Source organism: Manis pentadactyla, unplaced genomic scaffold (assembly GCF_030020395.1).
Source record: "Manis pentadactyla isolate mManPen7 unplaced genomic scaffold, mManPen7.hap1 scaffold_382, whole genome shotgun sequence".
NCBI classification, from domain to species: Eukaryota; Metazoa; Chordata; class Mammalia; order Pholidota; family Manidae; genus Manis; species Manis pentadactyla.
Window position 1 is genome coordinate 1 of NW_026644765.1, and position 116596 is coordinate 116596.

Genomic DNA, 116596 nt, shown 5'->3' on the forward strand with positions numbered 1-116596 from the left:
CTCATTACAAAAAAGGATTGTTACCCCAGGAAGCGATAAAACACTCATTCCAAAAAGTGACCCTGGGAAGATCCAGGAGCTGTGACCAGAGACATTTACACCTGAGGACACATGGGGACAGTGAGGAGGAGCATGAAGGGCAGGGCGGCTGTCATGGAAGAGTGCAGGGTCACGGCAGGGACTCCGTGACGGACCCCTCCGTGAGGGTGGTCATCAGGATGTGTCGGGGAGCAAAGCCCAACTTAAGTCAGTTACTCTTGCTGAACATTGTGTTATTGTGCATAAATGTCATCGACGAGTTTTGAAACATAACTTTTCTCAGAAAGAAAATTTGGAAAATCTTAAAGTTGAGCAAGGCCATGTTTCAAATAATAACTTCAATCATTTTAAATACAGCCATGCACTAGATATTCAGTCACATAATTTTGAACCCCAAAGATATAATGATGAGAAAATGTGTCAGTATATTAAAATGGAAAATTCTTTGATGAAGGATTCATTATTCTTCGATGAACAGGTAATTCCCATTCAATCTAAAGCGTACAGTTTTGATAACTATCAGAGAGACTCTACCCACCCACCATTGCTTAATGAATGTCAGTATATAGAGAATGAGGAAGAACCTTGCATGTATAGTAAAAGTAAGCAGGCCGTCAGGAAGGGCTCTCTATTAAACAATTGCCAAGGTATGTACATTCTAGAGCCAGGATACCAATGTATGGAACCCGGAATGACCTGTAACAGAGGATCAAGCCATAGAGAACATCAGAGAAACGAGATTCCAGAAAACCATTCCCCATGTGACAAATGGGGACAAGCCTTCAAGGACTGTGTCCAAACTTGTGAACATTTCACAAAAGTGATTAAACATCACAGAATTCACACTGATGAGAAAGCTTGCAAATGTAAAGTATATGGGAATGCCTTTAGTGAATCTTCCCTTCTAAATAGTCATGAGAGTATCCCTTCTGGAAAGCAACCAATCCAATGTGAATTATGCAGTAAATCACTCAATAATTCCTCAATTCTTACTGGTATTGACAGAATCCATACAGTAGAGAAGCCTTACAAATGTAAAAGATGTTACAAAGCCTTTAACTGGCACTCAAGTGTTATTAAACATCAGAGGATTCATTCTGGACAGAAACCTTACAGATGTAAAGAATGCAGCAAGTCCTTTACTTATTCCTCAAGTCTCACTGTGCACCAAAAAGTTCATACCGGAGAGAAACCTTACAAGTGTAAAGAATGTGGCAAAGCCTATAAGCAGGGTTCGCACCTTAATCAACATAAGAGAATTCATTCTGGACAGAAACTTTTCAAATGTGAAGAATGCAGCAAGTCTTTTTATTATTCCTCAAGTCTTAATGTGCACCAAAAAGTTCATACAGGAGAGAAACCTTACAAGTGTAAGGAATGTGGCAAATCCTTTAGTTATTCTGCAAGTTACAATGTGCATGAGAGAATCCATACTGGAGAGCATCCCTACAAGTGTAAAGAATGTGGCAGATTCTTTAAGTGGAGGTCACAGTTTACTAGACATCAGAGAATTCATTCTGTGCGTGTACCTTACAAGTGTAAATAATGCAGCAAATCCTTTACTTGTTCCTCATACCTTACTGTGCACCAAAAATCTCATATCTGAAAAAACGTTAGAAGTGTAAAGAATACAGCAAATCATTTTCTTATTCCTCCAGTTCATTTGCATGTGAAGATTCATAGTGGAAAGAAGCCTTACATTAGAAGGGGACCTCTCATTGGTCCCCACATGTTAAATGAAATCAGAGAATTCATTCCGTAGAGAAACCTTACAGATGTAAATTATGAAGCAAGTCTTTTAATTTCTTCCACAAGACTTACAATTTCTTCCCAAAGTCTTACTGTGCACCAGAGAATTAATACAGGAGAGAAACCTTAGAGATGTAAAGAATGGCAAAAGGTGTAGTTATTCCTCAAGGCTAAATGTGCATGAGAGAATGCATACTGGAAAGAATCCTTACAAGTGCAGTGAATGTGGCGAATTCTTTACTTGTTCCTCAAGTCAGAGCGCATGAGAGAGTTCATAGTGAAGAGAAGCCTTACAAGTGTAAGGAATGTGGCAAAGCCTTTAAATGGGGCTTTCAACTTGCTGAACATAAGATAATTCTTTCTGGACAGAAACCTTATAAATGCACAGAATACAGCAAGTTCTTTAATTGTTCTCAGGTCTTTCTGTGCATCACAAAATTTATACAGGAGAGGAGACTTAAAGGTGTGAGAAATATCACACATGCTTTAAGTGGGGCTCACAACTTACTAAACATCAGATAATTCATTCTGGACAGAGACCTTACAAGTGTGAAGAGTGCAGTAAGTCCTTCTTCCTCAAGTCTTACTGTGCACGAGAGAATTCATACTGGAGAGAAACCTTACAAGTGTGAGGAATGTGGAAAAGGCTTTAAGCACGACTCACACCGTAATCACCATCAGAGAAATCATTCTGGACAGAAACCTTTCAGATGTGAACAATGCAACCATTCCTTTACATCTTCCTCAAGTCTTACTGTGCACCAGAGACTACATACAGGAGAGAAGCCTTACAAGTGTAAAGAATGTGGGAAATCCTTCACTTATTCTTCCAGTCTTACTGTGCATGAGAGAATTCATACTGGAGAGAAGCCTTACAAGTGTAAGGAATGTGGAAAACCCTCTTGGTGGTCCTCATGCCTTAATAAGCATTGGATAATTCATTCAAGACAGAAGCCTTACAAGTGTAAAGAATGCAGCAAGTCTTTATGTCTTCCTCAGGTCTTAATGTTCATGAGAGAATTCATACTGGAGAGAAACTTTACGGTTGTAAAGAATGTGGCAAAGCCTTTAAGCAGGGCTCTCCCCTTAACATCAGAGAATTCATTGTGGAGAGAAACCATACAAATATAATGAATGTGGCAAATCCTTTACTTGTTCCTCAACTCTTAGAGTGCATGAGAAAGTTCGTAGTAGAGAGAACCTTACAAGTATAAAGAATGTGGAAAAGTCTTCAGTAATTCATCAATTATAAATAAACAGAAGAACATTCATACTGGAGTGAAATATTACAAGTATAAGGAAAGTAACAAAGCATTTATCCAGGCCTCAGTCCTTAATAAATGTCAGAAAATTCATTCAAGACAGAAACCTCACAAACGTGAAGAATGCAGCAATTGTTTTCATGTCCCCGAGAAGTTAGTCTTCATCAGAGAATTCATACGGAGAGACACCTTACAAATATAAAGAATGTGGCAAAGCCTTTAAGGTGTGCTCAAGCCTTACTGCACACCAGAAAACATACTAGAGAGAAACTTGATTTTTACACAGATGTAGGGTGGAATTGCGTGTAAACTATACATGTAGGGAGCATGAAAGCTTTCAGACAAAGGGAGAAGAATCTAAAAACTGTGGCGAAGCTGTCAACTGTTTCTCACATACTGTACAAATGCAAATTCACAGTAGAGAGAAAACATACCAACATGGTTAATATGGATATAACATTGCCCAAGAAATTCACCTTAAAAACATGACAGTATTCATAATGGAGAGACACTTTACAGGTGTAAAATACTGTCGGAAAGTATTTAAATCAAAATGTAAAGTAGCCAGGAATGAATTACATAAGGAAGCTCTAAGGCACCAAATTTTGTAGAGGTTACTCTTACAGTATTATAAAAATGATTTCAAATAAACAGGGATAAGATAATTGACTTGGTAATTCGTGTCGGTCTAAAAGGGATGTATTTCCGGTGATATAGTGTCCTCCAGCCCCCCAGTCCGGATGCCATTCTCAAGTCCCTGGCAGTTAGCTGTGCTTCTGACCTACCAGCTACCGATTAGACATTCCCATGACCCCCTTGGTTTTGCTTAACTTTCTAGAATAACTCACAAAGCTTTGGAAAACACAGTTACCAGTTTAAAGGATACAACCCAGATGAGGTGATACACAGGCAATTTCTCCAAGAGCTTCCTTCCTTGTGGAGGTTGGCACCTGGCTCAGTGGCTCATCAAGGCATTCTGGTTCCACACACAGATCTGTTCAGGGGCTTTTGTTAGGGCTTCATTCCATAGCATGGCTGAGCAAACTGTGTATTGGCTGGTTCATCTTTCAGCCCCCACCATTGGGTGGTGGTCCAAAGGACTCATTAAGGTGACAAGCCACCCATTTCACCTTTAAGACTGCAGTGTTTTCAGGAAATGTGGATGAAGACCAAATATATCTGGGGAATATATATGCATTTGAATGACCACATAATTCCTGTGATATCACTCACACTGCCCCTTGATGTTCAAAAACAAATTCCTCATAGCAAAGTGATCACACCTGTCGGAGCACTTCCTTCTGGCACAGCATTTACACAACAGAAAATTTTAAAATGCAAATTGAGCTAACATTTCATGAAGCCATTGTGTAGTGCAGACGTTTAAAGACACATGTCATTTGTCCTGTAAATCCTTACAACCGGAGTTTGTACCACATCAATGTAACTGGCTTGCAGGCTGTCACTCAACTTGTCATGTTCGCAAAAGCAGAGGTGGTCTCTGCAAACAAAGCCTCACCCTTCTGGGCATCTGGTTTGCTTTTGCTAAGACATATTCTCTTGCTCTGATCCTCTCTTAAGGCATTAATAAAATATTGGATTTCAAAAAAAAAAAAAAAAGAAAAGAAGAGAGCACATGGCTGAACAGCTGATAGTTATCGTTTGTTTACAGGCAGCAAAAGTAGGCCTGCAGAGCAGGTAGAGGGGAAACAGCCAATGTGAACCTTCCCACAATTTGAATTTATGTTAATTCTAACAGGTTCCTTTACAGATTCCACATATATACATACATGCGGATGGATGATGGATGGATGATGGACAGGAATAGACACAGAGACACAGAGAAACAGAAAGAGACAGGGATTCTCAGACTGAATGACCCAAACCCCTTTGTTCTTTCCGGCGATGTTTACCTTGCCTGAAATGTCCTCCTTTACTCCCCGACACACACCCTCATCACGCCAGTCCAGGATTGGGAAGCAGCGAGATGAACACTATGCCAACCTAGAAATAAGATGAAGTTCCAGCACCTTTTTCTAAATTACATGATTTCACTAACTAAAGTCCTGCCCCTCCTCTGTTGCTGTTACATTAAATGTCACTGTGAGCTCTGTTGCTGTTACATTAAATGTCACTGTGAGCTCTGGCCACCACATCACAGCCTCCCTTCCTACCAGGCGAAGTGGCCACTTTTTTCCAAATGTGCCCCATGTGTGCCACCCTCACCTGCACAGTGGTAGGGCCCACAAATGCATGACTGGGGAGCTGCTCACGTGGGGCAAGGAGCACGTTCTGAAGCCACAGCACCCAGAGTTCTGGACACTGGCTTCTTGGTCCACCACCAGAGGACCTCAGGCACATTACTTAATCTCTGTGCATCTCAGGTTCCTTGGCGTTTATAGAAAAGGGGGTGGCAAAAGAATGAACTAGTGGTTACCAAAGGGGAGGGGTGAAGGAGGGCGGGTGGGGAGGGAGGGAGAAGGGGACTGAGGGGTGTTATGTTTAGTACACATGGTGTGGGGGATCACAGGGAGAACAGTGTATCACAAAGAAGGGACATAGTGGATCTCTGGCAACTTGCTGCACTGATGGACAGTGACTGCACTGGGCTATGGGTGGGGAGACCTGATAATATGGGTAAATGCCGTAACCATTGTTTTTTCATGTGAAACTTTTATAAGAGTGTATTTCAATCATACCTTAATAAAAAATTAAAAAAAAAAAAAGAAAAGGGGGTGGCAAGCTATGGTTTGTGGGGCAAATACAGCCACCCATTCATTTTGTGTGGTTTGTGAGCTAAAGAAGAATTTCACACTTTTTTTTTGAGGGCATATCTTATATTTATTGATCAAATGGTTGTTAACAACAATAAAATTCTGTATAGGGGACTCAATGCAAAATCATTAATCAACCCCATGCCTACTTCTCAACAGTCTCCAATCTTCTAAAGTATAACGAACAAGTTCTTACATGGTGTAACAAATTCTTACATAGTGAATAAGTTCTTACATGGTGAACAGTGCAACGGCAGTCATCACAGAAACTTTCGGTTTTGATCACACACTATGAACTATAAACAATCAGGTCAAATATGAATATTCGTTTGATATTTATACTTGATTTATATGTGGATCCCACATTTCTCCCTTTATTATTATTATTATTTTTAATAAAATGCTGAAGTGGTAGGTAGATGTAACATAAAGGTAGAAAACTTAGTTTAGTGTTGTAAGAGAGCAAACGTAGATGATCAGGTGTGTGCCTGTAGACTATGTGTTAATCCAAGCTAGACAAGGGCAATAAAACATCCACAGATGCAGAAGATTTCTCTCAAAACAGGGGGGGAGAGGTTCTAAGCCTCACCTCTGTTGATCCCCAATTTCTCACCTGATGGCCCCCCTGCGACTGTGCCTGTCTTAGGTTGTTCCTCCCTTGAGGAATCTTACCCGTCTCTGGCTAACCAGTCATCTTCCAGGGCCATACAGGGAGATGTAAAGTTGGTGAGAGAGAAGCCATATTGTTTGAAAAGGTTAGCTTTTTACTTCTTTGCAGATTTATGCCCTGTGGCTTCTATGCCCAGCATTTGTCTTGAGGTATCTTTAGCACTTGGAGGAATTATGACACTTGGTAAATTTGATATGAGGCACGAATTCTATTTAAGGGTTGTAATTAGGAAGGAAGAAGAAAAGCTATAGAGGTAGCAGACGGAAGAAAACATGGGAAGATTGATTATTTGATATATCTTCTTGTAGAGTAATTTAACCATGTATAGTTTTTAAACTACTAATTAAATTGCACACACACATTAACATAATAGGAATACAGTTACAGAACCAAAGCAGATCTATAATTACCAGCCATCTCCAGTGAGGCCAAGAAAACCAGTTAGGCACCCTAGGCATTTGTGAAAATTTGTCTATGATATGATGGATATTGTCCAACCGTACTTGAACAATCTGAGAGAAATCAGACAAATTAAAACAGCCCATTCCTGGGAACTGTTCACATCCCATATGTTCTTTTAACAGTAGATAGTCTGTGGTTGTAAGATTTTGGAGCGCTAGAACTTGCACTTCTCCTAATTCTTGGTTGAGTTCCAACAGTGTAGATCCAGTCAAATTTGTTGTTTGACTGTATGCACAGGCCAGCTTAGATATCTAAATTTCACATTTTTAAATGGTTAACAAAATCAAAAGAACACAGGACAATTATATGAAATTCCAAAATTCAATATCAATAAATACGGTCTTCTTACTGGAACACTGTTGTTCTCATTCATTTACGTGTTATCTATGGCTGCTTTCACATTAAAGTCAGAGGTGAATAGCTGAACCAGAGACTGAATAGATTGGAGAGTCCAAAATATTTACTCTCTGTTCGCTACAGAACAAGTTTACCTACCCCTGCTTCAAAACATTTATCGCATTCATGCTCCAAAATGTGCCCGTAGAACATCCAAAGAGGATTTAAATTCTTTCACTATTTATATACTATATTTTGTTAAGTTTGATTTTCCCACAATCCAAAAAACCAAATGATATATTAAAATGGACCCTTAACATATAAATCAAGTATAAAAATCAAATGAGTATTCATATTTGATCTGTTTATAGTTCATAATGCATGAGCAAAACCGAAAGTTTCTGTGATGACTGCCCTTGTACTGTTCACCATGTAACTTATTCACTATGTAAGAATTTGTTCTCCATGTGAGAACTTGTTTGTTATGCTTCAGAAGATTGGAGACTGACGAAAATTAGGCTTGGGGTGGATTAATGATTGTGCATTGAGCATTGACTCCCCTATACAGAATTTTATTGTTGTTAACAACCATTTGATCAATAAATATGAGAGATGCCCTCACAAACAAAAAAAAAAAAGTACACACTTCCAATGGTAAAATAAATAAGTAACCGGGATGTAATGTATAGCATAAGGAATATAGTCAAAATATTGTAACAACTTGGTATGGTGATAGCTGGTACCTAGAATTATCATGTATATAAATGTTGAATCACTGTGTTCTACACTGTGAAACTAATGTAATACTGTGTGTCAACTACCCTTCAATAAAAAATAATTATCTACAAAAAAAAAAAAATGGATCCTTAAATTTCTCACATTCCATCCAGGACTTAGACTACTAAAACATGTTATCTGTTAAACATTACTACTCCAGATACCTTCCTCTGCAAATGCTGGAAGGATGTTTGTTTCGCTACATCATGGCGATAATGTGGAAATCTCAAAAGAGAAATCAAATAAGGAATTGGTAAAATAACAATGACTTATACTTATTATAAAATAATTAACTGAGTGACTAAACAATGGCTAGATAATTGGGAGGCACTTTTTATTTCCCAGAAGAAACTAATGTATGCTTAATCTGCATTTCCACATAAGATGAGGTATGATGAAAATTGTTCAAAAAATGTAAAATGATAATGTTGACATTTATTGAACATTTATATGTGAGGTACTATTCCTATGACTTTATATTTATTGCCTCAATCTACCCATATGAAATAAGTGGACATACTTTTCCCATTTTAAAAATGAGAGAAACTGAAGTCCCAAGGAGGTTAAAAAACTCCACTAAGCTTATAGCACAAATAACTGGCAGAACTGGCCTTTGAATTCTGATTCTGTGACTACACAGTAGACCCTAAGGTGCCTTTTTTTTGTGGGTGCGGTAGGAACATGCCCAGGATATGAACACACTTTACTTGGGTTGGGTGTGGGGCTATAAATAGCTTTTTTACAGAAAACAGTGGGCATTTGAGGCTGCTTACCATGCCTTGAAGATAAATTTCTTTTCTCATTTCAATTAATTATTCTCGTCAGCATATTAGCCATTTCATCAGTGTGTTTTTTCATTCCTATTAGTTTCTTTATAAAACAAATGATGCCTGATATTTTGAGCAAATGAAATACTGACTAAGGTAACCACAATATTTTGGTCTACAATAAATACACAAATAAATAAATTTAAAAGAGACAGAGAAATCTAATTACAACACTAAAGAAAACTATTAATGACAAGACAAGAATATAACACACGAAGAAAGGAACAGAGAGAAGATATGAAAAACAGCAGAAAACAATAAAATGGCAATAAGTACATATCTATCAATAATCATCTTAAATGAAAATGAACTGAATGAATCAATAACAAGACATTGAGTGGAGAATAGATAAAGAAACAAGACCGATCTATATGTTGCCTACAGGAGATTCATTTCAGATCCAAAACACAGACTAAAAGTGAAGGGATGGAAAAAGATATTCCATGTAAATAATAGGGAGAAAAAAGCAGGCATAGCAGTACTTATATCAGACTTTCCAGGAGAAAAAAGAATATACACAACATAAGCAGAATCAGAAGCGAAGAAGGAATAATCACAATGTATGCATTGAAATACAAAAATTTATTAGAAAATACTATGAAAAATTATATGGCAATAAATTGGACAACCTAGAAGAAATGGACAAATTCCTAGAAAACTATGACTTTCCAAGACTGACCCAGGAAGAAACAAAAATCTGAACAGGAAAATTACCAGCAATGAAATCAAACTGGTAATCAAAAAGGTCCCCAAAACCCAAAACAGCAGGTCCAGATGGCTTCACATCCAATTTCTACCAAACATTTAACAAAGAGTTGATACCTGTCCTCTTAAACTGCTCCAAGAAATGGAAGAGGGAATACTCACAAACTCACTCTATGCAGCCAGCATCACTCTAATATCAAAACCAGACAAAGCCACCACAAAGAAAATTATAGCCCAACATTCCTGATGAACATATATGCAAAAATCTACAAAAGCAGAGTATTAGCAAACTGAATCCAAAAATATATCAAAAAAGTCATCCATCATGACTAAGGGGGATTTATTCCAGGGATGCAAGGATGGTACACTATTCATAAGTCACTCAACATCACACACCACATAAAGAAAAAAAGGATAAAAGCCACATGATTGTCTAAATAGAAGCTGAAACAGCATTTGACAAAATTTTAACATACATTCATGAAAAAAACTCTCAATAAAATGAGTAAGTACTTCAACATAATAAAGGCCATATATGACAAACCCACAGCCAACATCATACTTAGTAGCAAAAAGCTGAAAGCTTTTCCTCTAAGATCAAGAACAAGACAAGTATGCCTATTTTCACCAACGTTATATAGCAATAGTACTGGAGATCCTAGCCACGGCAATCAGACAACACAAAGAAATAAAAGGCATCCAAATGGTAGGGAAGATGTTAAACTTTCACCATTTACAGATGGCATGACATTCATTGTACATAGAAAACCCTAAAGAATCCATCAAAAAAGTACTAAAACTGATAATTGAATTCAGAGAAGTGGCAGGATATAGAATTAATATATAGAAAATACATTGCATTCCTATATACTAACAACAAAACAGCAGAAAGACAAATCAGGAAAACAACTCCATTTAAAATTGCATCAAAAATAATAAAATACTGAATGGACTAAAGATGGCGGTGTGAGAGATGAGACAGTGGCTTCCTCCTAAAACTGCATATAATACAAAAATATAATTAATACAACCAATCCTGAAAGAGCAGCAGGAAAGAGGACTGCACCAGAGTGCATACACCTGGGGAAAAGAGAAGACCTCACAGAACAGGGTAACGTACCAAAGCTGTGGCCTGGCGGGACCCAAGCCTTTCCCCCACCCCAGCTAAGCAGAGGGAGGAAGAGAAACTGACTGGGGAGGGAGTGGAGGTCTGGAACTGCTAAATGCCTAACTCCAGAGACCTGCTCTTGGAGCACAAACCTACATTTTATGGTGCTTGCAGGGTACTCCCACAATAAGGAGGTTGGAAAGCTAAGACCTGCAGAATTCCTGGAGAGACTGAGATTCCAGCCGCTTGTGGAAAGCAGGGATCCACATCCGGCTGCTCTGGGACAAAAGAAAGGTCGGCAGTCTGACAGACTTCCTAACAAGGAAACCCATGGCAAGAGGGTTGCTAAAGGGGCAAGGATTGCACAGAGCTTACTACTCAGAAAAAAGGACAGGTAGACAAAATTGTCTGGGGGCACTCTGCCCAGCAGGTTAGGACCTTTCACGACCTTCAGGTGCTCCAACTCCCAGGCTGGCTACACAGCTCTAAGGACCCCCTCTGTGATATGCAGCCTACTGCGCCTTTCTCCCAGCCAGTCGCCACCTGGCTTGCAAACCAGCAAACCCTACCACGGCGTTAGGCCAGCCAGAGGGAAGATCTGTGTACAGCAACTACAGATGCAAAGCATAGAGGCTTGTACCTGTGTGCTTGGCCCACCGGTTTAGGCAGTGGAGACAGGCATAGCAGCCAGGAAGCAGGAAACAGCTCTTTCTCCCCCCAGGCACCAATACCACTACCCTGCATCTCCTGACATTACTGCAGGGGCTGAGGAGCTCCACAGAGTAAAGCTTCTAGGTACTAGAGGGCGCCATATACAAATATGAAAGTTGTTAGATGTTAGGAAAAGTAAGAAATTAGTAAATTTGGAGCCTAGAGGTACAGGGAGAGAAGACTTTGGATAAGAAGTTTGGATTTTGCAAGGTATTTATATGCAGTAAGGAACAGTGTAGGGATAAATGAAAAAAGTCTAAGTGCATGTTTGCAGTTATTACCTATATACTGGAAGTAAAATAATGGAAAAAGACATATCAATCATTAGCCAAAGTAAAGACCTAGTGTTTATCAATTAATATAAAAAGAATAGACTTAGAGACAAACAGCATTACTGTTATCTCCAAAGAGTTATTAAATAGTGGGAAAAGATTCATCAACCATGTAGACACCTAAGGAAAAAAAATGATAAATCCACTATCATAGAGAAAAATTTCAACATATCTTTATTGATAATTGATACATTATACAGACAAAAGAAATGATGATCTGGGAAACAGAAGCAATGAATTTATGGACAAGCATATAGTTATGCGACTAACAGTTTATGGATAAACTTTTCAAGCATCCATGGAATATTTACAAAAATTGATTATGCTCCAGGCCATGAAGAAAGCCTCAATGAACGTCGGAGAATAGGTATTATGCATATTACATCTCTTACAACAATACCCATTGACGAGTGACAAAAATTTACAATGCTCCCACCACCATCTGGTAATTTAAAAGAATATATGCTCTAAACAACTCATGAGGTAAAGAAAATATCATGACGAAAACTTCTAAAAACTTTGTGAAATAAGTGATAATGAAAACAAAATGTACAAAAACTTGTGAGGTACAACAAAATCAGAGTTTTCAGATAAACTTATTGCCTAAAATATATTAGAAAAAATTTAAAGTGCTTTAATGTGCTTAATGCTCATCATATGAAGTTAGAAAAAGAGCAGTATAATAAACCCAAGTTACATGAACAGAAAGAGATAATGAAAATAGGAGCACATATGCAATAGAGATCCACTACAACTTTGTCATTTAAGACTTGAGGTAGGGACCATGGGCTTAGACAGAGTAGGGTGAGGGCCTCTGGAAAAAGAAAGGCAAGATATTTACAGTCAAAGCAAAGTAACAACATAAAGTCTGTATCAAAACTCAGTTCAGCATTATGCAAAGTCAAGGTCACACTAATTCTCTAGGGTAAAGATACCAGACCAGGAATATAGACATCTTCAACGAGATCAGTTAAAGGTCAAAAGGTCAGGAGCAACTTGGCTTGGAACGTTTGAATGTTCCGCAAGCGTATCTCAGCATAACCCCGTGACTTCACCATAAACAGCCCTAGCAAACAGACAATAACCCAGCCCACCTTGAGGGCAGGGCAGGTGGTACAAGTGCACACCCTAAGCCCTCAGTTCTCAAAAGTCCTCAACTGCCTATAAATCCCCTAGACAATGCACTACCCTGGGTTCTCTTGTCCCCTCCTGGCGTAAAACCAGGAGCTCTGTCTTCTCAGTGTATCTCTCAGTAAAAGTCTCCCTGGCTCTCCTACCTTGTCTGTTTGCTGAGTTCATTCTTAGACTCCGCAAATAAGCACCCTGGCATCAGGCTGACATGATAAAAAAAACTTGAAAAAGTAAGAGGGATGTAAATCAAGAAAGTCAACTAGAAGGCCATTGCAAAAATTCAGACATTAAATACTCAACGCCCAAACTTCTCTCTTATCCTCCAGCTCTCACTATGGTCCACCTGGATATTATTTATTTTCCAAAATTTAGCCCAACTTCACTGATCTATGAAGTCATCCTTGACTTCTTCTCCACCATTAATAGTGGCCTGCCTTTGAACTCACATTATTTCTCATACATACTGTACTTTAACTATTGTCTTTCTCTTCCACAGAACCTCCCTCAAGACAGGGACAGGGATTTGATATCTCTGGAATCTGGCACAGTTCCTGCTAGACCTGCACTCGGTAATGTGTCTTGAATTAAGAAATAAAGGAGTGAATGATGTGGTAAGATCCCTGGATGATTATAATAATATATACTGATTACTTAAAATGTGTGATGTATTGAGCAAAGTGCCTCTCTTGCATTATCTAATTTTATCTTCATAGAAATTCTGAAGTAGATACTATTGTTATCTCTACTATACAGAGAGGAAACTGAACAATGGAAGGATTAAGAAACTTTTCCAAGGTCACATAAACAAGTAAGTAAGAGATCTGGTACTCAGATCAAACTTGTCTGATGTTGAAATACATGTTCTAAACCCCCATGAAATCCTTTCATTTGGGATTCTAAAATGTATTTGATCTTAGATTTCTAGCTTCCAGAATTATTAGAAAATAAATTTATGTTTTTTAAGTTACCAAGTCTGTGGTGTTTCATTGTGGCAGTCCTAGCAAACTAATGCAAACTATATATAAAACCAAATATGTTAAGGTCTCATAACTTTTTGCATGACCTATGAAAATCTGCTGAAAGAAACTATGTATTGAATAATAATAAATGAAAATAATTATAGGAGATGTTAAAAAACTATCATTACATATCGCATTAACTGTATCGTAAAAATAAAATTTGAGGGGAGTCAGCATGGTGGAGTCATTAAGAACTTAGGCTTTTTGCTCACATCAATGCTTAATTTCATTCACAACACACAGGCTTCTTAAAAGTCACTTAATAAACTTCATACTGCTTAACTCCTTCCATCTGTAAAATAGTGCCAACTCCAAACAGATTTTTTTAGATTCAATAGGAAATACACACTGAAGATTATATGTCATAATCACCACTAGCAGAAGCAGCCCCACAATCACTGTCAACATCACTGTCATAGTCACAGTGACAGCAACAGGGGCAACAAATAAAAACCAAGGTAGCCTTAGTAGGACACAGAATGAATATAGGCAAGCTTATTAACCCTGAAGTATAGACATGAGCTGGATGAGTGGAAAAGAGTGAGAAACACATTTAAGGAATGGAGAACAAGGTGAACAAAAGCTTATAAATGTTTTAGCTGCTGTTACCTACCCCAGCTAGATTTCCCTAAAATGTTAGAAGGAACACAGGAATAGCCACGTCAAAAGCAGACTATGAAAAGAGGTAAAACACCAGGGAAAACATAGGCCATTTCCCAAACCTGGTATTTACAATCAAAATCAAGAAAAGGTAACTATCTTGAGATCAAATGAGCACTCTATTGCTTTCACCAAACATTGCTACAAAGCCATTTTATGTGAAACTGCAATAGCAAACAGACTTGTGGTTCACCATACGGTGACTTCCTTGTCACTAGGCAACACATCAGGATGGCTCCATCTGCAGCCAATTACATGGTCTCCAGAAAAAGACATTTCTTTAGGAAGCAAATCTAAAAGTCCTGTACATCCATGTTTATTTATAAACTCTCCTGTTGATTCTAATGTGCAACTAGAGTGGAAAACCACTGACCTAATTAATATATGCCAAGCTCTCAACTGGAATTACAAAAATGAGTAAGACACAGGACCTGCCCCTGAAGAACACAGGAAATAAGAACAGGTAAACCTATTAAAATTGGTAAATGTTATAACAAAGGTCATGTACAAACTGCTAAGTGTGCAGATATAAGACAGCATACAAAAGAAGAAGAAAGCCTTTGGATCTGGCTACTGAAAGAGAAGTTTATAATGCATACAAGACTGAGGGAAAACATACACACACTTTTTAGTCCCTAGTAATCTGGCTTCTCTCTCTACTCCCTGCTCCAAACTCTACTAAAACTGCTCTCTTAAAGGCCACCAGTAATATTTAGTCCCCCATTTTAATAGTTAGCCTCATCCGCACCAGTTTTCCCATCTGTAAAATGGGGATAATCAAAAGGTTACTCTGATACTGGCGATGAATATGGTAGGTAGTGGCATATAGTGGATACAATTTGTTTCTCATCCCTTTCTCTTTAAACCAAAGGTTTTCTCAATCCTATACTCCTTAATCTCTGTGCAGTACCAGTAGTGCTCCTTTTTTGTTATTTTTTGGTAACATTAATCTACAATTACATAAGGAACTTTATGTTTACTAGACTCCTCCCATCACCAAGCCCCCCCCAACAAACCCCCTTACAGTTATTGTGCATCATACTAAGATGCTGTAGAATCACTACTTGTCTTCTCTGTGATGCACAGGCCTCCCTGTGCCCACACACACACATTATACACGCTAATAGTAATGCCTCCTTTCTTCCCCCGCTCCCCCTTTATCCCTCCCTTCCCACCCATCCTCCCCAGTCCCTTTCCCTTTGGTAACTGTTAGTCCATTCTTGGGTTCTGTGGTTCTGCTGCTGTTTTGTTCCTTCAGTTTTTTCTTTGTTCTTATACTCCACATATGAGTGAAATCATTTGGTACTTGTCTTTCTCTGCTTGGCTTATTTCACTGAGCATAATACCCTCTAGCTCCATCCATGTTGTTGCAAATGGTAGAATTTGTTTTCTTCTTATGGCTGAATAATATTCCATTGTGTATATGTACCACATCTTCTTTATCCATTCATCTACTGATGGACACTTAGGTTGCTTCCATTTCTTGGCTATTGTAAATAGCGCTGTGATAAACATAGGGGTGCATATGTCTTTTTCAAACTGGGCTGCTGAATTCTTAGGGTAAATTCCTAGAAGTGGAGTTCCTGGGTCAAATGGTATTTCTATCTCGAGCATTTTGAGGAATCTCCATACTGCTTTCCACAATGGTTGAACTAGTTTACATTCCCACCAGCAGTGTGGGAGGGTTGCCCTTTCACCACAACCTCGCCAACATTTGTTGTTGTTTGTCTTTTGGATGGTGGCGATCCTTACTGGTGTGAGGTGATATCTCATTGTGCTTTTAATTTGCATTTCTCTGATGACTAGCGATGTGGAGCATCTTTTCATGTGTCTGTTGGAGTACTGCTCCTTTTGGTAATTCTCTTCAAGTTCTGTGACTTGAGCATCTACTTGTACTAGGTATATGCTTCTACTTCAAGAGTCTTTCCTCACCTTTGTATCTCTTCCCTTCAGCCTTAAATGAAAGTATATTCAAAAGTTATGCTCTCTGTCCTCTCTTTTTTGCTATGTCCAAACTTGTTCTCCTAAAAGGCTTATCTTATCTCCAGGCTCCAACCGACAATCAGAGAGTTTTCAAAACTATATAAAATCTCTGTGATTTAGGGTGTACAGGATATTACTTTGATACACTTATATTAATATGATTGCCACTGAAGCAATACATATCACATTATATCATTAAAGTACATTCTGTCTATATTCATCATACTGTGCGTTAGATCTCAACAGCTTATTAGTACTTGTTCAAGTTTGTACCCATAAACACCATCAATCTTATCCCCCCAGCTCCCATCCCCTGGTAACCACTACTTCACTGTTTTTGTTTTTTTCCAAACAAATTTGATTTTTTTAGATTCTATACATAAATGATATCTAACAGTACTATCATTCTCTAATTGACTTAATCTTGCTTAGTATAATGTGCTAAAGTTCCATCCATGTTGTCACAAATGGCACGATATCCTTCTTTCTCATGGCTGAATAATGTTCCCTTATGCACAGAGCACATCAAAAAGCCCAAGTTTAACTGAAGTCCTCCAACAGCCCTCAACACAATGAGTGAGGAGATGCCATACTAACCACCTCCCACCAATCCCCTGATGCTAAGAGTTTAGGCTGTTACTGCATTATATCCTTGCTGATTTTAATCTACCATCAATGTATGATGCATAATATTATTTACCACTAAAAAAGGAGAAATGCTACCAATTAAACATCATAAGCCTTGTCACAATGAAGCCTGATTTCAGAGATCTTAAACTATGGAAAATTATGAGTTTTTTTATTGATTTAAATAAAATACGTTATTTGGGCAAATGAATGAATGGGAAGGTAGTTCTAAGACTGTTTACATTCATGTCAATCAACAGAAACACTATGAACTAAAATGTGCAGGAAAAGTTCTCAGCATTAGATTCACAATGGAGTATGTAAATAAATGTCAGAGAAAGAATGTAGACTGTACATCTAACCTTAAAATAAAATTTTTGAAATTCACCTTTTCTGACAAATACAAGTGGTTCTATGGAACATCTATTTTTTCTTTAATATGCATGAATATCTTGCAATAAATTATTACTTCACACAATTAGGCTTCTGAGTCAAAGCAACGAACCACAGGTCAAGTTTCCCTGTCATTCTTTTCAACTTTAAAAATTACTTTGTGCACTCATCTCTAAGTGTTTTTATATTCCAAGTTCTTACACTAAAATGCAAAATTCTACACATCTAACTATCCTTATTTTATATACATGACTCCCAAATGTACTGAAAAAATACTACAAATTTGCTTTAATGTGCAAAGTCTGAAAAATTCCACTAATGGTACAGCATCTATCAAATTTTTGCTTCATGTATTAATTTTTACATTTTATTGCTGCAATGACAGAAGTCATTCATCTACAGAATGAAATTAGAAATGACTATTTTCTACATTAATAGCTTACTGGTTGAATTTACTTTATGGTTAATAAGAATAATACGGATTTTACACATGGCAGCTTACCTTGTTTTTACTTGCAAACAAAATTTCTGAAGCCAAATTATGACTGGGTAGTGATGGAGAAATACGTAAACTACTTATAAAGAATATTTAGCATGTGTAGGTCGTTTGAACCACAGCTAATTTTACCACCTGTACCGCAAAGAACACCAGGGGTTTCATCTGACTGTATCTTTAAAATCTATAGCACTATTTAGAAATGAAAAGTTTAGGCATACTAGATTTTCCTTCAAAAATCTGCCTTTATATGCTACTTCTACTTTTCATAAAACTGTTACTTTTTCTCTTAATTTTGTGAATTATTGATTCCCTTATTCATTTACTCACCGAAACAATGTACTCATCAGATGCAGTCTAGGACAGATGCTAAAGATGACATTACTTCTGCACTTAGGAATTTCAATAAAATGGGGAATAAAGGACAAGTAAGCAAGTAACTATTATGGCAAACTGTACTGAATACTAATGATGTGTTACAATGCTCAGAAGAGAGATTAAACTAGCTTCTGAGCTAAATCTTGAGGGATGAGTTACAATTTTCCCTTTTAAAAATTGGGACCTACCAAGGAGCAGTACCAACACTCAAAGTGGTTAAGACATGAGCAGAGTTAAGACAGCTATGCTTTATAGTGTGTCTACTACATGTCAGGCAACATTTATGCTTACAGCAATTTAAGTAGAGATACTTCCTTTATATCCCCACATTTCAAAAGATACTGAGGCTGAGAGAGTAAATAATTTATTTACCTGAAGTACTAGATTTGGACTAGCATGCAGGTCTACTTGAATTCACAGCATCTTAAACAACAGATATATATATATATATATAGGGAAAGTCAGAACTATTTTAGTTAGAATGGAATACCATTTTCAAGAGCTGTCACTGATGGAGGAGCAAGCAACTGTAAGTTTGGGAATAGAAAAATGACATATTAAAACATGGCTTAGATACAGGAAATTGGACGTATTAGTCTAGGAATTTTGTAATAAAAGCCTAGCAGTGGCAGATATAACAGAAGGGAAGGACCCGGTGTGATACATTCTTCTAATCCTACTCTTCCTCCTTTGGCTTTATTTCTTCCTTATCTGTGTAGTCACAGAACAGGTACAGTCAATTTGTATTCTGTATAGACAGTAAAATTTTGTTACTAAACAACAGTAGTTAATAACACAAATAACAACAGTCTGGACAACTAAGAGGTTATAAACTAAATAATATAAATGAATTAACTTCTCAAATAAATTACTTGTGTATGACACATTTTGATGACGGAAGTGACGAGACGCAGAAACTGATTTTAAGGTACAAAGCACAAGGAGAAAAAAAATAAAGCTGAGGTTTAAAACCTCATAGTGGATGACTGGAATCATGGGAATAGAGAAATAAAGAGAAAAATGTGCAGGATGAGACAGATTTCTGCCCCTTTTTGTGTAGGTGTAAGGGGAGGGGGTCTATGAACTGACTTTCATCAGGTTTCATTTGAACACATCTCTTTGTCTCCTGGGAAAAGGACCATCAGATAAAAATGTATGACCAGTGCTCAAAAAAGAAGTTAGAGCACAACTATGTACTCGAGACATATCTACAAAGATACTAGAATTAAAGCTACAGGAGTGGATCACTCTAATCGTTAGGGGAAGTTGGAAGGAGTGACCGGGAAAAACACTCCTTTCCAACCAATAATGAAGAGTCTTTTTGCTGGAGCTTGGGGTGACTTCCTGGATTTTTCACCTAGACAGGGGTCTGGGAATGATTTTTCTCATTTGAGCCTTTTACCACAAGTTTATATACCTTCAAATTCACAAAAAGGCTTTACTGTATAATGCAGCTGACCCAGGATAGAAAACTTGAACTCTGTTTGGCCTAGAGTTTCTGTAACTATGTAAAAAACTCCGTTCAGTACAGTTTGGCATAATAGTTACTTGCTTACTATTTTAACTATGTAAAAAACTATGTAAAAAACTCAGGAAATGAGTAACTTTAAAGAACTTCATTGTGCTTCTTCAGATAATTTTGTTTCCTATTAAACCAGTGGCCAAAGGTGAAAAGCTTATTAAATTTCATAGTGGTGTCCTCAAAAAGCAGTTGTACATACATGATTTTAAAAATCAAAGATATCTACATTAATTTCTAAAATGCTTTCTACTTTAGGGCATATATGAAACTATACGAGTTGCATAAAACTTAAATGTGTTAACAGAGAAGGCAAATAGTGAATCTGTGGCATCTTACAACACTGATGGACAGTGACTGCATTGGGGTATGGGTGGGCACTCAATAATATGGGTAAATGTAGTAACCACATTGTTTTTTCATGTGAAGCCTTCATAAGAGTGCATATCAATAATATCTTAATAAAAAAAACTTAATGTGTTAAACAATAATAAACTTTGGTCTAAAACAAAACACTGACTGAATTTAGAACCCAACACTATTTAATGTTTGGTATTTAAAATTTTTATTAAAAACAAAGGAACTACTGTTTCTTTTTCAAAATAAGCTATCAACAATTTAAAAACAAGGAGATAAACTCGGAGAGTTCCTATCTTCAACTGTTAAGTTGGTTTATTGTCACAAGAGCATCACATAGGAGCCAAACTCGGGTTTAAATACCACCTTTGCCACTTTCTACTTATATGTCTTTGGGTGAATTAAAGCTTTTGAAACCTTATTTTACTTATCCCTCAAATGGTAATAAAACCTACCCCAACTTACAACAAATTAACTTATGTATTGTCTAACTGAGCCAGGCATATGTGAAGCATATAGTACTACATAATTCTCAAGAGCTTCCCCTTCCTTAGATCTGCAATCAATAGTGAAATTCCAAAAACTTACAGGTATTAAAAGCTTATTTTTGAAAATTACAAACAAGGTGGGAGAAAGAGTAATATGATTTAAATACTAAATTAATAATGTCACCTTTAAATCCTTTCTAATCCCATATCTAACGTCCTCCTCCCAAAAGATGAGAAGAACATTAAGATAACTAAGATGACAATTTAACCCAAAAGTTTGGTCAGTATTTTTCTTAAATTACTAGACATAGCAATGAAATCTCTATGTAAATGTCTACAGAAAAGTCTTACAAAAACTCGGCCTAAAAACAAAAACATAAAATTCCTTCAAAGTAGAATTTTCATTCATCTACCCTTAAAATGTGTTGGGCAAGCTTAGAGAGTAAGACACTCTCCTCCCCACTTAGTACCCTGGGAGTGCCAGATAATAAGGAATCTTGTCATCTAATTTTGAAAAAACTTTGCTACTTTAGGCCTTTACAAGACATTACAGGTCTATACTAAGGCGAACACTGAGTACTCGTTCAACTTGATTTCTAGCCACTTGAGCTACTTAATCACCACTTCAAAACGGTAAAATAAAAACATAACATTCTTTTAAAAACTTTTTGGCACTACTTAATTTTGAATGTGCGTGTGAGCCTGTGTACATTTTCAGTTACTAACTCATGGTTATTTACCAATATTACACGTGTGAATACTGCACACCAACTTTTGTGTATACGGGATCTGCCTCCCAGGTCCGCGAATTAGGGATCGTGGAGCGACCCTATTGCTCTCCCAATTGTGTCGTTTTATTATCACCTTCACCCAACAGCAGAGAAAAGCATTTCCAAAATTGAAGATGAGACCCACACATTCACATGAGGAAGGTGACAGAATATTTCGGTGCAAAAAGACAGAATATAAAGACACTTGGAGCAGAATTCCAGCTGAAAATATCCTCAGGCTTCCATTAGGATTTCTTAAACACCACGGTGTGTTTCTGTTTCACAGTACTGTTTTAGAACTCTTAAAACATGAACGTTGTTAAATTAAGTGTGGACACATCAAAAGCTGTAACTATCTCATTCAGAATATGTCAGTTACTTCTGAGTCTGAGAAACGTCAAGGTTCACTCCAGGAAATACTCAAAATAAGTAGGGTCCCCTCCCCTGTACTGGGGAATGGGGCCTCACACCCAAACGAAAACTGCGATTAAGAGACAAGTAGTTCAATGATGAGGTTTCTTATTTTAAATGCCTGAGAATTTAAGTCGTTCACTTGGTTCCAATGCTGTCACATCATCTAAGATACAGTGAAAGCAGCCACACAATCTCCCTCCTCCGGAAGAAGTCCAAGCAGGACAGCGGGGCGCCACCAAATCGGCCCTCAGGGGGGCTGCTGACAACCTGGGCTGGAAACAACTATGGGGTGGGGGGAGCTTTCTGTGAGCAACTCTGCTACCTCGCACGGAACACGGGACATGCAAAGCGTACGGCTTAAGCCAAAAAAAAAAGGAGAAGAGAGACTTTCACGGGCAAGGAAAAAAGTACAGAGAAACAGGAAAAGAAGAATTCTGCTTCTGGGAGAAGTGAAGACCTGCTTTCCAAGCGACTTTCGCCTTCTTAACCCCCACCCGGCTACACTCCCCAGCCAGGCCTTGGGGCTGAGCCCTGCCCTTGGGCCGCTCGCAGGCCGACCAGAGCGCTTCGCAGTCCCCACACTCGGCGCAGGGCCCCGCTGCCAGGCGGAGGGACCGGGTCCCCGGCGGCCGCCGCGCTCGCCGCCCCCTGCCCCGCCCGCTGCGCCAGGCGCCGCCGCCCGGCTTCCACCTCCTATTTTTGGGGCACACACGCTACAAGGAGCGGAGCGAGCAGGCGGCAGAGCTGCCCCCGCGCGGGGCCTCGGGTGGCTGACAGGGGCAGGCACTAGGGCGCAGCAGAGAGAGGAAGGGCGGCTGAGCGCGCAGACCAGTGCCCTTCCCCGGCCCCGCTCCGGGCAGATGCGCCGGGGCTCTGCCGGCTCCGGGCAGACAGGCTCCGCCGCCCCCGCGGCTCTTACCTTCTCCTCATCAGAAAACCGCTCCTCCAGATCCGCCATTTTCCTCCTGGCGACAAACGGCGGCGGCGGCCTCCTGACTTCCCCCTTTCCGGACGGTACTCGGCGCCACGCGCCCCCGCCGGGGGAGGGGCCCGCAGCCGAGGCCGCCGCGCACGCGCCCCGGGAGCCCCGCCTCCCTCCGCCGGACTCTGGGGGCGGGAGCGCTGCTGTGCGCGTGCGCGGGCGCCTCGTTGCCCCGGGAAGGGGGAGGTGTCGCCTGCTGTCCGCTGCGGGCACGCCAGAATCCTGAGTGTGGGAATCTGCTCTCCGACGACCGTATTGACTCGGTCTGCGACGGAGTACATTCTGAGCCCTCGATTATGTTCCCATCAAGCCCTGAACACTACCAGCTAAAATGTGAAAAAGTGTACGAATAGAGGCTCTTTAAACTTTTTTTTTTTAATTACTAGAAAAATATTCAGGCTTTCATTAAAATGTTACACAACCAAGTCCCTTAACTGAAAATTGCTCTTGACATACTCATTCTTTCATTAAAGAGACGTTAATTGGCCCTTTATTGTGTGCAGGGTACTGTGTTGGTCTTTGAGGATGTACAATGTTAAGCCAAAACCAGAGAAACCTCTGTTCTCAAAGAGGCCAACTGACTATTCCTTAAACAAACACAATACTGAGCAGTTGAGGAAGGCACTCTACTATTGCAGGGGAATTCAAATTTATGTGCGACATAGATCTTACTCTGCGGAGGACTGCCAGATTAAATCACAGAGTCCAGTAAAATTTGAACTTCAGGTAAACAATATATATTTTAAGTTGAAATACGTCCCCTGAAGCATTTGAGATATACTAAAAAATTATTCATTGTTTTCAAGTTTTATTGGACATCCATTACTTTTATTTGCAAAATCTTGGAATCTTACCTTTAAAACTTCAAGTTTAGCTAGAAACTAAAGATGTGTATATGAATGGGCTAGAAATCTTGTTACGATGCAGTTGCTCATTTAGTAGGTCTGGGATGGCGCTGGAGAATCTGCTTTTCTAAAAGCTCCTAGGTGGCACCAGTTCTACGGGTCTGGAGCCCACACTTTGAGTAGCAAGGCCTTAGGGTTTAGATAGGAGTGAAAACTTTAATCACCTAAACGAATACAATGTTATATATCAATTACATATAGCTCATTTAAAAAAAGTTTTTTAAGTTTTTATTTAGTAGAAAGTGAGAAGCTCTTGACAACTTTGAAACAATGACATATCAGAAATTAGCGAGATGAATTTGACACCTGAATGTGTCACGTGAGAGTCCCTTAAAAAGTTCAAATAACTTTTCATATGCAAAACGCTATTACTAACCAATTTACTGGGTGCTCACAGTGTGTGAATCATTGTTTCTTCTGGATGAAAAGCACACAGAATCCGTGCTATTGAACAGCTCATAGTCAAGGAAGGGAAAACTTGCTGACACATGCGGTGAAAAAGTCGGTGTCTGTGGAGGATAAATGCTGCAGAGACGGCATAATAGAGAATAAACCACACAGTTTGTCCAAGGACCTCACTGGATGCCAATAAATAACATGTTTTCTGTTTTTCAGTTTATAAGTCCTTGCTACACTGATTTCTCACTGCAACTTCAAGAAGTAAGGTATTTATAAAACTTATACACATTTTACAGAAGAAAACTGAGGCTAAATATTTGTCCAAGACTGCACTTAAGTGACTAAGTTGGGTTCAGACCCCAGGCCATCTTATTCTGTATTCCATATTCTTTCCTCCTCAAATCTCTCTCTAAAGCCTAGGCACTCTCCCTCAAATAAAACCAGTACTTTCTCATCCCATCAGTTTTATTCGCCACCACCTGCTGTGCATCAACATTATTTCTGGGGGGTTTTTTTCTTCTGCTTTTCGGTTTCTGTTTACTTAGCAACACCTAATATCAATAACTCATACACGTTGGGTACTCAGTAAATGTTATTGCTTGACTGATTGGCTGCTCTTTTCCTCTAGAAACCTCACCCAAATCTGGTAATGTTTTGCAATAATTTGAATCAGACTGTTTATAATAGTAACCTTGGTGATATTTACATGTGGCTCCCCATAGTGACACAGCCAGCAATTATGCATAATTTCTGATAATCCTTTCAAAAACTTCCCTATACCACCTTCTAGATACAGCTAAAAGGAGTTAGAGAATTCATGAAACCTAGGAACTCTGGGAAGATTTCAAGCCAGTGCACAAAATAGGTGGTATAAAAATTGAATGACCATTATATAACTTCAAGTAGAAATGTACTGGTATTCTTGATAATCACTTATTTTATGATGTAGAGAAATAAATAAAATATTCCTCCCCCAAAACAATTCCACCTACTAAGTTAGAATTTCTACCCTTTTCTCATTTGACTTCTAAACTCACCTTTTCTCTATTTCTTAGTGGTATAATATTGACCTTCCCAATTAACTACCCAAACTCTGATTTTTTAAAAAATTCTTCCTTCTGTAGGGTTTGTTTTTAAATTACTTGTGGGCTTAGTCTGTTTTCCTGTGGATGTGCTCCATGTCCTCAACTAATTTTAAGCTTGTCAAAGTCACAGGTTCCCTCATTTCATAGATCAAAATCTTAGAATCCATCTAGTGTAAGCCTCTCATTTCACAGGTAAGTAGAACCTTAGATAAATTAAATGACTTGACAAAAATTACACATCTAGTCGATATTACACATTAAGGGTCCTGATCAGACTCATGTTCTTTCCTTATATGATTATATGTATGTATATATGCATATACACATATGCATGTATTATATATATACATCCACACATACTCATATGTAAGATATGTAATATATATCTCGATCATATACTGTATAATAAAATTATAAATATTCACTAGATATTAATGACTGACCACTAAGTAGTTACAGCAGATGCAGACTTCTATAACACCATATTATTTAATCTATGCACTGGAAAACAAATAACTATAGCTTAAAAATATGGATTACCTCACTCCTAAGAAAAACTACCAGTATTAGACAACTAATATTTGGTTGGTTGTTACTCTCTCATGATCAATGAACACAACTGGTTTTGAAAAATGTCCTTTAAGGCAACAGCAAAGTGTCAAGCTTCATGTATGTTTTAAAAGTCATTGTCTTTCTAAATCAAATTATTGCCTTAACTTTTGGCTCCTTGTAGTTGAGTGTGTCCTATTAACTCAGCTGTATTTGTAAAGATCCACACAAGTAAACCCCCTTGTAGAAGCCTGACATTCTAGAGGTGCCAAGGAATTCTGGAAGAAACTCATTTGTTAATTCCTCCTCCCTCCTGAATGTGCTGTCTTTCATAATTTGGCTCATACACACCTCACCAAACCCACCTCTGCCATTGCCCTAAATGCACAGGTCACTGAAACACACAAAGCTATTTACTTACACATCATGCTCTCTCATGCCTCTGTTGGAGCCCTTTCTGGCATTTCTTTGCTACCTGTCTTTTAAAATTTGGTCCAATTATCCCTTTTTTTCCATGAAGCCCACATTGAATTCTGTAGCTAAAGCTAGTAATTTCTTCTTCTAGATTCCCATAGAAAGTTTTCCATTTATTTTTGCCATGTACTTTAATGGTAAGGTATAGATTTTATACTCAGCAAATCCTGGGTTCTGATCTTAGTTAACTGGGCGACTTAGTCTGGAGGCTTTGGTTTCTTCACCTATACTTTGACGATAGTAATGGTACCTCCCTCACTGTGATGCTGGGGTTCTTGTTTGCAGAGCCGAAGAATGAGCTTCACAAACAGCCAAGGTAGGAGAGCAAGGTACAGGCTTTTATTTAGAGATAAAATGAACAGACAGAGCTCCCGGCTCACGCCAGGAGGGGACAAGAGAGTCCATAGTGGTGCGTTGTCTAGGGGGTTTTATAGGCAGTTGAGGATTTTTCAAGAACATGAAGAAACTTAAGGGTGGGGACTTGTTAAGTGGTTCCTGAATATTAAAAATTAACTTAACTGTAAGGAATTTCCTGCCTTGATTTCTCTCTGGGACACCGGAGCCTTGGTCTGGGAGTATATCAAAAGGCTGCCTGCCCAGCCCCCAAGGTGGGCTGAGGTATTGTCTGCTTGCTAAAGAATCTTGCCTCTTGAACTTCCTGGGTGTTAAAATGCAATCTTATCTTCAAGATGGAATTCTTCCTGCCTTTTACCATGCCATTTACAGCTGGGTCTGCATGCTAAGTTAGTTGCTCAGTTTGCAAAATCACCTTGTCAGATCTGAAGGAGGAAAGACAGTACATAGGCCTGGGCCTTTCAGCATGCTAAAGTGAATCTTACACATGGTTACAAATGATTAGCATAATAAAACATGTGCTACTCTTCTTTATCTGGGGAACATTAACTGATGTCACTGAAGAATGAATCTAGAGCTTAATGTTTAACATAGAGTTTTAGTAGGGGGGTTTCCTTGTATGTAGTTACATTGCTCTGACTGCAGATATCCCACCCTGCCCCCTCTGGAGGCCCTCACCCTACTCTCACTACATCCACGTCCCTGTCTCAATTGGACTTAATGAGATAGTACAGACAGAGTGCTTAGCACCCAGTGCAGGCATTAGCAAAAGTCTCAATACGTGTCAGCCATTATCATCATATTATAATACCAATCCACTCCTTGAGGACATAGCCTATGTTTTACTGAGTTGTCTGACAAATACAGAGTTTGATACATGGGTGCTTAAAAGTCTTTGTTGGAATATATATTAACTGAATGTCTCTTTCATCTCATGTCCCTAAACGGGAGCTGAAAAATCGGGCTAGCCCTCCATATGTGTGTGGTTGACAGCATCCCCTAAAGTGTGGCTCTGGAACTCCAGAACAGGAGAGCATGTTCCCCCAAAACTCCCAAAGCATACAAATACTCCTATCCTTTACTATGCCATATTCAGTCATCACTTAACTGAGTTGATTCCTGCTTTGAATTTGTCTGTCACAGTAAGTTGAAGCCTGTAGCATCTTCACACAATGTCCCAAATGAAGTACAGGACATGGGCAGTGTCCGAGGTGATCGTTTAGGTTGAGGCAAGGAAATACTAAAGCTTCCGTTTATTTCTATTTTCTTATTATTACAAAAAAGATATATAAAAAAATATAGTTTACTCCTTCCAAATCCCATTCCCTTTCATTTTTCGCACAGGTATCCACTAACCTGAATCTGATGTTTATCATTCCTACACATGTTGGTTCTTTTTCAACAAAGGACTATTTCCTTTTCATCTTTTTTTTTTACCCACTTAATGTGGTATCCAATTCAAAAAGCGTTTATGGAATGAATTCATGAAAATGATTTCTTTGCATAGTCTTGGAAACAATGTGGATAGAGAACATTAGACTAATTTCTCACTTAAAAAAAAATCTCCCTAAATGGCAAACATAAGTTTGAGGAATGAGTGAAAAATTAAGCTGGACTCTTGATCTGGAAAGGTGAAGCAACAAAATGAACAGATTTACTGATAATAAATGAAAAGGTAGATTTTTTTTACCCTTAATGTCTGATAATACCTTTAGCTCTTTTTGGACTAAGTAACAGCAGAAGAGCAGCAGAACAGATCAAGAAATTTGTCATTTGTGTTTCCCCAAGCCGCACCCACCTCGTCAACTGTGTTTTTCTAACTCAAGTCTAATCCAAAGAATTGCAGGAGTACCTGCCCATATCCCTCCCTCCCAGCTCTGGGGAGGCCCCACAGTAATTCATGCACATTCAGAAAGGCTCACCCCCCACTCTTCCTCTGTCTTTTGGCCCTTGGGAACTATCACCTGTGCTGCTCCCTATCTCATCAGACCTCTCCCAGGGCTGTAGTTCTGATATCTTTCCTCCCTTCGTCATGCTCCCCTCAAGGACATCCAGCTCAGGGCTCATGTCACCACCTCTTATTCTTATGACCTTAGCTGCATCCATTGCGGGGAGTTGCTGGATGATCTCCAGTCACTGTCCCGGGCTGTTGGTGGAGGGAACCTCTGTTTTCTCCTGTGAGTTGCCTCTGGTATTATGGAAAGCCCTGACAGACACTGTTAAGTGCTCTGACCAGATGTCCTCACATCACTTTGACTATTTCTATGCTGCAGAGCTTCTTGCATCTGCTTCACAGAGTCAGAAATTCTCCTTTGGAGACTCTCTCAGGCCACTGGGGCTGCTTTGCCAGCAAGCAGAGAGCTGGAAGTTTAGGTCTGGTGGAGAAGCTCCTTAGCTAACATCTGGCAGATGATGGAGCATGAAAACCTAGCTCTGTAGACTCAGGTCAGAACAACTCTGAGGTGTAATTTACATTTCCCATTTTCCCCGAGAAAACCAAGCTCAGTTTGCCTCTTTCCTCTCTCCTGGGAGTTGACTGAGGGATTCTGAAAAAATTGTCAGATTGGGAACACAACAACAGCAATAGAAAAGAAGGTAAGGTTTGGCACATGAGGGTGCTCTGGTGCTCCAGATTGGGGGTGGGAGGCCAGCACCTCATCATGGTTGGTGTAGCCTTGAGGATGAGCTCTAAAATACTGATTTGGAAAGACTTTACTCTTGCCTTGGTAAGATTCTCCCTGAGAACAGAGTAGGGCTAATTTTGCAAATGTGGAGAGAAATAGAGCACCAGGAACTCACCTGAATTGGATCTGATACTGCACAGCAGAGAGGTGAAGTAGAGAGAATTTTAAACTACAGGACATAATCCATATCTTAATGTAACATATCCTGGTTGTGAAAGGCTAGAATTTAATATATAAAAAGATCAGCCTACAAAGCAGTAAATAACAGCTACAAAATAAATGGTACAAATGAGAAATGTTTTCTTTATATATATGAGATTGGATGCAACACATACTGAAAAAAATGGATGAAAGGATGAAATATAGATTTATAAATTCTGCTCCTCTAATGTAGTTCTTTATCTGCTACACTGCCTGTCTCATGACAACAGTGTGAATTTAAGCACATTACAAAGCTAAATTATTAATATTTACTTTTACTCTAAATCTCAATACTCCCAGAGAAAATCAAGATTCTGAAGATAATGTGATTGCTTCTATGAGTTTATATACCAACTGCTTCTTAGATGAACTGGCTTAGTTTGGGAAATAGTTTCCTGATTTCACAATATTTGACATAATGAGCCAAAGTAAGAGATTAATGTAGAGCAGAACATATTAGAATAGACCGTTGTGAGTGGTATTGAAGAAAAGGATTCTGCATCTTGGGAAAGTAATTTCCTTTATGAGAAAGCCTCATATTTTCACTCTAACATTTCTATATTTTAATTTATGGGAAAAATAGGTGTATGATTCCACTGATTTCACTAGGCTCAATTTTCTTATCTGTTAAAAAGGAAACACAAATAATATCTACTCCACTGTGTTCTGTAAGGATAAAATGATGTTTAAATGTTGCATAGTTTATAAATATATAAAGCATTGCTGTTTGTAATTCATAGTCTGATGGAAATTGAATTCTAATCATTCATCTTCACTGTGATACCTTTAATGGGTATATTAAATACCTGCCCAAATGTTTCACTTTTCATTTACATGAAACATTGAAAAGATATTTCTCCTAGTTTGCTTTGACATTGTCATACCTTGTAACTGTTATGGATAAAAAATGGTCTTATCCAAGATAGGAAAGAGTATTGGCTTAGAATAAGGTTTCAGACTTGTGTTGTTGTTTTTTTTCCACTTAAAATGTCCATTGATCTCAGACAGGTTTCTCAACATCTTCATCCAACTCAAGATTTATTATGAAGCTTGGATGAAATAATGTACAAAAGGTGATTCATAAAATAAAAAGTGCTGGATGAATGTAAAGAATTATCATTAAAGTAATTTTTGCCTTGTGACATCAGCAACCAGCCATTCACCTTTCTTCTGGTTATGCCTCTAGTGTACTCAAGTCTAATAATGCATGAGCAGTTCTTCAAAAACCCTTTCCTGTGCTTCTATTACACATCAGCACACTTCTAGTCACTGGGGACGTAGCCATGAACAAAACAGAAAAGGTCCCTGCCCTCATGGGGCTGATTATTTAGAGAAGAAATGGATGGTAAACAAATAATCCCTCAAGTCACTATGCTATTATAATTGTGATAAGTGTAGTGAAGGGAATACACAGGGTGATTTGAGTGTATAAACCTGGAGATAATACTCAATGGGCCTCTCACGCTGCTGCACATCTCAGAAGCAGACGATTATTCTGGACTATCGTTTTAAAAGAAACTTGCATAGCCATCAACCTTGAAGATACTGACTACCTCTAGAGCAAAACAGAAGCATGCTTACTTCCCATTGGAAAAAGACTCAGGTTCTCTAAGCTCAGGGTTCCTCTTCTGCAATGTACCCCATGACACATGCGGCCTTCCATCTGAATTTGTATGTGCTGCCAAATGAGACTTAGGGACAAGAGAAATTAATGCAAATAATGATGATGCATTTGTGACTTGATGTGCCATGAGCGATAAAGCCCTTTGTCTTCTGCAAGGGGTCTCATGTTTTCTGCCATCATCCATATATCTGTAGTAGGCTAAATTGTTTGCTTGGAAGCAGGGCAGAATCACAGACCCATTTAAAAAGGGATCGATTGTAGACAGTCATATAAGCCTCTAAATCTAACCTCTCTCTAACTCATTTTTAAAATACATTCTATTTCACAATGCAGTGTTTCAAATATGCAGGCAAGAATAGAGATTAATATCATAAACATCTGCATGTTCACAGTCCAGCTTTATCAGATGTTAACTAACTAGCCTCATGTCATATGTCTTTTACTAGATGTTTATGAATAAAGCATTGTTCACAAAGTTGAGGTCCCCGGATCTTCCTCTCTCATCTCATTCTCCTGTCTATCCCTACCTCACTGAGGTAAACACTATCTGGATTCAATGTGTATCACTCTGTGCTGCTTATTTTCTCCACATAATATTTTATTATTTTATCGACAACAGTTTACGTGTAAATGGAAAGACAAGGTGATTAAGAACCTCACTGCTCAAGCACATATTTCATTGTGTAAGGACAGGACAATATTGCTAAGCATAAATGAAGGCTTCTGGGAGAAGATCAACAAAATGGTCTTTGTGCTATACAACCTGGCTTCAGCACTTCTGTGAATTTACAAATGCTTTGCAGAAAAAAAATCAGGGGGCACGGCTGTGAGTTCCAGGCAGCACTGTAGCACCAGTCGGTAGTAGAACGTGGTTTGAGACATCTGCCAGGAATGAGGGTGGCGTGGGGGTCTCTATCCTGATCCCAGGCTCGCCAGGGCCATCCTCCCACTCTCAGGTTTAGGTTGGAGCAGTGTACTTCTGGGGTGAGACCAAGGTCCGAAGATGGTCTAAGCAGGTGATTCTTGCCCTGGGCGTGGAGGAGGGAGCAGGCACTTCAGCACATGGTCAAAGTAAGCCCACTACAGACACAGACCTGAGCCAGGCTCACCTCAGCCCTCGGCCTTCAGATCACAGCAGGCATTGTTGTCCTGACGGCCCATGAGAAGTCCTTATTCCTGAGGCACACTGTGCTCCAAGCTGGAACATGTCCCCTGCAGTGTCTCCCTGTCTCGTTCTCTTGGAGATTCCTTTAGTCCTCTGCGTCGAGTCTATCTGGGATCCCCTATTGTCATGTCAGATCTCCTCTTCTCTGTTTCTAATGACTTTCTCTTTATTTACTCTTGTATTTGCAGGACATATTGGCCAGAAGCTTCCTGACAGAAGGTAAGTAAGGAGTAGATTTTTGCAATAGTACATATCTGAAAACATCATGCCGTTGTAGTTGACTGATAGTTTGGATGTATATGGAATTCTACAGTGGAATCATTTCATTCAGAATTGCGATGGCACTGTTCCATTACTCCAGAATTTTTTTTTTAATCAGTGTCATTTGACCTAAGGGTTCAGAAATGTCACAATGGAATGACTTTTCATCCATTTTAGTGGGTCCTTTGGATCTTTCCAACCCAGAAAAGCACATCCTTCAGTTCTGAGAAACTTTTAAAATTACTTCATTGATGATTTCCATTCTTCTACTATCTAAATCTTTCTGCATTTCTAGTTATTGATATATTCTGTCTCGTGGGTTAGTGCTTGAGTTTATTTTAAATCTATTCGTTCCTATATTTGCACGCCTTTTCTTTATGTTCAACATTTTTTTGGTATCGTTAATCTACAATTACGTGCAGAACATTAAGTTTACTAGGCTCCCCACTCCAAGTCCACCCCACATACCCCTACAAAGTCACTGTCCATCAGCGTAGTAAGATGCTGTAAAATCACTACTTATCTTCTTTGTGTTGTAGAGCACACCCCATACCCCGCACCACATTATACATGCTAATTGTAATGCCCCCTTTCTTTTTCCCACCCTTATCCCTCCCTTCCCACCCATCCTCCCCAGTCCCTTTCCCTTTGGTAACTGTTAGTCCATTCTTGGGTTCTGTGATTCTGCTGCTGCTTTGTTACTTCAGTTTTTCCTTGCTCTTATACTCCACATATGAGTGAAATCATTTGGCACTTGTCTTTCTCTACCTGGCTTATTTCACTGAGCATAAAACCCTCTAGCTCCATCCATGTTGTTGCAAATGGTAGGGTTTGTTTTCTTCAAATGGCTGAATATATTCCATTCTGTATGTATACCACATCTTCTTTATCCATTCATCTACTGATGGATATTTAGGTTGCTTCCATTTCTTGGCTATTGTAAATAGTGCTGCAATAAACATAGGGGTGCATCTGTCTTTTTCAAACTGGGCTGCTGCATTCTTAGGGTAAATTCCTAGAAGTGGAATTCCTGGGTCAAACGGAATTTCTATTTTAAGCAATTTGAGGAACCTCCATACTGCTTTCCACAGTGGTTTAACTCATTAACATTCCCAACAACAGTGTAGGATGATTCCCCTTTCTCCACAACCTCACCAACATTTGTGGTTGTTTGTCTTTTGGATGGTGGCAATCCTTACTGGTGTGAGGTGATATCTCATTGTGGTTTTAATTTGCATTTCTCTGATGACAAGCAATGTGGAATAAATTTTCATGTGTCTGTTGGCCATCTAGGTTTCTTCTTTAGAGAACTGTGTATTCAGCTCCTCTGCCCATTTTTTATTGGATTATTTGCTTTCTGTTTGTTGAGGTGTGTGAGCTCTTTATATATTTGGATGTCAACCCTCTATCGGATCTGTCATTTATAAATATATTCTCCCATACAGTAGGATAACTTTTTGTTCTATTGATGGTGTTCTTTGCTGTACAGAAGCTTTTTAGCGTGATATAGTCCCTTCTGTTCATTTTTGCTTTTGTTTCCCTTCCCCAGGGAGGTATGTTCATGCAGAAGTCATTCATGTTTATGTCTAAGAGATTTTTACCTATGTTTTTTTCTAAGAGTTTTATGGTTTCATGACTTACATTCAGGTCTTTGATCCATTTCGAATATACTTTTGTGTACAGGGTTAGACAGTAATCCAGTTTCATTCTCCTACATGTAGCTGTCCGGTTTTGCCAGAACCATCTGTTGAAGAGACTGTCATTTCCCCATTGTATGTCCATGCCTCCTTTATCATATATTAATTGACCATATATGTTTGGGTTAATGTTTGGAGTCTCTGTTCTGTTCCACTGGTCTGTGGCTCTGTTCTTGTGCCAGTACCAAATTGTCTTGATTACTGTGGCTTTGTAGTAGAGCTTGAAGTTGGGGAGTGAGAACCCCCCCACTTTATTCTTCCTTCTCAGGATTGCTTAGGCTATTCGGGGTCTCTGGTGGTTCCATATGAATTTTTGAACTATGTGTTCCAGTTCGTTGAAGAATGCTATTGGTAATTTGACAGGGATTGCATTGAATCTGTATGTTGTTTTGAGCAGGATGACATTTTGACGATACTAATTCTTTCTAGCCACGAGCATGGGATGAGTATCCATTTGTTAGTGTCCCCTTTAATTTCTCTTAAGAGTGTCCTGTAGTTTTCAGGGTATAGGTCTTTCACTTCCTTGGTTAGGTTTATTCCTAGGTGTTTTATTCTTTTTGATGCTATTGTGAATGGAATTGTTTTCCTGATTTCTCTTTCTATTTGTTCATTGTTGGTGTATAGGAAAGCCACAAATTTCTGTGTGTGAATTTTGTATCCTGCAACTTTGCTGAATTCTGATATTAGTTCTAGTAGTTTTGGAGTGGAATCTTTAGGGTTTTTATGTACAATATCATGTCATCTGCAAATAGTGACAGTTTGACTTCTTCTTTACCAATTTGGATTCCTTGTATTTCTTTGTTTTATCTAATTGCTGTGGGTAGGACCTCCAGTACTATGTTGAATAACAGTGGGGAGAGTGGGCATCCCTGTCTTGTTCCCGAACTCAGAGGAAAAGTTTTCAGCTTCTAGCTATTCAGTATGATGTTAGCCGTGTGTTTATCATATATGGCCTTTATTATGTTGAGGTACTTGCCCTCTATGCACGTTTTGTTGAGAGTTTTTATCATGAATGGATGTTCAATTTTGTCGAATGCTTTTTCAGCATCTATGGAGATGATCATGTGGTTTTTGTCCTTCTTTTTGTTGATGTGGTGGATGATGTTGATGGATTTTTGAATGTTGTACCATTGTTCCATCCCTGAGATGAATCCCACTTGGTCATGCTGTATGATCCTTTTGATGTCTTTTTAAATTCGGTTTGCTAATATTTTGTTGAGTATTTTTGCATCTATGTTCATCAGGAGTATTTTTTTGTAATTTTCTTTTTTGGTGGGGTCTTTGCCTGGTTTTGGTATTAGGGTGATGTTGGCTTCATAGAATGAGTTGAGGAGTATTCCACCCTCTTCTATTTTTTGGAAAACTTTAAGGAGAATGGGTATTATGTCTTCTCTGTATGTCTGATAAAATTCCGAGGTAAATCCATCTGACCTGGGGGTTTTGTTCTTGGGTAGTTTTTTGATTACCACTTCAATTTTGTTGCTGGTAATTGGTCTGTTTACATTTTCTGTCTTCTTACTGGGTCAATCTTGGAAGGCTGTATTTTTCTAATAAGTTGTCCATTTCTCCTAGGTTTCCCAGCTTGTTAGCATATAGGTTTTCATAGTATTCTCTAATAAATCTTTGTATTTCTGTGGGGTCCATCATGATTTTTCCTTTCTTGTTTCTGATTCTGTTGATGGGTGTTGATTCTCTTTTTCTCTTAATAAGTCTGGCTAGAGGCTTATCTATTTTATTTATTTTCTTGAAGTACCATGTCTTGATTTCTTTGATTTTTTCTATTGTTTTATTCTTCTCTATTTTATTAATTTCTTCTCTGATCTTTATTATGTCCCTCCTTCTGCTGACCTTTAGCCTCATTTGTTCTTCTTTTTCCAATTTTGATAATTGTGACATTAGACTATTCATTTGGGATTGTTCTTCCTTCTTTAAATATGCCTGGATTTCTATATACTTTCCTCTTAAGACTGCTTTCACTGCGTCCCACAGTAGTTGGGGCTTTGTGTTGTTGTTGTCATTTGTTTCCATATATTGCTGGATGTCCATTTTAATTTGGTCTTTGATCCATTGATTATTTAGGAGCATGTTGTTAAACCTCCATGTGTTTGTGGGCCGTTTTGCTTTCTTTGTACAATTCAGTTCTACTTTTATTCCTTTGTGGTCTAAAAAGTTGATTGGTAGGATTTCAATCTTTTTGAATTTACTGAGGCTCTTTTTGTGGTCTAGTATGTGGTTTATTCTGGAGAATGTTCCATGTGCACTTGAGAAGAATGTGTGTACTGTTGCTTTTGAATGTAGAGTTCTATAGATGTCTATTAGGTCCATCTGTTTCTAGTGTGTTGTTCAGTGCCTCCATGTCCTTACTTATTTTCTGTCTGCTGGATCTGTCCTTTGGAGTGAATGGTGTGTTGAAGTCTCCCGAAATGAATGCACTGCATTCTATTTCCTCCTTTAATTCTGTTAGTATTTGTTTCACATATGTTGGTGCTCCTGTATTGGTTGCATATATGTTTATAATGGTTATATCCCCTTGTTGGACTGAGCCCTTTATCATTATGTAATGTCCTTCTTTATCTCTTGTTACTTTCTTTGTTTTGAGTTCTATTTTGTCTGATACTAGTACTGCAACTCCTGCTTTTTTCTCCCAGCTGTTTGCATGAAATATCTTTTTCCATCCCTTGACTTTTAATCTATGCATGTCTTTGAGTTTGAGGTGAGTCTCTTGTAAGCAGCATATAGATGGGTCTTGCTTTATTATCCATTCTATTACTCTGTGTCTTTTGATTGGTGCATTCAGTCCACTTACATTTAGGGTGATTATTGATATATATGTACTTACTGCAATTGCAGGCTTTAGATTTGTGGTTACCAAAGGTTCAAGGTTAGCTTCTTTAGTATCTTACTGTCTAACTTAACTCGCTTATTGAGCTGTTATAAACACTGTCTGTTGATTCTTTATTTCTCTCCCTTCTTATTCGTCCTCCTCCATTCTTTATATGTTGGTTGTTTTATTCTGTACTCTTTTGTGTTTCCTCTAACTGCTTTTGTGAGTAGTTGGTTTTATTTTTTGCCTTTAGTTAGCATTTGGTTGGTCTGCTTTCTTTGCTGGGATTTTACTTTCTTTGGTGTCATCTGTTTAGTCTTAGGAGTGCTCCCATCTAAAATACCCGGTAGAGGTGGTTTGTGGGAGGCAAATTCCCTCAACTTTTGCTTGTCTGGAAATTGTTTAATCCCTCCATCATATTTAAATGATAATTATGCTGGATACAGTATTCTTGGTTCAAGGTCCTTCTGTTTCATTGCAGTAAATATATCATGCCATTCTCTTCTGGCCTGTAAGGTTTCTGTCGAGAAGTCTGATGATAGCCTGATGGGTTTTCCTTTGTAGGTGACCTTTTTCCTCTCTCTAGCTGCCTTTAAAACTCTGTCTTTGTCCTGTGAACCCTTGCCAGTATTTATTATTGTCTTATGGATGTTGGCCATCCTAACTGGTGTGAGGTGATATCTCATTGTGGTTTTAATTTGCATTTCCCTGATGATTAGCCATCTGGAGTTTCTTTTCAAGTACCTGTTAGCCATTTGAATTTTTCTTTGGAGATGTGTCTGTTCAGATCCTTTGCCCATATTTTAATCAGGTTATTTGTTTTTTGGGGGGTTGAGGCATGTGAGTTCTTTATATATTTTTTATGTTAACCCCTTGTTGGATAAGTCGTTTATGAATATATTCTCCCGTATTGTAGGATGTCTTGTTGTTCTGCTGCTGGTGTCCTTTGCTGTACTGAAGCTTTTGTTTTGATGAACTTCCACTTTTTCACTTTTGCTTTTGTTTCCCTTGCCCAAGGAGATGTGTTCAGGAAAAAGTTGCTCATGTTTATGTTCAAGAGATTTTTGTCTATGTTTACTACTGAGTTTTATGGTTTCATGACTTACATTCAGGTCTTTGATCCATTTTGAGTTATCTCTGTGTATGGAGTTAGACAGTAATCCAGTTTCATTCTCTTAAATGTAGCTGTCTAGTTTTGCCAACACCAGTTGTTGAAGAGGCTGTCATTTCCCTATTGTATATAGGCGGCTCCTTTATTGTATATTAATTAGCAATATATGTGTGGCTTTATATGTGGGCTCTCTGTTTTGTTCTGTTAATCTATGGGTTTGTTCTTGTGCGAGTAACAAATTGTCCTGATTATTGTGGCTCTGTAGTAGAGCTTGGAGTTAGGGAGCATAATCCCCCCTACTTTGGTCTTCCTTCTCAGTATTGCTTTGTCTTTTCGGGGTCTTTTGTGCTTCCATATGAATTTTAGAACTATTTGTTCTTCTTCTTTGAAGAATACTATTGGTATTTTGGTAGGGATTGAGTTGAATCTGTAGATTCCTTTAGGTAGGATGGCCATTTTGACAACATTAATTCTTCCTATCCATGCAAATGGGATATATTTCCATTTATTGGTGTCTTTAATTTCTCTCAATGAGTGTCTTGTAGTTTTCAGGATATAGGTCTTTGATCTCCTTGGTTAGGTTTATTCCTAGGTATTTTATTCCTTTTGATACAATTGTAAGTAGAGTTGTTTTCTTGATTTCTCTTTCTGCTAGTTCATCATTAGTAGATAGGAATGCCACAGATTTCTGTGTATTAATTTTGTTTCCTGCAACTTTGCTGCATTCAGTTATTGGTCATAGTAGTTTTTTGGTGGAGTCTTTAGGATTTTATGTGCAGTATCATATCATCTACATACAGTGACAGTTTAACTTCCTCTTTACCAATCTGGATGCCTTTTATTTCTTTGTTGTCTGATTGCTGTGGCTAGGACTTCCAGTGCTATGTTGAATAAAAGTGGGAAGAGTGGGCATCCTTGTCTTGTTCTCGATCTTAGAGGAGAGGCTTTCAGCTCTTCACTGTTAAGTATGATGTTGGCTGTGGACATGTCATATATGGACTTCATTATGTTGAGGTACTTGCTTTCTATTCCCTTTTTCTGAGAGTTTTTATCATGAATGGATGTTGAATTTTGTTGAATGCTTTTTTAGCATCTATTGAAATGATCATGTGAATTTTGCCCTTCTTTTGTTGGTGTGTATGATGTTAATGAATTTTTGAATATCGTGCCATCTGTGCATCCCTGGAAGAAATCCCACTTGCTCATGATGGACGAAGTTTTTGATGTATTTTTGAATTTGGTTTGCTAATATTTTGTGGAGTATTTTTGCATTTATGTTCATCAGGGATATTGGTCTATAACTTTCTTTTTTTGTGGTGTCTTTGTCTGTTATTGGTATTAGAGTGATGCTGGCCTTACAGAATGAGTTTGGAAGTATTCCCTCCTCTTCTACTTTTTGGAGAAACTTAAGGAGGATGGATATTAAGTCTTCTCTAAACATTTGATAAAATTCAGTGGTGTAGGGGTTTTGTTCTTAGGTAGGTTTTTGATTACCAGTTTAATTTTGTTGCTGGTAATTGGTCTGTTCAGATTTTCTGTTTCTTTCTGGGTCAGCTTTGGAAGGTTGTATTTTTCTAGAAAGTTGTCCATTTCTTTTAGGTTACCCAGTTTGTTAGCATATAATTTTTCATAGTATTCTCTAATAATTCATTGTATTTCTGAGGTGTCCATAGTGAATTTTCATATCTCATTTCTGATTTGCTTTATGTCTGTTTAGACTCTCTTTTTTTCTTGATAAGTGTGGCTAAGGTTTTATCTGTTTGGTAATATTCTCGAAGAACCAGTTCCTGGTTTCATTGATTCTTTCTATTGTTTTATTCTTCTCAATTCTATTTATTTCTGCTTTGATTATTATTATGTCCCACCGTCTACTGACTTTGGGCCTCATTTGTTCTTTTTCTAGTTTCATTAATTGTGAGTTTAGACTATTCATTTGGGATTGCCTTGTTTCTTGCAGTAAGCCTGTATTGCTATGTACTTTCCTCTTAGAACTGTCTTTGCTGCATCCCACAGGTTTTGAGCTGTTGAGTTGTTGTTTTCATTTGTCTTCATGTAGAGTGAAAAGGTCTTTTGGTAGAACATGGTACAATTGTAGAGGGGATAAGTCAGGGCAAGGCATATAGATTTGGGTTTAATCTCGAAAAAAGGTGATTTTTGAGAAAGGAAATGGAGAGTATAGAGGAATAAAAGAGTGTTCAAGACCAAGTTTTGAGTGATGCCTGTGGCTAAAGGACAGTGAAAAGCACAACCAACTGGAGAAGGTGGACAAGAAATGTGTCAGACTTGGGAGGTGAGAAGAGAGAAAGTCCAGTCTCAAGGAAAGTGACAGAAGAATGTTAAATTCAATTATGAGATTAAGCAGGGCAAAATAACAAATAAAGCAAGATTTGATCAGGACAAGGATCAAAGGTTTTTAAACAGTTCTTGGGAACTCCCTACGTTCCTGTATGATGTATACATAACGGAACAGCATTTGTCGATGTCATTTCCTTCTGAAGGCAGAAGGTGCATCTTCCCTGTGTGTTCTTAGGAATCTGCATAGAGCTTCATTTGGTGCTTTAAATTCTTGAGTGAGGAGGGAGCACAAGACTGTTGTGTGACATTCTGAATACTGTGCTTACCTTCTTGGTATTATTAGATTATGATGAAGATGACTATGATGCTGATTGTGAAGACATAGATTGCAAGTTGATGCCTCCTCCACCTCCACCCGCAGGACCTATGAAGAAGGATAAAGACCAAGATGCTATTACCTGTGGTAGGTAGTTTGTTTTTATTGACGGAGCAAGTTCAATTCAAAAGTCCAGACTTTTGGTGTGCACATAGGGGGCTATTAAGCGGCTAGGACAGGATACAACTTCCCAAAGTGATTCATACAAATTTCTGTATTAAAGGGAAGCTTTACTTTTAAAACATGTGGCAGCAGTATCTTAACATGCACTCAAGAAGAGGTAGTTTAAACTGGTCAGTGGTACTCAAATCTGGCTGCCCATCAGAATCACTCTAGGTCTTTAAAAAACTATGGATTTCTGACTCTTCATCCCTGGAGGGTCTTAATTCAGAAGATGTGGGATAGAGCTCAGGAATTTCCAAAACTACAGTATCCCAAAGTAATTTCTGATGCAACTCATTTGTGTACTGGTATTTGGAAACTACCCGTTTAGATGATTCTCTTTAAAATAAATTAAATGGGGAAGGCACTCTAGAATGTGTATAAATCATATAGAGCCAATAGCCAGATTCAGAGATTACAAAGGCAGAGTCCTCATTGATCATCTCAGCTCTTCCTCAGTCTGCAATAGTAGTAACCCTGTCCTATGCTAGAATTTGGGGAAGAGCAGTGTCTTTGATCTCCTGTATTTTGATGCTTATGTTAACCTAAGCTACTTCTATTAGAATTTTAAGCCATTTCCTTTTTAGTCTGTGGGCTAAACAGCAGCTATAATTTTATGTCATAGATCTTATTTTATGCTAAATAACTTCATTGTTATCCTATGGCCTTAAAAAAATTCTTCACCTTATGGGTCTCTGAACCAGACATGATAAGGGCTGACTGATGTAAAAATGTATAATTTTGGGCACATTCATTTAACCTAATATATTTACAGGAAGTAGTAAATGTAGTAATAGTGTTTGTTCTCTTTCATCACAACCCTAGGGTACCAGGTACCAGGTGAGTTGGGGATAGTGGGAGATAATGAATTGGAATGAGTGTTTTGGGTTGCATTCTAGTAATCTGGGTTCTTGGAACTATATCCCCTGCCACTGAGCCATGCCTATAAGCCTAGATTGGGGGTTGTTGGCTGAATTTGAGGAAATAATGCTCACACCTACATGCCAAAGGGGTTTCTCTTCCTTGTTGCAGTGTCTGAGGATGGAGAAGGCATCATCTTGCCCTCCATCATTGCCCCTTCCTCTTTGGCCTCAGAGAAAGTGGACCTCAGTAGTTCCTCTGACTCAGAATTTGAGATGGGACCTCATGAAGTAACACAGACAGAATCTGAGAACAGAAAACTGACCCTATCATTGGCTGGGTTTATGCAGTATGATGCCACCAAGCTGTTGCCAAGTGTCACAGAAATTTTCCCAGAATTTCGACCTGGAAAGGTACTTTCTGTGGAGAATGCCCACATTGCAAACCACTGACTTCTTCTAAATACTGAGATCTGTTGTTAAGGTACTGAATATAGAATGGCTTCCTTATTCTTAAAATCTAAAGGTGTCCTTATCCAAGGACATTATAGTAAGTGTTTTTTTTAAGTTGCATGCATTGATAGCACATGTGATTTATATAGTTCTCATTAGAAATCGTTCTTGTTGTCTTAGAAGAATTAGTCAAATTACTAAGGAATACTTCTTTCTTTGCTTTTTTGGAAGAGGTTTTAAATCTGAGTTTAGCGCTCCTTGATCTCTTCTCCACAGTTGAGTAGACCCCTCAAAGTTTCCAGCCCCAGATGTTGCTGTTTTTTTATCTGGCATTTGAGTTTCTGATACGGTAATGTGTTCTGTGTACCAGGAGTTACGCTTCCTACGTCTTTTTGGGCCAGGGAAGATTGTCCCATCTGTTTGGTGGAGTGCTCAGAGAAAGAGGAAAAAGAAGCACCATGATCTGATACAAGAAGAGCAGATCCAGGAGGTGGAGTGCTCAGTAGAATCAGAAACCAACCAGAAGTCTTTGTGGAACTATGACCATGCTCCACCACCACCTCCAAAGCAGTGTCTCTCTGATGATGAAGTAGACAAAATAGGGACCTGCGATTAAGACCTAGGAGGGGAACAAATGAGTTCCCCCTAGCATATGTTTAAATTGGAAATAACACCTTAGTAGGCAGAGTCCTGTGGTGATTACAAGTAATCATGTGTTCAGTCCCAGTGGCTATCCCTTCCTTTTTGTAATAAAAAAGTACTGGGGGCTGGAGGATGGTGATATGTAAACTGGGGAATAGGAGAGTTTGAATGATAAGCACAGTGTGCCATGATATACCTCTGTTGTTTATATTCTAACTCCAGTTCTATTCAAGAATCATCCTTATGGCTCTTTTAACTTGCTCTCCTGCCTATATTCTTAGGACATCTGGGATCAGGAAATCCTCTTCCCCTTCCACTACTTTGTTTTGTTACAGATCACGATGATGGCTCCTGTGGAGTCCGAATTTTCCCAGTCAACTGGAGATATAGATAAAGTGACAGATATCAAACCAAGAGTGCCTGAGTGGCGTTACAGGCCTGCCCGACTGTGGCATGATATGCTGGGTGTCCCTCAAGATGGCAGTGGGTTTGACTATGGCATCAAACTGAGAAAAATGGAACATGAACCTGTGATAAAAAATAGAATGATGGAGGTAAGCAACACTAGTATGTAAGAACAGAATCAGTGTGCCCAGGGCCCTATCAGTTTTATTTTACTTTCCAACTAGGAAGATACTGGGCAGTGTTTCTTTGGTGAAAGATGTGGGTGTCTAAGCCTTTTGTCTCGTAAGGTGTATCACCCTGGCATTTGGTCCCATTGTAAGGATTTTAATTGTGAAATGAGTGCTGTGCCAGACTAGAAGTGGTCCTCCATTATTGGGTGGTTCTCTCAAGTCAAGAACCACATGTGATATATGTAATATGGGATTTGGTGTGAAAACTTTGACCAGTGACCATTCAGGGATTTGTTGTTCCTTCTGTACCTATGCAGGACTTCAGGAAGCTTGAGGAAAGCAATGGCACTGATCTTCTGGCTGATGAAAACTTCCTGATGGTGACACAGCTGCATTGGGAGGAGGATATCATCTGGGATGGAGAGGATGTCAAACCCAAAGGGACAAAACCTCAGCGTGCAAGCCTGAAAGGCTGGCTTCCTTCCAGCATGACGCCGAATGCCATGGCTTATAACGGTCAGCAAGGTTTGTTTCTATGCTGGCTGTGTCCAGCACACTGCCCTTCATCTCAGTCATCCTAATTGGGCTTAGCTGTAATCTTTGCTGCTGCTGAGTCAGGGCAGTGAAATGATTTGGATCTGAGCACTGATTCTAGTCTGTAATAAATTTTTTTTGCACTGTTATTAATGAGCTGGGATTCTCATTAGAAGAATGTGAAAACCATTTTGAAATTAAAGATCTTTCTGAGCTATAATAATTCTTTATATGGTTCACTTTGTTTCCAAAACTCCTTTATCTTTATCATTCAGAATTTGCCTTCTTTCTCTTTAAACATGCCAAAAAAGGTATATTAATACTTAGTGTAGAAACCTTGGAAAATATGTTGTCAAAAGTCCCTGGTAATCCTACCATCCAAAGAGTATTGACTATTAACTTTTTTATATACTTTGTTTTCAGTTTTCTGTCTTGTGTGTGTGTATGTAGTAGCTGGGCTCATCTCTATAGATACAGTTTTTAACTAAGTATTCTATGTTCTAAGTTCTTCATAAATGTTTAATGATATGGGAAACTCATTTTAAACAAAAAACATATGAAGTGGCATACTTGATACCCTGCTTGTGTAAGTGGGGAAGAAAAGCACTGTATATAAACACAGAAAGCTGACTAAAAGCAAATACGGTATGGTTGTCAAAGTGGTTATTCTGGTTTATAAGATCACAGATAGCTGCAGTTTTCTTTATACCTTTCTGTATTTACCAGATTTTCAGTTAACATGGATTACATATATAATTTGGAAGAAAAACAAAAATGTCTTAATTTTTAAATCTAAGAAATTATTTTTTTCCTTCCTCACACACTTTATTGGTTGCACAGTATTCTTACATGGGTGATTTTATAAACTACAAGAATAATTGTATTTTTAATATATTTTACTACCATTTATTGTTACCATATTTTGCCATATCATTTATTACCAAAATTTAACTGATTCCTTATTAAACATATGGCTGTTTAAATTTTGACTCATTAAAGTTATTGCAAGGAGCATTTTTTTCTGCAACATTTTTTAAAGTGAGAAATACACTGTGTCCCGTAGGTTTCTTTTCAGTAGCCACATAAGTAATTCTTCTAACATTTGTTCCTTTTCCCTCTGCTAGAATCATGATTGAAAGGGGCATAAGTGTTTTGTCTATTGCTGAGTTTTTCTTCCTGTTTTGACTAGGTTTTACAGCCACCCTGGATGATGACAAGCCTTGGTATTCCATTTTCCCCATTGACAATGAGGAGCTGGTATATGGACGCTGGGAGGACAATATCATTTGGTCTGCCCAGGCCATGCCCCGACTGTTGGAGCCTCCTGTTTTGACACTTGATCCCAATGATGAGAATCTCATTTTGGGTATGGTACTGTAAGGCCAGTTTTATAATTGACAGCTTGCTGTTAATGTCAAGAGGCAGGAGGAAATGGGTAGGTCATGACTAGAATCTTCTCTGTAGCGGTTTGAGAGAGCAAATGGTGGCTGCTAATTTCTAATATTTGTGTATCATTTAGGGAAAACTTGTAATGTAGGAAAGTTGGAAAGTAGTACCTTTGAGATGTCCTGAGTGTGTTTGGTGAGAGTGAATCATGGACTAGAAGTGGTTTGGAGTGGGATGAGAGATCTGGTTAGGAAGTACAGAGGTACTGGGAGGAAAGGTGAATCTTAGGGATAGCACCTCCAGAGTGATTTTTATTTCATCCTTAGAAATTCCTGATGAGAAGGAAGAAGCCACCTCTAACTCCTCCTGTAAGGAGAGTAAGAAGGAATCATCTCTGAAGAAGAGTCGAATTCTCTTAGGGAAAACAGGTGTCATCAAGGAGGAACCACAGCAGGTCTGTGAAGAGAAAAGGGTCTTAGTGTTTAGAACAAAGAAAGGTAATGGAGAAGGGTAGTCTGACTAAGGCTTGTTTGACGACCTGTCATTTAGAACATGTGTCGTCCAGAAGTGAAAGATCCATGGAATCTCTCCAATGATGAGTATTACTACCCCAAGCAACAGGGTCTAAGAGGCACTTTTGGAGGAAATATTATCCAGGTAAAAGCATTTTTTCTGTGGTGGATGGGAATCACTGCTTTGTTCTGCTGGAGAATAGGGGTTAATCTTGCCTAAGCTAGAGTTAGTATTTAATTAGAACTTTTGTATCTCTTACCTTAGCACTCAATCCTGCTGTGGAGTTATAGCAGCCCTTCTTTCCCACCCACATGGGGCCCATCAAACTCCGGCTGTTCCATCGCCCACCTCTGAAGAAGTATTCCTTTGGGGCACTATCTGAGCCAGCTCCTCATTCAGTCCAGCCCTTGCTAAAGCACATCAAAAAGAAGGCTAAGGTATGATTGAATCCTGGTTAGAAAGAAACAGCCATAAATAACATTGGAGTACAAATTGGGGAAATGCACTGGATATTAGGTGATATTAGGGAATTATTTACTTTCTTAGATGTCATAGAATGTTACTGTGGTTATTTAGGAGACTGTCCTTATTTTTAGGAGATGCGAGCAAGAATACTTCATGGCTGAAGTGCTCTGATGACTGCAATTTTCAGAAATGGTTCTGCAGAATCCATAGGAGATTGTTATAGATAAAACAAATACAGCAAAATATAAACAGTTACATCTAGGTGGTGAGATGATAAGTGTTCATAGTTTTAGCTTTATTATAATGTTTCAAAATTTTTGTGATGAAATGAAAGAAAAGGCAAGTTGAGGTAGTGTTTGGTGTCAGTGTCTCAGAATGAACAGCATCAGTCTGTAGTTTCAGTTACCCTATCAGGAGCTGGACTATATTCTCCTTGTTCTGGGCAGATGAGAGAACAGGAGAGGCAAGCTTCAGGTGGTGGAGAGATGTTTTTTATGCGCACACCTCAGGACTCCACAGGCAAAGATGGAGATCTTATTCTTGCAGAATACAGTGAGGAAAATGGACCAATAATGATGCAGGTTGGAATGGCAACCAAGATAAAAAATTACTATAAGTGGGTGAGTCTACTCAGAAGATCTTTGTTGTTAATATAGCCAGTCAGATGTCCAGTGATAATCTGTAAATGTGTATTTGTCTTTGTTATACTAAAGATTTCTTGGAAGAAAGGAATGGTATCTTAGAGGTAGTAATACTAGTAAAGTGTCAGTCATGCTCATGGAATATTTTGTGTAGGTTTATTGATTATATTCCATGATAATAAGTGAGTCTGCTGTGTTCCTTATAGAAACCTGAAGACCCTGGAGCCCCTGATTGTAAATATGGAGAAACTGTTTACTGCCATACATCTCCTTTTCTGGGATCTCTCCATCCTGGCCAATTACTGCAGGTGAGGAATTCTTTCCTGTTGTAACGTTTTGCTAAAGAAATTGACAGATGAGCTAGTCAGCCCAGAGAGAACCAGCTTTAGTTCATTGAGGTACTACTCTTACATCAAATGTGGGGAAGATCAGTATAATCCAAGAGTGGTTGTAATCCAAAATTTTTTGATCTTTTTATTAAAATTGGCTTCTAATTATGTTATTCATAAGCAAAATTTAAAGTAGTTTTTTGAAAATGCACACTGGTAAATCCAGAAACATCTGGGTGGCAAAGGGAAGTCAACCTGGGATTAATAATTATAGTTAATTTATAAATGTTTAATTTGGATGTGTCCAAGTGGTATGTTTTGACTATATTAGTCGTGGTCATTTTGAGTATTGAACCACACCATAAACTGTGCTATTTAAAGTCCACAACCATAGTAAAATGTTTTATCTTCCTTCTTTGATGGCCGAAGAAAGGCCCTCTGGTAACCTAGCTTTCACACATTTTGTTACAGGGAAATAGAGAGGTCCACAAATGATGTGAGGAAATCTCTAGCACTTGCCTGCCTTGTTTTTCCTCCGCTTAATTTCTCTTGGCAATCTTAACCATTTTCCCTGCTCTTGTACCCTGTGAGTTCCATTATTACTGTTGCTTATTCTCTTAAAGCATCTGAAAAGCCTATTTTTCTTTATCCTTTACATCTATAGTCCATTTTCCAACAGATTTTGAGTATTATCTTCATTCTATTACTGGCATTTTTCTTCCTGTAACTTTCTGTTGAGATGTTCTATCAATCCATCCCCTTCTTTTGTGGCTACCTTTGTAGTTTCTGAAAAATCCTGTTTTATCTTCTCCTGTAATTCTTTTTCTTTCTGTATTTCACAATTAGAATTTTGTTTGCACAGTCGTATATTGAAAATCCTCTTTCTTCTTGTCCACAACTCTGATTTTCTCAGAAGTCTTTCCTTAGATGCACAGGTTTCTTGTGACAGTTGATTCCCATGTGGCTGCTACTTGGGTACAAAATGTTTCTCTCTTCCATGTTTAATATGTCTTCTCTAGCACATATTCTACCTCATTAGCTTTTGTTGTTTTATTTTTAAATTTCTTTAACAAATGTTCTGATCTCATCTGTATTATGTCAGGGGCTAGGGTAGTAGTATAGTACTTGTTTATCAGATGACTTCCATATATAATCTTTATGGCAATCCTGTGAGGTATAAGCATTTTAAGTATCTGTTTTAAAGATGGCGGAAAGTTAAAACTCAGGGACATTAAGTAACTTACCTGACATCATAATAGTGAGTAGCAAAGCCAGTTTCATGACTCCAAATCCTGTAGTTTTCCCTCTGCTGACTCTTAAAGATTGCCAGTGGATAAAAACTTAACCTGTCCAATCCCACTTGATATTCCATATTACAATTTGTTTGTATTACTGGATGGATTTTAGGTGGCATAATGGGGACAAGAGCAGACATGCTTGATTATCCTTTCTCATTAGCTGACCAAATTTCTTAGGGCTTCTCTGTATATAATTTGGTGTTTTTCCTTCTGTTTTAGGCATTTGAGAATAACCTTTTTCGTGCCCCTATTTACCTTCATAAGATGCCAGAAACTGACTTTCTTATCATTTGGACAAGACAAGGTTACTATATTCGGGAATTAGCGGATATTTTTGTGGTTGGCCAGCAGTGCCCCTTGTTTGAAGTTCCTGGGCCTAACTCCAAAAGGACGAATACACATTCGAGACTTTCTGCAGGTAAGAATGAGAGGATAAGGAGGAGGTCAGGATGCACATAAAAGGGTATATGAATGTGGGGGCACATCAAGAAGGATCAAAACACACAGGGGCTTAGCAGGGGAAGGGGCCCTGGTGAGGGCTTTTATTATTTGTTAGATAAAAAACATTTGGCTTATTGGGCAGGTTTTTATTTACGCCTCTTCTGGAAGAGTAAAGATCGGCCACAGCGGATCCGAATGGAAGATATAAAAAAAAAGCCTATTCTTCCCATTCAGAAAGCAGCATCCGGAAGAGGCTAAAGCTCTGCGCTGACTTCAAACGCACAGGTCATCAGTTGTGACTGATTATTTGTCCTCTCTGCCTCTTTCCAAGAAAGGAATTAGGGATTTCCGTTAAAGGATAAGTGTACAGCTAACAAAATGGAAAAAGAAACTGTTAGTCATCTAAAGGAGAAGATAGAAAATCTTTGAATTGTGGAGGCTCTGATTACTTTTTGATTTTGCCTGCCAGGAAATTCAGTGTGATTGTTGGATGTCTTATTTGAGATGTAGGAAAACCTAGCAGGGGTTTTCTTGACCAGTCAGGCTATCTTTGGCTAGGCCACATACCTTTTAGGACATTGCCTGGTTCGGTCTTCGTTTGCTATCCCTGTTGCTGTCAATGAAAGGGCCTTGGGAATTCAGAATGTTCTCATTCTCTCTTATCTTTTTTAGGGATGGACTCAAACTGGTGGTTGCTGAAATCTGATTTTCGTTTACCAACTGAAGAGGAGATCAGAGCTATGGTGTCTCCAGAGCAGTGCTGTGCTTATTATAGCATGATAGCTGCTGAGCAGCGACTAAAGGTGGACACCTTCCTCTTAGGCACTGCTTATGCCTATGGGTTTTTTCAGAGAGACAAAGATGAAGACCATTTTCACTGGCTTAGAAATGATGGTGATTTAGATTATTGCCAGTGATTTAAAAATTCATGTTTTATGAGGTACTCTGCGTGTAGCAGTTCTGGGGAAAACTACAGTTTAGCTGCATATCAGTGGGAAGGGTTGGTGAGGGACCTAGGGCATATTCTTTGCTGTGCAAATCCATTTGGGTGGTGACTTTAATCTTGTTCTTTACAAGATAAGCATGTAAGCAGGGAAGTATTTCTCAGTTGTTTTCCACAGCCTTACGGGTGGGCAGAGATGATGATGTTGGTGCTGGACATGTACTTGAGAGAAGCACAGAAGTATTCTTTTTTTTTTAATTTTGGTATCATTAATCTACAGTTACATGAAGGACATCATGTTTACTAGGCTCCCCCCTTCACCAAGTCCCCCCCACACCCCCGTTCAGTCACTGTCCATCAACATAGTAAGATGATGTAAAATCACTACTTGTCACCAAGTTCACAGTCACTGTCCTTCAACATAGTAAGATGCTGTAGAATCACTACTTGCCTTCTCTGTGTTGCACAGCCCTCCCCGTGCCCCCCCCAACACCATACATGCTAATCGCAACGCCCCCCTTCCTTTCTTCCCGCCCTTATCCCTCCCCTCCCACCCGTCCTCCCCAGTCTCTTTCCCTTTGGTAACTATTAGTCAGCACAGAAGTATTCTTATCAGGCCAAAGTAGAAAAGATCTAGCTGATGTGTGATGGCACAACTCTGTCCCACTGAATTAATGAGTCTGAGTTAATGAGCATCTGTATTTAGCTCCCTCGTGGGCCTTAACTATCCATATATCAGCTGATAAGTTCCTTGAAATGTAATATATCCTCTGATAGCCGATGGTGATAGTTAACAGAATCCATTTTCTGTGCAAAATGTGCTTTGATATTCTGTACTTGGTGTTCAGTGAAATTGTGCTTTGTGCTTTCCAGTTGATTGATAATTGATTGCATGAATTGGTCCTCTTCCAGGATGCTGGCTATGGTGGGAAGTCCTTTATTGCTTCAGAAGAAGAAGATGAGGAAGATTTTCAGATGAAGATTGATGATGAGGCAAGGAAGTACACTAATTTTTATTAGTACATACCATTTATCCTTTTTTTTAAAAAAACAGCTTTATTGTTTATTGAGGATTTTTAGAAAACCCATTTAAAGTGTACAATTTTTATATGTATATATGTTGTATATGTTTTGATGTATGTTGATACCTGTGAAATCATCACGACGAGTGTTTCTGTCACCCCCAAAAGTTTCTTCGTGCCTCTTTGAAGTCCTGTTATCATGCCTCTTCCCTTCTCTCCACCCTCCATGTCCCCTGACAACCACTGATCTGCTTTCTGTAACTATAGATTAGTTTACATTTTCTGGAATTTTAGATAATGGATTCATATAGTATGTATTCTTCTTTAAAATTGTGGTAAAATATACATAATATAAAACATACCATTTTAACCTTTAAGTGCACAGTTCAGTAGTCTTAAGTATATTCACATTGTTGTACAACCAATCTCCAGAACTCTCTTCATCATGTGAAACTGAAACTGTTACCCATTAAACAGTAACTCTCCACTCCTTCCTCCCCCAGCCTCTGACAACCGCCATTCTACTTTGTCTTTCTTTTACTACTTTTAAGTACTTCACCCAAGTGGAATCTTTAAGTATTTGTTGTTAGGTTACTGATTAATTTAATCTAGTGTAATATTCTCAAGGTTCAGCCATGTTGTAGCATGTGCCAGGATTTCCCTTTTTAAGGGTAAAAAGAATTCTGTTGTATGTGTATACCACATTTTGTTTACTCAGCCATTGATGGACATTTGTGTTGCTTTCACCTCTTGACTATTGGGAATACTGCTGCTAGGAACACAGGTGTGAAAACAACTACCCAAACCTTCCATTCTTTTGCATATATACCTAGAAATGGGATAACTCGATCATACTGTAGTTCTATTTTTAGGGTTTTTTTTTTTGAGGAACCTCCATACTGTTTTCCAAAGAAGCCGCACCATTTTATATTGCTCTCAATTGTGTAAGAGTTCCAGTTTATCCACATTTCTCAACACTTGTTATTATTGTTTCTTTGATAGTAGCCAGCCATCCTAATGGGTGTGAGGTAGTACCTCATTGTCGTTTTAATTTGCATTTCCTTAATGGTCAGTGATGTTCAGCATCTTTTCATGTGCTCGTGGGCCATCTGTATGTCATCTTTTGAGAAACAGCTATTCAAGTCCTTTGCTGATTTTTGACTCAGATTCTTTATTTTTTGTTGAGTTGTAGGAGTTCTTTATATATTCTGGATATTAACCTTTCATCAGATAAATGATATGCAAATATTTTCTCCCATTCCACAGGTTGCCTTTTCACATTGTTTTGTGTCCTTTGATACAGAGAAGTTCTAAATTTTGATGAATTCCAATGATCTAATTTTACTTTTGTAAATTGTGCTTTTATCCAAGAAATCATTGCCAAATTAAATGTCATAAAGCTTTTCCCCTATGTTTTCTTCTAAGAGTTTTATGCTTTTAGGTCTTAGATGTAGGTCTTTAATCCATTCTGAGTTAATTTTTATGTGGTGTATGGTGAAGGTCCAACTTCATTAATTTGCATGTGGATATTCTTTTTTTCCAGCACCACTGGTTGACAGTATGTATTCTTTCTTAGGTCTGTCTTTCACTCTGTACTTATGTTGAGATTAATTCAGGTTATTGTGTATATTCAAAGTTTGTTTCATTTTTATTGCTGAACAGTATTCCATAGTATGGATGTACCAGAGTTAGTTTAACTAATCACCTATCTTTAAGGATATTTTGTTGTGCCTAGTTTTTGGCTGTTAGGAGTAAACTACTATGAATATTCATGTATAAATCTCTGTGTGGATGTATGTTTCCTTTTTGCTTGGGTAAATACTTAAGAGTGGAATTACTGGGTCATGTGGTAATTCTGTGTCTAACCTTTGGAGGAACTGTCAGTCTTCTATAGTGGCTGCACCATTTTACATTTCTACCAACAGTGTATCAGGGTTTCAGTTTCTCCACATCTTTGTCAAGACTGGCTATTTTCTGATTTTTTAATTGTGGCCTTTCTAGTGCCTTGTGGTTTTAATTTGCATTTCCCTAATGGCTAAGGATGTTGAGTGTCTGCTTATTTATACACATAACATTTTTGGTCACCTGTTCATCTCTTTTTCCAATTTTAATTTTGTTTTAGTTGCTTTTCTTATTATTGGGTTTTGAAACTTATGTATGTATACTAGGTCTGAGTCCTTAAAGAGGTATGTGATTTGCAAAGATTTTCTCCGTCTTTATTTATTTATTTATTTATTTTTATTTGTTCCTTCAGTTTTTATTATATTATATTATTTTATTTTATTTATTTTATTTACTTTACTTTACTTTACTTTACTTTCATTAATCTACAATTACATGAGGAACATTATGTTTACTAGACTCCCCCATCACCAATTCCCCCGCATACCCCCAAACAAACACTGTCCATCAGTGTAGTAAGACGCTATAGAAACACTACTTGTCTTCTCTGTGTTGTACAGCCCTCCCTGTGCCTACCCCCTCCCCACCCAACCCCCGACATTATGTCTGCTAATAGTAATGAGTAATGCCCCTCTTTTATCCCCTTATCCCTTTCCCTTTGGTAACTGTTTGTCCACTCTCAGGTTCTGTGATTCTGCTGCTGTTTGGTTCCTTCAGTTTTTTTCTTTGCTCTTCTACTCCACAGATGAGTGAAATCATTTGACACTTGTCTTTTTCCGCCTGGCTTATTTCACTGAGCATGATACCCTCTAGCTCCATCCATATTGTTGCAAATGGTAGGATTCTTATGGCTGAATAATATTCTCTTGTTTATATGTACCACATCTTTATCCATTCATCTACTGATGGACACCTAAGTTGCATCCATTTCTTGGCTATTGTAAACATAGCCAGTGCTGTGATAAACATAGGGGTGCATATGTCTTTTACAAATAGGGCTGCTGCAGTCTTAGGGTAAATCCCTAGGAGTGGAATTCCTGGGTCAAGTGGTATTTCTATTTTGAGCTTTTTGAGGAACCTCCATACCGCTTTCCACAATGGTTGAACTAATTTACATTCCCACCAGCAGTGTAGGAGGGTTCCCCTTTCCCCACATCTTCACCAGCATTTGTTGTTCCTTGTCTTTTCTATGTTGTCCATCCCAACTGGTGTGAGGTGATACCTCATTGTGGTTTTAATTTGTATTTCTCTGATAACTAGCGATGCGGAGGATCTTTTCATGTGTCTGTTGGCCATGTGAATTTCCTTGGAGAACTGTCTGTTCAACTCCTCTGCCCATTTTTCAATCGGATTATTTGCTTTTTGTTTGTTGAGGTGCGTGAGCTCTTTATATATTTTGGATGTCAACCCTTTAACAGATCGGTTCGTTGAAGTAATTTATGAATATATTCTCCCATACTGTAGGATGACTTTTTGTTCTATTGGTGGTGTCCTTTGCTGTACAGAAACTTTTCAGCTTGATATAGTCCCACTTGTTCATTTTTGCTTTTGTTTCCCTTGCCCGGGAGATATGTTCTTTAAGAAGTCGCTCATGTTTATGTCCAAGAGATTTTTGCCTTTTTTTCCCTTAGAGTTTTATGGTTTCATGACTTACATTCAGGTCTTTGATCCATTTTGAATTTACTTTTGTGTATGGAGTTAGACAGTGATCCAGTTTCATTCTCTCACATGTAGCTGTCCAGTTTTGCCAGCACCAGCTGTTGAAGAGGCTGTCGTTTCCCCATTGTATATCCATGACAGCTTTATCGTGTATTAACTGACTGTATATGTTTGGGTTAATATCTGGACTCTATTCTGTTCCACTGGTCTGTGGGTCTGTTCTTGTGACAGTACCAAATAGTCTTGAGTACTGTGGCTTTGTAGTAGAGTGCGATCCCCCCTGCTTTATTCTTCCTCCTCAGGATTACTTTGGCTCTTCCGGGTCTTCTGTGTTTCCGTATGAATTTTAGAACGATTTTCTCTAGTTTGTTGAAGAATGTTGTTGGAACTTTGATAGGAATTGCATTGATTCTGTAGATTGCTTTAGGTAGGATGGCCATTTTGACAATATTAATTCTTCCTGTCCATGAGCATGAGGGATGTGTTTCCATTTATTGGTATCTTCTTTAATTTCTCTCATGACTGTCTTGTACTTTTCAAAGTATAGGTCTTTCACTATCTTTGTTAGGTTTATTCCTAGGTGTTTCATTGTTTTTGATGCAGCTGTGAATGGAATTGTTTTTCTGATTTGTCTCTCTAGTAGTTCATTGTTAGTGTATAGGAATGCCACAGATTTCTGCGTATTAATTTTGTATCCTGCAACTTTCCTGAATTCAGATATTAGGTCTAGTAGTTTTGTAGTGGATTTTAGGGTTCTTAATGTACAATATCATGTCATCTGCAAACAGGGACAGTTTAACTTCTTCTTTACCAATCTGGATGCCTTTTATTTCTTTGTGTTGTCTGACTGCTGTGGCTAGGACCTCCAGTACTATGTTGAATAGATGTGGGGAGAGTGGGCGTCCTTGTCTTGTTCCCAATCTTAAAGGAAAAGCTTTCAGCTTCTCGCTATTAAGTATGATGTTGGCTGTGGTTTTGTCATATATGGCCTTTATTATGTTGAGGTACTTGCCCTCTATACCCATTTTGTTGAGAGATTTTATAATGAATGGATGTTGAATTTGGTCAAATGCTTTTTCTGCATCTTTGGAAATGCATATGTGGTTTTGTCCTCCTTTTTGTTGATGTGGTGGATGATGTTGATGGATTTTCTAATGTTATACCGTCCTTGCATCTCTGGAATAAATCTACTTGATCATGATAGATGATCTTTTTGATGTATTTTTGAGTTCGGTTTACTAATATTTTGTTGAGTGTTTTTGCGTCTGTGTTCATCAGGGATATTGGTCTGTAATTTTCTTTTTTTGTGGTGTTTTTCCTTCTTTTTGGTATTAGAGTGATCCTCATAGAATGAGTTTATAAGTATTCCCTGTTCTTCTACTCTTTGGAAAACTTTAAGGAGGATGGGTATTAGGTCTTAACTAAATGTTTGATAACACTCAGCAGTGATTCCATCTGGTCCAGGGATTTTGTTCTTAGGCAGGTTTTTTATTACCAGTTCAATTTTGTTGCTGGTAATTGTTCTGTTCAGATTTTCTGTTTCTTTTTGGGTCAGCCTTGGAAGGTTGTACTTTTCTAGAAAGTTGTCCATTTCTTTTAGGTTACCCAATTTGTTAGCATTATTTTTTTATAGTATTCTGTAATGATTCTTTGTATTTCTTTGGTGTCTGTCTTGATCTTTCCTTTGTCATTTCTGGTTCTGTTTATGTGTGTAGACTCTTTTTTTCTTGATAAGTCTTGCTAGGGGTTTATCCATTTTGTTTATTTTCTCAAAGAACCATTTCCTGCTTTCATTGATTCTTTCTGTTGTTTTATTCTTCTCAATTTTATTTATTTCTACTCTAATCTGTATTATGTCCCTCCTTGAACTGACTTTGGGCCTCATTTATTCTTCCTTTTCTAGTTTTGTTAATTGTGAGTTTACATTGTGCATATGGGATTGATTTTCTTTGCTGAGGTAGGCCTGTATTGCAATATACTTCTGTCTTAGCACGGCCTTTGCTGCATCCCACAGACTTTGAGGTGTTGAATTATTGTTGGTATTTATCTCCATATATTGCTTGATCTCTGTTTTTATTTGGTTATTGATCCATTGGTTATTTAGGAGCATGTTGTAAAGCCTCCATGTGTTTATGAGCTTTTTCATTTTCTTTGCGTAATTTATTTCTGGTTTCATACCTTTGTGGTCTGAGAAACTGGTTTGTACAATTTCAATCTTTTTTTTATTTACCGAGGCTCTTTTTCTGGCCTAGTATATGATCTATTCTTGAAAATGTTCCATGTGCACTTGAGAAGAATGTGTATTGTGCTGCTTTTGGATGTAGCGTTCTGTTGATGTCTGTCAGGTCCGTCTGTTCAATGTATTGTTCAGTGCCTCTGTTTCCTTATTTATTTTGTATCTAATTGATCGGTCTTTTGGTGTGAGTGGTATGTTAAAGTGTCTAAAATGAATGTGCTGTATTCTATTTCCCCTTTTAATTATGTTGGCTTTTGTTTGACATATTTAGGTCCATCTGTTCTAATGTGTTGCTCAGTGCCTCTGTGTACTCATTTTCTGTCTGGTTGAGTGGTCCTTTGGAATGAGTGGTGTGTTGAAGTCTCCTGAAATGAATGCATTACATTCTATTTCTTCGTTAAATTCTGTTATCACATATGTTGGTGCTCCTGTGTTGGGTGCATAGACATTTATAATGGTTATATTCTCTTGTTGGACTGACCCCTTTATCATTATGTAATGTCCTTCTTTATCTCTTGTTACTTTCTTTGTTTTGATGTCTATTTCGTCTCATACAAGTACTGCAACTCCTGCTGTTTTCTCCCTATTAATTGCATGAAATATCTTTTTCCATCCCTTCACTTTTAGTCTCAACAGAATCCTTATAGGCAGAAAGGAGTGGCGTGATTTATTTAATGCAATGAAGCAGAAAGGCCTCAAACAAAGGGGCCCTTTGAACCAAGATTTTGTTCACTTCACTTTTAGTGCATATCTTTGGGTTTAAAGTGAATCTCTTGTATGCAGTATATAGATGGGTTTTGTTTTTTATCCATTCAGTGACTCTATGTCTTTTTATTGGTGCATTCAAACCATTTACATTTAGGGTGATTATCGATAGGTATGTACCTATTGCCTTTGTAGTCTTTAGATTCGTGGTTATCAAAGGCTCAAGGTTAACTTCCTTACTATCTAAGAGTCTAACTTAACTCACTTAATATGGTATTACAAACAGTCTAAAGGTTCTTTTTTTTTCTGTGTCTTCCTCCTCCATTCTTTATATATTAGGTGTCATATTCTGTACTCTTTGTCTATCCCTTGATTGACTTTGGGGACAGTTAATTTAATTTTGCATTTGCGTTGTAATTAGCTGTTCTACTTTCTCTACTGTGGTTTTATTACCTGTGGTGACAGCTATTAAACCTTAAGAACACTTTCATCTGTAGCAGTCCCTCCAAAATACACTGTAGAGATGGTTTGTGGGAGGTAAATTCTCTCATCTTTTGGTTGTCTGGAAATTGTTTAACCCCTCCTTCAAATTTAAGTGATAATCTTGCTGAATCAAGTAATCTTGGTTCAAAGAGCCCCTTTGTTTGAGGCCTTTCTGCTTCATTGCATTAAATAAATCACGCCACTCCTTTCTGCCTATAAGGATTCTGTTGAGAAATCTGATGATAGCCTGATGAGCTTCCCTTGTATGTGTTCTTGTTTCTCTCTCTGGCTGCTTTGAATAGTCTGTCCTTATCCTTGATCTTTGACATTTTAATTACTCTATGTCTTGGTGTTGTCTTCCTTGTGTCCCTTGTCCTGAGAGATCTGTGCACCTCCATGGTCTGAAAGACAATCTCCTTCTCCAGATTGGGGAAGTTTTCAGCAATTACCTCCTCAGAGACACTTTCTGTCCCTTTTTCTTTCTGTTCTCTTTCTGGTACCCCTATAATGCGAGTATTGTTCTGTTTCTATTGGTCACACAGTACTCTCAATATTCTTTCATTCTTAGGGATCCTTTTGTCTCTCTGTTCCTCAGCTTCTTTGTATTCCTCTTCTCTAGTTTCTATTTCATTTATTGTCTCCTCCACCATACCTAATCTGCTTTTAATACCCCCATTGTGCTCTTCAATGATTGTATCTCCGACCGGAATTCCCTCCTGAGTTCTTGAATATTTTTCTGTACCCACATAAGCATGATAATCATTTTTATTTTGAACTCTCTTTCAGGAAGATTCATGAGGTCAGTGTCATTTAAATGATCCTGAGGAGTTGTGTTAATAATTTAAATTTCAACCAGGTTCTTTTGGCATTTCGTATTTGTGTATGGGCCCCTCTTGTATCCAGAAGCTCTGCTCTGTGGAGCTGCTCAGCCCCTGAAGCAACGTCAAGGGCCGCAGGGGAGTGGTATTGGTGCCTGGGGGAGGAAACAGCTGTTTCCTGCTTCCCAGCTGCTGTGACTGTCTCCAGTGTCTGAACCAGTGGGCCAAGCACACAGGTATAAGCCTCTGTGCTTTGCGTTTGTAGTTGCTGTAAACAGATCTTCCCTCTGGCTGTCCTAACGCCAGGGTAAGGTTTGCCGGTTTGCAAGCCAGGTGGGGCTAGCTGGGAGGAATGTGCAGTTGGGTGTGTATCACCGAGGGGTTCCTTGGTGGTGCATAGCCGGCCTGGAAGCTGGAGCACCTAAAGACTGTGAAAGCTCCCAACCTGCTGGGCAGAGTGCACTCGGACAATTTTGTCCACTTTCTTTTCTCCTGAGCATTACTGCTCTGTGCAATCCTTGCCCCTTTAGAAGCCCTCTTGCTAAGGGCTTCCTTGTTAGGAAGTCTCTTAGATCGCCCACCTTTCTTTTGTCCCAGGACTGCCGGATATGGATCCCTGCTTTCCACAAGCAGCTGGAATCTCAATCTCTCCAGGAATTCTGCCTGTCTTAGTTAATCACGAGAGTACCATGCAAGCACCACGAAATGTGTGTATGTGCTCCCAGAGTAGATCAGCAGTCTCAGTCCACCACTCCCTTCCCACTCTGTTTCTCTTCCTTCCTGGCAGTGAGCTGGGGTTGGGAAAGGCCTTGGGTCCAGCTGGGCCACGGCTTTGGTACCTTACTCTGTTCTGTGAGGTTTATTCCTTTCACCAGGTTTATGCAGTTTGGCACGACCCTCGTTCCTGTTCTCCTTTCAGGATTACTCGTATTAATTATATTTTTGTATTTTATGCGGTTTTAGAAGGAAGCCTCCGTCTCACCTCTCATGCCTCCATCTTTAATCCTCTCCTCCTTGATCACTTTCTAGGTAATCATTTGTAGTCTTAACTAGTCTGCATGGAGAAACACATTCCCCTACTCTTAATTTCCTTACTGTTTTGTGGGATTTCTAAAAGGTATTCAGGATTCCAGGAGAGAGAGGACAGACCGTTTTGAGCAAACCAGTGGCAGAGGTGAAATGGACTCTGATTCAATGCTCCTGGGGTTGGGGCTAGTGTTTTGTAAAGCATGATTTATCATCTAATCATGAAAATATGTGGGTCATTCTAAAGAAGTAATTGGACAGTCAAATGCAGTTGTCAGTCTAACTTTTGTGCATCACGAGGATGGGGGCAACACCATCTCTGAGAACTCTCAGGGAAGCCCAACGAATATTGGAGTGAAGGATACCACTGTTCCACATATTCCTTCTTCTAAAGGCTGAAATCTTAACTTCTATTTAAAATCATGATTTAATTACCATAGAAAAGAAGAACAGCAAGCTCTGAGCCCTGGGCAGCTTTATGTAGCAATTGGTTTTTGTGGATAGTTTACAAAAGCATCAAATTGTGTTACTGTAATTGATCCAACTTTCTATCATGGCTAGACATAGAGCAAATGTGCTCCATAACCCTTAGAATCTTTTTCTATATGTCAGGTTCACACAGCTCCTTGGAACACTACAAGGGCCTTCATTGCTGCCATGAAGGGCAAGTGTCTCCTGGAGGTGACTGGGATGGCAGATCCCACAGGGTGTGGTGAAGGGTTCTTGTATGTGAAGATTCCAAACAAACCAACATGGCAGAAGGTGAGAGTGTCTGAATTTCTGTAGGATGAGAATCAAGGAAGAAAGAAAGGAAGGTTAAGGAGTCGTGATGAATAGGATGCATGATCTAGGAAGCAGTTAAGTTGACAGGATGATTTAAGTGGCTACTACAAGGAATTCAGCTCTCTAGGATTCTTACCCGTTTTGTTGTATTTTGTTTTTGACGTAGGATGATAAGGAGCCTCAGTCAGTGAAGAAAACATTGACAGGAACAGATGCAGATCTCTGTCACCTCTCTCTGAAAAATGACAAGCAACTTCTTCGTAAACTCGGTGTGCTTGAGGAAAAGCTGAGTGTGGAAAAGGAAAACGTAGAGGCTCCTAGGGGCTTTGCACAAGGAGGGAAGAGCTAGTAGGCAGATGTAAGAAACTGTCTGGAGGATTTTGTGGTGTAAGTTGTGGGGGCCTGGGTCTTGGGTACTTTTTCAGGAGTTAATTCTAAAGCTTTCTGTTTAAAATATTTTGGGTGTTGTTTTTTTGGTCTAGCTCTCTAACCATGTGTCTTGGTTTGCTCTTTGAAATCCCTGAATAATTGGTGTGTGTGTGTGTGTCTCTCTTGTAGATTAAAAAGTTTTCCTGCTGGGAAGTGATTGATGCAGTACGCACAATGTTAACAGAACAGGCCGGCTCTGGAGAGGGACCCATGAGTAAATTTGCTCATGGATCAAGGTTTTCTGTGGCTGAACATCAAGAGCGTTACAAAGAGGAATGTCAGCGCATCTTTGACCTGCAGAACAAATGTGTTTTAGTGCTGCAGAAAATCCAATCTGGAAAAGTGGGGGAGTCCAAGACACTATTTTATAAAGGAGAAACCTAACTATGTTTTAGTCACACCTAATAATATAACTAGGTAGTAAGGTATCTGGAGATTTCAGGATGGCATCTGTTCATATACTGCTAGAGTACCTACTTTATTCAAAGCAACTTGGCAAAGGTTTTGAATGGCAAGTGGTGCTAGGTTTGAGCTCTGGGTTCCATGGCAACTTTTATACAGTGGTGATAGGGGACAGGAAGTTGTATGTTCTCTGAAGGCTTACTGTTGAGAGGATGGTAATGCCCTAATTCAGAATGACCAATAATATATTGATGTGTTTCTCAGGGTCTCTCCAGGAATTCTGAAAGAGTTGTGCTATTTCGTATTTCAAACTTGCCTTGTTCTCTAAATGTCTAGGAAAACTTGTAAAGCTTTTCCGTTAAGGGCCCCATATCTTAGTGGATTTTGGGTCTTGTTTTTAAGGCTGACTTCCCAATTTCCTACTGTAGCCTCAAACTGTTTCTTCAGCTCTTTGTAAACTTTTGTATTTCCCCTTGTGTTAATTTAAGATTGTTTTTTTTCTCTTTTTAGGGTTTTGTCATCAAATGAAGTCTTATCAACTGACACAGATAGCAGCTCAGCTGAAGGCAGTGACTTTGAAGAAATGGGAAAGAACATCGAGAACATGTTGCAGAATAAGAAAACCAGTTCTCAGCTATCACGTGAACGGGAGGAGCAGGAGCGGAAGGAACTACAGAGGATGTTATTGGGTGAGGGTAGTGGCTTCACAGACAGACGAGAAAGATTAAAAAGTATAAATAACTGCAAACTAATCACTGAGGCAATGCTGGAGGCAGCAGATGTAGGGATGAGTGTAGAAAGATGACCTGTAGATGAGGTAAGAAAGATGACTGCAAACTGGACTCTAGGTTGTGGGGCATAGATGGAGGAGATGCTATCAGTCCACTGCTGTCTCTGCATCAGGCCTGGCCAAGCCAGGCTGTCAGTGCTGTCCATCAAGTGAGCTTTCTGGGCATTCTTCGTAAAGGGTAAGAGTTTTTAATACAGAATCTGAATGAATTTGGGGGTTGGTTCTTGAACCCTCTGCAATCAGTATGTCAAATTCTGTGCAAATGTGCCTTTTCTGAGATCATCCATGGCTTTCAGACGATTTTCAGAAGAGTCTGAGCCCCTAAAAAGAGCTAAAAAACCACCAGCCAAAAATTGCAGAAGTTGAGCGTGAAGGGTGATAGTGGCCTGAAGTGGTGTGGGATATATATGGACTTTGGAAATGAAAAGAGGAAAAAAAAACAAGCTGACTTTGAGATTTCTCTCTGGGCTTGCTAGGAAGATGGTGGTACCATTGATTAAAGTAGCAAATTTCAAAGAAAGAAGCAGGTTTAACACGGGGAGGTGTGGAGTTTGAGGTCCCCATGCCACTACCTAGTGTAGATGGCAAGCAGGCAACTGAAAAGTTGGATGTAGATACAGAGAGAGAATAAAGGCTGAAGATGAAGGTTTACATAACTGTTCTCACTCATAGTAGTCTTTTCCTTTGTTTCCTCCTCTTTGTAAAAGCTTTGTGTAATTTTGTTGTTTTGACTACATTATAAAGATGTAATAAAGCCTCTTCACCAGTGTGGTCCTGGATCAGCTGTATCTACATCACATGGGAGCTTGTTAGAAATGCAGAAATCTCAGGGCTCACCACAAACCTACTGATTAGATTCTGTGTTTTAACAAGATCCTCAGGTGATTCCCACTCATTCATAATTAAAGTTTGAGACGGATACTCTGGACTTGTTTCTGTGGTGCATGGGTACTTTTTTTTTTTATTAAGGTATCCTTGATATACAATCTTATGCTCAGGTTTCACATGAGCAACATTGTGGCTACTACATTCCCCTCATTAAGTCCCCACCACATGTCCCATTACAGTCACTGTCCATCAGCATAGTAAGATGCTATAGAGTAATTACTTGCCATCTTTGTGCTATATACTTCCTTCCCCGTGCCCCCCACTACATTCGGTGCACTAATCATAATGCCCCTTAATCCTCTTACACTCCCTTCGCACCGACACTCCCCAGTCCCTTTCTCTTTGGTAACTGTTAGTCCATTGCTGTTTTGTTCCTTTTTGCTTTGTTGTTATATTCCACAGGTGAATGAAATCATTTGGTACTTGTCTTCAGCTGGCTTATATCACTGAGCATATACCCTATAGGTCTGTCCATGATGCAAATGGTAGGATTTGTTTTCTTCTTATGGCTAAATAATATTCCATTGTGTATATGAACCACACCTTCTTTATCCATTTATCTACTGATGAGCACTTAGGTTGCTTCCATAGGTTGGCTATTGTATGTTATATTGTGCTGTGATAAACATCAGGGAGCAAAGGCCTTTTTTATTTTTTATTTTGGTATAATTAATCTACAATTACATGAGGAACTTTATGTTTACTAGACTCCTTCCATCACCAAATACCCCCACATACCCCATTACAGACACTGTCCATCAGCATAGTAAGATGGTGTAGAATCACTACTTGTCTTCTCTGTGTTGTACAGCCCTCCCCATTTCTGCCCTCCCACATTATACATGCTAATCATAATGCCCCCATTCTTTTCCCCACCCCTTATCCCTCCCTTCCCACTCATCCTCCCCAGTCCCTTTCCGTTTGGGAACTGTTAGTCTGTTCTTGGTTTCTGTGAGTCTGCTGCTGTTTTGCTCCTTCAGATTTTTTCTTTGTTCTTATACTCCACATATGAGTGAAATCATCTGATACTTGTCTTTCTCCACCTGGCTTATTTCACTGAGCATAATACTCTCTAGCTCCATCCATGTTGTTGCAAATGATAGGTTTGTTTTCTTATGGCTGAATAATATTCCATTGTGTATATGTACCACATCTTGTTTATCCATTCATCTACTGATGGACACTTAGGTTGCTTCCATTTCTTGGCTATTGTAAATAGTACTGCGATAAACATACGGATGCATCTGTCTTTTTCAAACTGTGCTGTGGCATTCTTAAGGTAAATTCCTAGTAGTGGAATTCTTGGGTCAAATGGTATTTCTATTTTGAGTTTTTGATTAACCTCCATACTGCTTTCCACAATGGTTGAACTAATTTACATTCCCACCAGCAGTGTAGGAGGGTTCCCCTTTCTCTAAAACCTCGCCAACATTTTTTGTTGTTTGTCTTTTGGATGGTAGCCATCCTTACTGGTGTGAGGTGATACCTCATTGTGGTTTTAATTTGTATTTCTCTGATGACTAGGGAAGTGGAGCATCTTTTCATGTGTCCGTTGGCCATCTGAAATTCTTCTTTGGAGAACTGACTGTTCGGCTCCCCTGCCCATTTTTTAATTGGATTATTAGCTGTTTGTTTGTTGAGGTGCGTGAGCTCTTTATATATTTTGGATGTCAACCCTTTATCGGACCTGTCATTTATGAATATATTCTCCCATACTGTAGGATGACTTTTTGTTCTATTGGTCGTGTCCTTTGCTGTACAGAAGCTTTTCAGCTTGATATAGTCCCACTTGTTCATTTTTGCTTTTGTTTCCCTTACCTGGGAGATATGTTCATGAAGAAGTCGCTCATGTTTATGTCCCTGAGATTTTTGCCTATGTTTTCTTCTAAGAGTTTTATGGTCTCATGACTTACATTCAGGTCTTTGATCCATTGTGAATTTACTTTTGTGTATGGGGTTAGACATTGGTCCAGTTTCATTCTCTTACATGTAGCTGTCCAATTTTGCCAACACCAGCTGTTGAAGAGGCTGTCATTTCCCCATTGTATGTCCATGGCTCCTTTATCGTATATTAATTGACCATATATTTTTGGGTTGATATCTGGACTCTGTATTCTGTTCCATTGGATTGTGGGTCTGTTCTTGTACCAGTACCAAATTGTCTTAATTACTGTGGCTTTGTAGTAGAGCTTGAAGTTGGAAAGCGAGATTTCCCCTTGCTTTATTCTTCCTTCTCAGCATTGCTTTGCCTATACTGGGTCTTTTGTGGTTCCATATGAATTTTAAAACTATTTGTTCCAGTTCGTTGAAGAATGCTGTTGGTATTTTGATAGGGATTGCATTGAATCTGTAGATGGCTTTAAGCAGGATGGCCAATTTAGCAATATTAATTCCTAGCCAAGGGCATGGGATGAGTTTCCATTTGTTAGTGTTCTCTTTAATTTCTCTTAAGAGTGTCTTGTAGTTTTCAGGGTATAGGTCTTTCACTTCCTTGTTTAGGTTTATTCCTAGGAATTTTATTCCTTTTTTGATGCAATTGTGAGTGGAAATGTTTTCCTGATTTCTCTTTCTGCTAGTTCATCATTAGCATGTAGGAAAGCAACAGATTTCTGTGTATTAATTTTGTATCCTGCAACTTTGCTGAATTCTGATATTAGTTCTAGTAGTTTTGGAGTGGAATCTTTAGGGTTTTTATGTACAAAATCATGTCATCTGCCAATAGTGACAGTTTGACTTCTTCTTTGCCAGTCTGAATGCCTTGTATTTCTTTGTTTTGTCTGATTACCATGGCTAGGACCTCCCGTACTATGTTGAATAACAGTGGGGAGACTGGGCATCCCTGTCTTGTTCCCGATCTCAGAGGAAAAGCTTTCAGCTTCTCGCTGTTTTGAGTATGATGTTGTCTGTGGGTTTGTCATATATGGCCTTTATTATGTTGAGGTACTTTTCCTCTATACCCATTTTTTGGAGAGCTTTTAATCATGAATGGACGTTGAATTTTGTCAAATGCTTTTTCAGTGTCTATGGAGATGATCATGTGGTTTTTGTCCTTTTTGTTGATGTGGTGGATGATGTTGATGGATTTTTGAATGTTGTACTATACTGGATTCCCAGAGATAAATACCACTTGACTATGGTGTATGATCCTTGTGATGTATTTTTGAATTTGGTTTGCTAATATTTTGTTGAGAATTTTTGCATCTATGTTCATCAGAGATATTGGCTTGTAGTTTTCTTTTTCTGTGGGGTGTTTGCCTGGTTTTAGTATTAGAGTGATGCTGGCTTCATAGAATGTTTGAAAGTATTCCCTCCTCTTCTGTTTTTAGGAAAACATTAAGGAGAATGGGTATTATATCTTCTCTATATGTCTAATTCAACAGTGAATCCATCTGGCCCAGGAGTTTGGTTCTTGGGTAGTGTTTTGATGGCTGATTCAATTTTGTTGCTGGTAATCAGTCTGTTTAGATTTTCTGTTTCTTCCTTGGTTAACCTTGGAAGGTTGTATTTTTCTAGGAAGTTGTCCATTTCTTCTAGGTTTTCCAGCTTGTTAGCATATAGATTTTCATAGTATTCTCTCATGATTCTTTGTATTTCTGTGGGGTCCGTCATGATTTTTTCTTTCTCATTTCTGATTCTGTTGATGTGTGCAGTTTCTCTTTTTCTCTTAGTTAGTCTGGCTGGGGGGTTATCCATTTTGTTTACTTTCTCAGAGAACCAGCACTTGGTTTCATTGAGTCTTTTCTATTGTTTAATTCTTTCCATTTTATTTTTTCTCTGATCTTTATTATGTCCCTCCTTCTGCTGACTTTGGGCCTCATTTGTTCTTCCTTTTCCAGTTTCAATAATTGTGACTTTAGACTCTTCATTTGGGATTGTTCTTCCTTCCTTAAATGGGACTGGATTGCTATATACTTTCCTCTTAGCTTTCCTGCATCCCACAGAAGTTCGGGCTTTGTGCTGTTGTCATTTGTCTCCATATATTGCTGGATCTCTGTTTTAATTTGCTCATTGATTCATTGATTATTTAAGAGCATGTTGTTAAGCCTCCCTGTGATTGTGAGCCTTTTTGTTTTCTTTGTACAATTTATTTCTAGTTTTATACCTTTGTGGTCTGAGAAACTGGTTTGTACAATTTCAATCTTTTTTGAATATACCGAGGCTTCTTTTGTGGCCTAGTATGTGGTCTATTCTGGAAAATGTTCCATGAGCACTTGAGATGAATGTCTGTTCTGCTGCTTTTGGGCGTAGATTTCTGTCAAAGTCTGTTAGGTCCAACGGTTCTAATGTGTTGTTCAGTGCCTCTCTCTCCTTACTTATTTTCTTCCTGGTTCATCTCTCTTCAGAGTGAGTGGAGTGCTGTAAGTCTCCTAGAATGAATGCATTGCATTCTATTTCCCTCTAATTCTGTTAGTATTTCTTTCACATATGTATGTGCTCCTGTTTTCGGTGCATAGATATTTTTAATGCCTTTATCTTCTTGTTGGATTGACCCCTTTATCATTATGTAATGCCCTTCTTTTTCTCTTGTGACTTTCTTTGTTTTGAAGTCTATTTTGCCTGCTACAAGTACTGCATCTCCCGCTTTTTTCTCCCTATTAGTTGCATGAAATATCTTTTTCCATCCCTTCACTTTTAGTCTGTGTATATCTTTGGCTTTAAAGTGAGTCTCTTTTATGCAGCATGTAGATGGGTCTTGTTTTTTAATCCATTCTGTGATTCTGTGTCCTTTGATTGGTACATTCAGTCCATTTACATTTAGGGCGATTATCGATAGGTATGTGCTTATTGCTATTGCAGGCTTCAGATTCATGGTTACCAAAGGTTCAAGGATAACTTCCTTAAGAGTCTTAACTCACTTAATATGCTATTAGAAACACAATCTAAAGGTCCTTTTTTTTCCCTCCTCCTTTGTCTTCCTCCTCCATTCTTTATATATTAGGTATCATATTTGGTACTCTTTGGCTATCCATTGAATGACTTTGGATGTAGTTCAGTTAATTTTGCATTTGTTTAGTACTTAACTGTTCTACTTTCTTTACTGTGGTTTTATTACCTCTGGTAACAACTATTAAACCTTAGGAACACTGCCATCTGTAGCAGTCCATCCAAAATACACTGTAGAGATTGTTTGTGGGAGGTAAATTCTCTCAGCGTTTGCTTTTCTGGAAATTGTTTAATCCCTCCTTCAAATTTAAATGATAATTTTGCTGGATAAAGTATTCTTGGTTTGAGGCCGTTCTGCTTCATTGCATTAAATATATCATGCCACTCCCTTCTGGCCTGTACGGTTTCTGCTGAGAACTCTGATGATAGCTTGATGGGCCTTCCTTTGTATGTGATCTTATTTCTCTGTATGGCTGCTATTAATAGTCTGTCCTTTTCCTTGATCTTTGACATTTTAATTACTCTATGTCTTGGTGTTGTCTTCCTTGGGTCCCTTGTGCTGGGAGATCTGTGCACCTCCATGGCCTGAGAGACTATGTCCTTACCCAGATTGGGGAAGTTTTCAGCAATTATCTCCTCAAGACAGTTTCTATCCCTTTTTCTCTCTCTTCTTCTTCTTGTACCCCTATAAGGCAAATATTGTTCCGTTTGGATTGGTCACACAGTTGTCTCTATATTCTTTCATTCTTAGGGATCCCTTTTTCTCTCTGTGCCTCAGCTTCTTTGTATTCCTCTTTTCTAGTTTCTATTTCATTTATCGTCTCCTCCACCGTATCTAAACTGCTTTTAATAGCTTCCACTGTGGTCATCAACGATTGCATCTCCCACCAGAATTCATTCCTGAGATCTTGAATATTTTTCTGTACCTCCATGAGCACGTTAATGATTTTTATTTTGCTCTCTGTTTCAGGAAGATTCATAAGGTCGATGTCATTTAAATCTTTCTCAGGTGTTGTCTTTATAATTTTACTTGGAACCAGGTTCCTTTGGCGTTTCATATTTGTATATGGTGCTCTCTAGTACCCAGAAGCTCTGTTGTTTGGAGCTGCTCAGCCCCTGAAGCAATGTCAGGGGTTGCAGGGGAATGATATTGGTGCCTGGGGGGAGGAAAGAGCTTTTTCCTGCTTCCCAGCTGCTATGCCTGTCTCCACTGCCTGAACCAGTGGGCCGAGTACACAGGTGAAAGTGTCTATGCTTTGCGTCTGTAGTTGATGTAAACAGATCTCCCTCTGTCTGGCCTAACGCCAGAGTTGGGTTTGCCAGTTTGCAAGTCAGGTGGGGCTGGCTGGAAGAAAGGCGCACTTGGGTGCGTACCACCGAGGGGGTCCTTGGTGGTGCGTAGCCAGCCAGGAAGCTGGAGCACCTAAAGACTGAAAGCTCCCAACCTGCTGGGCAGAGTGCACCCAGACAATTTTGTCTACTTTCCTTTCTCCTGAGCAGTAAGCTCTGTGCAATCCTTGCCCCTTCAGCAGCCCTCTTGCCAAGGGTTTCCTTGTTAGGAAGCTTCTCAGACTGCCCACCTTTCTTTTGTCACCAAGCAGCTGGGTAAGGATCCCTACTTTCCACAAGCGGCTGGAACCTCAGTCTCTCCAGGAATTCTGCCGGTCTTAGCTTTCCAACCTCCTAATTGTGGGAGTACCCTGCAAGCACCATAAAATGTAGGTTTGTGCTCCCAAAGTAGGTCTCTGGAGTTAGGTCTTCAGCAGTCCCAGGCCTTCATTCCCTCTCTGCTCCATTTCTCTTCCTCCTGCTGGTGAGGTGGGGTGTTGTAAGGGCCTTGGTCCCGCTGGGCCACAGTTTTGGTACATTATCCTGTTCCGGGAGGTCTGCTCTTTTCTCCAGTTGTATGCAGTCTGGTGTAGTCCTGTGTCCTATTGGTCTTTCAGGATTTCTTGTATTTATTATATGCGGCTTTAGGAGGAAACCCCTGTCTCACCTCTCACACTGCCATCTTTAATCCTCCTTCCTGAAGTTCTTCTTTGGGGAAGTGTCAGTTCAGATCCTTTGCCCATTTTTTAATTGGGTTAGTTGCTTTTTGTGTGTTAAGGCGGGTGGGTTCTTTATATATTTTGGATGTTAACTCCTTTTCTCATACGTCATTTATGAATATATTCTCCCATACTGTAGGATGCCTTTTTGTTCTACTCATGGTGTCCTTTGCTGTACAGAAGCTTTTTAGTTTGAAGTACTCCTACTTCTTCTTTTTTGCTTTTGTTTCCCTTGCCTGAGGAGATGTGTTCATAAAAAAGTTACTCATGTTTATATTCAAGAGAGTTTTGCTTATGTTTTTATCTAAGTTTTATGGTTTCATGACTTCATTCAGATCTTTGATCCATTCAGGTTTACTTTTGTGTATGGAGTTAGACAGTAATCCAGTTTCATTCTTTTAGATATGGCTGTCCAGTTTTGCCAGCACCATCTGTTGAAGAGGCTGTCATTTCCCTATTGTATGCCCATGGCTCCTTTATCGTATATTAATTGGCCATATATGTGTGGGTTTATATCTGGGCTCTCTGTTCTCGTCTATTGATCTATGGCTCTGTTCTTATGCCAGTAGCAGATTGTCTTGATGACTTTGGCTTTGTAGTAGAGCTTGAAGTTGGGAAGCGTAATCCCCCCTGCTTTATTCTTCCTTCTAAGGATTACTTTGGATATTTGGTTTCTTTTGCGATTCCATATGAATTTTAGAGCTATTTGGTCCAGTTCATTGAAAAATGCTGTCAGTATTTTGATAGGGATTTCATTGAATCTGGGTACTTTTCTTACGATGATCATCAGCTGTTTCCTGCTTTGACTTTTCTCTTGTGCTATTCAGAGGAATGAGATTATACCTCTTGCTGCTCTGTCCCCTATAACAACATGTAGTTTTTGGAGAACTTTTCAGATTTTGTACTTATAAAAACAGGAACATTGATGGTGGTAAAGTGAAGTCATGAAAAGACGAATCAGTGTATTTGGGGGGCTGGTGGTGACTTTGGTTCTTTCTGTAGAGCCATGGTTTTGTGGCATGTAGAGCTTCAGTGTCTCTACCCAATCCCAAGAAAATGGCTCTTTGAGTCATAGGGGTAGTTTGTCGAAATCTATTTCTGCCTTGCAGCAGCAGGCTCAGCAGCAGCAGGAAACAATCACAGAGACAATGACACAGCTTCTGTGACTAGCCTGAACTCTTCTGCCACTGGCCGTTGTCTTAAGATTTATTGCACATTTCGAGATGAAGAAGAGAGAGAGTATGTTCACTGTGAGACAGTTAAAAAGGCAGCTGTCATCGATGCCTGTGTGTATACAGAACACAAAAGATGAGGAATTCATGTGAGTTTAATTCACCACTGTGGTGTGGTAAGGAGAATGAGAAGAATGGTGGGGAATTGGGGTAAGGGTGGGTGCTTGAGTTTTAGAAACTGTTTTCTGAACCGTTTTCCCTAGAAATCTATTAACTGGGAGCAGTCTTGTGTTCATTTACATCTTTGGGTTTGAAGCCAAAGATCACAGGGAGAACTCCAAATGTGCCACCAAAAAGGCATGCTTTCAGTTCCCCCTGGGTCCTTCGCATTTTAGTTGGTTGGTTGTTAAAAATATTAGGGTTTACTCACAACTTCTCATTCTGGGAGAGAGGCCTCTGTGCCTGCGCAAGGCTGATGATTAAGGGAAATGCGAATGCCAGGTAGTCACTTGTTTTTCCGTCTGGATGGATTACTTTAGTTTTGAGATGTTCAGCTAATAGAATTGTCTTGTTGGTTAAAGTGCTCATGGTTCTGTGATATTTTTCTCTTTGTTATTAGTCGAAAATTTGCCCTTTTTGATGAGCAGCATCGAGAAAAGATGCGAAAACAACGGCGCAGGATTCAAGAGCAGCTGAGGCGGCTTAAGAGGAACCAGGAAAAGGAGAAGCTTAAGGGCCCTCCTGAGAAGAAGCGCAAAAAAATGAAGCCGCGTCCTGACCTAAAAGTAAGTATGATGTGTGTGGGCATGATCATAAAGAAGAAAGCAAACCTTTCCCTTTAGCTTCTCGTATCCTCCCTTACTGGGAACGAGGGCAGTGTCATGGAAAGCTAGTTTCAAATGATGTGGCTGCTTGGGTGTTAACAGTACTGGTGTGACTGATACTGATAACACCAATTTGGTGCCCTTGGGGGTAATTTTGTACTTTGTCTGTTGGAAGAATTTTCTAGGAGTCGAGGTAGGTTCGGTAGATTTTTTTTACATGCACATTCATGTACTTAGATACATATTTACACACACACGTATCTTATTTTTAAATTGTACAAATTAACAGAAGCAACAGAGAAAAACACAATACGGGTTGCTTTGCAAAACCCAGATAGGAATGCAGATGGTACTGTACAATGTAGCTGTAATATGACTCATAAAATGAGGCAACTATGGTACAATGGAAAGAGCCATGGACTTGGAAACAAGATCTGGACTCAGGTTCTGGTTCTACCATTTGATAGCTCTGTGACCGTAACCACTTCAAGCCTATTTTCTATAAAATGACACCTGTCCCACAGTGTTGTTGTATTAAGTGACCTAATGCATGGGAAGCACTTTATAAACTGTAAAATTCTTGACAGATATAAACTGCTGTTATGTGTACTGAGGTCATTAGTATTTTAGTGTTTCTTTCTTGTAGGTGATATGATATAAACGTGACACAGTACTGACCTCATTTTTTCTTATTAAGGTATTATTGATATATGAAGGTTTCACTTGAAAAACAATCTGGTTACTACATTCACCCATATTGAGTCTCCCCCATACCCCATTGCAGTCACTGTCCATCAGTGTATTAAGATGCCACAGAGTCACTGCTTGTCTTCTCTGTGCTACACTGAGTACCGACCTCATTTTATAGATGAAACTGAGGTCAGTTTCAAAACTGAGATGGAGACTTGGTATTACTGAGCCTTTTCCTTTCGGCTCACAATATACCCATGCCAGCTGCCTATGCGGCTGCATGCAGCCTTGGGCCAGCCTTGGGCTTCCAGCAGCCTTTCTCCTGCACGTTTGACATTATCAGTGTTTACAGCTTAAACTGGGAGTGAAAATCCTCTCCCTTTTCTTCCTTACCTGATTTATAAAGAAATGATCGGTCTCTGTATTTCATTTTATTTTTAATGTATCAGTTCCATACATGCACTTTTGTCTAGTGCTTTATGTTGAAAGGCCTATAACAATTCTATTAGAAAAAAGTTCTGAACCTGCCTTTGTTTCTCTCCTGGCTCGCATATATTTTTTAACACTAGCATGCAGCCTACTTACTCCTGTCATGTTGATACTTTTCTTTTGCAGCAGAAATGTGGGGCTTGTGGTGCCATTGGGCACAGGAGGACAAACAAATTCTTCCCCCTCTATTATCAAACAAATGCCCCACCTTCCAACCCTGTTGCCGTGACTGAGGAGCAGGAGAAGGAGTTGGAAAAGACAGTCATTCATAATGATAATGAAGAACTTATCAAGGTTGAAGGGACCAAGATTGTTTTGGGGAAACAGCTAATTGAGAGGTAAGGGAAAGCAGATCTGTTGGAGGCTGATGATATTGATGGGTGGCAGGGGTGGATGTGATGTGTTTTCTGCAGTTAACATTGATGGATTTTCCTCAGTAATTGTTGCCAGTAACGAAAACTAGTCTTTTGTCATGAAGCACTCAGGTTCCACTAATTACCGTTGGATGTGCTACCGAACTTTCCTGAGTCTCAGTTTCCTTATTTACAAAAGAGTTCTACCCATACCAGGGTACCTATGAAGATAAACTGAGAGGGACTATATAGAACATGTAGAACAGTGCCTGGCATATAATAGATGCTCTTCCTATTCTACTTGCCAGCACTGGTAATATTCTTAAGGTCCCTAACCACAGTATTCTGATAGTGAACCATCCAAATAGATCAAGGAGACATAAACAATGCTTGTATGTACCTGTCTCTTGCCCTCAGAGAATTTGATATTGATAATCAAGTGGAGAAGTTTTTAATGAAAAAAGATTTTCCCCCTAACTTTATAGTTTGAAATTGGAAACCTACAGAAAGTTGGAAGAAGAATACAGTATACTAGTCCTCTAAACTCACCAACTGTTAAAACTTGTCACATTTGCTTCATCTTAAATCTAAACCGTTTTTTTCCTGAACCATTTGGAAGTAAGTTGCTGGCATCATGACATTTTAGTCATGAACTCTTTCACACACATCTTCTAATAAGGACATTCCATGATACTGTTATTACAGCTAAGAAAATGAACACTGATTAAGTCATATCTGATATTCAGTATTCAGATTTTCCTGGTTGTCTCAATGCTCTATTGCATATCCTCTCTTCCCCTCTGCACGATCCAATCCCAGTTCAAACATTAAGCGTTTTGAGTGTCTCAATCTAGAACTGTCCTCTGCACCTGTTTTGTTTTTCATGTCATGTCTTTGGCGAGGTTAGTGCACAGGTGATATTATGTACTTACTACACCACATCAGGAAGCACATTATGTCAGGTTTTCTCATGATTTTTGATCTTGTTAAAGTGATCCCTCAGATCCCTCTGTAATAAATATGTGTTTTTCCCTTTGTAATTAATAAGAGGGTGAATAATCTGTTCCCAAACAATCTTTCTCTTAGTAGGTTTAGCATTGATGATCATTGCTTAACTCAATTGTTATGTTAGGAGTTGCAAAACAGTGGTTTTTATATGTAGCGTTCTTCCCGCGTTAACTGGCATGCTCTAAAGAAGAGCTTTCCCTCCCTTTTGTTTGAGTATTACTATGGATTCTGAAATTCTTTCCTTTGTAAGCTTAATGTCTTGTAACTCATTAACATCATTATTAATTTTGATGTTCATACTGTCTTAAACTTGACCTCTTCCAGGTAGATCCTTTGTCCTTTTGAAATGACCCTATAAATCTTTGAGAACTTCTTGTCTTTCTGACACAAGATGTTCTAGGCTGTCGTGAAATTTCCCTGTCCAAGACCTAGAGTCAGCCAGTTTTCCAAGGAGCCGTGGTTCCTTTTATTAGGGAATGGTATTTAGAAAACCAAGATCTAGATGTTAGGTATGCTCATTGCCACTAAGATATCATTGCTTCTAGGCTCTTAGTAGACAGAACTAGGAAGTGTACATATATCTGTAAATCACAACTTCATTATGATACCTCTAATTCAGATTGTATCTATGGATTCTTCTTCATCTTCCCCCATCCCATATTTGTATCCTTCCTGTCATTCCCAACATCAACATATTTATTCATTTTCTCTATTCTTAATATAGTTTGAGAATTACAATACTAATACCTCTAATAACAACAAATATATGAAGTAGATTCATGGTGTTTTCTGTAGTTTGTTGTCCTTGGACTGTATGTCACTGAAGTTGTGCAGTCAGGGTATGATACTCAAAATGTATTCGAATCCTTTTTTGTGTGTAATTTCTTTATGAATTTGATATAGTTATATTCATTTGTTTTTTTATTGAGGTAAAATTGGTATATGACATCATATAAGTTTCAGGTGTACAACATTCTAACTTGATATTTATATCATGATCACCACCATAAGTCTCGTTCCCATCTATCACCATACAGTTTGTTCCTGTTTCTATTAAGTTGTGGGATCTTTTTTCCATCCTTGTTGATTTATGTTTTTGGTATCTGTAACAGTCATGTTTTGCAGCACATTAGAAAAGGAGAATGTAGTATCTTGATCCCATACAATGGAAGGGAAGAAGGTGGGTTTTTAATGACTGAGGGAAAACAAACTTCTTTTTCTTTTCAAACCACTTTTTAATACCATTCATGTTTCCATTCTGAGTAACTTAAGTTTCCTAAGACTTTAACCCTAAAAATGTTGGAGCTGGAAGGATTCCTGGAATTCCTTTAGCGTAGTTCCCTTATCTTCCAAAAAGGAAAGTGAGGTGAAGTTACAGCTTGCCTAGTTCTTTATTAATTTGGAGATCCTATAAGGCCTTGGCTGATCTGAGCCTTAGAATACAGATGTCTAGCTTTTGGTTTGACTTTTTCCCCCCAGGCTTTTGCTCTGGTACTTTGGACATTTTCATTGTAGTTGCTTTTTTCCTGGCAACTAGAAATAGGGACCGCACACTGTGAAAGTGTTATTGATTGCAGTGCAGATGAAGTTCGCAGAAAATCTCTGGTTCTCAAGTTCCCTAAACAGCAATTTCCTCCAAAGAAGAAACGGCGAGTTGGAACCACTGTTCACTGTGACTATTTGAATGTCAGTATTTGTATTGCTTCTTTAGGACCAGATGGGGTTCGTATTGATTCCCCCTACCCTCTAAGCCATGGCCGTGGCACATCCTTAGATTCTCCTTTTGGCTTTGCCCTGAAAACTATGTGTAGTGTTTGTTACAAGATTTTCAAACTATATTTATCTAGCTAGAAAGCATTGGGTTTTTCAAATATGAAGAAACATTCCGGGATGATGGTGCTCAAGATGGCAGCATGAGTAGAGCGGTGGAAATATCCTCCCGAAACCATATATATTTTGAAAATATAGCAAATACAACTATTCCTAAAAGAGAGTCCAGAAGATACAGTACAACAGCCAGGTTACATCTTCATCTGTGAGAGCTCAGCATCTCATGAAAAGGGTAAGATTCAAAGCCGTGACCTGGCAGGATCTGAGCCCTCCCACCACCCCAGCTCACTGGTAGGAGGAAAAGAATCAGTGGGGAGGGAGTGGAAGCACAGGGCTGCTAAATAACCAGCCCTAGTAATCTGCACCAGGAGCACAGACACACATTGCATGGTGTACTGGATATTAGAGAAACGGAAAAGTAAAGTCCGAGACCGAGTCTGCGAGCGGGTCCCCACAGCCGGCTCTCCTGGGACAAAAGAAAAGCAGGTGCTTTAAAAGTCCTAAAGAGACAGTGGTTTAACAGGTAGACAAAATCGTCCCAGCACATGCATCCAAGCAGACTGGGAATCTTAAGGAACGTCAGACACCCTAATCCACTGGGTGGCAATGTGGTTCCAAAGCCCCTCATGGCAATAAGCAGGGTGCCGTTCGTTCCCCTCCACCGGCACTGCAAGGAAGTGGCTGCAGACCAGCTGGGAAGCAGCCCCGCCCACAGAAATGACACAGAGTCTTCTGCCAGCGTGCAGCTAACCAGGCCAGACACCGAGGCTTTGCGCCAGAGACAGAGGAAGCTGGCGCAAAGTCCAGAAGGGATGAAGGGGTGCCTTTCTCGTAGGAGAACATGCCATGCGCCTGCAACCCCTGGCAGTGCCCTGGACTATCCCGAGGGCCTCACTATGCATGGCAGCTCAGGGTATTAACCCAGAGATGGCTCCCTGTGTGTGGTTAACTGGCACAGGCAACTGAGAAGGGCAAGGTGACCAGCAAGCAGGAAGGGACTTTGTTCTCCTAGCTGACACATGTGCCACTTGCCAGTGATCACTTCTCTTGCCATGAAAAGCCAAAAGAACCTGGTCCAGTCCAAAATCACTCAAACATTGCCAGAGAGAGGGCCTGGCAAGAAAGATATAACCAATCTTCCTGGAAAAGAACTAAAAACAAAAGTCATAACCATGCAGATGGAGCTGCAGAGAAATATGCAAGAGCTAAGTGATGAAGTCTGGAGGGAGATAATACAAACGAAACAATAAAAAGAAGGATGTAAAGAGGAGACTGGATGAGGTGCAAGAGACTGTTAATGGACTAGAAATCAGAGAACATGAATACAGAAAAGCTGAGCCAGAGAAAGATAAAAGGATCTTTAGGAATGAAAGAATGTTAAGAGAACTGTGTGACCAATCCAAATGTAATAATATTCGCATTTTAGAGGTACCAGAGAAGAAGAGAGAGAAAAAGGGATAGAAAGTGGCTTTGAAGAAGTAGTTGTAGTTGCTGAAAAATTCCCGAAGCCGGGGAAGAAAATAGTCTCTCAGACCACGGAAGCCCACAGATCTCCCAATTCAAGGGACCCAAGGAGAACAACACCAAGACATATAATAATTAAAATGGCAAAGATCAAATACAAGGACAGAGTATTAAAGGCAGCCAGAGAGAGAAAAAAAGGTCACCTACAAAGGAAAACCCATCAGGCTATCATCAGACTTCTCAACAGAAACCTTACAGGCCAGAAGAGAATGGCATGATATATTTAACACAATAAAACAGAAGGGCCTTGAACCAAGAATACTGTATCCAGCATGATTATCATTAAAATTTGATGGAGGGATTAAACAATTTCCAGACAAGCAAAAGTTGAGGGAATTTGCCTCCCACAGACCACCTCTACAGGATATTTTAAAGAGACTGCTCTAGATGGAAGTACTCCTAACGCTAAATACATGTCACCAGAGAAAATAAAATCACAGCAAAGAAAGCAGACCAACCAAATACAAACAAAAGGCAAAAAATAAATCAGCTATATACAAAAGCAGTCAAGGAAAACACAAAGGAGCACCAAATAAAACACTTAACATATAAAGAGTGGAGGAGAAAGAATAAGAAGGGTGAGAAATAAAGAATCATCAGAATGTGTTTATAATATTGCAATTGAGTTAAATTGAGCTGGTTAGATAGTAAAGAAACTATCCTTGAACAATTGGTAAGCATGAATCCAAAGCCTGCAATGACAATAAGTACATATCTATCGATAATCACCCTAAATGTAAATGGACTGAATGCACCAATCAAAAGACACAGAGTAATAGAATGGAATAAAAGAGCAAGACCCATGTATATGCTGCCTACAAGAGACTCACCTCAAACCCAAAGACATACACAGACTAAAAGTGAAGGGATGGAAAAAGGTATTTCATGCAAACAATAGGGAGAAAAAAGCAGGTGTTGCAGTACTTGCATCAGACAAAATAGACTTCAAAACAAATAAAGTCACAAGAGAAAAAGAAAGACATTACATAATGATAAAGGGGGCAGTTCAACAGGAGGATGTAACCATTATAAATATATATGCACCCAACACAGGAGCACTGACATATATGAAACAAATACTAACAGAACTAAAGAAGGAAATAGAATGCAATGCATTCATTTTAGGAGACTTCAACAAACCACTAGCTCCAAAGGACAGATCAACCAGACAGAAAATAAGTAAGGACACAGAGACTCTGAACAACACACTAGAACAGATGGAACTAACAGACATCTACAGAACTCTACACCCAAAAGCAGCAGGGGAATACACGTTCTTCTCAAGTGCACATGGAACATTTTCCAGAATAGACCACATACAAGGCCATAAAAAGAGCCTCAGTAAATTCAGAAAGATCGAAATTCTACCAACCAACTTCTCAGATCACAAAGGTATAAGACCAGAAGTAAATTGTACAAAAAGGCTCACAAACACATGGATACTTAACAATGTGCTCCTTAATAATCGATGGATCAATGACCAAATTAAAACAGACATCAAGCAATATATGGAGACAGATGAAAACAACAGCACAATGCCCAGAATTCTGTGGGATGCAGTGAAGGCAGTTCTAAGAGGAAAGTATATAGCAATCCAGGCCTATTTAAAGAAGGAAGAACAACCCCAATTGAATAGTCTAAAGTCACAAATATTGAAAGTGGAAAAAGAAGAACAAATGAGGCCCATAGTCAACAGAAGGAGGGATATGATAAAGAGTAGAGCAGAAATAAATAAAATTGAGAAAAATAAAACAGTAGAAAGAATCAGTGGAAACAAGAGCTGGTTCTTTGAGAAAATGAACAAAGTAGATAAACCCCTAGCCAGATTTATTAAGAGTAAAAGAGAATCTACACACATAAACAGAATCAGAAATGAGAAAGGAAAAATCATGATGTACCCCACAGAAATACAAAGAATTATTAGAGAATTGTATGAAAACCCATATGCCAACAAGCTGGAAAACCTAGAAGAAATGGACAACTTCCTAGAAAAATACAACCTTCCAAGAGTGACCCAGAAAGAAACAGAAAATCTAAACAGACCAATTACCAGCAATGAAATTGAATCGGTAATTTAAAAAGTACACAAGAACAAAAGCTCCAGGCCAGATGGATTCACTGCTGAATTTTATCAGGCTTTTAGAGAAGACGTAATACCCATTCTCCTTAAAGTTTTCAAAAAAATAGAAAAGGAGGTAATACTGCAAAGCTCATGTTATGAAACCGGCATCACTCTAATACCAAAACCAGTCAAACACCCCACAAAAAAAGAAAATTACGGACCAATATCCCTAATGAACATAGATGCAAAAATACTCAACAAAATATTAGCAAACCAAATTCAAAAATACATCAAGAGGATCATACACCATGATCAAGCGGGATTCATCTGAGGGATGCAAGGATGGTACAACATTCGAAAAGCCATCAACATCATCCACCACATCATTTTGAAGGACAAAATCCACCACACCATTTTGAAGGACAAAAAGCACACAATCATCTGCATAGATGCCGAAAAAGCATTTGACAATTTTCAACATCCATTCATGAAAGAAGCTCTCAACAAAATGTGTATAGAGGGCAAATACGTCAACATAATAAAGGCCATATATGACAAAAACTCAGCCAACATTGTACTTAACCATGAGAAGCTGAAAGCTTTTCATGTAAGATTGGCAACAAGACAGCGATGCCCACTCTCCCCACTGTTAGTCAACATAGTACTAGATGTCCTAGTCCCAGCAATCAGACAAAACAAATAAAGCACATCCAGATTGTTAAGGAAGAAGTTAAACTGTCACTATTTGCAGATGACATGATATCGTACATCAAACACCCTAAGGACTCCACTCCAAAACTACTAGATGTAATACATGAATTCAGAAAATTTGCGGAATGCAAAATTAATATACAGCAATCTGTTGCTTTCCTATACACTAATGATGAGCTAGCCAAAAGAGAAATCAGAAAAACATTTCCTTTCACAACTGCATCAAAAAGAATAAAACCGCAAGGAAAAAACCTAACCAAGTGAAATATCTATGCCCTATACCCTGAAAACTACAAAATACTCGTAAGAGAAATTAAAGAGGACACTAACAAATGGAAACTCATCCCATGCTCTTGGTTAGGAAGAATTAATATTGTCAAAATGGCCATCCTGCCTAAAGCAATCTACAGATTCAATGCATTCCCTATCAAAATACCAACAGCATTCTTCAATGAACTTGAACAAAGTTTTAAAATTAACATGGAACCACAAAAGACCCCGAATGCCAAAGCAGTCCTGAGAAGGAAGAATAAAGTAGAGGGGATTTCACTTCCCAACCTCAATCTCTTCTACAAAGCCACAATGATGCAGACGATTTGGTACTGGCCCAAGAACAGACCCATAGACCAGTGGAACAGAAGAGAGAATCCGGATATTAACCCAAAAATATATGGTCAATTAAAATACGCTAAAGGAGCTACGGACATACAATGGGGAAATGACAGCCTCTTCAACAGCTGGTGTTGGCAAAACTAGACAGCTACATGTAAGAGAATGAAACTGGATCATTGTCTAACCCCATACACAAAAGTAAATTCGAAATGGATCAAAAACCTGAATGTAAGTCATGAAATCATAAAACTCTTAGAAAATAACATAGGCAAAAATCTCTTGGACATAAACATGAGCAACTTCTTCATGAACATATCTCCCGGGCAAGGGAAACAAAAGCGAAAATGAACAAGTGGGACTTTATCAAGCTGAGAAACTTATGTACAGCAAAGGAAACCATCAATAGAACAAAAAGGTATCCTACAGTATGGGAGAATATATTCATAAATGACATATCCACTAAAGGATTGACATAAAAAATATATAAAGAGCTCACATACTTCAACAAACAGAAAGCAAATAATCCAATTAGAAAATGGTCAGAGGAGCTGAACAATCAGTTCTCCAGGAAAGAAATTGAGATGGCCAAGAGGCACATGAAAAGATGCTCCACATCGCTAATCATCAGAGAAATGAAAATTAAAACCACAATGACATTTCTCCTCACACCAGTTAGGATAGCCACCATCCAAAAGATAAACAACAACAAATGTTGGCGAGTATATGGAGAAAGGGTAACCCTCCCTCCAACACTGCTGGTGGGAATGTAAATTAGTTTCCATTGTGGAAAGTAGTATGGATAGTCCTCAAAAAACTCAAAATAGAAATACCATTTGACCCTGGAATTCCACTCCTAGGAATTTACCCTAAGAATGCATCAGCACAATTTGAAAAAGACAGATGCACCCCTATGTTTATCACAGCACTATTTACAATAGCCAAGAAATGGAAGCAACCTAAGTGTCCATCAGTATATGAGTGCATAAAGAAGATGTGGTACATATACACAATGGAATATTATTGAGCCTTAAGAGGAAAATAAATCCTTACCGTTTGCAATAACATGGATGGAGCTAAAGGGGATTGGAGCTACAGGGTATTACGCTCAGTGAAATAAGCCAGGTGGAGAAAGACATATCAAATGACTTCCCTCATCTGTGGAGTACAAGAACAAAGAAAAAACTGAAGGAACAAAACAGCATCAGAGTCACAGAACCGAAGAATGGAGTAACAGTTATCAAAGAGAAAGGGATTGGGGACGATGGTTGGGAAAGGAGGGATATGAGAAAAAAGGGGCATTATGATAGGCACACATAATGTAGGGGCAGCTCATGAGGAAGGCAGTACAACACAGAGATGACAAATAGTGATTCTATAGCATCTTGATATGCTGATGGACAGTGACTGTAGTGGGGTATGTAGTGGGGACTTGATGATGGCGGTAGTGTAGTAACCATAATGTTGCTCATGTAATTGTACATTAATGATACCAAAATTAAAAATTAAAAAAGTAGCATTCTTATTTCTTGTTTCTCTGTAGAGACCTCCTAAGTCCATTCACCGGCGCCAGACAGACCCCATGGTGACATTGTCCTCCATCTTGGAGTGTATCATCAGTGACATGAGAGAGCTTCCAAATGTGAGTTCATTGCATACATATCTACAGTAGGGATGGCAGGGCCCTTTCTTCTGTGTATGATTACAGGTACAGGGCAGTAGATAGAGTCATAGCTGCCTGGACCTCGTAATTTTTCAGTATACACTTGTTTCATTTTTTTCTTTAACAGTTCAGTTAAAGAGGAAGTCAGACCTGTTCCATCTAGAAAGAGTCCTTTGAGAGTTGATAGCCACTTAGACAGGTAAAATGTGAGTTTTCAGGAATTGGCTCTGGCAAGTGTTCTTTGCTCATTAATGGTGCTGGATTTTGTTTGCACAGACATACCCTTTCCACACTCCAGTCAATGGAAAGGTTGTGAAGGACTACTACAAAATTATCACTCGACCAATGGACTTACAAACACTCCGTGAAAATGTGCGTAGACACCTCTACCCATCTCGGAAAGAGTTCAGAGACCATTTGGAACTAATTGTAAAAAACAGTGCAACCTACAATGGTAAGAATCACCCAATCCTTGACTACAAAGGTCACCTTTCAGATCCTTATTTATCCTTTAATAGTCCTAAATTCAGACTAGCTTGGACACTGAAAGGACACACAATGTATTGAGGCTTTTTGGGGTTATGAAAATCATGCATACATGTTTTAGTCATTTAATAAATACTGCTTTTTTTTTAGAAGAGAATAATAAATAGCTAACATTTATTTAACATTTTCTAAGTGCCATGCACTGTGTTAAGCACTTTATATCTATTTACTTACATACTGTAATTCTCAGGACAAGCCTGAGATTTTTGTTTTATTAAGGGGTCATTGATAAACTCTCTTCTGAAGGTTTCACATGAAAAACAATGTGGCTATCACTACATTTACGCGTCTCATCAAGTCCTCCCTCACACCCCGTTGAAGTCACAAATAGTGCTGCTGCTTATTCCCACTTTCTAATGCACCCTCTGTATAATTTGGAGTGTGTCTGTTGAAATGAAAGAATTTCATGGTGAGTAGTGGGGGAAGAAGTGGGCCTAAGTAAGCAGAAGGGAGAGAGAGACTCTGTGTGGATGGAACCTGTTCAGAAACTGCGCTTGTGACCATATTTTCTGTATGTGAATCTTTGATTTGATCTACAAATCTTTTAACATAGGGGCAGTTATATGTCCACTTTGCTCAAAAGCTGGAAAGGCAAGGAGGAAGAAATCTGTTTTCTGAGTCTTAAAAGAGGGTAAACAATATAGCTTCTGCATGCAAAGGATAAAATTTCCTAGTTTCTAGTTGTGTCCTTGACCATAGGTTCATGTATAAATGTAGGGATTAAGAGTACAACCAGAGTATGAATAATGGCTCTGCCACTTATTAATTGAGTTACCTCAGACAAGTTATTTAATCTCCTCAGTTTTCTCATCTGTACAACTGGGACAGTAGTAGTACCTAGATTTGAAGACCTTTCACAAGCAGGCCTAACCCATTTATCTAGTCTCATCACCTGTGACTGGATCCCACAACTACTGTAGACTCCTGCCACACTCAACACATACTTCACTAAATATACTATGCTATTTCTTCATGTCTTTGTACAGTCTTTGCTCTTGGAGTGCCCTTTCTTCCCTTTCAGTGGTAAATTTCCATTCATACTTCCAGACCAGTTCATATCAGCTCTTCATGAAGAGTCACTCAAATTGCCTAAAGTATCCATTTTTTTGTCCTTTTGCTCTCCAGCACAATTAAATCTATGTTTTTAGGTCCTGTTATATCTAATTATTTATATGTCTGATTCTCCCACCACTTTGTGTCCTCCTAGAGAGACCATGTCTTACTCATCTTTGTATTCCCAGGACCTAGCAGTGTGCCAGACACATACAAGGGAAGAATAACTTTGTTAGGTCCAACTGTCATTCAAGTTGGAAGGATAAATACTTAAAACAAAAATCAGAGAGGGGCGGAAGATGGCGGCGTGAGTAGAGCAGCAGAAATCTCCTCCCAAAACAACATATATCTATGAAAATATAACAAAGACAACCCTTCCTAGAATAAAGACCAGAGGACACAGGACAATATCCAGACCACATTCGCACCTGAGAGAACCCAGCGCCTCGCGAAGGGGGTAAGATACAAGCCCCGGCCCGGCGGGAGCCGAGCGCCACTCCCCCCAGCTCCGGCGGGAGAATAGGCAGAGTGGGAGGGAGACGGAGCCCAGGACTGCCGAACACCCAGCCCCAGCCATCCGGGCCAGAGTGCAGACACAGTACGTGCCCAGGGGGCCCTGGATGCTAGGGAAACAGGGCAGCAAGAACAGTGAGCGGGCACTGGAGGCCGGGTGCCGGAGGACATAAGAAAAGCGCGCAACCATTTTTTTTTTTTTGCTTTTTTCCTGTTTTGTTTTGGCGAGCGCTTTTTGGAAGTCTTAAAGGGATAGGGACCCCAATATTAGGGAAACACGGCAGCAAGACCAGTGAGCGGGCACTGGTGGCCTGGCGCAGGAGGACACCAGAAAAGCGAGTACACATTTTTTTTTTTTTGGCAAGCGCATTTTGGTAATCTTAAAGGGATAGGGACCCCAATACTAGGGAAATAGGGCAGCAAGACCGGTGAGCAGAGGCCTGAGGCTGGCACCGGAGAATAAAGAAAAATGAGCGACCACCTTTTTTTTTTTAATTAAAAAAAAATTTTTTTTTTTTTAATTAAAAAAAAATTTTTTTTTTTTTTGGTGGTCATTGTTTTGTTTTGGTGGGTGCTTTTTGGAAGTCTTAAAGGGGCAGGAGGGCGGGACACTTAATCCAGAGGTAGGGAATCCGGGGATCTCTGGGCACCCTAACCCCTGGGCTGCAGGGAGCAGGGAGGCCCCTTAGGGAGAAAAATAGCCTCCAGGCTGCTCCCCCTCCAACACCACTCCACCACATTGGAGTGGCTGCCCGAACCAGGCCACGCCCACAGCAACAGTGGAGATAAACTCCATAGCAGCCGGGCAGGAAGCAGAAACCCTGTCTGCGCTGCTGCCCAGCACAAGCCACTAGAGGTCGCTGTTCTCCCAGGAGAGGAGGGCCTCAAACCAACAAGAAGGGACGTTCTTCCAGCCGTCACTCATCCAAGCTCTGCAAACTATTCCTATCACCATGAAAAGGCAAAGCTACAGGCAGACAAAGATCACAGAGACAACACCAGAGAAGGAGACAGACCTAACCAGTCTTCCTGAAAAAGAATTCAAAATAAGAATCATAAACATGCTGACAGAGATGCAGAGAAATACGCAAGAGAAATGGGATGAAGTCTGGAGGGAGATCACAGATGCCAGAAAGGAGATCGCAGAAATGAAACAAACTCTGGAAGGGTTTATAAGCAGAATGGATAGAATGCAAGAGGCCATTGATGGAATTGAAATCACAGAACAGGAACGCATAGAAGCTGACATAGAGAGAGACAAAAGGATCTCCAGGAATGAAACAATATTAAGAGAACTGTGTGACCAATCCAAAAGGAACAATATCCATATTATAGGGGTCCCAGAAGAAGAAGAGACAGGAAAAGAGATGGAAAGTATCTTAGAAGAAATAATTGCTGAAAACTTCCCCAAACTGGGGGAAGAAATAATCGAACAGACCACGGAAATACACAGAACCCCCAACAGAAAGGATCCAAGAAGGACAACACCAAGACACATAATAATTAAAATGGCAAAGATCAAGGACAAGGAAAGAGTGTTAAAGGCAGCTAGAGAGAAAAAGGTCACCTATAAAGGGAAACCCATCAGGCTAACATCAGATTTCTCAACAGAAACCCTAGAGGCCAGAAGAGAATGGCATGATATATTTAATACAATGAAACAGAAGGGCCTTGAACCAAGGATACTGTATCCAGCACGACTATCATTCAAATTCAACGGCGGGATTAAACAATTCCCAGACAAACAAAAGCTGAGGGAATTTGCTTTCCACAAACCACCTCTACAGAACATCTTTCAGTGACTGCTCTAGATGGGAGCACTCCTAGAAACAGCACAGCACAAAACACCCAACATATGAAGAATCGAGGAGGAGGAACAAGAAGGGAGAGAAGAAAAGAATCTCCAGACAGTGTATATAACAGCTCAATAAGCGAGCTAAGTTAGGCAGTAAGATACTAAAGAGGCTAACCTTGAACCTTTGGTAACCAGGAATTTAAAGCCTGCAATGGCAATAAGTACATATCATTCAATAGTCACCCTAAATGTTAATGAGTTGAATGCACCAATCAAAAGACACAGAGTAACAGAATGGATAAAAAAGCAAGACCCATCTATATGCTGCTTACAAGAAACTCACCTCAAACCCAAAGACATGTACAGACTAAAAGTCAAGGGATGGGAAAACATATTTCAAGCAAACAACAGTGAGAAGAAAGCAGGGGTTGCAGTACTAATATCAGACAAAATAGACTTCAAAACAAAGAAAGTAACAAGAGATAAAGAAGGACACTACATAATGATAAAGGGCTCAGTCCAACAAGAGGATATAACCATTCTAAATATATATGCACCCAACACAGGAGCACCAGCATATGTGAAACAAATACTAACAGAACTAAAGGGGGATATAGACTGCAATGCATTCATTCTAGGAGACTTCAACACACCACTCACCCCAAAGGATAGATACACTGGGCAGAAAATAAGTAAGGACACGGAAGCACTGAACAACACAGTAGAGCAGATGGACCTAATAGACATCTATAGAACTCTACATCCAAAAGCAACAGGATATACATTCTTCTCAAGTGCACATGGAACATTCTCCAGAATAGACCACATACTAGGTCACAAAAAGAGCCTCAGAAAATTCCAAAAGATTGAAATCCTACCAACCAACTTTTCAGACCACAAAGGCATAAAACTAGAAATAAACTGTACAAAGAAAGCAAAGAGGCTCACAAACACATGGAGGCTTAACAACACGCTCCTAAATAATCAATGACCAAATCAAAACGGAGATCCAGCAATATATGGAAACAAATGACAACAACAACACTAAGCCCCAAATTCTGTGGGACACAGCAAAAGCAGTCTTAAGAGGAAAGTATATAGCAATCCAAGCATATTTAAAAAAGGAAGAGCAATCCAAAATGAATGGTCTAATGTCACAATTATCGAAATTGGAAAAAGAAGAACAGATGAGGCCTAAGGTCAGCAGAAGGAGGGATATAATAAAGAGCAGAGAAGAAATAAATAAAATTGAGAAGAATAAAACAATAGCAAAAATCAATGAAACCAAGAGCTGGTTCTTCGAGAGAATCAACAAAATAGATAAGCCTCTAGCCAGACTAATTAAGAAGAAAAGAGAGTCAACACAAATCAACAGTATCAGAAACGAGAAAGGAAAAATCACGACGGACCCCACAGAAATACAAAGAATTATTAGACAATACTATGAAAACCTATATGCTAACAAGCTGGGAAACCTAGGAGAAATGGACAACTTCCTAGAAAAATACAACCTTCCAAGACTGACCCAGAAAGAAACAGAAAATCTAAACAGACCAATTACCAGCAACGAAACTGAAGCGGTAATCAAAAAACTACCCAAGAACAAAACCCCCAGGCCAGATGGATTTACCTCAGAATTTTATCAGACATACAAGGAAGACATAATACCTATTCTCCTTAAAGTGTTCCAAAAAGTAGAAGAGGAGGGGATACTCCCAAACTCATTCTATGAAGCTAACATCACCCTAATACCAAAACCAGGCAAAGACCCCACCAAAAAAGAAAACTACAGACCAATATCCCTGATGAACGTAGATGCAAAAATACTCAACAAAATATTAGCAAACCGAATTCAAAAATACATCAAAAGGATCATACACCATGACCAAGTGGGATTCATCCCAGGGATGCAAGGATGGTACAACATTCGAAAGTATATCAACATCATCCACCACATCAACAAAAAGAAAGACAAAAACCACATGATCATCTCCATAGATGCTGGAAAAGCATTTGACAAAGTTCAACATCCATTCATGATAAAAACTCTCAGCAAAATGGGAATAGAGGGTAAGTACCTCAACATAATAAAGGCCATCTATGATAAACCCACAGCCAACATTATATTGAACAGCGAGAAGCTGAAAGCATTTCCTCTGAGATCGGGAACTAGACAGGGATGCCCACTCTCTCCACTGTTATTTAACATAGTACTGGAGGTCCTAGCCACGGCAATCAGACAAAACAAAGAAATACAAGGAATCCGGATTGGTAAAGAAGAAGTTAAACTGTCACTATTTGCAGATGACATGATACTGTAGATAAAAATCCCTAAAGACTCCACCCCAAAACTACTAGAACTGATATCAGAATACAGCAAAGTTGCAGGATACAAAATCAACACACAGAAATCTGTGGCTTTCCTATACACTAACAATGAACCAACAGAAAGAGAAATCAGGAAAACAACTCCATTCACAATTGCATCAAAAAAAATAAAATACCTAGGAATAAACCTAACCAAAGAAGTGAAAGACTTATACTCTGAAAACTACAAGTCACTCTTAAGAGAAATTAAAGGGGACACTAACAGATGGAAACTCATCCCATGATGGAAGAATGAATATCGTCAAAATGGCCATCCTGCCCAAAGCAATATACAGATTTGATGCAATCCCTATGAAACTACCAGCAACATTCTTCAATGAACTGGAACAAATAATTCAAAAATTCATATGGAAACACCAAAGACCCCAAATAGCCAAAGCAATCCTGAGAAAGAAGAACAAAGTAGGGGGGATCTCACTCCCCAACTTCAAGATCTACTATAAAGCCATAGTAATCAAGACAATTTGGTACTGGCACAAGAGCAGAGCCACGGACCAATGGAACAGACTAGAGAATCCAGACATTAACCCAGACATATATGGTCAATTAATATTTGATAAAGGGACCATGGACATACAATGGCGAAATGACAGTCTCTTCAGCAGGTGGTGGTGGCAAAACTGGACAACTACATGCAGGAGAATGAAACTGGACCATTGTCTAACCCCATATACAAAAGTAAACTCAAAATGGATCAAAGACCTGAATGTAAGTCATGAAACCATTAAACTCTTGGAAGAAAACATAGGCAAAAACCTCTTAGACATAAACATGAGTGACCTCTTCTTGAACATATCTCCCCGGGCAAGGAAAACAACAGCAAAAATGAACAAGTGGGACTATATTAAGCTGAAAAGCTTCTGTACAGCAAAAGACACCATCAATAGAACAAAAAGGAACCCTACAGTATGGGAGAATATATTTGAAAATGACACATCCGATAAAGGCTTGACGTCCAGAATATATAAAGAGCTCACACACCTCAACAAACAAAAAACAAATAACCCAATTAAAAAATGGGCAGAGGAACTGAACAGACAGTTCTCCAAAAAAGAAATACAGATGGCCAACAGACACATGAAAAGATGCTCCACATCACTAATTATCAGAGAAATGCAAATTAAAACTACAATGAGGTAACACCTCACACCAGTAAGGATGTCTGCCATCCAAAAGACAAACAACAACAAATGTTGGCGAGGCTGTGGAGAAAGGGGAACCCTCCTACACTGCTGGTGGGAATGTAAGTTAGTTCAACCATTGTGGAAAGCAGTATGGAGGTACATCAAAATGCTCAAAACAGACTTACCATTTGACCCAGGAATTGCACTCCTAGGAATTTACCCTAAGAATGCAGCAATCAAGTATGAGAAAGATCAGTGCACCCCTATGTTTATCGCAGCACTATTTACAATAGCCAAGAACTGGAAGCAACCTAAATGTCCATCGATAGATGAATGGATAAAGAAGATGTGGTACATATACACAATGGAACACTACTCAGCCATAAGAAAAGGGCAAATCCAATCATTTGCAGCAACATGGATGGAGCTGGAGGGTATTATGCTCAGTGAAACAAGCCAAGTGGGGAAAGAGAAATACCAAATGATTTCACTTATCTGTGGAATATAAGAACAAAGGAAAAACTGAAGGAACAAAACATCACCAGAATCACAGAACTCAAGAATGTACTAACAGGTACCAAAGGGAAAGGGACTGGGGAGGATGGGTGGGTAGGGAGGGATAAGGGGGGGGAGAAGTAGGGGCATATTAAGATTAACATGCATGGGGGGGTAGGAGAAAGGGGAGGGCTGTACAACACTGAGAAGGCAAGTAGTGATTCTACAACATTTTGCTATACTGATGGACAGTGACTGTAAAGGGGTTTATAGGGGAGACCTGGTATAGGGGAGAGCCTAGTAAACATAATATTCGTCATGTAAGTGTAGATTAATGATGCCAAAAACAAAACAAAACAAAAGAAACAAAAAAAAAGGGCAGTTCCTGTGTGGTAACCTCCAATGAGTTCTGCACAAGGGTATTAAGGGCATATAAAAGTGTAGACAAAGGGTCTGTTTTTGTTTATACAGAGGATCAAAGCCTAATTGGGCTTCCCCTGAAAATGAACTAAGATACGATATGAAAGAGAACTTCCAACGTCAGCACTCTCTGGAAGACTCATGCCAGAAGATGATCATCAAAAAACCCCAACAAAGATCCACACACTGCTACACCTGTAGATGCACTCATCCCACCAGCTCCTGGACTTGCCATGGGAATGAAGGAGATATCTAAGCTGGCCTGTGCATACAGTAAAACAACAAATTTGACTGGATCTATACTGTTGGAACTCAACCAAGAATTAGGAGAAGTGCAAATTGTAGCGCTCCAAAATCTTACAACTACAGACTATTTACTGTTAAAAGAACATAAGGGATGTGAACATTCCCCAGGAATGGGTTGTTTTAATTTGTCTGACTTCTCTCAGACTGTTCAAGTTCAGTTGGACAATATCCACCATATCAAAGATAAGTTTTCACAAATGCCTATGGTGCCTAACTGGTTTTCTTGGTTTCACTGGAGATGGCTGGTAATTACAGATATGCTTTGGTTATGTAACTATACTCCTATTATGTTAATGTGTGTGCGCAATTTAAGTAGTAGCTTAAAACCTATACATGCTGAAGTTACTCTACAAGAAGATATGTCAAAGAAATAATCAATCTTCCTATGTTTTCTGCCGCCTGCTACTTCTATAGCTTTTCTTCTTCCTACCTAATTACAACCCTTAAATAGAATTCGTTCCACATATCAAATTTACCGAGTATCATAATTCTTCCAAGTGGTAAAGATACCTCAAGACAAATGCTGGGCATAGAAGCTACAGGGCATAAATATGCAAAGAAATAAAAAGCTAACCATTTCAAACAATAAGGCTTCTCTCTCACTTACCAACTTTACATTTCCCTGTATGGCCCCGGAAGATGACTGGTTAGCCAGAGACGGGTAAGATTCCTCAAGGGAGGAACCACCTAAGACAGGCACAGTCGCAGGGGGGCCATCAGGTGAGAAAATGGGGATCAACAGAGGTGAGGCTTAGAACCTCACCCCCCCGTTCTGAGAGAAATCTTCTGCATCCGTGGATGTTTTATTGCCCTTGTCTAGCTTGGATTAACACATAGTCTACAGGCACACACCTGATCATCTACATTTGCTCTCTTACAACACTAAACTACGTTTTCTACCTTTATCTTGTATCTACCTACCACTTCAGCATTTTATTAAAAATAATAATAATAAAGAGAGAAATGTGGTATCCACATATAAATCAAGTATAAAAACCAAATGAGTATTCATATTTGAACTGTTTATAGTTCATAATGCATGAGCAAAACCAAAAATTTCTGTGATGACTGCCCTTGTACTGTTCACTATGTAACTTATTCATTATGTAAGAATTTGTTCTCCATGTAAGAACTTGTTTGTTATGCCTCAGAAGATTGGAGACTGACGAAAATTAAGCTTGGGGTGGATTAATGATTGTGCATTGAGCATTGACTCCCCTATACAGAATTTTATTGTCGTTAACAACCATTTGATCAATAAATATGAGAGATGCCCTCACAAAGAAAAAAAACGAACATACTTTACTGTACATATTCTGTAAAGTTTGCTAATTTTAATGATGAAAAAGCAATGCACACTTACTTTTTAACTTTGGAAAGCACAAAAAATGAGATGAAAATGAAAATCAAATGGATTTCACTTTGAGGTTTGAGCCATCAGTGTTTTCCATGAGATATAAAACTCACCAATGCCCCAGGCACTTAGATGAAACTTAATGAAAATATGTGTCTGTAGATGATGGTGAGCTTCTTCAAACCATGGAGTTTTTGCTCAGTACATGAACCGATTGAATAATATATGCCAGCCAGCTACTTACTTATGTGCTAGCTACTTAATCTACTGATAGGAAAGACATAGTCACTCTCTTTATGTGATTCACACTCTAATTGGTAGACAAAGTTAAAATGCAGCTTGACAAGGGCTATATTAGAAGGACAAAGTACACTTCAGACACAGACGGAACACTTTCACCCTAAGGGTTAGGTGATAAAACAATCTGACAGAAGTTCAGTTTCGAATGACTTGCTTGTCAATAACTAAACACTGATTGAGTACCTACTACATACTGTTTAGTGATCAAAATGTAGATGAGCTAACAAATAAGGCATATATCAAAATATATCCGACATGTATTGTTGAAAACTGACTACTCAACGGTATGTATAGAGGGGGTTGCAGATTCAGATCCTATCAAGGAGGACATCATTGAGTGACATTGGGCTCAATAGGGACTGATGAACTGGAGAGCACATACCCCATGTAAAGGGATCAGTCACTATTTTTAGCTCAGTTGTTGCCACAGGTGAGAGCTATAAAAGGGATAGTTGGAGGATAATTTTCACTTTGTTCTTGTGTGTACTTAGTGTTTGGATTTTTTTAATTGAGCATGCTTGTAATTTTTTAAAAAGAAACTTACATTTTTGGAAGGATGGATAAACCAGATGACATCCAGAATTTCGACTTGGAGAACTGGTGCCACTGATTAATACAGGAAGAGTGGTTTTGGAGAAGTGGTAGATGTAATCTGGGTTGTGCTGTACTGAGGCAGAGCATCCAAGTGAAGACTTTTTTTTGGGTATCATTACTCTACAATTACATGAGGAACTTTATGTTTACTAGACTCCCCCCTTCACCAAGTTCCCCCCACATACCCCATTACAGACACTGTCCATCAGCCAGTAGTGGTAAGATGCTGTAGAATCACTACTTGTCTTCTCTGTGTTGTACAGCCCTCCCCATGCCACCCACCAAATTATACATGCTAAATATAATGCCCCCTTTCTTTTTTCCACTACCTTATCCCTCCCTTCCCACCCATTCTCCCCAGTCCCTTTCCCTTTGGTAACTGTTAGTCCAATCTTGGGTTCTGTGAGTCTGCTGCTGTTTTGCTCCTTCAATTTTTTTCTTTGTTCTCATACTCCACAGATGATTGAAATCATTTGATACTTCTCTTTCTCTGCCTGGCTTAGTTCACTGAGCATAATACCCTCTAGCTCCATCCATGTTGTTGCAAATGGTGGGATTTGCTTTCCTCTTATGGCTGAATAATATTCCACTGTGTATATGTACCACATCTTCTTTTTCCATTCATCTGATGATGGACACTTAGGTTGCTTCCATTTCTTGGCTATTGTAATTAGTGCTGCGATAAAAGAAGGAGTGCATATGTCTTTTTCAAACTGGACTCCTGCATTCTTATGGTAAATTCCTAGGAGTGGGATTTCTGGGTCAAATGGTATTTCTATTTTGAGTTTTTTGAGTAACCTCCATACTGCTTTCCACAATGGTTGAACTAATTTACATTCCCACCAGCAGTGTAGGAGGGTTCCCCTTTCTCCACAATCTCGCCAACATTTGTTTGTCTTTTGGATAGAGGCAATCCTTACTGGTGTGAGGAGATATGTCATTTTGGTTTTAATTTGCATTTCTCTGATGACTAGCAATGCGGAACATCTTTTCATGTGTCTGTTGGCCATCTGAATTTCTTTTTTGGAGAACTGACTATTCGGCTCCTCTGACCATTTTTTAACTGGATTATTTGCTTTTTGTTTGTTGAGATGGGTGTGCTCTTTATTTACTTTGGATGTCAACCCTTTATCGGATCTGTCATTTAGGAATATATTCTCCCATACTGTAGGACACCTTTTTATTCAATTGACGGTGTCCTTTAATGTACAGAAGCTTTTCAGCCTGATATAGTCCCACTTGTTCATTTTTGCTTTTGTTTCCGTTGCCCAGGGGAAGATGTTCATGAAGAAGTCGCTCATGTTTATGTCCAAGAGATTTTTGCCTTTTTTTCCCTTAGAGTTTTATGGTTTCATGACTTACATTCAGGTCTTTGATCCATTTTGAATTTACATTTGTGTAAGGGGATAGAGAATGATCCAGTTTCATTCTCTAGCTGTCCAGTTTTGCCAACTACAGCTCTTGAAGAGGCTGTCATTTCCCCATTGTATGTCCATGGCTCCTTTATCTTATATTAATTGACTATATATGTTTGGGTTAATATCTGGACTCTCTATTCTATTCCACTGGTCTTTGGGTCTGTTCTTGTGCCAATACCAAATTGTCTTAATTACTGTGGCTCTGTAGTAGAGCTTGAAGTTGGGAAGCGAGATTCCCCTCTGCTTTATTCTTTCTTCTCAGGATTACGTTCGCTATTTTGAGTCTTTTATGGTTCCATATGAATTTTAAAACTATTTGTTCAGTTCTTTGAAGAATGCTGTTGGTATTTTGATAGGTATTGCATTGAAACTGTATATTGCTTTAGGCAGGATGGCCGTTTTGACAATATTAATTCTTCGTAGCCAAGAGCGTGGGATGAGTTTCCATTTGTTAGTGTCCTCTTTAATTTGTCTTAAGAGTCTCTTGTAGTTTTCAGGGTATAGGTCTTTCGCTTCCTTGGTTAGGTTTATTCCTAGGTATTTTATTCTTTTTCATGCAATTATGAAAGAAATTGTTTTCCTGATTTATCTTTCGGCTAGTTCATCGTTAGTGTATAGGAAAGCCACGGATTTCTGTGTATTAATTTTGTATCCTGCAACTTTGCTTAATTCAGGTATTTGTCTAGTATTTTTGGAGTGGATTCTTTAGGGTTTTTTATGTACAATATTATGTCATCTGCAAATAGTGACAGTTTGACTTCTTCTTTACCAGCCTGGATGCCTTGTATTTCTTTGTTTTGTCTGATTGCCTTGGCTAGGACCTCCAGTACTGTTTTGAATAACAGTGGGGAGAGTGGGCATCTTTGTCTTGTTCCTGATCTTAGAGGAAAAGCTTTCAACTTCTCACTGTTATGTATGATGTTCACTGTGGGTTTGTCATATATGGCCTTTATTATGTTGAGGTACTTGCCCTCTATGCCCATTTTGTTGAGAGTTTTTACCATGAATGGATGTTGAATTTTGTCGAATGCTTTTTCAGCACCTGTGGAGATGATCATGTCGTTTTTGTCCTTCTTTTTGTTGATGTGGTGGATGATGTTGATGGATTTTCGAATGTTGTACCATCCAAGCATCTCTGAGGTTAATCCCACTTGATCATGTTGTATGATCCTCTTGGTTTATTTTTGAATTCGGTTTGCTAATATTTTATAGAGTATTTTTGCATGTATATTCACCAGGGATATTGGTCTGTAAGTTTCTTTTTTTGTGGGGTGATTGCCTGGGTTTGGTATTAGAGTGATGCTGGCTTCATAGAATGACTTTGGGAGTATTCCCTCCTCTTCTGTTTTTTGGAAAACTTTAAGGGGAATGGTATTATGTCTTCTCTTTATGTCTGATAAAATTCAGTGGTGTATCCATCTGGCCCAGTGGTTTTGTTCTTGGGTAGTTTTTTGATTACCGATTCAATTTTCATTGCTGGCAAGTGGTCTGTTTAGGTTTTCTGTTTCTTCCTTGATCACTCTTGGAAGGTTGTATTTTTCTAGGAAGTTGTCCATTTCTTCTAGGTTTTCCAGCTTATTCGCATATAGATTTTCATAGTATTCTGTAGTAATTCTTCATATTTCTGTGGGGTATGTCGTGACTTTTCCTTTCTCATTTCTATTTCTGTTCTGTGTAGATTCTCTTTTTCTCTTAATAAGTCTGCCTAGGGGCTTATCTGTTTTGTTTATTTTCTCAGAGAACCAGCTCTTGGTTTCATGAATTTTTTTCTGTTGTTTTATTCTCCTCAATTTTATTTATTTCTTCTCTTATTTTTATTATGTCCCTCCTGCTGACTTTGGGCCTCATTTGTTCTTTTGTTCTTCTTTTTCCACTTTACATAACTGTTACGTTAGACTATTCATTTGGGATTGTTCTTCCTTCTTTAAATATGGCTGGATTGCTATACACTTTCCTCTTAAGACTGCTTTTGCTGCGTCCCACAGAAGTTGGGGCTTTGTTCTGTTGTTTTCATTTATCTCCATATATTGCTTGATCTCTATTTTAATTTGGTCATTGATCCATTGATTATTTAGGAGCATAGTGTTAAGGCTCCATTTGTTTGTGAACCTTTTTGTTCTCTTTGTACTATTTATTTCTAGTTTTATACCTTTTTGGTCTGAGAAGTTGTTTGGTAGTATTTCAAATCTTTTTGAATTTACTGAGGCTCTTTTTGTGGCCTGGTATGTAGTCTATTCTGGAGAATGTTCTGTGTGCACTTGGGAAGAATGTGTATCCTGCTGCTTTTGGGAGTAGAGTTGTGTAGATGTGTGTTTGGTCCATCTGTTCTAGTGTGTTGTTCAGTGCCTCTGTGTCCTTACTTATTTTCTGTCTGGTGGATCTGACCATTGGAGTGAATGGTGTATTGAAGTCTCCTAGAATGAATGCATTGCATTCCATTTCCTCCTTGATTTCTGTTAGTTTTTGCTTCACAAATGTTGGTGCTCCTGTATTGGGTGCATATATATTTATAATGGTTATATCCTCTTTCTGGACTCACCCCTTTATCATTCCCTTTGTCATTATGTAATGTCCTTCTTTATCTCTTGTTACTTTCTTTGTTTTGAAGTCTATTTTTTCTGATACAAGTATTGAAGTCCCTGCTTTTTTCTCCCTATTGTTTGCATAAAATATGTTTTTCCATCCCTTGACATTTAGTCTGTGTATGTCTTTGGGTTTGAGGTGAATTCTTGTAAGCAGCATATAGATGGGTTACTCTGTGTCTTTTCATTGGTGCATTTAGTCCATTTGCATTTAGGGTGATTATCGAAAGATACATACCTACTGCCATTGCAGGCTTTGGATTCGTGATTACCAAAGGTTCAAGGGTAGTTCTTTAGTATCTAACTGTCTAACTTGAGTCTCTTATTAACCTATTATAAACACAGTGTGATGATTGTTTATTTCTCTCCTTCCTTATTCTTCCTCCTCCATTCTTTGTATGTTAGGTGTTTCATTCTAGTCTTATGAGTGCTTCCATCTAGAGCATACCCTTTAAAATATCCTGTAGAGGTGGTTTGTGGGAGGGAAATTCCCTCAAACTTTGCTTGCCTGGGAATTGTTTAAACCCTCCTTCAAATTTTAATGATAATTGTGCTGGATACAGTATTCTTGGTTCAAGGCCCTTCTGTTTCATTGCATTAAATATATCCTGCCATTCTCTTCTGGCCTGTAAGGTTTCTGTTGAGAAGTCTGATGACAGCCTGATGGGTTTTCTTTTGTAGGTGACCTTTTTTCTCTCTCTGGCTACCTTTAATACTCTGTCCTTGTCTTTGATCTTTGCCATTTTAATTATTATATGTCTTGGTGTTGTCCTCCTTAGGTCCCTTGTGTTTGGAGTACTCTGTGCTTCCATGGTCTGAGAGACTATTTCCTCCCCCGGTATGGGGAAGTTTTCAGCAATTATTTCTTCAAAGACACTTTCTATCCCCTTTTCTCTCCTTTTACTGGTACACCTATAATGTGAATATTGTTCCGTTTGGATTGGTCACACACTTCTCTTTATATTCTTATATTCTAGGAGATCCTTTCATCTCTCTCTGCCTCAGCTTCTCTGTATTCCTATACTCTCATTTCTATTCCATTAACGGCCTCTTGTACCTCATCCAGTCTTCTCTTAAGTCCTTCCAGTGATGGTTTCATTTCTTTTATTTCCCTCCTGACTTCATCCCTTAGCTCTTGCATATTTCTCTGCAGGTCCATCAGCATGGTTATGACCTTTACTTTTAATTATTTTTGAAAAAGATTGGTTATATCTGTCTCCCCAGGCCCTCTCTGTGGGGTTGTCTGAGTCATTCTTGATTGGACCAGATTCTTCTGCCTTTTCATGGTGATGGAGGTGGTCATAAGCAGGTGGTGCGTGTGATAGCTGGGAGAACAAAGTCCTTTCCTGCTTGCTGGTCACCTTACCCTTCTCCCCTGCCTGTGCCAGTTACTTACAGGTAGGGAGCAGTGTCTGGGATAATCTCCTGAGCTGCCGTGGGTGGCACATCCCTCGGGCTAGCCTAGATCCCTGCGGGGAGTGGTGGATGCGTAGCATGTGTTCTTCTGTGGGAACAGTGCCCCTTCCTGCCTTGATCCAGCTTCCTCTATCTGTGCTGGGCAGCTACACGCTGGGAGGAGACTCTGTGTGGTTGCTGTGGGCGGGGTCGCTCTGGCTACTTCCCGGCTGTGGCTGGTCTACCTGTTTGCTTGCAGCGCTGGCAGAGGGGAATGAACGGCAGGCTGCTTATCACCATGACAGGCTTTAGGGCTGGGTTACCCTCCAGGGGCTTGGGGCACCTCAATTTACTTAGGATTCCCAGCCTGCTGGGCTGAGTGTGCCAGAACTATTCCATCCTGCTGTGAAGCCCCTGCCCCTTTAAGACTTTTAAAAAGCACCTGCTTTTCTTTTGTCCCAGGGAGTCGGCTGTGGGGACCTGCTCACAGTCTCTGTCTCGGATTTTACATTTCCATTTCTGTAATATCCAGTACAGCATGCAATGTCTGTCTGTGCTCCCGGTGCAGATTACTAGGGCTGGTTATTTATCAGCCCTGTGCTTCCACTTCCTCCCCACTCTAATTCTTTTCCTCCCGCTGGTGAGCTGGGTGGGGTGGGAGGGGTGCTCTGGTCACGCCAGGTCACGGCTTTGAATCTTACCCTTTTCGTGAGATGCTGAGCTGCAGATGTACATGTAGCCTGGCTGTTTTACTGTACCTTCTGGTCTCTCTTTTAGGCGTAGTTATATTTGTTGTATTTTCAAAAATATATATTGGTTTGGGAGGAGATTGCTGCTGGTCTACTCATGCCGCCATCCTGAGCTTCTCTGGTCTGTGTATCTATCCTCTGCACACTGTTGTGGTTACTGAAGCTGTGTAAGTGTTACCATCAGATAGAGTGATTCCCTTCACTTTATTCTTTTTCCAAATTGTTTTCTTATTCTTTTTGCCTTTCCACATAAATTTTAGAAGAATCTTGTCTGTGTCTACAAAAAACTGTTGCTGGGACTTTGATAGGAATTGAGTTAAACCTACATACTAGTTTCGGGGGGATTGACTTCTTTACTCATCCTGTCTTATTGTTAGTACTAGAGATCCCTATCATTCTTCAATGTCTTCCACAGTATAGGTACATGTATCATAATTTGTTTAACTATTACCTGTTGGGCATTTAATTTATTTCTGTAATGCTGGTTTGCAAGTAGCTTTTTACTATTTTTACATTTCATTGATATCATTGTGCACTTATACCACTATTTCTATCGGAAATTTTAATAGATGTTCTGAAGTTATGTTGTAAAACTTGTGCCTGTTCATAGTAAAAGTAACAGCGAGGGAAAATGCCTATTTCCCTACAACCTCTCCAACACTGGTGATGTTGAAAGTCCTCGCTAATCTGTAAAATTCAAGTATGTAACTTAAGGCAAAATTTTATATCATAAATAAATAAGAAAGAAAAATTAGGTCATGTGTGACTCTAAAAAGGGCAAGAGTTAAATGAATGTTGTTATGATGGTTTCTCAAAAAAAATCTACCTTTGTTTTTAAGAGTACGGTGACTGTATTAGAGGGAGATTGCCCATTGGTAATTGACTTCTGTTAGTTTTTGCTTCACAAATGTTGGTGCTCCTGTATTGGGTGCATATATATTTATAATGGTTATATCCTCTTTCTGGACTCACCCCTTTATCATTCCCTTTGTCATTTGGTATTTCATTTCCCTGAGAATACTGCTTTGTTCAAGAATTCTTTAGGAATAGGCTAGGTATGTGATGTCTAACTTACTAGCAAGCCCTCTTCTCTTACATACTGTATTGAGCTCGTAGATAGTGATATAACAATCTTTGGTGTAAGGCAGCATCTTTACTTAAAGTCTTGTCCTTGTGGTGAGTGAAATAATACAATATGCCAGTCAAAAAATATGCACCAGAATATATTAGGGATACAACAAAGTCCACGTTTTTCTTTTTTCTTTAAATTCTTTTTATTATGGTGTTATTGATATACACTCTTATAAAAGTTTCACAAGAAAAACAATGTGGTTTACTACATTCACCCATATTATCGAGTCACCGACCATACCGCAAGTACTGCAACTCCTGCTTTTTTCTCCCTATTAGTTGCATGAAATATATTTTCCCATCCCTTCACTTTCAGTCTTTGTATATCTTTGGGTTTGAAGTGAATCCCTTGTAGGCAGCAGATATATATATATATATATATAGGTTAGGTCTTGTTTTTTTATCCATTCAGGACTCTATGTCTTTAGATTGGTGCATTGGTGCATTCAGACCATTTACATTTAGGGTGATTATCGATAGGTATATTCTTATAGCCATTGCAGGCTTTAGATTCTTGGTTACCAAAGGTTCAAGGTTAGCTTCCTTACTATCTAAGGGTCTAATAACTTAACTCACTTGGTATGCTGTTATAAAAACAATCCAAAGGTTCTTTTTTTTAAATTCCTTTTTCTTCCTTCTCCATTCTTTATATATTAGGTATCATATTCTGTCCTTTTTGTCTATTCATTGACTGACTTTGGGGGTAGTTGATTTAATTTTGTATTTGCATAGTAATTATCTCTTCTTCTTTCTCTACTTTGATTTTATTACCTCTGGTGACAGCTGTTTAACCTTAGGAACACTTCCTTCTGTAGCAGTCCCTCCAAAATATACTGTAGAGATGGTTTGTGCGAGGTAAATTCTCTCAGCTTTTGTTTGTCTGGAAATTGTTTAATCCCTCCTTCAAATTTAAATGATAATCTTGCTGGTAGAGTATTCTTGGTTGGAGGCCCTTCTGATTAATTGCATTAAATATATCATGCCACTCCCTTCTAGCCTGTAACGTTTCTGTGGAGAAGTCTGATGATAGCCTGCTGGGTTTTCCTTTGTATATGATCTTTTTTCTCTCTCTGGTTGCTTGTAATGGTCTGTCCTTATCCTTGACCATTGCCATTTTAATTCTTTTATTTCTTGGTGTCGTCCTGCTTGGGTGCCTTGTGTTGGGAGATCTATGCACCTCCATGGCCTGAGAGACTATCTCCATCCCAAATTGGGGAAGTTTTCAACAATTGCCTCCTAATGACACTGTCTATCCTATTTTCTCTCTTCTTCTTCTTCTGATGCCCCTATAATGCAAACAGTGATCCATTTGGAATGGTCACACAGTTCTCTCAATATTCTTTCATTCCTAGGGTTCCTTTTTTTTCTCTGTGCCTCAGCTTTTTTGTTGTCCTCTTTCGTTTCTGTTACATTTACCATCTCTTCTACTACATCTAACCTGCTTTTAAATTCCTCCACCGTATGTTTCACTTCAGATATGGGATTTCTTAAGGATTGAATCTCCATATAAATTCATCTGTGAGGTCTTGAATATTTTTCTTTACCTCCATGAGCATGGCTATGATTTTTATTTTGAATTCTCTTTCAGGAAGATCAGTGAGTTCAGTTTCACTTAGGCCTTTTTTTGGTGCTTGTGATATATTGGTCTGAACCAGGTTCCTTTGATGTTTCATATTTGTATGTGGCGCCCTCTAGTGCACAGAAGCTCTAATTTCTGGAGCTCCTCAGTCCCTAGAATGATGTTGGGGGTTGCAGGGGAGCGGCACTGGTGCCTGGGGTGAGGAAAGCGCTATTTCCTGATTCCCATCTGCTGTGCCTGTCTACACTGTTGAAACAGTGGGCTGAGCACACAAGTGTAAGCCTCTGTGCTTTGGGTTTGTAGCTGCTGTAAGCATGAGGGATATCAATCAATGTTAAATTACCCCATGTTTATTCTATATAAGCTATTGTAGTTCTGCATCATGTGGAGTTGTGTGAAGAGTGTAGAAAGAAAAATGGGCACAGCTAGACTTAGTGATCTAAATCTATTAAGTGATTGCTGTAAGCTCCGTGAAAGCCGGATGTGTCTGCCTAATACCCCTAGTGCTTAGGATAATGCTTGGCATATAGTAGATGCTGAGTAAATAGCTACTGAATGAAATAATGGCCAAAGATAGAGGCTCAGTACCAGGAAAGAGTGGAAAATGGTATTATAGAAAACACAGGATTAGAGAGTTTCGAGGAAGAAGTGATTCTCAGTTGCATATTTAACACAGGTCTTCTAAGTTCAAGTTTGAAAAATGTTCATTGGATTTGACAGTTAGTGTCTCATTGTTGACTTGATGAGAACAACTTTAATGAAGTGTTGTTTAACACTGTCTCATTCTCTGACACAGGTGCTCCTTTCTCTATCATTCCATAGTACTTTGTGCATTACTGAGATTAGGAGTTTCTGTACATGTTCTTCATGAGGCCATGAAGGGCATCAAGGATAAGGACCTGTCTCTTGGGTTTTTTTTGTTGTTGTTGTTCTGTTTTTTTAAAAATGTTTTATCATTGTGTCACCAGAGCTTGGCACTATACCTGGCTTATAGTAAGTGCTGAAAAATGAAGAGTCAAGCCCTATTATAAATTGTATTCTACAAGAAAAGGTGTTTTGACGTGTCTGTATTATTTTTCTAATTGTTGTAGAGATGTGAATGGGTATGTTTAGACAAAGCTGTATATATATTGCTAAAGTTACTAAGTGGAATGGTAGTTAATTTGGGGGGAAAAAGCATTTTCAGGCAGCTGGGGCTTTTCTTTGGGTAGGTCCTGAATGTAAATCCTAGCCTTGCCAAGTGAGATTTATTACCCCAGTTCCCCTCTGGATAGTTTCTAGCCTCTTGAGTTTCTAGTCCAGATTCTGACTGAGGTTCGTTCTCAACTTTGAGAGACCAGACCTCTTATGTCAGAAACTAAGAATCTTAACTTGCATTTGATCCACCTTCTGCATAATAGTAAAGAGCCTAGCTGAAGTCTGGAAGATTAGATTCACTTTTCTTTTTACTTTTTCTGGACCTACATTGAGATAATGTATCTATGAATTGGGAGAGGCCAAGCTCATCTCTTTGATCTGTGGATTGTGTGTAGTTAAATTTGGTAATTCTACTTTTTTAGAAATTAGCTGTGCAGATTTTTTTTCTTCTTTTCTTTTTAAATCTGGCACTTATTTTTTCTCAAAAAGCTTTCTGTCATGCTGAGATTTTATTTTTCAGTTTTAATGATTCACATTGGAACACATGCATAATCTCCCTCATTTAATAATTTATGCTTGTTTTGGCAGACTACTCATTTTCTTATGGAGGAAGGTTACTTTTAATATTGGTGTAAAAGCTCCCAAATGAAATGTGAGCTTAGAAGTGATCACAAACCTCTCCTTGTTGTACAGCATTGCTCACCAACTTCACTGGGCTTTTTCTCTGAAACCTTTCAGATAGCAATAATACGTGCTTTCTCTAAATAGAACCACAAATCTTAAAACTTTCCTGTCTTCTCCTTACCTCACTAAGTAGGTAAATTAGCTTAGAAATGACAGAGGGAGTTTTCTTGACTTTGGTAGAACATCAACTTTCCCAAGCTGTCATTGGAATTACACTATTTAAGAACATTGAGATTTGAATAATATGTAGGCTGCTGACAATCCTTGTTTGAAGTGAGGCAAAATATAAACAAATTTATTTCTTTGACAAGACATTTACAGTTGCTTTGCCATGATTTAATAAGAAGAGAGGGAGAAGCAAAATATATTCAGAAAACATTTCTTTTTGTAAATGGGTAGCTTATTCTCCTGTAGGACCAGTGATAATTCATAGATGACCTTATTTTTCATACTCATTTTCATGTCATTCTGGAAACTACTCTGTGAGTTCTCATTTTCCATGTAGTAGCCCTGTACGGACTGGGAACTTGGGATTAGGTTTCTACTTAATCTTTTTCCCCACACGCTATTTACCCCAGTACCTTTATTATTCCCACAGAGGCCCTGTTAGCTTTGTGTGTCTCTTCACTGGACTCCTTTTCTTCATAAGCTGTGACACCTAAAGTTGATTGTTCTAATTTTAGGAAGCTTCTGATTGCTGGAGAAAATAGAGTGATATATTTAGCTTTATATGGGGTGGGGTGGGGGGAGGGGTTATGGACTCCTTTGAGAGTCTCATGGAAAACCACAGGTCTTCTATCCAGAAAAATGTATATTACATATATAATTTTGTTTACAGTTTCAGGAGGTTCATGTATTGCTCTTTCATTTCCACCCCATTCAAGAATTCCTGGTAGAGGTAGAGATAAGAAAACATCTGGGTATTTTTATCCTTCTTCAGTGGTGTTAACAGTCGTTTGCCAACTCCACCACCATCTTTAATCAAAAATAACTTAAATGCTACTTTGCATATATAGTAGAGTCATAGAGGTAAATAGTTTAAACCTTGTAACCCTTGAGAGCATGGATTGTCAAAAACTGAGATGATACACAAACAGCTAGTAATCAGAACACAAGACAAGTGTATCAGCTATGTAAACAGTGTATTTTTTCATATTCTGCTGGTATTGTTAGGTATTTCTTCAGAGTTGAGTGTCACAAAGAAAATAGGGAGAGAAGACGTCCCATCTTCAGAATGGTTTAACGTAAGAGAAAATTTTGCAAATGTATGAAAGTGATTTTTCCCTGTATTATAAATGAGAGTATTGAGATACTGAAGTGTTAGTTCATGTTTAAGGTTCAAAACTGAAGTATACTAAGGGCGAAATTGTTCATCAGTAGGCTGGAATTTTAGCCATGGGGCAGATCCCTATAGGTAAAACATCCAGTACACTGTCTGAAGCTGATGTTGTACTGGCTCGGTGAAGGCAGCCCGTGACTGGTACACAGTCTGTTTTCTCTAGCATCATGCATCACTGTTAAGATGAAAGCTTTTCTGATAACTTTGGCAGTCTGTCACCATCAGTATTTTGGGGACCAACCTACTGATGACCCTGGGAGATTAGAACTCTAGAAAACTTGAGTTGCAGTCTTCCATCACTCAAAATATTCTTGATTATAAGCCAGCTGTGGCTGGCTTTTATTTATGTCCTAAATACCTGGATAGTTGACTTAGTTTTCTTTCTGTTTTTTTAATTTTTGTAGTTTTTTAGTTTTTGTAGTTTTCTTTCTGTGTGTTTGTTACAATCAGTCAGCCTGTGTGAGGACACAGCGTTATTTTATATCTTTTAAAGATTAGATGGTCTATACTTGTGAGGGATTTTAACTGAAAGAGACTTAATTGTATAATCACTTGTAATAATCAAGTAGGTATGGCATGAAAACTTCAGAGGCACATGTGTATATTTTTTGTCCTTTACATTCTGATAAACAGTAGGTTTAATTCAGGGATTACCTCCTCTGTGGAGCCTTTCCTTAATTCCTTTTTCTCTCTTACCTCCCAGAATTGGCCACTTCCTCCTCTGTGCCTAACCCTGTGTATGATTTTCTACTGCATTGTATCACCCTGTTTGTTTATAGTCTCTCTCACTATACTAGACTCTAAGCTTCCAGAGGACGTAGTCTATGTCTTACTCATTTCAGGGTATAAAGCCAGGCACGTAGAAGGTTCTCAGTAATGTGTTATGAAGGAAGGAAGGAAGGAATTCAATCCAAATGAATTCAATCCATGAATGACTGAATGAATGAGTGAATGAATGGGTGAATGAACAGTATATTAAAGACTATTAGGAAGCCCTTAAGGAAGGGATCAAAACCTCACATTCCTTCAGGGTCCAGGCATAAATGAGTGGAGCGGACCTGGTGGGCTCTGCTGTGGTGACTTGGAGAACCCCTGCCTTACCTAAAAGGGGCAGCTGCTACTCCACTCCAGCCCACTGGTGCCTTGTGGGAATGCTGACTCTGTTGCCACACCTTTAAATTATTTAAGAGAAGCCAGACTTTGGATATTTATATGAAACCTTATGATTGGAAGCCAAGTTTCTTAAACCCTTTTATTAAGGTGTAATTTACATACCAAAAAAAAGCGTGTATATTAGGGGTATACACCTCAGTCCATTTTCACAAACTGAACTGATTTTTTATGTGGACCGAACAAAACTGGATTGACCTGCAGGCCACCAGTTTGCAACTTGTGACAAAGGCCATATGGGAGCAAGCTACATGGTTTTGTTAAGAATTACCTGATAGGTACGTGTGCTTTAAAGTGGCACATCAGTCAAATGCAGTGTGTGGACCTTACTTGGATTTTGATGCAAATAAATGAGATGTAGAAAAGCATTTATGAAACAGTTGGAGAAATTTGAATGTTGACTAGCTGTTTAATAATATTGAAGAATTACTGTTAATTATTTTAGATGTTACATAGTTGGCTTGGTTTTTCTTTTTTTATATAGACTTTATTTTTTAGAGCACTTTAGAGCAAACTTGAACAGAAGCTGCAGAGTTCCCATTTACCCTGTGACCCCTCCACATGTAGCCTCCCTCATTATAAACATCCCCCACCGAAGTGATACATTTGTTATAGTTGATGAACCTGAACTGACACATCATTATCACGCAAAGCCCATAGTTCCCATTAGGGTTCACTCTTGATGTTGCACATTTTTAGGGTTTTGACATGTATAATGACATGTATCTGCCATTATAATATCATAGTTATTTTTTTAAGAGTCTTTAAAGACACATACTGATTTATGAATGAAATGAAATAATACTGGAATTTGTTTCAAAATAATTTTGGAACAGTCTGAAAGTTTAGTTATAAATTAAACAAACTTGACCATGTATTGGTAATCATTGAAGCTGGGTGATGGGTACATGAGAGCTCATTATATAAGTGTCTCTATTTTTGTATATGTTTGAAAATTTTCACCTTCAAAAGCAGAGCAGAAGTTCAAGTTAAAGCTGAAGCATGATTTTTGGGGTCTGGGATAATGGGACAACTACTGTAGGTTGCAGAATCTCAATTTCTGGAACTGAAGTCTACAAAATTAATAACATTTCCTTTTTTCATCTGTAGGGCCTGAGGGTCAGTATACTAAGACTGCTCAGGAGATTGTGAACATCTGTTACCAGACATTGACTGAGGTAGGTGCTAAGAGGAGGTCCCCTTGGAATCCAGCTTTCTGGAATCCCTTTGTTGCCTTGTCTGAGGAGGTCTGCCTTCCCTGCCTGTCGAATTTTAAAATGTAACGTTCCACCCCCACCCTCACCCCACATCCCGTGTTTCTTTCCATGCTTTATTTTCCTCCTTAGCATTAAATGTTTCTATCAAGCTGTACAATTACTTATTTTGATTTTCATATGTGTTCTGCCACTAGAATAGCAGCTCCATAAAGACAGGGAATTTTGTCTGCTCTGTTTACTTTTGTATCTCCAGGGTCTAAAGCACACATTGAATGAATTCACCAATTTTCTTTATTTCTCAGTATGATGAGCATTTGGCTCAACTTGAGAAGGATATTTGTACAGCTAAAGAAGCAGCTTTGGAGGAAGCAGATTTAGAAAGCTTGGACCCCATGACTCCAGGCCCTTACACATCCCAGGTGAGTCTGAGGACTAGGAACTTCCTCTTAGAGTTTTCTTATTGGTTTGGGAAGTTGGGAGCATAACAGATGTATTGACCGAGATACCCTTCTTCTCTGTCCTTCCTCTTCATATGCCTTTTGTGTGCTTTCTTGTCTTCTCAAAGGCTAAGGTGAGTGAGGGCCATCGGTCTTGGTGGCCTTGTTGAATCCAAGAGAGGCAGATATGGAATGAATGAGTGGGGTGGGGTGTTTGTTGTTTAGGCAGTATTTAGGAATACCAGATTCCTGACCATTATGGCCAGAGGCATCCTTTTGAGTCTCTGGAGCCCTCTTGCCCATGAACTGGGGCTCTAGGACATCCTAGAGCCTATATAACTAAGTATAGACTTAGTTATAGATGTGGGCCACTTTGTTTCTGTGCCTTATAGATGCCTGATTACTCATCCCCATCTTAGTGTAGCTCAGATGTCACCCATTTTCCTGGATTGGCTCCCTCTCCTCAAAAAGGTAACATTTATAATATTCCTTAATTTCCATGTCAAAATATTTAGAAAGCAGGATTAATAAGAAATGTTTAGTCTTTCTGTTCTGACCCTTGAATATATACTAAGTATATTTCATGTATACTATACTCTTAGAGGGCTGGCATATTTGAAGGAATGGACTTACCAGAATACAACTGGTACTTGGTTTCTCGATTGGAGGCACTATGGTAAAGTGGGAAGCACATGAAGTTTGGATAAAACAGGCCTGGGTTTGGATCTTAGCTCTGCTATTATCTAGCTTTGTGAGCCTGAGACGCTAAGTTAACCTCTCTAACCCAGTTTCCTTTTTCTCTAAAGTATATTTCTCAAAATTGTTGTAAATATTAAATAAGCCTGTTTGCCTTGCACATAGTAGACATTCAGTAAATGTTTCCTTATCTGTATGAAAGTTGTCTGCAAAGTCCTCAGAGGCCCCTTCAGACTCAACCAAATCTTTGAATGCAAAATTCTCCTAATTTCCACTGGAAAACTTTTTTTCATTCTACTGAGGTTTTACTCTGAACTAATAATGTGACCTATGTGATCTTCGTTGGATTATTGCTGTCTGTATCTCATTTATGCACTCTCCCTATATATCTTTTACTTTCTCTTTCACCCCAAACCTACGTTACTGAGGGGTCTAATAGGCCCACTGCTTCCACAGGGCCCTTTCTGGTAAGTTAAAGCCTGGGTTTTAGCCACCATTTAACAGGAGAGACGAGCCACTCCATGGTGCGTGGTTTGCTCTAGTCTATGACAGTGTAAACCTAGTCGTTGGGTGAGTCAAAGCCTTAAACCTAAAAGCCATCTCCCTTTTCTTCCCTTCCCTTCCCACACTACCTGAAAGAGCTGAGGAAAATCTGGAAACTGTTAATCCTGCTTGAGCAGTAGCTATTGCTTAGTGCAGTTAGAGGATCTCCTGGGAAGGGTGCAGTGTAGATTGCTGCTGCATCATTCTAGCTTACCCTCTCACTGTTGCCTTCACTCTTATATATACATTTTAAAATAGTAAACCCAATTCATTACCTCTTAACCTGAGGAAGATGCACATGAGTGATTGTCCTTACTCATTACTACTCTTCTAACCCAAATATTTAATCAAAGAGTGTTTGCAGAAGTTTGACCAGGCATTATACAACTCTAGTTGTATAGAAACACAAGAGTAATACTTTACCAACAGCTCTAAATGGTGGTAGTCAATAATGCATTTTTCACTCAACTGTTTCCACCTAGCTTGTCATTGTGTCATTCATTTGACTTAACCCCTTACCTAAAACTGCTCACTTTGCAGTTCCCCACAAAGCCTTTCATTCCTGATTTTCTCTTATGTTCCAGAGCTAGTTTATCTGCTCTGTAATGATTTGAATTGTCTTGCCTCTCTTTCTCCAAAACCCTCTTCTCAATGAGCCTCACTTGTTTGCTTTTTAAATGAAAGAAAGTATCATGTATGTGAATTTTTGGTTGATCAAAATTATGTGTTCGTTGGGAAATATAAAGAATAAATAAATTACCTAAAGTCAAGTCTGCCACTCAGAACCAACCACTGTGAACATTTTGGTGTGTGTCCTTCAAGTCCGTGATGTGAGTGTGTGTGACTATATACACATGTGCATGCTTTTATAGACACATTTTTAAAGTGGAATGGTCAGTATGGCTTTCTGTCTTGTTTTCACGTTACGAACACTTTATTTCATTGAGTAGTCTTTAAAAACATGATTTTTAAATAGCTGTATAATATTTCTGCCCTCAGCCAGCTTTTTAGAGAACTCTACTTCTCCAGCCTGTTCTTTATTGACCCGCTTGCCCTCCTGTCACTGAGTAATCCTTTTGCTAAATCCCTGTTCTCTTCAGGAGAGGGAAGAGAGGAGAGGTCTATAATTTATTGAATACTAGGCACTGGGTAAGGGGCTTAACACTTCTCTCTCTTAGTTCTCCCAACGACCTTGTGAGGTAGGTTTTACAATTGAGGAAACCAAGGTTTAGAGTAAGTAATTAGTTAAGGTTACTCAGCTTGCAAGTGATGGAGCCAGGACTCGAACCCAGAGCAGTTTATTCCAAAGCCCATGGCTTTTCACCACACCATTTTGCCTCATAGCATCCTCTGAAGAGTTCATAAGCTATTAACCCATTCCATGCTCTTGTTGGAGTCAAAATTCCTTTATCCCATTTCCTATTAGATCTCCAAACCAAACAATCAAAATAGCACTGATTGAAGCCCTGGACCTAAAAACAGTAATAAGGCAAGGCTTAGAAGAAACTAGGTTATTGACCAGAAAGGCTGTTAGGATATAGAATGGTCCCATAGCTTTGATGGTTTTCTGCTTCAGGCTTCTGATCATGTGCATCAGACATCTCTCTGCTAGAATGAGCAACATTTGTAAGGTTCCCAAAAACCTGTCTACATAAACCTGTGCCAAACTAGGTTTTCTCTTTAAATCAGATAATTCTGCATGACCTTTTTCTGCAGTGAACATTTTAAGGGGGAGTTCTCTGTATTTCTCCCTTTCCTAAGTAGAAGCCAAGTTGTATGATTTATGCCACAGCCTCCTGATTTGTATGATAACAGCACATCCCTCAGTATGTCTCGAGATGCCTCTGTATTTCAAGATGAGAGCAGTATGCCTGTCCTGGATATTCCTACTGCCACACCAGAAAAGCAGGTAACAGAGGTAGGATTTTCTTTTTCTCTTTGTGTGATTGGTAGTATGCTATGAGGTGGGGAACAATGGCAGTGATGACATATGACCGGTGTCAAGGATGGTTGTGCCCCTTGGCCCTGGGAACGAAGGCTTAGAAATGTAATTTCAAGGTAGGATGGTAGCAGGTCATGTGACTGGCATCTTCTGTCTCTCCCCACGGGCAGAGTCAGGCACAGCAGAACTTCAGGGAAGTGTAAGAGGCATCAGAGCAACCTGACAGGTGACTAGAGAGACCAGCTGCACTCAGAGACAGTTCAAAATAATTGCCCTGCAACTTTACCTTATGTGTGCTGTAATCTAAATGAAAAATATGTATAAAATAAAATTAAAATTTTAATATTGGTCTTTTCTAGAGGTACCAGAAGATATTCCTGATCTGAAGCCAGAAATCCTCTCTCAGTTTTTCTCAGTCAGGTTTCCACTGGCGAGTGAAAAACCCCTGGAGAGTTTTTCTATCCCAGAGTCCAACACAAGCTAAGGAAAGCTTGTGTTAGAAAGGAAGAGTGTTCTTATGGTGATACAGTAAGAGGAGACAAAGGACCTTCCTGTTCTTTGGGTTTTTACCCTACCCATGACTTCCAAAGAACAAATGGGGGAAAGTACACATGCCTTAAGCTGTGTAAACAGCCCCCACTAACTGTGGGGTTGACTCGGATATCAGTGAGGAGCATCCTTCCGGGTGAGAGCCCTTGGTTAAATCCCACAGGCACTTCCCTAAGTGACGTGCTATTTGTGTTCCTTACTCAGATGCACCAGGGCCGAGGTAGTCTGGGTGAGGAAGTCTCTGATGTGGATATTGAAGGGTATGAGTAGGAGGACGATGGGAAACCTAAGACTCCAGTCCCAGTGAGTATGCTTATAGAAAGCTTATGGTTACATTACACTCTTTTTTTTTTTTTTTAATTTTTTATTGAAGGGTAGTTCACACACAGTATTACATTAGTTTCAGGTGTACAACACAGTGATTCAACATTTATATACATGATAATTCTAGGTACCAGCTATCACCATACCAAGTTGTTACAATATTTTGACTATATTCCTTATGCTATACATTACATCCCGGTTACTTATTTATTTCACAATTGGAAGTGTGCGTGTATATATATATATTGTGAGGGCATCTCTCATATTTATTGATCAAATGGTTGTTAACAACAATAAAATTCTATATAGGGGGGTCGATGCTCAATGCACAATCATCAATCCACCCAAGCCTAATTTTCGTCAGTCTCCAATCTTCTGAAGCAGAACGAACAAGTTCTTACATGGAGAACAAATTCTTACATAGTGAATAAGTTACATGGTGAACATTACAAGGGCAGTCATCACAGCAGCTTTTGGGTTTGCTCATGCATTATGAACTATAAACAGTCAGTTCAAATATGAATACTCATTTGATTTTTATACTTGATTTATATGTGGATACCACATTTCTCTCTTTTGTATTATTATTTTTAATCAAATGTAGATGATCAGGTGTGTGCCTGTAGACTATGTGTTAATCCAAGCTAGACAAGGGCCATAAAACATCCACGTATGCAGAAGATTTCTCTCAGAACGGGGGGGGTGGGTTCTAAGCCTCACCTCTGTTGATCCCCCTTTTTCTCACCTGATGGCCCCCCTGCGACTGTGCCTGTCTTAGGTTGTTCCTCCCTTGAGGAATCTTACCCGTCTCTAGCTAACCAGTCATCTTCCGGGGCCATACAGGGAAATGTGAAGTTGGTAAGTGAGAGAGAAGCCTTATTGTTTGAAAAGGTTAGCTTTTTACTTCTTTGCATATTTATGCCCTGTGGCTTCTATGCCCAGCATTTGTCTTGAGGTGTCTTTACCACTTGGAAGAATTATGATACTCGGTAAATTCGATATGAGGCATGAATTCTATTTAAGTTTTGTAGTTAGGAAGGAAGAAGAAAAGCTATAGAAGTAGCAGGCAGAAGAAAACATGGGAAGATTATTTCTTTGACATATCTTCTTGTACAGTAACTTCAGCATGTATAGGTTTTAAACTACTAATTAAATTGTGCACACACATTAACATAATAGGAGTACAGTCACGTAACCAAAGCATATCTGTAATTACCAGCCATCTCCAGTGAAACCAAGGAAACCTTTAGGCACCTTAGGCATTTGTGAAAACTTATCTATGATACGGTGGATATTGTCGAACTGAACTTGAACAGTCTGAGAGAAATCAGACAAATTAAAACAGTCCATTCCTGGGGACTGTTCACATCCCATATGTTCTTTTTTTTTTTTTCTGGATAATTATTTCTTATTGAAGGGTAGTTGACACACAGTATTACATTAGTTTCAGGTGTACAACACAGTAATTTGACATTTATATACATGATAATTCTAGGTACCAGCTATCACCATACCAAGCTGCTACAATATTTTGACTATATTCCTTTTGCTATACATTACATCCCGGTTAGTTATTTCTTTTACAATTGGAAGTCTGTATATACATATATATTTTTGATTGTTTGTTTGTTTTGTTTTGTTTTTTTTGTGTGTGAGGGCATCTCTCATATTTATTGATCAAATGGTTGTTAACAATAATAAAATTCTGTATAGGGGAGTCAATGCTCAATGCACAATCATTAATCCACCCCAAGCCTAATTTTCGTCAGTCTACAATCTTCTGAAGCATAACGAACAAGTTCTTACATGGAGTACAAATACATACATAGTGAATAAGTTACATGGTGAACATTACAAGGGCAGTCATCACAGAAGCTTTCGGTTTTGCTCATGCATTATGAACTATAAAGAGTCAGTTGAAATATGAATACTCATTTGATTTTTATACTTGATTTATATGTGGATACCACATTTCTCTCTTTCGTATTATTATTTTTAATAAAATGCTGAAGTGGTAGGTAGATGCAAGATAAAGGTAGAAAACATAGTTTAGTGTTGTAGGAGAGCAAATGTAGATGATCAGGTGTGTGCCTGTAGACTATGTGTTAATCCAAGCTAGACAAGGGCCATAAAACATCCATGTATGCAGAAGATTTCTCTCAGAATCGGGGTGGGGAAGGTTCTAAGCCTCATCTCTGTTGATCCCCATTTTCTCACCTGATGGCCCCCCTGCGACTGTGCCTGTCTTAGGTTGTTCCTCCCTTGAGGAATCTTACCCGTCTCTGGCTAACCAGTCATCTTCCGGGGCCATACAGGGAAATGTGAAGTTGGTAAGTGAGAGGGAAGCCTTACTGTTTGAAAAGGTTAGCTTTTTACTTCTTTGCATATTTATGCCCTGTGGCTTCTATGCCCAGCATTTGTCTTGAGGTATCTTTACCACTTGGAAGAATTATGATACTCGGTAAATTTGATATGTGGCACGAATTCTATTTAAGGGTTGTAATTAGGTAGGAAGAAGAAAAGCTGTAGAAGTAGCAGGCGGCAGAAAACCTGGGAAGATTGATTATTTCTTTGACAAATCTTCTTGTAGAGTAACTTCAGCATGTATAGGTTTTAAGCTACTACTTAAATTGTGCACACACATTACCATAATAGGAGTACAGTTACGTAACCAAAGCATACCTGTAATTACCAGCCATCTCCAGTGAAACCAAGAAAACCAGTTAGGCACCTTAGGCATTTGTGAAAACTTATCTGTGATATGGTGGATATTGTCCAACTGAACTTGAACAGTCTGAGAGAATTCAGATAAATTAAAACAACCCATTCCTGGGGACTGTTCACATCCCATATGTTCTTTTAACAGTAAATAGTCTGTAGTTGTAAGATTTTGGAGTGCTACAATTTGCACTTCTCCTAATTCTTGGTTGAGTTCCAACAGTATAGATCCAGTCAAATTTGTTGTTTTACTGTATCCACAGGCCAGCTTAGATATCTCCTTCTTCATTCCCATGGCAAGTCCAGGAATTGGTGGGATGAGTGCATCTACACCTGTAGCAGTGCATGGATCTTTGTTCGGGTTTTTTGATGATCATCTTCTGGCATGAGTCTTCCCGAGAGTGCTGATGTTGGAAGTTCTTTTTCATACCATATCTTAGTTCATTTTAGGGGTAGCCAAATTAGGCTTTGATCCTCTGTATAAACACAAGCAAACCCTTTCCCTGCACTTTTATATGCCCTTTATATCATTGTGTAGAACTCATTGGAGGTCACCACACAAGAACTGCTTTTTATTTAATCATTAATCTACACTTACATGACGAATATTTTGTTTACTAGGCTCACCCCTATATCAGGACCCCCTATATACCCCTTTACAGTCACTGTCCATAAGCGTAGCAAACTGTTGTAGAATCACTACTTGTCTTCTCTGTGTTGTACAGCCCTCCCCTTTCTCCCACCTCCCCATGCATGCTAATCTTAATACCCCATTTCTTCTCCCCCCCCTTATCCCTCCCTACCCACCCATCCTCCCCAGTCCCTTTCCCTTTGGTACCTGTTAGTCCATTCTTGAGTTCTGTGATTCTGCTG

The 116596-nt window shown here is 39.0% G+C and overlaps 2 protein-coding genes across 2 annotated transcripts; both read left to right on the forward strand.

Annotated features, from left to right (window-relative positions):
• Positions 1–143: 143 nt before the first annotated feature.
• Positions 144–3719, forward strand: LOC130678907 (zinc finger protein 664-like; the record flags this gene model as incomplete). The annotated part of the gene is made up of 1 exon (XM_057496749.1): positions 144–3719. A coding segment is annotated over one exon (1442 nt), but the record flags the coding sequence as incomplete, so codon positions are not given.
• Positions 3720–23494: 19775 nt separating this feature from the next.
• Positions 23495–112984, forward strand: LOC118925052 (transcription initiation factor TFIID subunit 1-like; the record flags this gene model as incomplete). The annotated part of the gene is given in 33 exon segments (XM_057496750.1): positions 23495–23695; positions 32598–32628; positions 40878–41060; positions 42168–42409; positions 42819–43037; positions 43426–43644; positions 43983–44190; positions 45389–45565; positions 45912–46039; positions 46135–46242; positions 46329–46535; positions 47010–47183; positions 47411–47512; positions 49051–49249; positions 49415–49479; positions 49482–49557; positions 49945–50075; positions 51128–51208; positions 60679–60828; positions 61016–61141; positions 61408–61585; positions 62169–62369; positions 71400–71580; positions 71582–71611; positions 72082–72247; positions 73592–73803; positions 76404–76512; positions 83106–83204; positions 83502–83709; positions 108408–108475; positions 108817–108933; positions 111983–112099; positions 112886–112984. Coding segments are annotated over 33 exon segments (4812 nt in total), but the record flags the coding sequence as incomplete, so codon positions are not given.
• Between the last annotated feature and the right edge of the window lie 3612 nt (positions 112985–116596).